Here is a 137,865-nt window from a genome sequence, read left to right as displayed (position 1 = left end):
AAAAGTGGATATATTACGATAATCCCAAGCGAAAAAAATCATGGGTAGACCCCGGCCAACCATCCACATCAACGCCAAAGCGGAATATCCACGAGCAAAAGGTAATGTTCTGTATATGGTGGGATAAGCAAGGTGTGCTATATTATGAGCTTCTGCAACCACGTGAAACGGTTGATGGTGATCGCTATAGTCGACAACTATTGAGATTGAACGAAGACATCTATCGAAAACGTCCATATACTGGCAAAGCATTGCGTCCGGTGAAATTGCTTCATGACGACATTAGGCCTCATGTCGCTAAAACGGTCAAAGAAACATTATTGACGCTTGATTGGGATGTTCTATCGCACCCGGCCTATTCGCCAGATATAGCGCCAAGTGATTATCACTTGTTCCGGTTGATGCAAAACACATTGTCTGAGGTACGCTTCCGGAATATTAAAGAAGTGCGAAAATGGGTCGACGACTTTATTAAATCAAAAGACGAAACTTTCTTCACTGCCGAAATTCGTAAGCTGCCCGAAAGATGGCGCAAGGTCATAGATAATAACGGAGAATATTTTGATACTTAAATTTATTATTGAATTTCTGCAAAAAATCTTGAATTTTTAAAAAAAAAGGTTTAAAACTTATTTGTACCCCTAATATATCCATACGATATCTTATGTATATCCATAAATGTACCTATATCAGCGTATATCATATGTATGTACGTTACATGTATTATATACACATGGAATGTACACAAGGTATATTCTATGTATGTACAGGCAGCGATCTCGTTCAAATATACATTCTATGTATATCCATAAATGTACCTATATCAGCGTATATCGTATAAATGTATGTTACATGCAGGGTTGGGAAGTAACGCGTTACTTGTAACACCATTACCATTATAATTACTTTTTTTTGGTAACTGTAACGGTAACGGCGTTACAAATTTTTTTTGTAACGAAAAAAGTAACTTTGTTACATTTTTCGGTAACGAGTAACGAATTTAACAGTTATTTTTATCGTTACATTTTTCAAATTTACTCTATATATCTACGAATTTATAGAAAAACAATAAAAAAACTTTTAAATTTATATTTACAGCATCTAAAATTTTTTAAAAAAGCTGGCTTACAATTTATTAAAAATTTTTCTTATTTAAAATATCTTATTATCAAAATTATTACTTTTATTATATATTATTAAAATTATTACACTTTATATTAATAGCGATATCACATTATATATATTAAAATTATATTATTTTTGTTACTTTAATGAAAAATAATGTTTAAAAATTTTTAATGTTTACTGTAAATTTGTAGTGTTTAATTTAATCTTGTATTAGAAAAATTGTGCATAAAACTTGTATTATATATAAAAAAAGTACCGGAAATTGTAACTATTCGTTACTTTTTGAGTAACGGCAACGGTAACGAGTTTCTTTTTAAAATTGGTAACGAGTAACGATAACGAGTTATTGTTCAGAAAAAAGAACGGTAACGGTAACGAGTTACTTTTATAAAGTAACTTTCCCAACCCTTGGTTACATGTATATACATGGAATGTACACGAGGTATATTCTATGTATATACAGGCAGCGATCTCGTTCGAATATACTGTTGCGCCCGCGAACGGTCTTTCCGTCTCAATCGGCACGCACGAAAGAAAAAACACTTCTTAGAACACAACAGAAACTTTATTTTACTCAACACTGAACAGAATAACACAGAACAATCCCGTTTAAACCGTACACCGCTGAACTAGCAGAAACGCGTCCGCACTTTTCTGCAGCTCCCGAAAATCTGACATCTCCCAAATAACACAAACACATTCTATAAACATTCTATAAATATTTGTTGAAAATATTAGAATATTCTTTTAATGTACTAAAAGATGTTCTTTAAATCTTCATAGAACGTTCAAATGAGACCAATTTTAATATTCCAGATAGGTTGAAAAAATATTCTTTATTATATTCTAGGAATATTCAGAGAAAATGTTTAATACCATGTAAGGAACATTCACTGAATATTCTACTAAATTATTTTTAGTATTCTAAATATTCATGCAAATACATTGATATAAAAAAAAGGTTTAATCAACTTTACCAGTATTAAATGTCAAACAAAAATTTTTATTGTTTTAATTTTTTATTCCAATAATATGTTTTAAAAATAAAAATTGATATTTTTAACAAAATAATTACATCTGTAAAATTGCGCACATTCTTACAATAAAATATATAATTCTAAGCATGCTGTGGTTCCTCTTTTAATGTTTCTATAAAAAGTCGCTTTACTACGTTTCATATTATTTTCGAAAAAATTTTCGAAGATAAACTCGAAAAGCTAGAAATCTTGCTTGGCTTTCTAAAACGAGAAATTATTTGTTATAAGAAAGTACTTTTAAGGTTATGTTAGGGTTAGGTTAAAGAATCTGTTATTTTAAGCAACCATTTTTACTAAAAAAAAACTCTTAAAATCTAAACTTACCTTTGGATTAATTGAATCTTTGTATTAATTATAATTGCGGCCTGAATTGTACAGACTAATCAAGACTAACTGCGTAACTATTAATGCACGTGCTGATCGGAAGCGGAACGGAAATGAAATTGACAGAAGTTGAATCTTGATCTATTTTTTGCTATACATTCTGAACGTCATCTATATGTACATCTTCAGTACATTTGAATATTCAGTAAACATTTATGGAATATGTAAACAATATGTTCTTATTGCTGATTTTAACATATTCTGAACAGGTTTATAGAATATTCTTTATGAACAAGGATATTCTACAGACATATATAAATGATTTCTTCGAGAATATTCTTATAAAAATATATTTGATGCAACATAGAATATTCATACAATATTGTGTGTTATCTGGGCTGTCTCCTTGTTTACATTCTTTTAGCAACAACTTATTTATTTACAATATTCTAGTAACTGTTAAACATTTACTATTTCTTAGCAACTATCCTCTTTTATTAACTCCGCAAATCAATATATCGATCGCGGTTCTATCAGCTGTCAAACGCGATATCGGGCGACAAAAATCAAAACGGCGAGGACGCAACAATATATTGTATGTATATCCATATGATATCCTATGTATATTCATAAATGTATCTACCTCAACGTATATCGTATGTATGTACGTTACATGTATATACATGGAATGTACATGAGGTATATTATATGTATATACAGGCAGTGATCTCGTTCGAATATACATTGTATGTATATCCATATGATATCCTATGTATATCCATAAATGTATCTACCTCAGCGTATATCGTATGTATATACGTTTGATATATATACATGAAATGTACACGAGGTATATTCTATGTATTGTAAGATTCTAATTGCACTTAACCGCAGTGTGTCAGGATAGGAAGCGGTAAGGTACCGGATAATAAACCGTTGAAAAGTTTCTAAGTCCACTCAGCCTTTTATTCAAGATCACGATTATAATTTAAATGTTACTTGTTCGAGATTTCGCGGAGATCTCTTTTGGAGCAATTCTTTACGTACGAGCTCAGCTCGTATTACAGTGTTGTCACATCTCGGATGTGATCTTATATTAAGTGTCTATCCAATAGGTGGCAGGAGCAGGTCTTATATTTTAACGAAATTTCTTACAGTTCGACCATCCTGCACAAACGTTCGTCTCGAATGTTTAATATTTTAATACAATTGATTATGTAAATCTGTAGATCTAAGGCCAGTCTTTGGTTTTATTACAATTATGTTTTATAAATGTAGGTTTTAATCTAAACACTTGTATTGGATTAAACTTAATGTTATTCGCCGCAAGAGAATTTTCTTAATACTTTAATATGCAACGCAAGCAATTTTTATAATAATAATAAGTAACTTAAATTAACAGTATTCAGCGCAGTAAATTGAGTTCTTTTATTTAATACAGTAACTTAAATTAATAATCTTTAACGCAGTAAATTGAGTTCTTTTTCTTTTGATCGATTCTATGAAGCATCGTTTAGTGGTTTGACCCATGGTTTCATTTTATCAGGCGAGAGAATTGAATTGTATGGCCGTTGTGTGATGTTGAAGCCCGGTATGTCCGTGACAACGTACCGGTTTTTGTTTAATATTTTCTTGACCACATACGGGCCTTTGTAATTTGACTTTAGTTTATTATTTATTCCGACTTTCTGGTGAAGGTCTCTAATCAAAACATATTGGCCTTCTGTGTAAACCGTTGGCTTTTTATGTTGACGATCGTAATAAAGTTTATTATATTCTTTGAGTCGTTCGTTCATCCTGACCGCTACTTCACGAGTATTGTCTCGCTGTTGATCAAAAGAAAGAGAATCGTTAGCTTGTTTTTCCAACTCGTTCCTGAGCTGTTTGTCTATGTGACCTCGCTGGTCGAATCCAAAAAGGATCTTCGAGGGCGAGCACCTGAGAGCCGTATGAAACGTGTTATTTATCACGTACTGCAGCGTTTGCAGTTTTTCCTTCCACTCATCTGGCGATTTTACTAATTTTGCAAGAGAGCTTTTAATGAATCTGTTTACGCGTTCGACTTTTCCGTTTGCCCAGGGAGAGGCGACAGCAACTTTGCGTAACTTTATTCTTCTTTCCGCGAGGAAATTAGAAAATTCGGCCGAAGTAAATGCCGATCCACGGTCAGTTACCACCTCTTCCGGTATTCCGAAAAAGTTAAATAACGTTGATAGATGTATGCAAACTTCTTTTGAACTGGTAGATTTTACCGGGAAAAGAGACGTAAATCGCGTAAACGCGTCGATAGTGATCAGAACATGTTTATAGCCATCGGCCGTCGTTTGTAACGGTCCGAAATGATCTACGTGTATAATTGTAAAAGGCTCGTTAGGTGCTTCCTCGATTTGTAGCTCGCCTTCGAGTCGGTGCGTTGATGCATCCGCACTCAGGCAAACAATACAATTATAAATGTAATCGCGCACGCGTTTTCGCAATGCAGGAAACCAATACGTTTGTTGGATTCCTTGAACGGTTTTTTCATAACCACAGTGCGCTAATTCATCGTGATAAGTTTTAAGAATGGCGTTCACCATAGATTCCGGGACGGCGAAACGGTCGCGATCGTCCTCTTTTCGATAAACTAATCCTTCGATTAATTTGAACTTTTTATTATCTCTATATTCGAGATCTAACGCAATCTGTTTTAGCGTAGGATCTTGCAATTGCTGGAATTCTAATATCCTTTCTAACGGTAGCGTCGAGACGTACATCGTCTGTCTGCTTAATGCATCGACGTGTGCCATACGGCTGCCCGGGCGATGAGTTATTTTGAACGAGTAATTTTGCAAAGCGAGCGTCCAGCGAGCGATTCGCGGATTCAAATTTGCCTTGCTAACTGCATATACGAGCGCGTTACAGTCAGTAACTATGGTGAACGTTATTCCATAAAGATATATGTGGAAGCGCTCCACCGCTCGAACTATTGCTAACATCTCGAGTTCGAAACTATGATAGCGTGATTCGGCCTGATTTGTCGTTTGGCTATAATACGCTATCGGTGACCATTGGCCCTCCTCTTGTTTTTGCAAGAGGATTGCTCCTAAGCCGTGTGCACTTGCGTCTGTGTGCAACTGCGTTTCCTTTGCTGGATTGTAAATTGCGAGGATCGGATAAGAAGTTAAAAATCGTTTAAGCGCGTCGTACGCTTGCCGGCATTCCGGACTGAAAACGTATTTTGAATCCTTTTTTAGTAGATTATAGAGAGGCTTGGCAATTATTGAATAACTTTTTATAAACCGCCGGAAATAATTCGTTAATCCGAGAAATCGTTGCAATTGCAGAACGGTTTTCGGTTGCGGAAATTTGGAGATTGATTCGGTGTGTCTATCCGAAATAGTTATCGAATTGCGAGCAATTATGTATCCGAGATATTCAATTTTCCGTTTGAGGAACTGACATTTTTTGATATTTAATTCAAAACCGTACTTTTTATATTCAACCAGTGTTTGTTTAAGCACTTGTAAATTCGAGTCTACTGTATCGGTAGCGATGAGTATATCATCGATATAAACGATCAATTTGTCCGTTCTGATCAACGGTTGTAAAATTTGAACTATTCTTTTTTGGAATTCTGCCGGTGAGTCCGCGAAGCCAAAAGGTAGCTTCGTGTATTCGAATTGCCCGTCGGGCGTGGCAAACGAAAAATACTTTGTGTCCGACGGATGCACCGATATTTGATGAAAGCCGTCTTTCATGTCTAATAACGTGAAAATTGATTTATCACCGAGTCGCGAGATGCAGTCTTCGATGATCGGAAAAGGGTATTTCTGTTTCGTGATCCGTGCATTCAGTGGACGCAAGTCTACACACAGACGCAGTTCACCGTTTTTCTTTTTAACCGGGACTATACGCGCGCAATATGGCGAAACGCTTGTCTTTATTATACCGCGCGCAATCAAGTCGTCCGTAATATTTCTTAATTGTATGCGTTCAGAATACGCGAACTTTCGTGGCGCATATGCGTAAGTTGACGTGTCTTTTATATTCACTCGCACGCAGTAGTCGTCTTCGACGCGGCTGACCTTTAACTCGGCAATTTCTTTGAACAGACTTATCAATTTTATTCCCTCCACGGAATCCATTTCTTTCGCTAATTCTTTGAGATATTCGTCCCCGCGCTGCGGCTCATAACACGCGTGCACTTTTAAGAGCTCTTCCGGAAACGTGCTTGAAATGTCCGCGTCGCTGCTCTGAGCTTTGCTCCGCGACGGGCGATAAATCGCAAAAAGTGAGTGATTATTGAGAAAATCTCTGCCGATTATTATCTGCGTCGCCAGACTGCGCGTATCGAGTACAAAAAGACTAATAATAAAAGTTCTTTCTGGGTGTTGCGCGAACACTATTTCAGTATTAATCGCGCCGGTGATTTTGATAAGAGAATTATTAATTGCGGTCAAAGCCGGAGCTTGATTGACCTCCTGAATTCTTAATCCGTAACCGCCGCTTAATAGGTCAGCGCGCGCGAAGGAGACCGGACTCCCTGTATCGATTAACGCGGTTACATCGGACTTTACATTGTTAATTCTACTAATAATAATAGGGTCATGCCCAAAAGTTATTCGCTTACAGTGGTGTTGCACCAAGGCCACGGTGTTCTCCGTGTCCTGTTGTACGGCTGCGACGGCTGAAGTCGGCGTTGCTGGTGGCTGCGTTTCCCGCTTCCTTATTTTGAGGCAGTCCTTGCGGAGATGTCCGGGTGTCTTGCAGTACACGCAGAAGAGTTTCTGCTTCGCTGAACTTGCCGCTTTCTCGCCACCGCTCGACGTCTCTGTCTTGAAGTTCTTTGTCGGAGCGCTTTTACGTTCTTGATCCGGGTTGGCGTTGACCACTCACTCCATCCGGTCAAGGAACTCGTCCATTGAGTGGATGTCCATAGCTGCTGCCGCTGCTCGAACAGCCGGACTGTTAATTCCGGACAGGAGTAATTGTATTTTCTCTTGCATCGGCAGTTGCATGCCGTGCATCAATGCGATGCGATCCATCGCGTATTCTTGGAAAGCTTCTTTAGCTGAGTTCCATTTCCGCGCTTCTATGCGCTGTAGTGTCACGTGGTACGGAGCCGTTCTTTTAAATCGGCTTGTAAGAGCTTGACTGAAGGCAGTCCAGGACTCTATTATTGAGCCTGTGCTCAAATCGTACCATTTTCGTGCTACTTTTATTAATTTACTAGACGCGGCCAGCAATTTGACATCGTCAGGGACGTTGTGCACCCTTGCCACTTGATCGACCCTTGTGAGCCACACCTGTGGATTTTCCGTGACGGCGCCTCCAAATTCTGGAATCTGAGTGGCGAGTATGCTCACCGCGTGTCCCAAATTTGCTGTGCCGACGGAGGAAGGTCGTGGTGAGAGCGCGCCCGATCCTGAGCTCGGCGGTGCCGTGCTTGATTCCAAATTAGCCGGTCCTGCCGGAGAGTGGTTCAGCTGACGAACCACCCTCTCGAGCAACGACTCCTGTCGTTGCATCTGTGAGGTTAATGAGGTGAGGCACCTGGCGAGAGCGTCCCAGGGCGGCTGGGTGCTCCCTTGTGCCTCTGAGGCTGACGCCGATGTCGATCCTATGCGAGCCGGTCGGAGAGTTGCCGACGGCAGCATTTCAATCGGCTGTGCGCCCGGATCTGTCGCGGGCCCTCCCTCGAGAGCCGCGCGAAACCGCTCAAAATGCTGAACGAGAGCCTCGGTGTAGGCTTCTCGTGTTTCAGCGTTCGGAGAGAGCCGGTATTTAGTTACTTGTTGTCGGAGCTCCTCCGGAGACAAGTTTTCCAAGGATGCCCGATCCATCTCGATGAGGGCGAAAACTAATGTCTAATACGGGGTAGCGACAATGATGTACACTATACACTGATTTGACTCACGCTCCGAAATCGGTTTCGTGTCTCGAACGATTTAATAACACTTGAGAAATTGACCGAACGCTCGCGTGCTTTCTTAAAAATGTCCGGCACGCGACCACGTTGCGTTTTAATCGCGTAGCGCCCGAAGGAAATGAGTGTATCCCACTTCTGAAATTCTGAAGCTGTAAGATTCTAATTGCACTTAACCGCAGTGTGTCAGGATAGGAAGCGGTAAGGTACCGGATAATAAACCGTTGAAAAGTTTCTAAGTCCACTCAGCCTTTTATTCAAGATCACGATTATAATTTAAATGTTACTTGTTCGAGATTTCGCGGAGATCTCTTTTGGAGCAATTCTTTACGTACGAGCTCAGCTCGTATTACAGTGTTGTCACATCTCGGACACTTATATTAAGTTTCTATCCAATAGGTGGCAGGAGCAGGTCTTATATTTTAACGAAATTTCTTACAGTATATACAGGCAACGATCTCGTTCGAATATACATTCTATGTATATCTATAAGATATCTTATGCATATCCACAAATGTATCTACATCAGCGTATATCATATGTATGTACATAGTATATACAGTACATTTTTTTCACATTATGGATATTTCATGTATATACATAGGATATCGAATGTTTACTGGGAAGTGTAATAGTAATTATGTATTTGTTAAATATATTATTAAGCACAACATAAAAATTATGTATTTGTTAAGTATAAAATAATATTAAGTATAGAATAGTAATTACATATTTGTATAGTATTAAGTATAATATAATAAATTAGTCAAGTATAATAATTAAAGAGTGCAGGTATACACATAAATAAAAATACAAAATAATTAAAAATAAAAATAAAATTTATTAAAATTATATATAAATATATTTTTATTTTTAATAATATATATATATATATATATATATCTTAATTTTTTCAACAAACGTAATGTAAACATAATCTTATATTTATCTATCTCATATTTCTATATTTGTACTTTGGTTTCATAAAGGAACTATATAGAGAAATGTCTAATATGGAGATATATCTTTGAAAATAAATAATAAAAAAGCTCGTTTAATAAAACAAAGATACATAAATTTTTACAAGCTAAATATATGATACAAAATGGAAAAAAAATATTTCTCCATCTATTTCTTATTAAAAGTTGTCTCCATTTTAAGAACCTTTCTTATAATATTAGACATTTTTTCCTCTACTTTATTTTCAGGTTTTTTTATATTTTTAAATCTTTTTAAAAATTTAATTTTTTATACTTTATTTTTTTTACTTTAACTTTATATCTTTAAATCTTACTTTCTAACTTCTATCTTTAAATCTTTTCTTTGTCTTATTCTTAGATTTTATTTTTAGATTTTATTTTAACTCTTCTATGTAATCTTCTAGAAGTTTGTTCCTCTTTTCTAGAATTTCATTATTTTTTTCAAATTCTTTAATTTCTTTCAAACGCTCCATCTCTGTATTCTCATTTTTACGTCGACGATTGTAGAAAGCTCTACTTTTAACAGCACCATCTTTCATGGAATATGGTTTGCGCTTTGATAGCGTACATTTGCTATTTTTGTCTTCTTCAGATAGATTTTCTATACTCTGTAATGACTGTGAGTCTTCTGGATTCAAATAATCTTCTTCTGTTAAAACTATAGACTCATAACAATCATACGAAGACTTTGAATCTATCGAAGAAATTCTCGAATCTGTTGAGGGTGATGTGAGACATCTTGAGAGTGGTTTTTGATCTCTTGAAGGCAGTCTGGTATTTTGTGACAGTGTAATATTTTTTTCAAAGGAAGAAATCGAATCTTTTGACAAGGAACTAGAGTGCGGCGTTCTTAAATTTCTTGATGATACACTAACTAAATCATAATCAGATAATGCTGAATCTTGTTGTACAGCCTTTTGTTCTAAACCCTAAAACAAAATTGTTAATTATTTTTTTTATAATTTCTATATAAATATACAAATTTTAGATATTGTTTATAGAAATTTCAGACTAATTCTCAGAAGAAAAATTATCTAAATAGACAAAAATTTAGCAAGTTTTTACATATATAAATTTTAAAATATCTTCAGATTTCTCACTCTCTCTCTTTATAAAAAGATTTCTGCAATCTGTATAAACTTTAATTTTGCCTTACAACTTTTTTTAAATTCAAAATATAAAAAACTGTTATATAAATTTCTAAGAAAATTCTGAGAATTCCAACTCGCACAAAAAATTTCAAAATGTTTTGCATCAAAATAGTAAATTTTTTTAAAATATTTATATTATTACTTACTGACTGAGATGTACATTGCATAGATGATAATGTTGGTCCAACATTCATTGTTTTATCATCAAAAAATATATTTTTGAACGTTTCAAAATACTCCCAGATTATCCTTCCTCGGCCACTTAATTTTTAGTTGTCTTTGATTGTTCGATATGTTTTTTTCATATTTCTCATTTTTCGATCCAAAATATCTTCTGTCACACATGTATAGTTATGTTTTTTAAATTTATTTGCTATTTCAGTCCACAACGATTTCTTTTTTACTTTGGGATCTCTAAACCTTTCTTTACGTTCTTGAAATAAATGTAACAAAAGTTTTGTATTTTGTTTATTCCAATAAAAATTTTCTTTGTCAACATCTGCAAGAAGAGAAAAATAAGCATTTTAGTTTTAATTATAATTAAACATATATTGTAAAAAGTTCAAATTTTTAGCATTAATCTGACAAAAATAAAGTGACTGAAAAAGAATAGAAAAATTAAAAATATTCAATATATATATATATATTATATATATTATATATATTATATATATTATATATATATATATTTGAAAATGTTTTCTTTAGGATAACAGCAAATGGTATATTACCTATTTCATTGTGTACAGCAGTCAGACTCGCAGATTCTTCATTGCTTTCACAATCATTGAAATAAATCCCCATTAAATTTGGATCTGCAATAAAAAGCACATTTTAAGATAAAATATAATTTATACAATATATTATTTGCATTATGTTTCGTTATTATTCTAGTAGTATTGAAAATCTTCACGTTATGTATAATATAGATTTGTAAGTATTGCTAGCAACAACAAAATAAAAAGGATTAATATATTAATATATTTTTTTGTTAATTCTAATATTTTATTCTACAAAATATACTACAAAGGAGAGGTTAAGTAAAATTATAAATTAAGTTCAATTTTATTAGTCCTGACTTACCTGATTGAAGACGAGTATGAAAATCTGCATTTTCTACTACTGTATATAATTTTTCACGAAATTCGTATATTTTCTCTACAGTTTTTTCCATGATTGCACCTTTGTCACTAGCAGTGGCCATATTGAAGTAACACTTTATGCTCTGGTAGCATAAATAAAAATCGCTACAAAATATGGCGTCCGCTCCTTCAACTTGTTGATATGTTGAGACTGAGCGGAGTGTCATTCAGCGGAAAATCTAGTAACGTTGCTCAACTGATGAGTCCGCTGAATGCAGCCAATGACTTTGCGCACAGCTGAACTACATGCTAATGCATCCTGGAAATGAATTTTTTTAAACCTTAGATCAAGTATAGTTGCAATTGCTAAAAGGTTTTGTTTTTCAATCGATTGGAACCTGTTTTCAATTTCGCATAAAAAATAATTTTTAAGTTTTTTACCAGCATCGGATTCTGGTTTTAATTCTGTTAACTGATTCCGTAAGCAATGAATCATCGGAATTATTTTGCTGCATGTGACAAATTTCTGACCGAAAATTTCTTTTGTTATAATCTCAAATGATTTTAACAATTTCAAAATTTCTTGAAGAGTAGCAAGTTCAAAACCGGATAGCATCGGCGGGGAATTTTTTAATTTTAAAATTACTGAACTTACAGGATTACTTAACAGAACAACCCTTTCGAGCATGTAAAATAGTGACGACCATCGCGTAGGCACTTCTTGGATTAATTTTAGTGGAGAATTAGATGCGTTTAAATTTTGCGCGTTACGAAATTCATCGACTGCTACTACACTATGTTTAAAAAATGTAACTATAGCCTTAACCTTATCAATTATTTCTTTTAAATCAGGTACTTTTTCACATAATTTTGCAGGAACAAGATTCACGGTGTGAGCAAAGCAAGGTAATTGTTTATTTTTTCCAAATAAATCTCTAACAGCTCCAATTATATTAACAGCATTATCTGTAACGACAGCGTGAATTTTGAAGAACTTTTGAACTTTTGAACAGAACTTTTGAAAGATCTATAAGCCAATCATCACATATCATTTTTATTTTTGCTGATAAATATTCTGAAGTGTGACGTTTATTTAATTTAAAAACCCCGATCGTAACAGAATCAAGTTCCTCATTATAAAGAAAATGTACGGATAAATCTAAAAAACTGACTGTATTCATTGTTTCTGTCCAAACGTCCGCAGTAATTGTTATATTAACAGCAACAGAAATTCTTTGTTTAATTATTGTGGATAAAATCTCATATTTAGATTCAATTACATTTGTAATTTGTTTACGGCCAGGCAACTTAAAAAGGGGACACGCAATCTTACAAAAATATGTAAAACCTTCCTTATCAACGATACTTAACGGCAAATTATCCTTTGTGATCATAAAAGCAATTGCATCGATAAGCTGCGCTTCCTTTTTTCCTCCGATCTCAAAAGACTTTATTTTATCGATGGATTTATCAATTTGTGGTTGCACCAAGTAATTATCGCAAGACTTTAATCGCGCCAGTTGTACCGATGCAGTCAATTGATTAAGTGTTGTTGTAGATGATGCTGCTTCAACCTGTGTTTGAATTCTTGACTGTCTTGTTTCGCTGCTGGTACTTTGTACAGTCGAAGGGTCATCGATATCAGAATTGTTCATATGATTCGTAGAATCCACAGCAACAACTGACACTTGTGTTTCTTTATCGTACTGAATATTTTTATGGTGACGTAGCAAATGATTTTTTAAATTGGTAGTTCCACCTGACGCTACATTTTTGTGGCATATTTTGCAAACTCCTCCGTCTGCAGTTTTGATAAAGAAAGTCCAAACTTTGCTTTTTAATGGCACTGAAATATATAAAACGCGTAAAAATTAATAAATATTAAAAATGGATAATATCGTATTTAAAATTTTAAAAATAGAAAACGGTTTGAAAGTTAAAGTATATCAATATATTAATATGAGATCAATGGAAATATGCCTACTTGTGTCAGGGAAGTGGAAAGGATTAGAACTTCAGCACGATGAAATTAGAGGTTAGAGGTTAAAGGATTTGATTTCAAATTTGAGTAGGATTGGTCACTGAAAAATTGTTACATATAAATTAAAATTATTTCAATTATAACATCAAAATAAACTTAGAAAGAAAAAAAGAAACAAACCTGGTATTTTGGCATTTGGCAGTAGCTGGCTATAATTTTCGATTCTCGCAATCATAGGCCGGTATTCATAGTCCGTTCTTATATTTAAGATTGTCTTAAGTTTTGTCTTAAAATGCTACGAACCAATCAAAAAACCATATTAGTATCTTAAGACGACGATGACGACGACTTAAGACGATCTTAAATATAAGAAATGACTATGAATACCGGCCATAAACGTCCATTCGTCATCCATTGGCAAGGTTGGCAAGGATGAACGGTAGGATTGGATTAATATTTCTGGCCCGGAGCGTCGCGCTAACCTTACGACCATATAATTCGGAAAGGGAATATAAGTTTTAATAAAAACCGTTGGCTACAAACAATGACAACAATATTACTTGCAACGTGGTCCAAAACCGACTTGGATGAACGGTAAATTGAACAGTGTTCATTGAGCACAGAACACATAAAGTGTGAGACGACGCGCGGTGAGCAGCGGCGCGGACAATTGGTCATAAATTATACAAATGGTTGCGCGTTATCAATTTGATTTTTCCGTGAAAGAATCGATCTGTAAATTTAATCGAGACAAAAAGATCGATTCAAAAAGTCGATCTTTGAGGTCAAAAAAACCGATTCTTTAAAAGATCAATCCGAATCGCACATCCCTAGTTTGAATCGCAATGGAGCGGGTCTCCGGCGAGCTTGGTGCTGCGACCGTCTCGGCTCTCGATGATGCAGAGTGTTCTGCTTATCGAGGAGAGAGAGATCTCCGTGTTCGAATGTCCCCAGGTACAAAGAGTGTCCCGTGGAAGCCAGGTCAACCGCACACAGAATTCTAGTAAAATTAATTTCCACGGTAGAGTCTGTGGTGGCGACGGCGATGCTGGAGTGACAGCGGGCCGCTTAGATGAAATGCGCGGCCGAAACTGAGACTCTGTTTTTCGTTTCCGTGTCTTTCTAGGCATTGTGAAAAAACGAAGAGGAAACTAGCCTCTGGTTACGCTCTTTTGTAAAAGAGCTATTACTCTGTTCAAGGGCCCTAGTGGAGAGCTCGCCTTGAAGCGAGTGAGTGAGAAGAGATCGAGTTGACGCTCTTTTATAGCGCGTCGATCGATTCTCGATCGCGAAAAAGCCTTATACCGCCTGCGCTACCTGGCGGTGTAGCTGTAGGTTTAGCGCTTGGCTGAGGGCCTGCGGCACGTAGCGGCGCCGCGGTGTATTATACCCACGGACTAAGGAATAGAGGGACGGTGCACAAGCTGTACCGGGGGAGCACGTTTGCGGCGGGGGGGGGCCGCCATATTCGTTTAGTAATCACCACACATAGGTCGGTATTCATAGTCCGTTCTTATATTTAAGATTGTCTTAAGCACGGACTTATATTCGCTCTCTTCGTCACACATAGATTGTGTCTGACGAAGAGAGCGAATATAAGTTCGTGCTTAAGACGATCTTGAATATAAGAACGGACTATGAATACCGCCCATAGAACTCACTATTTGCGTATATGTGAGAAATGAAAGTCAGATCCTGCGCACAATAAACAAAATAGGAAATAGAAATAGAAATAATTATTAGGACCTTGAATAAGTTCTCGCTGTTTTTTTTGTTAAAAAAAACATTAATTTAAAATATAAGGCTTACAATAACTTTACTCAAAGTATTGTCCATCATTAGAGACCACTTTCTCCCATCTTTCTGGCAGTAATTGAATCCCCCGTCGAAAAAACGATTCATCTTTTGACGCAATCCATGAATCGACCCATTTTTCGGTTTCTTCGAAAGAATGGAAGCGCTGCTCGCTCAAACCATGCGCCATCGACCGAAACAAGTGGTAATCCGAGGGGGCTATGTCCGGTGAATACAGCGGGTGAGGTAGAACTTCCCATTGAAGCGTTTCCAGGTAAGTTTTGACTGGTTTTGCCACATGTGGCCGAGCATTGTCATGTAACAAAATGACTTTGTCGTGTCTCTGCCCGTATAGTGGCCGCTTTTCTTTTAGAGCTCGACTCAAACGCATCATCTGAAGTCGATAGCGAGCTCCCGTGATAGTTTCATTAGGTTTAAGCAGCTCATAATAAATTACGCCCTGCTGATCCCACCAAATGCAGAGCAGAAGTTTCGAACCATGGATATTCGGCTTTGCCGACGATGTTGATGCATGGCCGAACTTACCCCACGATTTTCTACGCTTAGGATTATCGTAGTGTATCCACTTTTCATCTCCAGTGATGATACGGTGCAGAAAACCTTTTCTTTTATGCCGTTGAAGCAGCAATTCACACATGAGAAAACGTCGTTCAACGTCTCTCGGCTTCAACTCATACGGCACCCAATGTCCTTGCTTTTGGATCATTCCTAACGCTTTTAAACGTTTTGAAACTGTTGACGCATCTACTTGCAATGTTTTCCCGAGCTCTACTAGCGTCTGACATGGATCTAGATCAAGCAATGCCTCCAATTCTTCGTCTTCAAACTTTGTCGGTGCTCCAGAACGTTCTTTATCTTCAAGGTCAAAGTCATTATTTTTAAAGCGCCTAAACCAGTCTCTGCATGTCGTATTCGACAGAGCATTGTCACCATATGTTTCAACAAGAATTCTGTGTGCTTCAGCTGCAGATTTCTTTTGAATAAAGCAGTGCAATAAAATTCCCCGCAAAAACACTTTATTTGGCACAAAAGTAGACATTTTCGCAATAGGTAATTAAACACGTGGTTGACACTGTGGTAAACTGTATCTACTAGAATTTGAGGTTACATATAGTACTACTTAGCTGATGCGTTTCCGTACGAAATTCCATGCACAGAGTGCCGCTACGCCATCTTTTAAGAAACAGCGAGAACTTATTCAAGGACCTAATTATTAAATATTAGAAATAAGAAATTGGAATTATTTATTTTAAAAATAAAAAGAATAGAAAAAATTAATGCATGAATTAAGAATTGGAACTAATTAATATATTTTATTCTCTTGTTAGATGTAAAATAATTTCTCTTTTTAATATTAAATGTTTATTGCTATTTCTAATATTTTGTCTACTGTATGCAGAGCCTCAGAGTAATAAAAGTTAAAGTATTTTATAAAATTTATAATACAACAATAATAAAATCGCCTAATCTCTTTATGCTTGTCACTCATTATGTCTAGTGGCACCACTACACGAGTGTAACCATGTCACAGACACAGAATCTCTGTGTGAGAATCGCTACATCAATATGGCGGAAAGCAGTCCCCCCTGCACGCTTGAGTTACCATCCCCTCTCGCCTAAACTAGGACTTTAGACTCAGTCCCTCTATTCCTTGGTCCGTGATTATACCGCTTTGGTGCAGCGGCGTGGCAGTATGCCGCCACCACGGTGTAAGAATATAAGGTGATTTCACGGCAACAAATTTTTGTGATTTTCCCGTCATTGTTCCACATTGAATCGCTAGGTGGCTACGTGTTGAGGGACTTTAAATATATATATATATATATACATATATAGAAATTTTATTAAAATTTTATTGTCCTGCGGAACTTAATTATAAATATTCATTTTTTTAAAGAAACTTAATTTTCTATAAAGACTGGAATACATTATTAATTATATTTTCTGCAAATTTAACTAAGAATAATTTGTTATAAAAAAATTAAAAAATATTTTGTCAGTAATATATATTTTTATACACAATGTTTAAAGTTTTATTTTAAAAAATTTGTATTATTTAGGATTATAATTATATATAGATGTGCTTTAGAGATTCATCATCTATCCTTTTCTATCCACATCTTCTATTCTTTTTTACTTGGGATCTTGCACCAACGTGACATCTTGTGTGACATGCCTTAACTATGACATCTTGATCACAGATTTTTTGATAGAATACAATGATCGTGAAATCACCTTATATTCTTACACTGTGGCCGCCACACATACTAAACAATATCGATTTCCTCCAATACGTAAAACTGAAATCGATACTTAAGTACATAATTTATTACTCGATAGATTAATCGAAGGTTCCACATCGCCATACAATTCCCCTGTATGGATAGTGCCAAAGAAACCTGATTCATCTGGAAATAAACAATGGAGAATGATTATTGATTATCGAAATCTGAACGAAAAAACTATCGGAGATGCTTATCCGCTCCCAAATATATCTGATATTCTCGATCAATTTGGATGTGCAAAATATTTTTTATACTAGATTTAGCTTCTGGATTTCATCAAATTTCTATGGCTCAGAAAGATGCACATAAAACTGCTTTTTCCACACCATACGGACACTATCAATTCAAAAGAATGCCATTCGGATTAAAGAATGCCCCCTCTACTTTTCAAAGACTTATGGATAACGTACTCTCTGGATTACAAGGAAATGAATTATTCGTGTATATGGACGACATAGTCATTTACGCCAGATCTTTACAAGAACACAAAGCAAAATTTAATACTCATGCAACGATTACGAGAAGCGAACTTTTAAAAGTTCAGCCGGATAAATGTGAATGTTTGAGTCGTGAAGTAAGCTATTTAGGTCACATTATTTGCTCTGACGGCGTCAGACCAGACCCTGAAAAAATTAAAGCTATAACAGAATTTCCTAGACCAAAAAATGTAAAAAATATAAAACAATTCTTAGGCTTGGCAGGATATTACAAAAGATTTATAGCAAATTTTTCAAAAATTGCTAAGCCATTGAGATTGACCGATCTTTTAAAAAAGAACGCAAATGTTATATGGCAGCCAAAACATACAGAAGCATTTGACACATTAAGACAATCATTATGTTCAAAACCTATACTTCAATATCCTAATTTTAATATACCATTTAACTTAACGACTGACGCATCTGGATACGCAGTCGGTGGAGTTCTTACAAGAAGAACCCACGGTTGACTAATCACCGATTTTGATCCCCTTTAACATGGTTAATCTACGTCGAAAAATAGTTGATCCGTGTCCGAGCGTTTCGTCCAATGCGCCTTTTAAATTATATTTTTTTACATTTGAAATTTGGAACAATCGGCAATGTTGGATATAAGATATAAAGAAAGATGCATTGTCGACATGCCGTGTAGCACTGTAAGTGAGCGTGAGACTAGTAGTAGTGAGGACCCATGATCAAAACCTGCGCTCCGCATTTTTTTTAAATTTTATTATTGTTTTTAACTATTTTATATGTACACGTAATATGCATTTAATATGTAAAAATAAATATTTGGGCATATATTTAGGTATATATTTTTTAGTATATTTATCTGTACAAAATAATAATTAAATAATTGAAATATTTGTTAGAAAAATATTTTTAATTTTATTTTTAAAGCTTTCTACATTTCCTGCAACTATCTTATGTTGAAATATATACTACAAATTATTATATGTTACTACATGCTATGTAATAAAAAAATAAAATAAAATAAAATTAAAAATATTTCCCTAACAAATATTTCAATTATTTAATTATTATTTTGTACAGATAAATATACTAAAAAATATATACCTAAATATATGCCCAAATATTTATTTTTACATATTAAATGCATATTACGTGTACATATAAAATAGTTAAAAACAATAATAAAATTTAAAAAAAATGCGGAGCGCAGGTTTCGATTATGGGTCCTCACTACTACTAGTCTTACGCTCACTTACAGCACTACACGGCATATCGACAATGCGTCTTTCTTTATATCTTATACCCAACATTGCCGATTGTTCCAAATTTCAAATGTAAAAAAATATAATTTAAAAGGCGCATTGGACGAAACGTTCAGACACGGATCAACTATTTTTCGACGTAGATTAATCATGTTAAAGGGGATCAAAATTAGTGATTAGTCAACCGTGGGTTCTCCTTGTTAGTCAAGAAAAAATCGGATTTTTTCTTGAGATTTACCGATAGCTTATACCTCTCGAGTACTAAATAAAGTAGAACAGAATTATTCTACTATCGAAAAGGAATGCTTAGCTATTCTTTATTGTGTAAATCAAGAGACACGGTCGTGTCTCGCGCCAAGTTCACACGGAACGCGCAAGAGATTGACCGTGTATATTAACGCGAGCACATAAGCTGACAGGAGCCAAGATTTTTATATCTCGATAACGCGTAGACTGATCAAATTTATAATAGGTTCAATCGATAGAGCACATGCGATTTACATAATAAAAGTATTTTTATTTTTTTTGTACACGCCTTCTAAAAAATATATTAATTGCTAAAGTTCAAATGTATTGAAATATGTCGAAATCTATGATAAAAAAGATTCAATCTTGGTCGTCTGGTCGTCATCCTTTTTTAATGTATAAGTTTGTCCTTTGTCAATTAGAAGCGACATGGTCAAAATGCGACATGGTTGTCCTTTTTTACATCCCGTGAAATGTCGATTCCCGCATAAGAGCGTCTTTTTTCTTTCCTTTCTTTTTCTAAAAGACGTCTGTCCTTTTCCAACATGGCGGCGCTCAGACCTGTCAGCTCGCAGCTTTGATGATATTAATCACATTGATATAATTAATATCAGTCGTAAAATGTATATGTAACGTGTTGTGGAGACGAATAGAGTTAGCAAATAGAGATAGTGTATATCAAAATAATAGTATTCTTTATAAAAAGAATTTTTCTCGATCTTGAAATGCAGAAGTGTACCAAGACAACACTCTTAGTATTCTGTGGTTAGTGGACAGAAGGTGTACTTTGTGCACATTAGTGGAATTTGCAGGTATGTAATGTTAATTATAGTATTCTATATAATATGAGCCGATATTTTATATAATAAAAGCAATTTCTAAAATTTAAAACAGTATTACTAATGTATTTATTTAATACATGTAAACTTTACAAAAGTTCAAAATTAATTAAGACTGATACTTTATATTATACTTTTTTATATATACAAATAGTTCATGAAATAACATTTTAAAAAATTAACATGAAATTTTCTATTCTAGTTGAGCAAAGTATATGAATATTGCATACAAAATATTCGATAATAAGTGTACTTATTTATATTATTAATACATATGTAATGTTTCTTGCTAAAAACAATTTATTCTTAACAAAATTAATTGAACTTGAATAAATCAAGAGTGAAAAGAAGGATATTCTATTGTCGCTAGAAACTGCATTTCAAGAATGCAACAAAATCTTGTGCTTTAATTAATTCCAACAATTTCTTTATTAATCTACCGTGAATCTAGCTATGATATAATTAGCAAAATGTGTTAAAAGTTAAAATTATTTAAACTAATGTAAACAAAGTTTACTAGTGTAAATAAAGTGTCGAGTATTGGAAAAATATTTTTATTGTTGTTTATCATATTAGGTGGTTTAAGCATTTTTTGTAAAAACTTGTCGGGTTACATTAATCAAAGTATTTTTCTTCAGATGTTACTACTTTCTCCCACCTCTCTGGCAATAGCTGAATACCACGTCGGAAGAATGCCCTGTCTTTTGACGCTATCCACTCATCCATCCATTTTTGGACTTCCTCGTAATAACGGAAGTGTATCTTCTAAGACGTGTTGCATCGACCGAAACAAGTGATAATCACTTAATGCAAGGTCCGGATAATACGCTGGGTGAGGAAGGACCTCCCATTCCAGCTCTAAGAGTTTTTTTTTTCACTGCCAATGCAACGTGGGGCCGAGCGTTGTCGTACAGCAGAATCACCTTTCGACGATTTGATGCTATTGACGGCCTTTTTTCCATTAATTTATCGTTCAAACGCTCTAGTTGCTGTTGGAAATGTTCGACAGTGATCGTTTCGTTGGGTTTCAAGAGCTCATAAAGCACTACCCTCCATATCCTACCAGATACACAGCAAGGCTTTGTGACCATGGATATTCCGTTTTGGCGTCGATGTTGATGGTTGGCCAAGATCAACCCATGATTTTCTGCGTTTAGGGTAGTCAAAATAAACCCATTTTTCATCCCCAGTTACAATACGCCACAAGAAACTTTTTTTTCTGTCAAATAAGATCAATAAGAAGCATAAAGAGCCAAAATGCTTGGTCTACGTGCGAAGGTTATAATATATTCTTTAAAAGTATTTACAGACATTTCGGCCTGCCATCAGGCCTTCTTCAATGTAACAATAAGTAACAATAAAATAAAGATATATTCGCAACGATTACAATAAAAAACGAAGTAAAAGACATAATAGCAATCCTTTCTCGACCATATTGTGGTTCGTTAATAATATAGAGTTTGAAATTGAAACTCAACATGGAAAGTCTTCTGCTTTTATCTTTCCCACCTCGTCCCGTTTACTCGAGCGAGCGCTTCACCATCTTGTTTTAACACAATCCTATATTATTAACGAACTACAATATGGTCGAGAAAGGATTGCTATTATGTCTTCTACTTCGTTTTTTTTTTGTAATCTTTGCGAATATATCTTTATTTTATTGTTACTTATTGTTACATTGAAGAAGGCCTGATGGCAGGCCGAAACATCTGTAAATACTTTTAAAGAATATATTATAACCTTCGCACGTAGACCTAGCATTTTGGCTTTTTATGCTTCTTATTGATCTTATTTGACAGAAAAAAAAGTTTCTTGTGGCGTATTGTAACTGAAGGTGAAAAATGGGTTTATTTTGACTACCCTAAACGCAGAAAATCATGGGTTGATCCTGGCCAACTATCAACATCGACGGACTAAATACCATGTAGTATTATCCTGAAATAGATAGAGTCGTGTAAAGACGTTTGATTTTTAATATAAAATATTTACATATATTTATTATAAATATCACAAATTAAAGAGTTAAGATAAACGTCTCTTAAATTGAATATATTTATAATAAATATATGTTAATATTTTATATTAAAAATCAAACGTCTTTACACGACTTTATCTATTTCAGGATAATACTACATGGTATTTGTAGTAAATATATTAACATTTTAAAGTATTCAATATTTCAATTCAATATTTACGTGTTAAATACAATATATGTTTATTTTATTAATTTTTATTACAAATACTGATATCATTATTGGAGAGAGAAACAAAGAAAAACAGTGAGACAGAGAGAGAGAGAGAGAGAGAGAGAAAGAGAGTCAATCAGAGGAACCGAAAAAAAAAGGACAAGGATAAAAAGAATTTCTAAGTATTGTAAAGGTATAAAAATTTAAAAAATAGTTTAATTTATTAATTTTTTTTCAGGTAAGTGGTATTTTAAAATTAGGAAAAAAATTTCAAATTTTAATAATTTATTAAGTAGGTAATACAAATTGTATAATTACTGTGACATTAAAAATTGAAATAAAAGATTGTATAGCCATCATTACTGTATTAAATGTTTATTTTGTTTCTTGGATTTCCAGAGGAGTTTAGGTGTAAGTATTTTTATATAAGAGCTGCTGTGCGCTTACAAAAAAGAAGGGTTGCTGTGCACCTTCAAGAGTGACTGCTGTGCGTCTTTAAACATTTGATATAAAAAGAAGAGTTGCTGTGCACCTGTAAAAAGCAATTGCTGTGCTCTTGCAAATAATAATCTAAAATATTTTTTTGGAATATATTTAATTAAAAGACAAAAATATCTATAAAAATGGAAAAACAAATAACGCTGTTGTCTGATCAAAAACGTATTATTGCTCAAGGCGAATGCTTAAATGATATACATATGGAACATTTTGCATATCTTTTAAAAACTTGTTCAGATTATAGATCTTTGCAAACACAAAAATTGTATTCTTTTGATACAATACAATGAGCATCAGAATTAGGGATGGGCAATATTTCTCGATTAATCGAAATAACCGATAGTTTTTTTTTCAATTAATCGAGATTTTCAACCGATTAATTTTTCTTTCAGGTAATCAATATTTGATTCCTTTCACTTAACATCGCCGAATTGATTCTGTATTATGCAATGTAGTGAAAATGATAAAAGTGAGCAAATTTAATAAGTGTTGACCAATAAGATCATAGATAGTAAATTTGCTCACTTTTGTCATTTTCACTATACTGCATGATACAGAGTCGATCCCCAGAAACCATAAAAGGATAAGATTAAGTTATGAATATTGACTTTATGCTGTATTTTGCGCGAGCTATCAGTTAGGTTGTGACCGGACACGTACAGTATCAACCGAACCCGTAAGGTGGAAGAGAACCATGCGTCACTTACCGGCCCACAGACGTCAGTGGTTTCGCCAGGCGTCACGGTCGCCAGCTGTTTTGACCCGTCCAAACAGCAAGGATTCCTCGTCGCTGCGGTTCTCCAGTTTCCTGCTGGATCTCGCCACTGGAACAGTTGGTTGGTACCACTGCAATTCATTTGCGACGAATACTTTTAATTTTACCAATCGCGCCACTCTCGCGTAGGACTTTATTAATTTCTCCTTTTATTTTTCAGGTTTCCAGGATGCCTCCAGGATCTCCATCGTAGCTGGTACGTCACAATGTCCGTCACGGAGAGGATAGCCCAACAAAAGGTAAGTTTATATCGAACGCACGTGAAAGGTAAGTATTTAGGAATGACTCTTGACACTTTTATATGATAATAAAATCACAGTTTATTGTTTGTCATATGAGTACATTGGAAAGATATTATTAAGGCGCACGCACTTGCACGATTGTGCGATCTCTTCGCGTCGCCGGATCAAACATAAATCGATTATCACAATTTGTTGATCGTTTTTACATTGTAGTAAAAATAACACTTCACGTACATCCTCCTTTGCGGTAGGAGTAGCGAGAATCTATCACCGAACTACTGATTATCGGTTAAAATGGTATAAGGTGGCCATGGTGCCCCTTCGAAGCGTGACTCGCGGAGAGACACGCTAGGAACCCGTCTTTGCACAGCAACTCCCCGAGATGATGAAATCCGTTCTTTATATACCCCGACAGCGATTGCCTCCCTTCCTTCTTGGGTTGAGCCAATCCGGATTCTCACAGGTGGTAGCTGTCGTCCGCCAATCATGTTGCCGACGCTGTTGATGAAAGGCGCCGGTTGTTTACAGCATCGGAAAGCGTTTGCGATTGTTTGCCTTCTATGGAATTTCTCGCGGCGAATGTTTTGCCGCGCTAGGTTAAGTATTGACCGAGTTTACTTTTCGGTCGCCTTTGATTATTTTGCCGACATAGGTGTTTAACCAAATGCCGACGCTCGGTTATTATGGCATCGCTTTTCGTATGCGACTTGGCTTTCTAATAATAATAATAATAAAAATATCACTGCTATCAATTCGTAATTCGTTTCGTCACGGCGGTGATTCGCGTTTTAAAGAATTTATTCTTGGTACGTAATTTAAAATTGCACGTTTTGTCTTTAACACGAAATAATATTTCTCGGATTTGTCCGATTTCTTAATAATTTGTTTAACGCGGTTTACCTTATTGAACTACTTATTGTTATGTATTCTACGGGTAATCTTAATACTAAAATGCCGTTTCGCGTGTCTTACCCATACGCGGAACGGTCGTTACGCTAAACTATCGGTTTTTAAGTGAAAGTTGAAACAGCGAGTAATTGTTGCTCAAATAGCAAATGAAAAGTTTATCTTTATGTATTTATAAAATAAAAAATGAAAATAACTTAAAACATTATGACCTTAGGAGTCTTCCTTTCGCCGAAGGTCCGCTGCTTCTCTGGTTCCTGGGGCGTTCGCCGCATGGCTTAGCTCCTTCATTTTGCTGGGGTTTCCGCCTGCTGACACACTTTTATCGGTCGCAAGGTTAGAGGCAAAAAATTAGGTAACAATTTGTATGTACTCGTATTACATGCAAGAACTAAGTGTTATCTGTTCCAGCAGAGTGCATAATAAGAAATTCATATAAAAACTTTTATTTTAATTAATAAAATTAATAAGACTTTTTTTCAGCTATATTTAGCAATGGATATTTTTCTACGGATTTATTAAGAAACTATATGTAAATTTGAAATTAAAATAAAATTAATATATAAATTGCAGAATAAATATTGTTTAAGATTTAAAAAAAAAAAATTAAAAGGAATTAAAAGGAAAATAAAACGATTAATCGATTTTTCGATTTCTGTTTAGTAATATAATCGACACTTTTATGATTTTTTTCTTTTACTCGATATTTAAAACATCGAGTTATTTTTGAAAATCGCCCATCCTTAATCAGAATATAAGAAACATATACAGATATTATTTAGTTTGTCAGGTCTAAACGCATTAGATGGACATTGGGTATGTAGCTATTACGACAAAAAAAATTTATTTATTTATGATTCGTTTAATAATAAAAAGTTGTACAGAGATTATGAACAATTTTTAAGACGATTGTTTGCGCTTCGCGCCTGCATTGCGCGTCACCGGGCTTCCGGAATTTTCCGTGGGTCTTCCAGTGCTTTTGCAGGATCTGCGTGAGGCGCTTGAGAGGCTTCTTCTTCCGGCCCGATACTCGCGCTCCGGCAGATTGAGGAACTGGGCGACGAGGGTCGGGGCCGGGGGGGAAACCTCCTGTTCGCGAGAGGCGAGAAGAGCGCACTCTTATTCGCGAGCGTTTTGCGTAGTACACGCGCTGTACGGTCTTTACACGGAAACTATCCCGCGTTTATTTAGTTTCCTTAACTAACAAATTATTGTGGTCTAACGGGTAAGAATTGCACAGCGTCCGTTGTCGGAGAAGTGAAGAAAATAAAAGAAAAACTATGTTTACGACCATCAACGAGAGTTATCTTTATTCACTTTCCGTACGGCCAAGAGACAGTAACGGCATATTGTTCTGTGGCGGCTAAATAGCCAACCACAAATAGAAACAGAGATACCGTCACTAGACGGAGAGAAAAGCATAAGTTCCAATATTCACCGCTAGAGGGCTACGACCGGCTAAAACTAACTCGTAAGTAAAAAGCCACGAGCTGCCTATATATGAGCATCGAAAAACGATAATCAGTACGTCCTCGGATCTGAGTGAGCTTACATATAGTGGGCCTCAGATCACAGACAAGGTAACCCGGCATTTTACGAGGTGTGCCAACTCACCTTGGCCCTCGAAAATTGCCTTTGAGGCGCGCCAATTAATTTTTGGCCCTCAAAAGATATAAACGGCACTACGGTGCCAAGACCACGGAAGAGGAGACGTCACGACGAACCTCCTCAGCGGCTGCAACCAACTCCGAGGGAACCCCCTCTGCAGCCACCTTCCAAGGGAATAGCCGAGGTACCGACAGGACCGCAGTCACGAGACCAGGGAGTCGCACCAGGACAGACATTATTACCGTGGACTCTGATACCCATAGAGTTCACGATAAAACGTTCCGATCCACGGACAAGGAAACAACGGCCACCAGCTACTCAGTCCGTAGCCACTCAGACCGGAGAACACACTGCCGACGCCACCACGCAGACGGAACAGGCAGCCCAGTTAAGGTGTCGCTCGCCGAGTCCCGGCAGTACGCCTTCACCACTTCCGCCAACACCAGGGAAAAGCTTAGAGCGGCTGCTAGCCTTCCACAGACTAGAACGTCTTCTTGCACGTCGCAAGAAATTCAAGACGTTATTTTAAAGAGACTCTCGCTAACCATAACACCGGTTGCGAATAGTCTGCGCCTTAGGGCGCCATAAACTTTGTAAAAACAAAATACGATATTAAATAGAATAAACTAGATTATTACTAGCTCTGACTCCTTTGTGCAAACCTACCCAAAAATATCTGGCAACCGCCACATAAATTGGTGACCCCGAGTAGGCAAAAGCACAAAGTACAATGAGTCAAGACAACGACGGCGCACAAATAAGCCGAGTGGCCGTCAGAGTACCGCCATTCTGGCCAGAAGAACCGGAATTATGGTTCGCCCAACTAGAAGGTCAATTTCTCCTTGGCGGAATCACGCAGGATGCCACAAAATACGCATACGCAATATCCCAGATCGACACAAAACACGCTAGAGAAATAAAGGATGTAATCACATCACCACCAGCAAATGGGAAATATGAAACAGTGAAGAACGCACTTATTCAAAGATTAAGTATTTCACAAGAACAACGCATCCGCCAGCTTCTAGAGCGAGAAGAGATGGGAGACCGGAAACCTGCACAATTCTTACGGCATCTAAAAACACTGGCAGGAGCAACTATACCTGACCAATTATTAAAAACATTATGGATGGGCAGACTGCCCGCACAATTACAAGCCATCCTCGCAGCACGCATAGACGACCAATTAGAGGACATTGCAGAGCAAGCAGACCGAATACATGAGGTCACTTGCCGAGCAGTAGTAGCCGTAACTACCCCCACCAGCAACAAGGAAGACGAACAAGAGACTCTAGGAAAACAAGTGCAAAAGCTAACAAAACAATTAGCAGCATTAAATACCCGTTTGAGTCGGCAGGAGCAGCAAACAAGACATACACGAAAACAATCGCGAAGTCGCACACGAAAAAGAGATGAGGACGAAGATAAATCCATGTGCTATTATCATCGACGTTTCGGAGATCAAGCAAAGAAATGCACAACTCCATGTACATACAAGGCAAAGAAAAGCATAGAGGAAAACTAAAAGTACGGGCATCAACGGCGGCTGATGACCCGGAACCCAAGCCATGCCGCCTATTAATAACTGACCGAAACACAAAAAAGCGTTACCTGATAGACACCGGCTCAGATGTGAGCATCTATCCACGCTCTTTAATTCAGGGTAGAACAAAAGGACCAATACATACCTTATACGCCGCTAACGGGTCTCTAATACATACATACGGATTAGTAACACTACAACCTGACCTAGGTTTACGACGAGAATTCACATGGCGTTTTATAGTGGCTGACGTAACACAACCAATCCTGGGGTCCGATTTTCTAGGATATTTCCACTTGCTACCAGACGTAAAGAAAAGGAAATTACTAGACGCCACAACAGGACTGACCACGGATGGCGTAACAAGTCAGATCGAGCAAATATCAATCAAAACACTCTTGAAAGAAACACCGTATCATGAGATCCTAGCAGAATTCCCCCAGCTCACGAATCCTTCAGGGATAAAAAAAGAAGTACGCCACACTACAGTACATTATATAGAAACCACTCCAGGTCCTCCAGAAGCATGCCGTCCGCGCAGATTGGCACCAGACAAATTGAAAGCTGCAAAAATACAATTTGATTTGTTATTACAAGAAGGAGTTATAGCACCTTCAAAAAGCCCATGGTCTTCACCTTTGCACATGGTACCTAAAAAAGAAAACTCATGGCGTCCTTGCGGAGATTACAGAAAACTAAACAACAGAACATTACCAGATCGTTACCCAATCCCGCACATAGAGGATTTCACACAGACCCTACACCAGAAAACTATATTCTCGACATTAGATCTGGTGAGGGCCTACAACCAAATCCCAGTAAATCCGGACGACATACAAAAGACAGCAATCACAACACCGTTTGGGCTGTTTGAATTTCGCCGAATGCCATACGGATTAAGAAACGCAGCGCAGACATTCCAGCGTTTCATAAACGAAGTAACACACGGGTTAGACTTCTGTTATGTCTATATAGACGACATTCTAGTCGCTTCTACCAACACAGAAGAACACAAAAAGCATTTAAAAATACTCTTTGAAAAATTAAATCAATACGGAGTACAGCTCAACCCAGCTAAAACAATATTCGGAAAAAAGAAGGTAGCATTTCTGGGATACGAGGTCTCCGCAGAAGGCACCAAACCACTCCCCCAAAAAGTGGAAGCCATACAAAATTTCAAGAGACCAGAAACGATAAAACAACTACGCCAATTCCTGGGCACTATAAACTTCTACAGAAGGTTCATTCCTGGCGCAGCAACAGAACAAGCAATATTAAACGACATGCTAAAAGGCCAAAAGAAAGGAAGAACACCCATAGACTGGAATACAGAGCAAAACAACGCTTTCATTAGCTGCAAAGACAGCCTAGCAAAAGCGACGCTCCTAGCACATCCAAACCCAACAGCAGAATTATCACTAACGACAGACGCCTCGGATGTAGCCATAGGAGCGGTGGTGCAACAACATCTAGAGAACGGACAACAACCACTAGCGTTTCTAAGCAAGAAACTATCACAGGCACAGAAGAAGTACAGTCCATATGACAGAGAACTATTAGCTATCTACATAGCAGTCAAACATTTTAGACATTTGCTGGAAGGCCGAGAGTTTAAAATATATACGGACCACAAACCTTTGATATACGCTTTTCGAAAAGACTCGTTACTCAGTTCACCAAGGCAAACACGGCACCTCGAATTCATCGGACAATTCTCAACTGACATACGACACGTTTCTGGTAAAGAAAACATCGTAGCAGACACACTGTCCCGAACAGAGGCCATTCAACAGCAACCGGACTTCTCCGAATTAGCCAAATCACAAAAAGAAGACCCGGAACTTATTGCATTTGTAAAAAAACCAACAGCGTTAAAATTGAAAAAAATAATAGTACCAGGAACAGAAACAAGCCTCATATGTGACACTTCAACGCCAATACCACGTCCATTCGTAACACAGCCTTACCGAAGACAAATCTTTAAGATGTTGCACGGTTTGGCACATCCAGGCGTAAAGGCAACAGTCAAAATGATAACACAGCGTTTCGTGTGGCCAAACATCAAAGCAGACTGTCAAAAATGGACACAGGCATGCATACCATGCCAGAAAGCCAAGATACACAGGCATACAAGTACTCCAATAGGAAATTTCCTCGGGCCAACCAAAAGATTCCAGCATATCCACATGGATATAGTGGGACCGTTACCGATGTCACAAGGAAAAAGATACTGTCTAACTATAATAGATCGATTTACACGCTGGCCAGAAGCCATACCCATAGCAACAATCACAGCAGAAACAGTAGCTAAACAACTTTTCACCCATTGGATTGCACGCTACGGGACACCAGCAAGAATAACAACGGACCAGGGACGCCAATTCGAATCCGATCTATTTAAACAGCTAACAAAACTCACAGGATCCCAGCATATACGCACAACAGCCTATCACCCAGCAGCCAATGGGATGATAGAAAGATTACACAGGCAACTAAAAGCCGCAATCAAAGCACACGAAACCGAAGCTTGGACCGAAGTACTATCTGTAATCCTCTTAGGAATCCGAGCAGCCATAAAAGAAGACTTAGGAGCCACCCCGGCTGAACTAGTCTATGGAGAAACAATAAGACTTCCAGGCCAATTATTAGAGCAACAAAAGAGAGAAGAAGAGCCAACAAACGAATTTGTGAGAAACCTGCAACAAACCATGACCAGGCTCAGGCCTCAGATCCGCCGTCATGGAAATCGAGCAACATTCATACATAAAGATCTGGCAGCAGCAGACAGAGTCTTCATAAGACACGATGCACCAACAAAAGCACTCCAGCCACCATACGACGGTCCATACAAAGTCCTGGAAAGAAGCGATAAAATGTTCAAGGTACAAATTAACGGAAAAACCACAAACATCTCCATAGACCGATTAAAACCAGCATACATAATGGAAGAACCTACAGAAGAGCAAGAAAGCTCAAAAACATCAGAGAAACAAGAACCCCAGAAAACCAGAAGCGGACGCCCAATCAAACCAACCGTGAGGTTTCGGACTTAAAGACAGCCAAGGGGGTCCTGTGGCGGCTAAATAGCCAACCACAAATAGAAACAGAGATACCGTCACTAGACGGAGAGAAAAGCATAAGTTCCAATATTCACCGCTAGAGGGCTACGACCGGCTAAAACTAACTCGTAAGTAAAAAGCCACGAGCTGCCTATATATGAGCATCGAAAAACGATAATCAGTACGTCCTCGGATCTGAGTGAGCTTACATATAGTGGGCCTCAGATCACAGACAAGGTAACCCGGCATTTTACGAGGTGTGCCAACTCACCTTGGCCCTCGAAAATTGCCTTTGAGGCGCGCCAATTAATTTTTGGCCCTCAAAAGATATAAACGGCACTACGGTGCCAAGACCACGGAAGAGGAGACGTCACGACGAACCTCCTCAGCGGCTGCAACCAACTCCGAGGGAACCCCCTCTGCAGCCACCTTCCAAGGGAATAGCCGAGGTACCGACAGGACCGCAGTCACGAGACCAGGGAGTCGCACCAGGACAGACATTATTACCGTGGACTCTGATACCCATAGAGTTCACGATAGAACGTTCCGATCCACGGACAAGGAAACAACGGCCACCAGCTACTCAGTCCGTAGCCACTCAGACCGGAGAACACACTGCCGACGCCACCACGCAGACGGAACAGGCAGCCCAGTTAAGGTGTCGCTCGCCGAGTCCCGGCAGTACGCCTTCACCACTTCCGCCAACACCAGGGAAAAGCTTAGAGCGGCTGCTAGCCTTCCACAGACTAGAACGTCTTCTTGCACGTCGCAAGAAATTCAAGACGTTATTTTAAAGAGACTCTCGCTAACCATAACACCGGTTGCGAATAGTCTGCGCCTTAGGGCGCCATAAACTTTGTAAAAACAAAATACGATATTAAATAGAATAAACTAGATTATTACTAGCTCTGACTCCTTTGTGCAAACCTACCCAAAAATATCTGGCAACCGCCACAGTTCTATCTTCGCGAAGGCACTTCAAGTCCCGGAAATTTCGGAATCGAGTCGAATAGCGAACAATGATTATTTCCAAATTATCCTTTTGAAAAACGACCTATCAAATTTCTAACTGTGCAATGTCAACCGAATAGTAATGATTGCGGTGTTTTCGCAATAGCTTGTAACACGTACAAAGTACGCACTTCGTGCTTGTTACTAGGCACATTGCGCACCGGGCCGCGTACCGTACCGCACCCGAGCCGCCGCACCGCACACCGCAGATCGAGCCGCCGATCCGGCTACCGAGTGGGGCACGGTGGTATAAAAGGCCGTCACTCCGGGCAATCGACACCATTCCCGGTCTGCTGTGAGTACGCAGCAGACGTTCCTCGCTGGACTCAGGGCGCACTCTGACCCGGCATTTCCTCGCTTGCTGTGAGCTCGCAGCAAGCACTCCGAATTGGAATCAGGGCGCACTCTGATTCAGCACTTCCGAACACCGTCTGCTGTGTGCATGCAGTGGACACTCCGAGCCGGACTCAGGGCGCTCTCTGACCCGGCCCTACCACCTGGTCCCGATCTTCGCCCCGCACCGTTCCGACCCTCCCTTTACGCGTTGTCCGCGACAGCAAACTTTGAGTATCGGGCATCCGCGCCCAAATCATTATTCTTTTTATCAGCGCCGCTCATTCTTGCTATTCGTTCTTTAGTTATTACCAACGCTGCTCATTTGTTAGCTCGTAGCGACACCGCTTCTCTTTTCTTTTGTAACTACTAGCGCCGCTTAACTCGTTTCTGTTGTAATCACCAGCACCGCTTATTCTTTAATTATTACTAGCGCTGTTCATTTGTTAGCTCATAGCGACACCGCTTCTCTTTTCTTTTGTAACTACTAGCGCCGCTTAACTCGTTTCTGTTGTAATCACCAGCGCCGCTTATTCTTTAATTATTACCAGCACCGCTGCTCTTTTTGCTGCAACCACCAGCGCCGCTTATTCCACGCTCTTGCGTTGCGCCGCTATGGCTTACTTCCTTCTTGTAAATATGTAAATAATTGAGAACAGAATATATTTAGTCACTTTGATAATTACTGACTGGTTATTTGGAGTCTCACCCAACCGTACCTCCAAATCCTGGCACCGGCGAGCTTATCCGCGCTAGTCACTTGAGTCAGATAAACTCGCACCGTTACATGGCGCCCGAACAGGGACCGTAGGGAAAGAGACTCCAGGTAACGATCAGGTAGCTTAATGTCCACGTGGGTCTACTTGTTAACAAAGGCCCAGTTGCAACAGTATCTAGACCGACTTAATCTCGATAGTACCGGGAAAATAGACGATCTTCGAAAACGACTATCGACCTTCGTTAAGGCAAATCCTGGCATAAAGATGCCACCGATTCATCCTAAAGAGGCTGAGGCAGGCCCCCGAGAAGAAGAAGAGGCACCACCCACGCTCAGACTGTTAGAGAGGACAAAGATTCTGAACCAGATTCGAAAGTGGGGACAGCATTTCGAGGGGAAGGACCCCCTGGATTTCATAGAGCGAGTGGAGGAATTGGGACAAGAGTATGGATACGAAAAGGCACACCTACTCCTGGGTCTGCCCGAGATGTTGCGGGGCACCGCCTTATTATGGTATCGCAATAATAAGGCATACTGGACCCATTGGCTGGAGTTCAGACAGGCCTTTATAGCCCATTACCTGCCGCCGGGGTACCACCGGCAACTTAGACGCGAGATCCAGGCCAGACAACAAAAACCAGGGGAATCCTTTGCGGACTTCATTACGGCCGTACAAACGATGATGCGCCGATCCGGCGGATACTCTCGGGAGGATCAGGTGGAGCACATATATGAGGCAATGAACCCGGATTACCAGTTATACATCCCACGAGAGAGCGTGGCCAGTCTGGAGGAACTCAGTGCCAAGGTGGCCTCACTAAACCAGATTCAGGCAAGGAGAGACAAACAGCCGACACCGACCGCCAATAACCGCGTCGCCGCCGCTACCTATGACAGGCGGGAATGCTGCTGGCGGTGTAAACAGAGAGGACACACACGCCGGGATTGCCGACGACCGCAACAGAAGTTCTGCTCCCAATGTGGAAAAGATGGCGTTCTGACCAGAGATTGTCACCCGCCGCCGGGAAACGCCACACGGGCCGGAGCAGTAGCGGCCACCGACCGGCCCGAATCCGAATAGAGTACCGCCCACGACCGTACATTTACCTTTGGATGGGAGGACAAACCATCCCGGCACTGATCGACACCGGCTCCGAAATCTCACTAATTCGAACCGAAACCGCCCGGCAACTAAAGGGCTGCCCTAGCTTTCCCTACCGAGGCGAAATCCGCCTAGCAGAAGGCTCAAGAGTAACCATCGAACAGACCATAGAGGCACGAGTCACCATACCGGGAAGGGCAGTGACACATCGATTTGCCGGACTCCCAGATCTGAGTACTCCAATTCTCATAGGGACAGACCTTTGGGCGAAATTACGGATAGCAATACTGCCCCCACCGCTGCAGACCAGCCAATCGACTCAGGAGGCGACCATCGGCGGCGTCACTCATACCTCGGACCAGCCCGCCGACGATGAGGCAGTCCGCCTCCGGAGATTCCTGGCCCGAGAGCTTCCTAAGTTCGACCAAGTCAAGGGCCCGACCGACCGAACCGCCCACCGCATCCGGCTCCGGAACGATACACCAATTAAACAGAGATATCGACCCAGGAACCCTGCAATGCAATCTATCATTGACCGGGAAGTAGAACGAATGGAGAGAGAGGGTATCATTGAGCCCTCGACTAGCGCATGGAGCTCGCCAGTAGTGGTGGTCCGGAAAAAGGACGGGGGATACCGCTTCTGCATTGATTACCGCAAGCTAAACGCGGTAACCGAAAAGGACGCCTATCCCCTACCTCACATCACAGCCACGCTAGACAAGCTGAGGGGAGCCCGCTACCTAACCACGCTAGACCTAAAGGACGGCTACTGGCAGGTCCCGCTAACAGAAGACAGTCGACCACTCACCGCATTCACCGTCCCTGGCCGAGGACTCCGTCAATTTAAAGTCATGCCATTCGGCTTGCATTCCGCTCCCGCCACCTTTCAACGGCTACTGGATTCCGTATTGGGACCGGAGCTCGAACCTCACGTCCTGGTATACCTCGATGATATCATCATTACCAGCCAAACATTCGATGATCATCTACGACATCTGCATGAAGTGTTTCGCCGATTACGAGAGGCAAAGTTACGACTGAACCCAGAGAAATGCCACTTCTGCCGAGACAGCCTCAAATACCTGGGACATATAGTGGACAGAAGGGGCATCCAAACAGATCCCGACAAAGTCAGCGCCATCGTCAACTGGCCCACGCCAACCACGGTCCGGATGGTCCGGCAGTTTCTAGGCATAGCCTTGTGGTACCGCCGTTTCATCGCCGACTTCCCCGCCATTGCCGCGCCACTTATCCGGCTCACTCGAAAGAACATACGATGGAAATGGGCCGAGGAAGAGGAAGAAGCCTTCCACCGGCTAAAACAGGCTCTCACTACCACACCAGTGCTCGCCTGCCCAGATTTCACTCGACCGTTCATATTACAAACAGACGCCAGCACGATAGGTCTCGGAGCCGTATTGACGCAACAACACACCGAGGGAGAACGAGTAATAGCGTACGCCAGTCGCACGCTAAACCACGCCGAAAAAAATTACAGCGCCACCGAGCTCGAGTGCCTAGCGGTCGTGTGGGGAATACGCCGCATGAGAGACTACTTGGAAGGCTACAAATTCACCGTTCTAACCGACCACCAATGAAATGGCTGAAATCGCTGAAATGGCTGCAGCGGTTAGAGTCCCCGACTGGTCGACTGGGACGCTGGATACTGGAGTTACAGCAATACGATTTCAAGATCAAATACCGCAAGGGCGCGCAAAACCAGCTAGCTGACGCCCTGTCCAGGGGACCCGAGGTAAACGCTGTTGATCAGACTAGGCCATGTCGATGGTACGCCCGCATCAAGAGGGCTGTAGAGGTCGAACCGAATCAGTACCCCGATTATAAGATTCGGGAGGGCACGCTCTACCGCCACCTATTACACAACCTAGATTTCCGCGACACTCCAACCAACGAACAGTGGAAACAATGCGTTCCATCCCATCAACGACTGGCTTTACTGCAGCGTTCGCACAACGATCCCGCGGCCGGACACTTGGGAACCGCCAAAACCATCGCTCGAGTGGCACGGCGATACTATTGGCCAGGAATGTTCCGGGAAATCGCCGCTTACGTACGGAGCTGCGCAACCTGTCTCGCGCATAAAGTAAGCCAACAACGACCCGCAGGGAACCTACACTCCACTCCGGTCACCGCACCGTGGCAACAGGTATCCGTCGACCTAATAGGGCCGTTACCGCGATCGCATCAAGGGCATACATGGCTACTGACCGCACAAGATAGGTTTAGCAAGTGGGTGGAAATGGCGCCCTTACGCCGAGCCACGGCTCCAGCAGTCGTACGCGAAATAACCCAGAAGCTGATTTACCGACATGGGACACCCCAGGAGATTACATCAGACAACGGCACCCAGTTCACATCGCGGGAATTCCGGGACCTATTAGAAGCATTCGGCATTCGACACCGCAAGACACCAGCCTACGCACCCCACTGTAACCCAGTGGAAAGAGCGAACCGAACCATCAAGACAATGATCGCTCAATATGTAGGGCACGATCATCGCGACTGGGACAAGCGTATACACGCCCTACAGTTTGCCTACAACACCGCACGCCACGAAGTCACGGGCTATACCCCGGCATTCCTCAATTATGGTCGAGAATTAGCCGCACCCCACTCCGAGGACCGAGATTCAACCCCAACGGAGGGCAGGAGTCCCGAGGAAAACCACCGTCAGCTACAAGAGGCCTTTGAGGTCGTCCGCATTCAACTAGCCCGAGTGTTCCACCGGCAGGAAAAATATTATAACCTGCGGCGACGAAGTTGGCGTCCGAAAGTCGGAGACCAAGTATGGAAACGCGACCGACCGCTTTCCGATAAAGCCGACGCATTTAACGCAAAAATCGCGCCGAAATTTATCGGCCCTTTGACCGTGCGGAAAATAATATCACCGGTCATTGTAGATTTGCGGGATCCAGCGAATAATAAATGGTATCGGCATGTGCATATACAAGATTTAAAATCGTCAACGGCTGAGAACAATAGCGCGACCGAAATCGCGATAAAAACGCCTCGGAATGCCGAATAGGCGTCGCCCCTACCACCGAACCACCGTAGCGATCGCCGATACGCGGCGCGCCCACGTATATAAAACCGCCCGTGAGCCCAACACACAGTACTGATCGCGATATCTTCCCAAGCGGAAATAGTACGAGATCTCTTCGGAGAGATCTCCAGCTCGGACGACGACGTGCCCGCGTGTGCGACCGTCGCGCTTGTGCCAAGTGTCCCGGCCGTCGGCACCCGGATTCAACGATCGGACACCGAGCAACGACGGAAAATGGCGTGGCTGACATCACCGCCGCCGATCCGACCACGCCGTCGAAGCAATATCGAGCTGCGGGCCTTACAATCAGCCGCAGGCCCTTGATCATCGACGATGGCGACGATGACGATTCTGCGAGAGGCCGCCACAACCCCACCTTTAGCGCGAACCGGCCGATCGACCACCCCGCGAGGAGCCACCCCGGCCCCGACTCGGACACCGCGCCGGCGCTCGACCGCCCGGACGCCCGCAACCAACGCTTCCGATCCTCCGGCAGCGGCAACGGCCGACCAACACCACCCGGGAGAGAATCCGCCACCGATAGATGTCCAACTGCCCGACGGCACGCGGACTCAAGTGCCGTACTGGGCCGCACACCGCAGCCGTAAGTACCATTTAACCACCCCCGCCGGAAGATGGCTGGTGCGATTCAACGGCTGCGGGCAACTACGGTCGGCGCATATAATCACGGCGACCGCCACGACTCCCCCCCCCCCCAAAAATGGAGTAATGTAACACGCACAAAGTACGCACTTCGTGCTTGTTACTAGGCACATTGCGCACCGGGCCGCGTACCGTACCGCACCCGAGCCGCCGCACCGCACACCGCAGATCGAGCCGCCGATTCGGCTACCGAGTGGGGCATGGTGGTATAAAAGGCCGTCACTCCGGGCAATCGACACCATTCCTGGTCTGCTGTGAGCACGCAGCAGACGTTCCTCGCTGGACTCAGGGCGCACTCTGACCCGGCATTTCCTCGCTTGCTGTGAGCTCGCAGCAAGCACTCCGAATTGGAATCAGGGCGCACTCTGATTCAGCACTTCCGAACACCGTCTGCTGTGTGCATGCAGTGGACACTCCGAGCCGGACTCAGGGCGCTCTCTGACCCGGCCCTACCACCTGGTCCCGATCTTCGCCCCGCACCGTTCCGACCCTCCCTTTACGCGTCGTCCGCGACAGCGAACTTTGAGTATCGGGCATCCGCGCCCAAATCATTATTCTTTTTATCAGCGCCGCTCATTCTTGCTATTCGTTCTTTAGTTATTACCAACGCTGCTCATTTGTTGGCTCGTAGCGACACCGTTTCTCTTTTCTTTGGTAACTACTAGCGCCGCTTAACTCGTTTCTGTTGTAATCACCAGCACCGCTTATTCTTTAATTATTACTAGCGCTGTTCATTTGTTAGCTTGTAGCGACACCGCTTCTCTTTTCTTTTGTAACTACTAGCGCCGCTTAACTCGTTTCTGTTGTAATCACCAGCACCGCTTATTCTTTAATTATTACTAGCGCTGTTCATTTGTTAGCTCATAGCGACACCGTTTCTCTTTTCTTTTGTAACTACTAGCGCCGCTTAACTCGTTTCTGTTGTAATCACCAGCGCCGCTTATTCTTTAATTATTACCAGCACCGCTGCTCTTTTCGCTGCAACCACCAGCACCGCTTATTCCACGCTCTTGCGTTGCGCCGCTATGGCTTACTTCCTTCTTGTAAATATGTAAATAATTGAGAACAGAATATATTTAGTCACTTTGATAATTACTGACTGGTTATTTGGAGTCTCACCCAACCGTACCTCCGAATCCTGGCACCGGCGAGCTTATCCGCGCTAGTCACTTGAGTCAGATAAACTCGCACCGTTACAAGCTTTTGCAATTTCGTTACTATTCAGTATTAAACCAGAAAAGGTTAAGTATGACCATAGCTTAATGCGTTCACATTTGATAAAAATTTTTGAATCTAATGTAATCAAACATTTTCCTTAAAATCCAAAATATGATGTTCAGAAAGTACTTTCATTGGCATTAATAAAAGGAAAAGAAGTTGAAACAACTCGTAAGCGTATGATACATCAAAATAAGATAAATGAAAATAAATTAAATCAATTGAAAGAGAATAATCGTCCTTGTAAATTAAAAAAATTAAATAATGGCCTGTTAAAAATGCAAAAAAACATAGCAGATCCCAGGTAGAAATCTGGTCTAGGAGAAAGCCTGGCCCTGGATATTTTTCCCCGAGTATACCTTGGATCTGTCCGGGAAATCTAGCTTGGACCCATATGTAATGGAGGACGGCGGGCATGGACGGATCCGTTATCTAAAATGTACCCAAGCCCAGACTTGTTTCCACGGTTTTTCCTAGAAATTATACTGGAATCCCACATAGGGCCCTTATTTTATTCGGGTTTTTTCTTGGATTGTTCGATATTGTATTTTGCGGATGACGTTTCCTATAAACGTTTTTGTAGATTTGGGTAAAAGTGGCATTAATCTAGATCAGTGCTCGGAATTAGTCTGAACATTTCAGCCGATTTCCGTGGTATACGCCTCCTTTCCTCTTCTTACCGCGCGCGCCGCAGCCGCTAGGGCCAGCGCCGCCGAGCGTTAGGAGCGACACTATCTGATTATGAGTGGGTTCTTCTCCCTATTTATTAAAATTTAAAAAAATGTATTAAAATTTATTAAAAATAAATTTTTTATTTTTAAATTTATTAAGTGGAAATATTTCAATAGATTTCTATGTCACCCATGAGGTACTAATACTGACACGTTTTTCAAAAAGTGGTTTTTATCTACATTATTGCATCAATTGTTCATTCTCATAAAAGGCCAAGAAAATCTAATTAAGAAAATCTCTTTTATATATATTTTTTTTTAAATTAAGAATTTATTTTTATCTTTAGTGGAATAGGTCTACGGGGGAAACCACTTAAAAAAAAACGCGTCAGCATTAGTATCTCATGGGTGACGTCAAAATCTATTGAAATATTTCCACTTAATAAATTTAAAAATAAAAAATTTATTTTTAATAAATTTTAATACATTTTTTTTAATTTTAATAAATAGGGAGAAGAACCCACTCACAATCAGATAGTGTCGCTCCTAACGCTCGGCGGCGCTGGCCCTAGCGGCTGCGGCGCGCGCGGTAAGGAGAGGAAAAGAGGCGTATACCACGGAAATCGGCTGAAATGTTCAGACTAATTCCGAGCACTGATCTAGATCATAAAATATCCAGCAACTCATCTGCTTGATTATGTGAAATTTGGTTGGTTACAATCCACTGACGTAATTTTTCCATTTCATCAGCCATTTTGTCCTCATTATTGTGACCTTCATTGTATTCATCAATTTCTCTTTCTGATTCTAATATATAATATATCATCTTCGAGCTCTGAATTCTCGATTTCTCTTTCTGGATCTGACATATCATCTTCGAGCTCTGAATTGTTATTTTCCATAAATATTCCCAGGCCATCAGTTTCCTCTTCGTTGCGTACATAATAAACATTCTCATTTACAGCACTATCAGTAGCTTCATTACTTAGATCGCGAATACTTGTTTTTTATCAAGTCACTTTCGTCACACGTGTCACTTTCAGTTTCGATGTTCGCTATTTTTGTTTCTAATTTTGTCCTCGCCCGATATTTTTGTTTCCTCAACAGTAGACAAGAAGCCGCGAATATCCGATCACACATTTTGTACGTTTCAAACCGTTTTTTTTTTTATTTTGAACCGTAACTCTTTAATATGCTCTAAGGTGTTATTGTTTTGAGCCGTAAATATTTAACAAACGTTAACATAACCTGAAAGTTCAGAATAAAAATACTGGTTTTTCCCTGAACGGAGGCGGCCAGATCCAGGAAAAAATACAGATAGATATTTTTTAACCAAAACCTAAGAAAAATCGTGGAAAATTTATAGCGAAAAGCCAGGACCCGTCCGGATTTTCCAAGTTAATATTTCCCATGCGGGGCCCGTATATATTCAGGAAGGATTGAAGGAAATTTCCAGCTGGGCTTTTATTATACAGCGTGTGTCAAAAGTTCCGGGACGGCTGGGTAATTTGAAAAATACGCATCACAGAGGAAAATGACTTTGACAAAAGTTGTAGGATTTTTCTCGGGCAATCCGATGGTGACCTTAGATTTGGCCTTGCCCGTGACCTTCAAGGTCATTTCAAGGTCAAATCAAATTTTTTAAATAGAAACCCCTATTTTTGATTCCAAATCTAATAGCTGGTGTCAAGAGCTTTTCAAAACACTATAATGAAGTTATTTTTTATTAAGTACTTTTCGAGTTATGAGGCTTGAAAGTTACAGCATTTTGACATAAAATACAAAATATCTTGTAAAACATTCATTTTTGGAAATCTTACCTTAATACTTTTATGCACAAAATAATGAGACGAATCAATTGGTATAAAGAAAACATAGTTGCTTTCAAGAAAAAATACGTAATTTGCAACATGCAACTGCATACTTTTTTTTTAAACCAATGTGTTTTCTTTATACCAATTGATTCGTCTCATTATTTTGTGCATAATAGTATTAAGGTAAGATTCCCGAAAATTGAATGTTTTACAAGATATTTTGTATTTTATGTCAAAATGCTGTAACTTTCAAGCCTCATAACTCGAAAAGTACTTAATGAAAAATAACTTCATTATATAGTGTTTTGAAAAGCTCTTGACACCAGCTATTAGATTTGGAATCAAAAATAGGGGTTTCTATTTAAAAAATTCGATTTGACCTTGAAATGACCTTGAAGGTCACGGGCAAGGCCAAATCTAAGGTCACCATCGGATTGCCCGAGAAAAATCCTACAACTTTTGTCGAGGTCATTTTCCTCTGTGATGCGTATTTTTCAAATTATCCAGCCGTCCCGGAACTTTTGACACACGCTGTATATTTTACCCGTGCATTAATTTATCATGCACTTGAATCAAACACAACGCAATAATCGACTTCAACAATTCACTACTATACTGCTTTCGACAATTCAGTTATTCTCTTGCTTTGCTGTCCACGCGCGTTGTCCACCATGTTACTATAAAAAATGAATGTCGTAGGCCGCGACTCGCAGCCTCACCGAAAAGAAGATCGAGCTAGGACTGTGATCAGCGCCACACTGAGTGATTCCTCTTCCTAGACAGCACAACATATCCAAAAGACGTCCAGAGAATCTTTTTGGGATTACAAAACGCTCTCTGGATATCCTTTGGATGTATTTTGGACATGTGTACTGTCTGGGTTAGGACTTATCCAGACAATTTTGTCTGAAGGTCTAAAGCAAGGATGCGCAACTAAATTTTAGAGCGAGCCAAATTTGAAATTTGAGAATAACTCGCGGGCCACAGCTTTATAAAATTAAAGTTTATTTTTTTGCCTTCTTTGCTTTACCCAGGGATCACCGCGTGAAGGTGTGGCAGAATCAAACCCCTTTTTTGCTTTTTTTAAATTTTTTATTTTTTTATTTATTTATTTTTTATTTTTTTTTTTTTTTTATTTTTATTTGCTTTTTTAATTTTTTGTTATCGTTGTTTATTATTTTTTGTTATTTTTAATAACAAGATCGAAAAGTTGAGGCCAGTTGTTTTAGTTATCAAATGTATTTTTAATGTGAAAATTGCGCTTTTCCAACTTTAGCAAGTTTTTTGAAATCAGGTTGGTAACTCGTATTAGCTGCTAGCATACAATCTTGGAGATGATCATCACTCAATCGACTTCGAAATTTGTTTTTTATTATATTCATTTTAGTAAATGCTGTTTCACAAACATATGTCGATCCAAACAATGTGCATAGTGAAGTACCCATTCTTTTGAGAATTGGATAAGATTGTTCAGGTAGTATTTCTGTCCAAAATTTTGCAATATTGGTTTCAGCGAATTTTTCTCGCAGAAAATTATTTTCTTGAAATTCAATAATTTCCAATTAAAATTTTGCTTTTTCAACATGTTGAGCTGCCACATTAATCCAATTACCATTTGTTCCAAGACTGAATGGACTCTGCATTGCTCTTAATAAGTCGTCAATTTGATGAAAGTCAATAAACCTGGAAGTAAATTCGATCACAAAAAAACCTTTTTTTTTAAAAAAAGGTAAAAAAAGGGCGCCAAGTACACGCCTTGTTATATTAAAAAAAAGTTTTCCTCATAAAAAAACCTTTCCAAAAAATTGTTTTTTTAAAAAAAGTTTTTCTCATAAAAAACCTTTTCAAAGAACTGTACTTTTAAAAATATATTATATTAAAAAAAAGTTTCTTTTACAAAAAACCTTTCCAAAAAAAATTGTATATATTATAAAAAACTTTCCAAAAAGATTGTATTTCCAAAAATATATTATAAAAAAATATTTTTAAAAAAATTATATATATTTATTACAAAAAACCTTTCCAAAAAAATTGTACTTTTAAAAAAAGTTGTATATACCAAATAAAAATTCACTACATATTCTGCCTATAAAAGAGGTGATATCAGAAAATGACGCCAAGTTTAAATAAAGAACCTTTCAAAAAAAGTTGCATGTATATCTAGTTATTTATTTAAAAATGATATTTATGTTTATATCTAGTTAATTCTTCTTAAGTATACTTTTTAAAATAATTGCATCTGTATCTAGTTATTTTTTTTATATCTGTATCTAGTTAAATAAAAAAATTTTTCAAATTTAATCAAAATAAAAAAATATAAAATTTCGCAAAAAACTTGGCGCTGCTATAAAATAGCCTTAAAATAAAATATTATTATACATCTTAAAATATTATAGAGCAATGAAGGTTATTTTATAGCAGCGCCAAGTTTTTTGCGAAATTTTGTAATATTTTTTTATTTTGATTAAATTTGAAAAATTTTTTTATTTAACTAGATACAGATATAAAAAAAATAACTAGATACAGATGCAATTATTTTAAAAAGTATACTTAAGAAGAATTAACTAGATATAAACATAAATATCATTTTTAAATAAATAACTAGATATACATGCAACTTTTTTTGAAAGGTTCTTTATTTAAACTTGGCGTCATTTTCTGATATCACCTCTTTTATAGGCAGAATATGTAGTAAATTTTTATTTGGTATATACAACTTTTTTTAAAAGTGCAATTTTTTTGGAAAGGTTTTTTATAATAAATATATATAATTAAAAAAAAAATTTTTTTATAATATATTTTTGGAAATATAATCTTTTTGGAAAGTTTTTTATAATATATACAACTTTTTTGGAAAGGTTTTTTGTAAGAAAAACTTTTTTTTAATATAATATATTTTTGAAAGTACAGTTCTTTGAAAAGGTTTTTTATGAGGAAAACTTTTTTTAAAAAAACAATTTTTTGGAAAGATTTTTTTATGAGGAAAATTTTTTTGTAATATAACAAGACGTGTACTTGGCGCCCTTTTTTACCTTTTTTTAAAAAAAAGGTTTTTTTGTGAGTTATTTCTTTTTTTTAGTAAAAATAATTTTAATAAATATGATTCTTTTTTTTTTGTAAAAATAATGGTAATAATATCCCACCATCACTCCCGTCATATTTTCAATACGACGATCCTCTTTTTGATTATAGAAATCTTAATTTATACAAACCTAATAATTTTTTTTTATATTTCACAACATGTTTTATAAGAAAATTATTAGTGATCATAAAAAGAGTATAAAAAACCATCTGTATTTCTAAGTTATTGCGTTTTTTCATATATAAAAACAGATTACTTTTGATCAAATTTCTGTAAAAATGACAAAAACATCTTTAGCACCTCTAGGCCATTGTCTTTTTTTAATTAGCGTATCGTCAGCTTCAATCCAAGTGTTAGACATTTCTTCTCTATAAACATTACATACCTGCCGATTTCACCAATGTGCACAAAGTACACTTTCTGTCCACTAACTACAGAATACTAACAAAGGAACGTTCACAAGTGTTTCCTTCCCCGATTTGATTCTCCTTGAAATATGTTGTAAAACATACAATTTGAGGAGACACGTATTTTTTTATAGCGGCCCTAACTCAAATTTAAAGGATCAAACACTCCTTTGAAAAAAAACGGTTTTTTTCTTTGTGTGTAACTATCGCCAAAACCGTAGGAGATAAAAAAATATTTCAAATAGAAGTTGTATGGCTTGTAATGGGCTTTATAACTGTGCAGTTAAATTTTCAAAAAATGAAATTTTTATAATTAACCCCCATCCCTTGTTATTATTTTTTCGAATTTCAAAATTTTTGTAATGACAAAAGTTGTAGCATTTTTTACGCTGAATTCAACCATATATGATTTTATTATGTTTTGAAATCACATCTTTCAAAAATAAGTCATCAATATCACATTATATGCGTCATGACCGTTTATACCGCACTTGTGTTGTGCATAGTCGCAAAATAAATATAAAAATGACATGTTATTATATATTTGAGAAAGAAAAGTTAACTAAAATTGTTGCTAAAGCATCCCTTCCACATTACACTCTTATAGATAATCGCTGCATTTCGTGCGCAGCGCGTTGTTATATGCAAGTTAGCTATCAGCGCATATTACACTTTGAAGTTTTGCTTGCAGTGACCACGGGAAAATAATTTATGAAACGAAAACAGTGAATGAATCAATCTATTCAACATATATCTACCTTGACTCTACCTTCTTGGCCCGACTTGAATGAAATACGACTGAGAATGAAATAAAATATAAAATTCTGTACAGTTTACTCTTTTTCAATAATTTTAATATACTGCGATTCTACATGCTATTACATTCCACAAAATTACTACGATTTTTATAAACTATGGTATATAAAATGTATATTATAAGTATTGTGGCGGTTGCCAGATATTTTTGGGTAGGTTGCACAAAGGAGTCAGAGCTAGTAACAATCTAGTTTATTCTATGTAATATAGTGTTTGTTTTTACAAAGTTTTATGGCGCCCTAAGGCGCAGACTATTCGCAACCGGTGTTGTGACTGGCGAGAGTCTCTTTAAAATAACGTCTTGAATTTCTTGCGACGTGCAAGAAGACGTTCTAGTCTGTGGAAGGCTAGCAGCCGTTCTAAGCTTTTCCCCGATGTTGGTGGAATTTGAGAAGGCGTGCTGCCGGGACTCGGTGAGCGGCACCGTTGGACTTCTTGTTCCGTCTGCGTGGTGGCGTCGGCAGTGTGTTCGCCGGTCTGGGTGGCGACGGTCTGTGAAGCTGGTGGCCGCCTTCTGTTTGTCCGTGGATCGGGATTTTTATTCGTGAACTCTATAGGTATCAGAGTCCACGGTAAAAATGTTTGCTCTGGTGTGACGCCCTGATCTAGTGACTGTGGTCCTGTCGGTACCCCGGTTATTCCCTTGGAAGGTGGCTGCAGAGGGGGTTCCCTCGGTGTAAGTTGCAGCCGCTGAGGAGGTTCGTCGGGACGTCTCCTCTTCCGTGGTCTTGGCACGGCAGTGCCGTTGATATCTCTTGAGGGCCAAAAATTAATTGGCGCGCCTCAAAGGCAATTCTCGAGGGCCAAGGTGAGTTGGCACACCTCGTGAAATGTCGGGTTACTTTGTCTGTGATCTGAGGCCCACTATGTGTAAGCTCACTCAGATCCGAGGACGTGTCGATTATCGTTTTTCGATGTTCATATATAGGCAGCTCGTGGCTTTTTACTTACGAGTTAGTTTTAGCCAGCCGTAGCCCTCTAGCGGTGAATATTGTAACCTATGCTTTCTCTCCGTCTAGCGACGGTATCTCTATTTCTGTTTGTGGTTGGCTATTTAGCCGCCACAAGACCCCCTTGGCTGTTTTTAAGTCCGAAACCTCACGGTTGGTTTGATTGGGCGTCCGCTTCTGGTTTTCTAGGGTTCTTGTTTCTCTGATGTTTTTGAGCTCTCTTGCTCTTCTGTAGGCTCTTCCATTATGTACGCTGGTTTTAATCGGTCTATGGAGATGTTTGTGGGTTTTCCGTTAATTTGTACCTTGAACATTTTATCGCTTCTTTCTAGGACTTTGTATGGACCGTCGTATGGTGGCTGGAGTGCTTTTGTTGGTGCATCGTGTCTTATGAAGACTTTTTCTGCTGCTGTCAGATCTTTGTGTATGAATGTTGCTCGATTTCCATGACGGCGGATCTGAGGCCTGAGCCTGGTCATGGTTTGTTGCAGATTTCTCACAAATTCGTTTGTTGGCTCTTCTTCTTTCTTTTGTTGCTCTAATAATTGGCCTGGAAGTCTTATTGTTTCTCCATAGACTAGTTCAGCCGGGGTGGCTCCTAAGTCTTCTTTTATGGCTGCTCGAATTCCTAAGAGGATTACAGATAGCACTTCGGTCCAAGCTTCGGTTTCGTGTGCTTTGATTGCGGCTTTCAGTTGCCTGTGTAGTCTTTCTATCATCCCATTGGCTGCTGGGTGATAGGCTGTTGTGCGTATATGCTGGGATCCTGTGAGTTTTGTTAACTGTTTGAATAGATCGGATTCGAATTGGCGTCCCTGGTCCGTTGTTATTCTTGCTGGTGTTCCGTAGCGTGCAATCCAATGGGTGAAAAGTTGTTTAGCTACTGTTTCTGCTGTGATTGTTGCTATGGGTATGGTTTCTGGCCAGCGTGTAAATCGATCTATTATAGTTAGACAGTATCTTTTTCCTTGTGACATCGGTAACGGTCCCACTATATCTATGTGGATATGCTGGAATCTTTTGGTTGGCCCGAGGAAACTTCCTATTGGAGTACTTGTATGCCTGTGTATTTTGGCTTTCTGGCATGGTATGCATGCTTGTGTCCATTTTTGACAGTCTGCTTTGATGTTTGGCCACACGAAACGCTGTGTTATCATTTTGACTGTTGCCTTTACGCCTGGATGTGCCAAACCGTGCAACATCTTAAAGATCTGTCTTCGGTAAGGCTGTGTTATAAATGGGCGTGGTATTGGCGTTGAAGTGTCACATATGAGGCTCGTTTCCGTTCCTGGTACTATTATTTTTTTTAATTTCAACGCTGTTGGTTTTTTTAAGAATGCGATAAGTTCCGGGTCTTCTTTTTGTGATTTGGCTAATTCGGAGAAGTCCGGTTGCTGTTGAATGGCCTCTGTTCGAGACAGTGTGTCTGCTACGATGTTTTCTTTACCAGAAACGTGTCGTATGTCAGTTGAGAATTGTCCGATGAACTCGAGGTGCCGTGTTTGCCTTGGTGAACTGAGTAACGAGTCTTTTCGAAAAGCGTATATCAATGGTTTGTGGTCCGTATATATTTTAAACTCTCGGCCTTCCAGCAAATGTCTAAAATGTTTGACTGCTATGTAGATGAGGTGGCTAACAGTTCTCTGTCATATGGACTGTACTTCTTCTGTGCCTGTGATAGTTTCTTGCTTAGAAACGCTAGTGGTTGTTGTCCGCTCTCTAGATGTTGTTGCACCACCGCTCCTATGGCTACATCCGAGGCGTCTGTCGTTAGCGATAATTCTGCTGTTGGGTTTGGATGTGCTAGGAGCGTCGCTTTTGCTAGGCTGTCTTTGCAGCTAATGAAAGCGTTGTTTTGCTCTGTAGTCCAGTCTATGGGTGTTCTTCCTTTCTTTTGGCCTTTTAGCATGTCGTTTAATATTGCTTGTTCTGTTGCTGCGCCAGGAATGAACCTTCTGTAGAAGTTTATAGTGCCCAGGAATTGGCGTAGTTGTTTTATCGTTTCTGGTCTCTTGAAATTTTGTATGGCTTCCACTTTTTGGGGGAGTGGTTTGGTGCCTTCTGCGGAGACCTCGTATCCCAGAAATGCTACCTTCTTTTTTCCGAATATGGTTTTAGCTGGGTTGAGCTGTACTCCGTATTGATTTAATTTTTCAGAGTATTTTTAAATGTTTTTTGTGTTCTTCTGTGTTGGTAGAAGCGACTAGAATGTCGTCTATATAGGCATAACAGAAGTCTAACCCTTGTGTCACTTCGTTTATAAAACGCTGGAATGTCTGCGCTGCGTTTCTTAATCCGTATGGCATCCGGTGAAATTCAAACAGCCCAAACGGTGTTGTGATTGCTGTTTTTTGTATGTCGTCCGGATTTACTGGGATTTGGTTGTAGGCCCTCACCAGGTCTAATGTTGAGAATATAGTTTTCTGGTGTAGGGTCTGTGTGAAATCCTCTATGTGCAGGATTGGGTAACGATCTGGTAATGTTCTGTTGTTTAGTTTCCTGTAATCTCCGCAAGGACGCCATGAGTTTTCTTTTTTAGGTACCATGTGCAAAGGTGAAGACCACGGACTCTTTGAAGGTGCTATAACTCCTTCTTGTAATAACAAATCAAATTGTATTTTTGCAGCTTTCAATTTGTCTGGTGCCAATCTGCGCGGACGGCATGCTTCTGGAGGACCCGGAGTGGTTTCTATATAATGTACTGTAGTGTGGCGTACTTCTTTCTTTATCCCTGAAGGATTCGTGAGCTGGGAAATTCTGCTAGGATCTCATGATACGGTGTTTCTTTCAAGAGTGTTTTGATTAATATTTGCTCAATCTGACTTGTTACACCGTCCGTGGCCAGTCCTGTTGTGGCATCTAGTAATTTCCTTTTCTTTACGTCTGGTAGCAGGTGGAAATATCCTAGGAAATCGGACCCCAGGATTGGTTGTGTTACGTCAGCCACTATAAAACGCCATGTGAATTCTCTGCGTAAACCTAGGTCAGGTTGTAGTGTTACTGTGGCGGCTCACCGCCACACCGCTGCACTGACGCGGTATAATACACCGCGGCGCCGCTACGCGCCGCAGGCCTTCTACCAGTTACAAGCTTGCGGACCCACCGCCAGGTTGCGCAGGCGGTGAAGAGCCTTCTCGCGATCAAGCTTCGATCGACGAGATATAAAAGAGCTGCTCCGCAGATCTTTCCTCACTCACTCGCTTCAAGGCGAGCTCTCTCAAGGGCCCTTGAACTGAGTCGTACTCTGCCTCGGCAGAAGCTAACCAGAGACACATAGTCTCGCAGTTTTTCTCACGCTGCCTCGCAAGGCGCGTAAAAAGAAAACAGAGTCCCAGCATCGGCCGCACATTTCAACCAAGCGGCCCGCGGATACTCCACTTTCGCCGTCGCCTCCTCAGTCTCTAGTGTGGAAATTAATTCCACTAGAGTTCTGCGTCCGGTTGACTCGAAGGGACACGCTCACTCAAGGCGACATCCGAATTCGGAGACCTCTCTCTCCTCGGTACACGGAGCAATCCGCAATTCCGAGAGCCGAGACGGTTGCCACCACCAGCACACCAGAGACTCGATCCATCGCAGTACAGACTTCACCGCTCAGAGCTTGCTCAGAGAGCAGTTGCCAGACGGAAGACCACTTCCCGAACGGAGTTCCACCGACGCCGGGAAAGGGGCTGCAACGAGCTAACTCAATTGAACCGTCCTTTTTAGGACCCGTTCAACACACTAAGACGCGGCCGGTAATTTCTTACCGCGCCCGTCAATTTTTGTTCTAACTTCTCGGCCTTACACATTTGCCGAGAAAGCGCCTCTGGCGCACTTAATCAAATCAAGCAAAACTTGTACTTTACTCTACTTCTCTGACGAGGAAAAATAAATTATATTTTTCTAAGAAATTGGTCTCAATATTTCAACCAAGTCGAACACGATCCTTAGGCAATACGCCTATAAACTGGTGACCCCGACGACTGGTTAAAGCAAATGAGCCAATCAGAGAAGGCCGGCGATATGCCAGGCGCCGACGCAGCACAAATCGGCAGAGTATCGGTGCGAGTACCACCTTTTTGGCCGGAGGAACCAGAATTATGGTTCGCCCAATTAGAGAGCCAGTTCCTGCTGAGCGCCGTCACGTCGGATTCAACCAAATACGCATACGCAATCTCGCAAATCGAGACAAAATACATTAAGGAAATCAAAGACGTGATAACGAATCCTCCGCCATGCGGGAAATACAAAGCCGTAAAAAGGGCACTCATCCAAAGGCTGAGCGACTCACAGGAACACCGCATCCGCCAATTATTAGAGCGAGAGGAACTAGGCGACCGAAAGCCATCGCAGTTCCTGCGCCATCTAAGGACGCTCGCGGGCAATGCCGTGCCTGATCAACTCCTGCGCACGCTATGGCTGGGGCGTTTACCGGCCCAAATGCAGATTATACTAGCGACGCGAGCTGACGATCCTCTCGAGGACGTGGCGGAACAGGCCGACCGCGTCTACGAAGTCACATGCCGAACAGTCGCAGTATTGGACAAGCCTAAGGAGACGAAATCAAAACCTACCGGCTCGCTCGAGGACCAGATACAGGCATTGGTCAAGCAAGTCGCCGCACTCGACACGCGATTGGGCCGGCAGGAGCACCGCCACAAACAGCAGCGCCACAGATCGCGCAGCCGCAGTCGGACTAAATCAAATTCGGAAGAAGACAGCGAATTTTGTTTCTTCCATCGGCGATTCGGCAGCAAGGCCAGAAAGTGTACAGAGCCATGTACATACAAGGAGAAGAAGAAGGACAAAACGGAAAACTAGACGGTCCGGAATCAATGGCGGCAGACGGCCCGGACCCGAAACCTTGCCGCCTTGTAATAACCGAGCGACAAACAAAAGTTCGGTACCTCATCGACACGGGATCAGACATAAGTGTCTACCCGCGCTCGATGGTACGCGGACGAATGTCCGGAGCAACGCAAGCCCTGTTTGCAGCCAATGGAACTGTCATTCACACGTACGGGTGGATCGCGCTTCAGCTCAACATCGGATTGAGGCGCGCCTTCCAATGGAAATTCATCGTAGCTGACGTCACACAGCCAATCATCGGCTCCGATTTCCTCGGGCATTTCCATCTCCTGCCGGATGTAAGGAGAGGCAAACTTTTGGACGCTACGACGGGATTGGCCACAAACAGCCTGCAGAGCAGAACCGGACAAACATCAATTAAGACATTACTGCAGGAAACAGCTTTTCACGCCTTATTGGCCGAATTTCCACAGCTCACTAGACCAACCGGAAAGACGGAATCCGCGCCGCACTCAACAATGCATTACATCGAAACAACACCGGGACCACAGGAAGCATGCAGGCCGAGGAGACTGGCGCCGGAGAAACTAAAAGAAGCGAAGCAGCAATTCGATCTGTTACTGCAAGAAGGAGTAATCGCGCCGTCCAAGAGCGCATGGGCCTCACCATTGCATATGGCACCGAAGAAAGGTGGCACGTGGCGACCATGCGGCGACTACAGGAAGCTCAACAACCGAACGGTGCCGGACAGATACCCGATTCCGCATATCGAGGATTTTACACAGGCTCTTCACGGGAAAACAATTTTCTCTACACTGGATCTGGTTAGAGCTTACAACCAGATTCCAGTAAACGCTGAAGACGTGCCAAAAACGGCAATCACCACACCGTTCGGTCTGTTCGAATTTCTCAAAATGCCTTTCGGTTTGAGAAACGCAGCGCAAACGTTCCAGAGATTCATAAATGAGGTGATACGCGGACTCGATTTCTGCTACGCCTACATTGACGACATCCTGGTAGCATCTCACAACGTAGACGAACATAAAGCACATTTAACAGCTTTGTTCCAGAGACTCAGCAAGTACGGAATTCAACTAAACCCAGCAAAATGCGTGTTCGGAAAAGAAACCGTAGCATTTTTGGGCTACCAAGTCTCAGCAGAAGGGACGCAACCACTACCGGAAAAAGTCGAGGCCATTCGGAAATTTCCAAAACCGATCACCGTCAAGCAGCTGCGGCAGTTTCTCGGAACCTTAAATTTTTACAGGAGATTCATTCCAGGGGCGGCCATAGACCAAGCAATTTTGAATGACGCGCTAAAAGGGAACAGACCCGGGAAAACACCAATCGAATGGAGCGCAGAACGAGAGGCAGCGTTTGAAACGTGCAGAGAAAGCCTTGCACGGGCAACGCTCTTGGCACATCCGGACCCGAAAGCAGAACTCTCCTTAACAACCGACGCCTCAGATTTCGCAATCGGAGCAGTAATCCACCAACATGGAAAACTCGGACAGCAACCGGTGGCGTTCCTCAGCAAAAAGCTGACCACCGCACAGCAAAAGTACAGTCCGTACGACCGAGAGCTCTTGGCGATATACGCAGCAATTAAACATTTCCGGCACTGGTTAGAAGGAAGGGAGTTCATCATTTACACGGATCACAAACCGCTCGTGTATGCATTTCGAAAAGATCCTTTGCAGAGCTCACCGCGGCAGACACGGCACTTGGAGCTGATCGGGCAGTATTCAACCGACATCAGACACGTGGCGGGAAAGGATAACATCGTAGCAGACACACTATCGAGGACGCAGGCTGTCCAGCAAGCAGTAAACTTTGCAGAGCTCGCAAAATCTCAAAAAGATGACGCCGAAATACAGGCATTACTCCATGGGAATACGAAGTTGCAGCTTAAAGAAACCGTAATTCCCGGCACGGATATCAAACTGATGTGTGATACATCGACGGGCATCCCACGACCATACGTCACGCAACAATTCCGAAAGCAAATCTTTAAGCATTTGCACGGACTCGCGCACACCGGGATAAAAACCACCGTCAAACTAATCACGCAGCGCTTCGTGTGGACCGGAATAAAGAAGGATTGCCGCAGATGGGCGCAGGCTTGCATTCCCTGCCAGAAATCAAAGGTCCACCGACACACCGTTTCACCAACAGGAAATTACTTGGGGCCTACCAGCAGGTTCCAGCATATACATATGGACATCGTCGGACCTTTACCTCCATCTCGAGGGAAGAAATACTGCCTCACAATCATTGACAGGTTCACACGATGGCCAGAGGCATACCCGATGTCCGACATCACCGCAGAAACGATGGCTCGCCTCTTATTCGAAAACTGGATTGCGCGTTTCGGAGCGCCGGCACGAATCACCACGGACCAGGGACGGCAGTTTGAGTCGGAACTATTTAAGGGGATCCTACAGTTCTTCTTTACCGACATTATTTTTACAAACACTAATCTTTTTTTTAGCTATACAGATTGAAAAATCCTTCTCCACAATTCAAGTACTTATAATAACGAAGAACGGATGCTATAATATTTAGTAAAAAACAGAAAAAAATTTTAAATTACAGTTTTGTTATCTGCACGTGGCGTCAATATTTGTTTAACTTTAAAATTCTGCAGTTTTTCTGTGCGAAAGACATAGCGTCCGTTTTCGGTCTAATATGAAAGAATATCTGTGAATTTTTAAAAGTAAGTTTGGAAGCCTAATAAAAAAGATTAGTGTCTGTAAAAATTTATGCATATGTGTGTGTGCGAGATTGAGGTACGAGAGTAAAACAGAGCAATAAATTAGTTGGCTAATATTAGAACAGATGGAGCTAAAACTTGCCTGTTTACTCGATAAGAACAGACAATACTATCCTTGTTATTTCATCCTTGCGTGAGAGAGTAATATATATGTGTACGCACTAATACTATTAAACTCGTTCTTTTCTCTTTCTATCGTACATTTATTCTGTCTCTTTCTAAGTGCTCGCTTACAACATATCGCTAATTGCATCGACTTCATGCTTTTCTCACATATCTGCTTACATTTTTACTTACGGTTCTCTCTCTCTCTCTCTCTCTCTCTCTCTCTCTCTCTCTCTCTCTCTCTCTCTCTCCCCTCTCCCTCTGCAAGTTGATTATTATATTCTTTCATTTGTATCATTATTTTTTTATCATTTATATGGTTTTTATTTTTATAGTTCTCATCTGCCTAAATAACAATAATTTATGCATTTTTAATTTTATAGCATATTTTATTGCATTTTATTTTGTAGTATATTTCATGTATACTGCAAAATAAAATGCATAAATAAATTTATTATATAGAAAGATGAGAACCATAAAAATAAAAGAATATAAAAATTAAAATAAAAGTCACACGAATGAAAAAAGATAATGATACAAATGAAAGATTATAATTATAAATTAGCAGGGAGAAGGGGGGAAGGAGAAAGAGAGAAGGAGAGAGAGAGAGAGAGAAGCGCGAGTAAACATGTGGCAGATATATGAGTGGAACATGAAGCACTGATGTACAGAGCGATATGCAATAAACAAGCGATTAGAAAAACACAGATATAAGTATATTATAAAAAAAATAAAAAAAAATAAAATTAATTTAAAAAAATAAAATTAATTAATAATAAGAGGAATGGGAAGGAAAGAAATTTAACATAAATATATAAAATTATTTTATTTTTTATTTTTTTATAAAATTTTATGAAATACATAAAATTATATAATACGAAATGACAAGTTTGAGACAGTTTTTAATAATAATATCCCCCGGACGGCGCGGGTACAAATCCAAATGATGCCGGCGGCGCAGGCATATAACCGGATAGTGTCGGTGGCGCGGGCATGTATCCGGATGGTGCCGATGGCACAGACGCATATCCAGAAGCTGCAGGCGGCGCGGGCATATATCCAGGAGGTGCCGATGGCACAGACGCATATCCAGAAGCTGCAGGCGGCGCGGGCATATATCCAGGAGGTGCCGATGGCACAGACGCATATCCAGAAGCTGCAGGCGGCGCGGGCATATATCCAGGAGGTGCCGATGGCACAGACGCATATCCAGAAGCTGCAGGCGGCGCGGGCATATATCCAGGAGGTGCCGATGGCACAGACGCATATCCAGAAGCTGCAGGCGGCGCGGGCATATATCCAGGAGGTGCCGATGGCACAGACGCATATCCAGAAGGTGCAGGCGGCGCGGGCATATATCCAGGAGGTGCCGATGGCACGGACGCATATCCAGAAGGTGCAGGCGGCGCGGGCATATAACCAGGAGGTGCCGATGGCACGGACACATATCCAGAAGGTGCAGGCGGCGCGGGCATATATCCAGGAGGTGCCGATAGCACGGACACATATCCAGAAGATGCAGGCGCGGGCATGTATCCGGATGGTGCCAGTTGGAGCCCGTACCCTGGTGCGGTGTGCCGTTTAAAATTGGCATACTTCCTCTGCTTTTTTCTTTGTTGATTGATTGCTTGACGCACCGCATCATTAATATTCTGAAAAATAATATAAATATTAGTACTTTTACACAGATACACATACACACATGTATGTAACTATTCAAAAACAGAAGACAGAAGAGATTTGGATAAAAAAAGAAAAATATATAAAACAAAACTTCTGTATAAAGCTCTGATACAAATCACATAAAGAAAATAAAAAGCAAACGAGTCGAATTGGTTATTATTACATATATTACAGATTTTTTTTTATAAAATGATAAATAGAAACGTTTCTGCCTATATTTTCCTCTGTATAAATAGTAAAATAAATTAAACTTACATTATTATAAAAAATAAAATTATGTCGTTTGCATCCTCTATCTGCAATGGAAAATAATTTGACAAGCTTGATAAAAAGTTATGTCCAAGTTATTGTATTTCTTATTGATGATAATCATTGGAAAAATTAGATCGTCGATACTATAGAATAATAAAATAAAATATAGAAATACCAAAATTATAATATATAAAAAGCAATTATTATATTATAATTGTAATTACAATAAAAAATTACAATTATAATATAATAATTTCTTTTTATATATTATAATTTTGGTATTTCTATATTTTATTTTATTATTCTATAGTATCGACGATCTAATTTTTCCAATGATTATCATCAATAAGAAATACAATAACTTGGACATAACTTTTTATCAAGCTTGTCAAATTATTTTCCATTGCAGATAGAGGATGCAAACGACATAATTTTATTTTTTATAATAATGTAAGTTTAATTTATTTTACTATTTATACAGAGGAAAATATAGGCAGAAACGTTTCTGTTTATCATTTTATCAAAAAAAGCTCTAATATATGTAATAATAACTTGGCTCATTTGTCTTTAATTTTTTCTTTATGAGAAAAATATATAATACTATAAATACCATAAAGAACTAACCTTTCTTACATCTTGGCCTATTCTTCCTGTCTGGATATTCGCCCTGTCTGCTAACGGCGACGTCGCCGCAGTCCTCGTGTTCGATGTTGACGGTACCACCGGTATCGTCGTCGGGGTCCACGTGTCCGATGTTGACGGTGCCGCCGGCACTGTCGCCGGGGTCCTCGTGTCCGATGTTGACGGTACCACCGGTATCGTCGTCGGGGTCCTCGTGTCCGATGTTGACGGTGCCGCCGGCACTGTCGCCGGGGTCCTCGTGTCCGATGTTGATGGTACCACCGGTACCGTCGCCGGGGTCCTCGTGTCCGATGTTGATGGTACCGCCGGCACTGTCGCCGGGGTCCTCGTGTCCGATGTTGATGGTACCACCGGTACCGTCGCCGGGGTCCTCGTGTCCGATGTTGACGGTGCCGTCGGCACCGTCCCCCTTCGTCCTGACGGCAAGTTGCCTTCGCTTCGTGCTGCAATAAAAAAAAATATTTTAATTTTTACATGACAGACAGAACGAGAGAAATAACGAGAGAGAGAGAGAGAAATTATGCTTTTTATAAAATTTATAAAGTTGATATATATATATATATAAATACTTACATCGTTTACTCATCGCGTCTCTCGGCTTCACTATTTCTGGACACCAGTGATGCAAGATTCAGCATTCTGCATCATGCGCGACATGAGGGGAAGAGCCTCCACCATGGCGGCACCACACAAGCGAGCATCGCGTCCATGTGCACTCGCCGTTCCAACAACGTACGACTCACACGGCGAGCGCACACGGACGCGATGCTCGCTTGTTTGGTGGGGGCTCTTCCCCTCATGTCGCGCATGATGCAGGATGCTCAATCTTGCATCACTGCTGGACACTAAGAACACACACACATACACATACACACACACACATACACACACACACACACACACATATTTATTTTACGCGCGCGCGCGTGCGACTGCGCTACATACGCGTTGCATTTGTTGCATTACCGAAGTTTTTCTTGTAAGGCAGCCGGGCTGGGCTGCCCCTCACGCGCCGTAGCAAATGCAGTTTCATAAATCAAAAACTAAATATACATAAATAATATTTTTATAACATATTTAATTAAAAATTATCCGATTGATATTGTGTTTGGTATCAGTTTAATCATAAAAATCTTATTAATTCATAACAATAATTTTTTAATTGATGAAATACAAAGTAAAGATTTGTTTTATAATTAAAATTTTATAATAATTACAGATATAAATATATAGATGAAGAAATCCTCGCGACATATCTTCCGGTCGGGCCGACCCATTACGCGCCGTAGCAAATGCAATAATACATTACGAGCGCGCGGACCTCAATGGACATGTATCTTTGTAAATTTGTATATATTTGAGAATAAATTGAAAGAGAATGAGATTTCTATTCTTTTTTAATTTCTTAAATATTTTTTTCTCAAATATATATAAATTCACAAAAATATATATCCACTGGAATTCGCGCACTCGTAATGTATTACTGCATTTGTTACGGCGCGTAATGCCCTATCTACACCGAAGGATGATCCTGCTTGTGGCTCATCCGAGCGAGTAATGTAGACGCATTGAAACACATTGAAAATCACACTGAAGGCAAAAGTGATCGGATGAGCCACAAGCAGGATCATCCTTCGGTGTAGATAGGGCATAAAGGGCCGGCCCGACCGGCAGATATGTCGCGAGGATTTCTTTATCTATATATTTATATCTGTAATTATTATAAAATTTTAATTATAACACAAACCTTTACTTTGTATATTATCAATTAAAAAATTATTGTTATGAATTAAATAAGATTTTTATGATTAAACTGATACCAAACACGATATCAATCAGATAATAATTAATTAAGTATGTTATGAAAATATTATTTATGTATATTTAGTTTTTGATTTATGAAATGACACCAAATACGACACAAATAAGATAATTTTTAGCATTTGTTATTATATAAGGCCGCGGATCAAAGAACTTGCTCTGCGCTCGAAATCGTGTAAAAGTATTGTCCAAACGTCTCAGAGCATGAAAATTTTGAAAGTTGCAAAATTAATTTTTTTAAATATAGACTGTAGAGAATGACGAGACGGAACTTTTTTCTATTTGCAGTTTTTTTGTTCGATGCTTATTTTTAATAATAAAAATAAAAAAGTGAAAAATTTTTATCCCCAAATTCAATAAAATTTTAAGATATAAATCGTCGTAATTTGGCCAAATTTTGTTGAAATTGTTTGAAATTTGGTATACGCATGCAGTATAGTCTAGCGATGCCTACAAAACAATAAAAAGCTGAAAATCGCCTATTGTTTAATAATAATTAATTGCAAATTGAGGCCAATGGGTAACTACGTTTTTTTAGTTTTACTGACAAAAAGTATCGAGGGAACTTAAAATTTGAAACAACTTCCAGTGAGACATTTGTTCCTCTCTATTGAAGGAAGATTTCTGGAAACTTTCAGATCGATTCATTGAAAATTTGCGGAAATATGTATTTTATAAGAAAACATGCAACGCCGCTAATGATAACTCTGTGAGCGCTGAACACCATCAAGCAGCATACTCGCCGTTCAACTTTCCAGGATTCGATTTTATAATGATTTCTTACAACTCTATTGTTATTTGTTAAATTATTACCGTCCTAGAGACCGCGTCTCTGGAGTGTATGTGAAATATTTCAAAATAATAATAATAAAAGTATTTAATTAAGAAACCGTATAAATAATAGTTCATCATTTCGATATTTCGTGGAGAGTGAGCGATTGTTCAAATGTATAACTATTAAAAAATCATTATAAAATCGAGTCCTTGAAAACCGAACGGCGAGTACGCTGCCTGATGGTGCTCAGCGCTCACGGAGCTATCATTGGCGGCGTCGCATGTTTTTTTATAAAATGCATATTTCCGCAAATTTTCAATGAATCGATCTGAAAATTTCTAGAAATCTTCCTTCAATAGAGAGGAACAAATGTCTCACTGGAAGTTGTTTCAAATTTCAAGTTCCCTCGATACTTTTTGTCAGCAAAACTAAAAAAACGTAGTTACCCATTGGCCTCAATTTGCAATTAATTATTATTAAACAATAGGCGATTTTTAGCATTTTTATTGTTTTGTAGGCATCGCTAGACTATACTGCATGCATATACCAAATTTCAAACAATTTCAACAAAATTTGGCCAAATTACGACGATTTATATCTTAAAATTTTATTGAATTTGGGGATAAAAATTTTTCACTTTTTTATTTTTATTATTAAAAATAAGCATCGAACAAAAAAACTGCAAATAGAAAAAAGTTCCGTCTCGTCATTCTCTACAAGTCTATATTTAAAAAAACTAATTGCAACTTTCAAAATTTTCATGCTCTGAGACGTTTGGACAATATTTTTACACGATTTCGAGCGCAAAGCGAGTTCTTAGATCCGTGCCCTCATATGTTTGCAACAAAAATACCGTTATAGTATCATATACTGACACAGTACGATCCATAGCGACATTGGTAAATGCGAGCTTGTCACCGTGACGAACTCGGTTCAAATCCGAGTAGGACGCACGGTCTTTTCTCGCAAAAGGCGGGTCGGCCCCGTCAACATTGGACATGAGGAGACACATACCTGCACCATTCCCCCCCCCCCCCCCAAGCAGACAACGTAATTCGTATCGTCTGATCTCACAATCAGGATATGTGTCCGCGCCATCTGCACCTTCTGGATATATGCCCGCACCAAATAACTTCTGGATCGTTTATTTTTGCAAATTTTAAAGAAAATAAAATAAATTAGTTAATAAATTCACAAGTTGAATATTAATTTTATCAAACTAGTAACTATATTTTATTAATGTACATATATGTAACTTTTATCTTTATTTTATCAGTCTTTATATCATAATATTTACAACTTTTTAATTACGCCAATGTTCAGAATGTTATATTGCACATGTAGAAAATGTCTGATTTTCTTTTATATATATCTGGAAATAGGGTTTTAAAAACAAATATTTCAGACAAAAGTTGTATGGTTTCAAGGGGGACATAAAATGGAAACGAAATTCTCTTACATAAAGACATTTTGCGAATTTGGACGCAAACTAAATTTTTTAAATTGGAATTACCCTAATTTTTTTATGTCAATAGATTCTATGTAACATTTTATGTAACGTAAAAAGTTAGAAAAGTAGTATGATCAAATATTGAATGGTTTACGCGATATTTTATCTTTTACATACTTTGACATAAAATACAAAATATTTTGTAAAACATTCTGTGTTTCAGTAATTTTATAATACTTTTATACACAGAATAATAAGACGAATCAACTGATGTAAAAAAATATATATAGTTGTTTTTAGGAAAAAGTATGCAGCTGCATGTTGCAAATTACACATTTCTTCTTGGAAACAACTGTTTTTTTTTTTCGTCTATTGATTCGTGTCACTATTCTGTGCATAAAAGTATTAAGGTAAGATTACCGAAAACTGAATGTTTTTAGATATTTTGTATTTTATGTTAAAATATTAATTTTTTTTTGTATAAAAAGATATAAAATATCTCGTAAACCATTAAATTTTTGATTATACTACTCTTATAACTTTTTACGTTACAGAATGTTATATAGAATCTATAGACATAAAAAGATTAGGATAATTGCAATTTAAAAAACGTAATGAATTGAAATAAATTTATGAATTTACTCCAAATTTGCAAAATGTCTTTATGTAGGAGAAGTTCGTTCAATTCATTTTATGTCCCCCTCGAAATCATACAACTTTCGTCTGAAATATTTGTTTTTAAAACCTCATGGTTTCCAGATACGTATAAAAAAATTAGATACTTTGTATATGCAATATAACATTGAATATTCTGAATATTGGCATAATTAAAAAGTTGTAAATATGATATAAAGAATGATATGATAAAATAAAGATAGAAATTACATACATGTACATTATAATATAGTTATTAGTTTGATTCAATCAATATTCAACATGTGAATTTATTAACTTTTTTTTTTTAAAGAAAAGTAATAAAAAATTTTAAATGCCTTTCACAAATCATCAAAATAATTTAATCAAAATAATTATTTTGTTTCGAGAATTCTATGTATAATTTAAAGACGCGCATTTTATATACATAATAACAGCAACCGCGCGATTCCTATATATGCAGTAATATATAGGTATTTACTGCGCGGACAGAAAAATCTCGCTGCCGCGCATTGACATGCATTATGTTATAGGAGAATAGCGCGCGAAAACTAGTCAACCGTTACACCGTGTTATAACGTGTTGACCGAAAATTGTGTAGTGTTTTTACAGTATTTACTGAATTACTGTTTTGTTTAGTGGAAAGTACATTTCGTTAGAGTACATAATGGGACGCAAGTACAATGAAAAATGCTTGCCTCTCGGTGCTCGCAGACTTTCCACGAAGAGAGGATGGTATCAAAGGTTAGTACGTCTAGTTATAAAAAACATACACACATATAAAAACATACACACAGATTATATATTTATTGCGAACATACGTGTACATAATGAATAGATATAAATATACAGAGAAAGATGAGAAAGAGAGATATAAAAAGAAAGATAAAATTATAATCCATCGCCTTTCTCATTGCCAGTGTTGTTGTTTTGTTGCATAATGTAAAGGAGAAGATATACAGATCCCCGCTCACTTCTTTTTCTCTCTCACTGTCTTTCTTTCTCTTTATCTTTCTTTCTTATCTTTCTCTGTATATTTAGTTATATCTATTCATTACGTGCACGTATGTTCGTAATAAATGTGTAATCCGCGTGTGTTTCTTTTTATTTAATCATCTCTCTTTTTAATCACTTATTTTATTACGTACAAACATAATCGTCAAATAATTACTATCTCTGAAAAGTAAGAATACAGTCCTTTGTTTATTGATTTAAAAAAATTGATTATATATACACTACCGCTCAAAAGTATTTGTCTCTTACATTTTCACGAAAAATTATTTATTTTTACTTATTATTTTGGAGCTAAATAATTTTTTCACTTTTATTTCTTTAAGAAAAGAACTCATAAGAGAAACTCTGTTCAGAGAAACTTTAAAAAAAGTTTCGCAAAAAAATAAAGAATAATAACTTCTATAAAAAAGCAAAAAAATTGGATGGACAAAACTTTTTAACGGTAGTGTATATATTATGTACGGTAGTTAGTGCCAGAGACGATCAATTCGTGTGCTGGTTGCATATTTTGCACCAAATGCGGTTTGCATGAGCGCTTTGGTTATATAAAAATTATGCCAGAAACGATCAATTCGTGTGCTGGTTGCATATTTTGCACCAAATGCGGTTTGCATGAGCGCTTTGGTTATATAAAAATTATGCCAGAGACGATCAATTCGTGTGCTGGTTGCATATTTTGCACCAAATGCGGTTTGCATGAGCGCTTTGGTTATACAAAAATTATGCCAGAGACGATCAATTCGTGTGCTGGTTGCTTTAAATATTTTGCACCAAATGCGGTTTGCATGAGCGCTTTGGTTTATTAATTATAGCTATGTCAAAACATGATGTATTGTGCTAGTATATTGTATTATATAAAATAATTTTTAGTTATAGCTATGTAAGATATTATGTAAGGCTGTAAACAAAGGACTGCACTTATTTTTCAGAGCGGGTTTTACTTTTCAAAAAAATTATTAAAAAAGATTTACTAAATGTATTCAACGTATAATTATTTTAAAAAATATAATAAATGTGGCATATATTATTTTTGTGTAAGATTTTGCGAAATAATCTATTTATTTCTCTTTGTAGAAGACAGTTGTGGAAGGAGATAGGGGCCCAAAAGATAAGTGGCTCCATGAACACAAAGCTTACAAAGGATACTAGCACCGAATCCATTGATTTTCATAAATCAGTGGGATTATTACCCAATATGATGGATTCGGAAAGTAGTACCCAAGTAATGCTGTGCATGGAGCCAACATCAAATAAAGGTACGTATATTGACAATTGCGACGATAACGATACTCTTGTTATTGATAATAAAGCCCTTCTAGACCCTTATGGTGTGCAAGAAAACTTGCCTGAAGGCCGTCGCATTGTCGATATTGCTTTTATGTGGAGTGAAATCCACAGAACATTTAATAATCATGCGCGAGGAATAGAGTGCCAATTTAAAGATTGGAAACTCATAAATTCTCGTCGCCGTGGGTTAATGACGCAGTTGTTTTTCCAATGCCAAATGTGTCATTATAAAGACAGCATCTGGTCAGAACCCACAAAACCGAAAATATTGGACATTAACACAGCTGTTGCAGCAGCAACTATTACAACAGGAATTGGTTATGCCCAGCTGAATGAGCTGTGTGCAGCCATAAATGTTCCTTGCATGTCCGAATCAACGTACATCACATTCAGAGACAATATAGTCGATGATTTTCAAAAAACAGCCATGGAAAATATGAAAATGGCTGGTGAAATTGAAAAACAACTCGCTCTCGAGAGAAATGATATTATAAACGGTATTCCGTACATAACTGTAGTAGCAGATGGTAGTTGGATGAAGAGAACATACGGCAATGCTTATAACTCTCTTTCCGGTATTGGAGCCATAATTGGTTACTATACCAAAAAAGTTCTCTTTGTTGGTGTTCGCAATAAATTTTGCGCAATATGTGATATGGCAGAGCGAAAAGGTGTCAAACCAAGAATTCACAAATGCTATAAAAATTTTGATCGCAATGCAAGTTCCACAAGAATGGAGAGCGATGCCATCGCAGAAGGTTTTAAATGTAGCCTCGAAATGCATGGTTTGATTTACAAAACGGTTATCGCCGATGGTGATAGTAGTGTATATCAGACCATTCATGATAATAAACCATATTGTGAACAAATGGTAACTGTAAAAAAAATAGAATGCAGCAATCATTTGCTTCGCAATTTGTGTAAAAAGCTAAAAGCTGTGGCAGAAACGACTCAGCCAAAAGCGCAAAAACAACGTGGCTTTGTAGCGTTGCGAAATGTTATAAAAAATAACATTTTGAATATTCGAAAAGAAGTAGAAGAAGCAGCGAAGCTACGAAGAAAAGAGCAACAAACACCTCAACATCATAAGGCTATAGAATTACAACAAGATATATTGAACATTCCTAGCCATATTTTTGGCGAACATAAGCGATGTGAATCACGCGGTCGTATATGCACAGAAAATGGTAAAACGACAACAAATTATGTACCACATCTGAAATCATACGGCCTGTATGAAAGAATAGAAAAAGCAATCTCATATTTAAGCTGTTATTCTGACAGCTTGTTGCTGAATTTTAACAATAATCCTGCAGAATCGTTCAACTCGATAATCTGCAAAGAAATTGGTGGAAAACGCATTAATTTTGGAAAACGAGGCTCTTATAATGCTAGAATTGCGGGAGCAATTGTGCAATACAATACGCAACAAGTTCTTACGCAATTGTATAAAAGCATGGATAAGATTGTTCCGCCTATTGTCGAGAATCTTGAAAAACAACGACAAATAAAAGTTGCGAAAACTAGAGAATCTCGAGAAGCACAGGGAATGCCAAAAAAATTCAAAGGAGAGTCAGGAACAGATCGATATTACGGTCCGCAATCGCAAAAACCGGATCTTTCATCCCATGTATTCGAACAACTTCGACAAAATCATTTAGAAAAGTTGTTAGAAAATGCGAAAAACTGGCAAAAAATCGAACTCGATACAAGAAATCAAAGTAAATCAGAATTGTGGTTATCATTGAGACGGGAAATGTTGACGGCATCCAATTTTGGAACCGTATGTCGCATGAGATCGACAACGTCTTGTGCAGCAACGGTAAAAGCCATTTTATATCCTCCATACATTGATAACGCAGCCATAAAATATGGTCGTGATAATGAAGAAGTAGCAAAGAAAGAACTGGCTTTACAATTAAATAAAGAAGTGATTCCTTGCGGATTATTCATCGATACTGAAAATCCATGCTTGGGTGCTTCCCCAGACGGGCTTATTGATGGAAATGGTCTAGTGGAAATCAAATGTCCTCTGTCGGCTGAAAATTTAACAGTTGAAAAAGCCATTGAGACATTGCCTTCTTTAAAAGCTATTTTTGATAAAAAAAATCCGCAAAAAATGAATCAGAATCATCGATATTATTATCAAATTCAAGGTCAGTTAAATATAACACAGCGAGAATATTGTATTTTTGCTGTCTGGACTCCAAAAAGTATGAAAATATTGCGCATTGATGTAGACAATATTTTTTGGAAAAATCAAATGCTACCTTTCTTGACACGCTTCTATAACGAATGCATGCTTCCAGAAATCTTGGATAGTCGTCATAATAGACATATGCCTATCAGAAATCCAAGATATATTATAGAAGCTAAAGAAGAAGCAGCCAAAAAAATACTTAGTCGAACAAGTAGACGAAAAGTAGCAGAAAACGAAAATGGCATGGAAGAGAGAAAACGATTGAAACCTAACATTTCGCCAATGGAGGCAGCAATAATTGATCCTGCTGTTCTTGCTCTGCATGAAGAGCAAGATGATGACTGCATAATCGTAAGTTATTCAAGTAACAAACGAGATATAACTGAAGATGATATGGTAAGACATAAAAAACTTTTAGATGATACGTTTATTTCTTTCTCTTCGATAAAAAAGAATGTCTTACCTATAACAAGTCAATTGAATGACGAATCGTTGGATCAATTTTTGCGCATTATAAGAGAAACTTCTTGTTTCGAAACACAAAGTGTACTATATTTACAATACCCCCATATAATTGAAGCTAGTCATAGTGACAAAAGCTTACAAATAATTGGAGGAAATTGTAGTAATCACTGGAGATGTATTTTCTTTGACGGCACCAAACTTCGCGTGTACGATAGTCTACCTGGCTGTACATACGATAAATTGGTAGCTGAAGAGAAAAATTATATACATCTTCGTTATCCGAAAGTGAACTCAAGTTTTGACATAACTTTTGAAAAGGTTCAAACACAACCTGATGGAATCAGTTGTGGAATTTATGCTGCAGCTTTCGCTACGACTATAGTCTTAGGAGGCAATCCTTGCGAGAAAAAATACTCCAAAGATGTAAAATGCATGAGAGAGCATTTTTGTAAAATTATAGAAAGCAATAAACTGCTGCCTTTTCCAAAATAATTCATATATTATTCGATAATCTATTCTAATACAAGATTATCGATTACAAAAAAAATGCCTCAATATCACTAAATTATAATCGGAGAGACGAAAGAAATATATGGTTGCGTTCTCACGAGAATGGGCGATGGAGGGGCCCATTCTATATTTTTATTATTCAGTATATTTAAAAAAATTCATTATATTCTGTCGCTGTTTTTCACATATAATGATTATGTATATATTATTATTATTATATTATTATATATATATTATTTCAACATTGCTTACATTGACATGTATCTTTTCATATGTCTGTCAAGAGGAATAATTTCTTTTTTAGCCACACACACACAAAACACATTTGTATTGTGTATTGTTTTGTGTGTGTGTGTGTGTGTGGCTAAAAAAGAAATTATTCCTCTTGACAGATATATGAAAAGATACATGTCAATGTAAGCAATGTTGAAATTATTTAAACTATGCAATAAAGACAGACATATATTTATGTTTTTGAGGTTATTATCAGCAATACGGTAGATAAGCTTCAATAAGCTACGCGTACGAGAGCTGTAATAGAGCTGTAAAAATATGTGATCTGCCTTCACGTATTGAACACAATTTTGAAACTGTTCTGACATGCATGAATCATATATTACTGTCGGTAATAACTGTCGATAATTACTGTCGGTAATATATTATAATAGTATCGGAATTAAAAATGTCGGTATTATCGGCAATTTTAGTTACACTTAGATGAGGGCGCTAATCTATCGAAGTTCGACCGTCGCCGTAGGATCCCCTTAAGCAGTTGGCCAGACTGACCGGATCGCAACACATCCGAACTACCGCGTATCACCCGGCAGCCAATGGCATGGTAGAGAGACTACACCGGCAACTCAAAGCGGCTATCAAAAGCCACGAAACAGAAGCATGGACGCAAATTCTTCCAGTCATTTTATTAGGCATTCGCGCCGCAGTAAAAGAGGACATCGGAGCCACACCAGCAGAATTAGTTTTCGGAGAGACCATTCGGATTCCCGGACAATTCTTGGACCAAACCAGTAACGAGCAGCCAACGGACGAGTTTGTCCGTCATTTACAGGAAAAAATGAACAAACTCCGTCCACACTTACGACGCCATGGCCACCGCAGCACCTTCGTACACAAGGACCTGGCCACATCGGAGAAAGTTTTCGTCAGACACGATTGCCCGACCAGAGCGTTACAGCAACCATACGACGGACCATTTAACGTTTTAAGCAGAAACGACAAAGTCTACAGACTATTGGTCAACGGCAAGCCAATCAACGTCTCGATCGACCGATTGAAATCGGCTTACACATTGGACAACGATGAGCAGCCGATCGAACCAACACCTGCCGACCAACCAAAGCCCTCCGCAACCAACAAGACGAGGAGCGGCAGAACTTCTAAACCAACCGTGCGTTTCCAGGCTTAAAAACTGCCAAGGGGGTCCTGTGGCGGCTCACCGCCACACCGCTGCACTGACGCGGTATAATACACCGCGGCGCCGCTACGCGCCGCAGGCCTTCTACCAGTTACAAGCTTGCGGACCCACCGCCAGGTTGCGCAGGCGGTGAAGAGCCTTCTCGCGATCAAGCTTCGATCGACGAGATATAAAAGAGCTGCTCCGCAGATCTTTCCTCACTCACTCGCTTCAAGGCGAGCTCTCTCAAGGGCCCTTGAACTGAGTCGTACTCTGCCTCGGCAGAAGCTAACCAGAGACACATAGTCTCGCAGTTTTTCTCACGCTGCCTCGCAAGGCGCGTAAAAAGAAAACAGAGTCCCAGCATCGGCCGCACATTTCAACCAAGCGGCCCGCGGATACTCCACTTTCGCCGTCGCCTCCTCAGTCTCTAGTGTGGAAATTAATTCCACTAGAGTTCTGCGTCCGGTTGACTCGAAGGGACACGCTCACTCAAGGCGACATCCGAATTCGGAGACCTCTCTCTCCTCGGTACACGGAGCAATCCGCAATTCCGAGAGCCGAGACGGTTGCCACCACCAGCACACCAGAGACTCGATCCATCGCAGTACAGACTTCACCGCTCAGAGCTTGCTCAGAGAGCAGTTGCCAGACGGAAGACCACTTCCCGAACGGAGTTCCACCGACGCCGGGAAAGGGGCTGCAACGAGCTAACTCAATTGAACCGTCCTTTTTAGGACCCGTTCAACACACTAAGACGCGGCCGGTAATTTCTTACCGCGCCCGTCAATTTTTGTTCTAACTTCTCGGCCTTACACATTTGCCGAGAAAGCGCCTCTGGCGCACTTAATCAAATCAAGCAAAACTTGTACTTTACTCTACTTCTCTGACGAGGAAAAATAAATTATATTTTTCTAAGAAATTGGTCTCAATATTTCAACCAAGTCGAACACGATCCTTAGGCAATACGCCTATAGTTACTAATCCGTATGTATGTATCAGAGACCCGTTAGCGGCGTATAAGGTATGTATTGGTCCTTTTGTTCTACCCTGAATTAGAGAGCGTGGATAGATGCTCACATCTGAGCCGGTGTCTATCAGGTAACGCTTTTTTGTGTTTCGGTCAGTTATTAACAGGCGGCATGGCTTGGGTTCCGGGTCATCAACCGCCGTTGATGCCCGTACTTTTAGTTTTCCTCTATGCTTTTCTTTGCCTTGTATGTACATGGAGTTGTGCATTTCTTTGCTTGATCTCCAAAACGTCGATGATAATAGCACATGGATTTATCTTCGTCCTCATCTCTTTTTCGAGTGCGACTTCGTGATTGTTTTCGTGCATGTCTTGTTTGCTGCTCCTGCCGACTCAAACGAGTATTTAATGCTGCTAATTGTTTTGTTAGCTTTTGCACTTGTTTTCCTAGAGTCTCTTGTTCGTCTTCCTTGTTGCTTGTGGGGGTAGTTACGGCTACTATTGCTCGGCAAGTGACCTCATGTATTCGGTCTGCTTGCTCTGCAATGTCCTCTAATTGGTCGTCTATGCGTGCTGCGAGGATGGCTTGTAATTGTGCGGGCAGTCTGCCCATCCATAATGTTTTTAATAATTGGTCAGGTACGGTTGCTCCTGCCAATGTTTTTAGATGCCGTAGGAATTGTGCAGGTTTCCGGTCTCCCATCTCTTCTCGCTCTAGAAGCTGGCGGATGCGTTGTTCTTGTGAAATGCTTAATCTTTGAATAAGTGCGTTTTTCACTGTTTCATATTTCCCATTTGCTGGTGGTGATGTGATTACATCCTTGATTTCTCTAGCGTGTTTTGTGTCGATTTGGGATATTGCGTATGCGTATTTTGTGGCATCTTGCATGATTCCGCCAAGGAGAAATTGACCTTCTAGTTGGGCGAACCATAATTCCGGTTCTTCCGGCCAGAATGGCGGTACTCTGACGGCCACTTGACTTATTTGTGCGCCGTCGTTGTCTTGACTCATTGTACTCTGTGTTTTTGCCTACTCGGGGTCACCAATTTATGTGGCGGTTGCCAGATATTTTTGGGTAGGTTGCACAAAGGAGTCAGAGCTAGTAACAATCTAGTTTATTCTATGTAATATAGTGTTTGTTTTTACAAAGTTTTATGGCGCCCTAAGGCGCAGACTATTCGCAACCGGTGTTGTGACTGGCGAGAGTCTCTTTAAAATAACGTCTTGAATTTCTTGCGACGTGCAAGAAGACGTTCTAGTCTGTGGAAGGCTAGCAGCCGTTCTAAGCTTTTCCCCGGTGTTGGTGGAATTTGAGAAGGCGTGCTGCCGGGACTCGGTGAGCGGCACCGTTGGACTTCTTGTTCCGTCTGCGTGGTGGCGTCGGCAGTGTGTTCGCCGGTCTGGGTGGCGACGGTCTGTGAAGCTGGTGGCCGCCTTCTGTTTGTCCGTGGATCGGGATTTTTATTCGTGAACTCTATAGGTATCAGAGTCCACGGTAAAAATGTTTGCTCTGGTGTGACGCCCTGATCTAGTGACTGTGGTCCTGTCGGTACCCCGGTTATTCCCTTGGAAGGTGGCTGCAGAGGGGGTTCCCTCGGTGTAAGTTGCAGCCGCTGAGGAGGTTCGTCGGGACGTCTCCTCTTCCGTGGTCTTGGCACGGCAGTGCCGTTGATATCTCTTGAGGGCCAAAAATTAATTGGCGCGCCTCAAAGGCAATTCTCGAGGGCCAAGGTGAGTTGGCACACCTCGTGAAATGTCGGGTTACTTTGTCTGTGATCTGAGGCCCACTATGTGTAAGCTCACTCAGATCCGAGGACGTGTCGATTATCGTTTTTCGATGTTCATATATAGGCAGCTCGTGGCTTTTTACTTACGAGTTAGTTTTAGCCAGCCGTAGCCCTCTAGCGGTGAATATTGTAACCTATACTTTCTCTCCGTCTAGCGACGGTATCTCTATTTCTGTTTGTGGTTGGCTATTTAGCCACCACAAGTATAATTAAAACATATATAAATAAGCTTATATATATATATAAATATATATAAACTATGGTATACTTATAATATACATTTTATATTTCAAGATTTTATATACCATAGTTTAAAAAAATCGTAGTAATTTAATAGAATGTAATAGTATGTAGAATATATCGCAGTATATTAAAATTATTGAAAAAGAGTAAACAGTACAGAATTTTATATTTCAATTCATTGTCAGTCAAGTCGGGCCAAGAGGGTAGAGTCAGGGTGGATATATGTTGAATAGATTGATTCATTCACTGTTTTTGTTTCATAAATTATTTTCCCGTGGTCACTGCAAGCAAAACTTCAAAGTGTAATATGCGCTAACTTGTATATGACAACGCGCTGCACACGAAATGCAGCGATTATCTATAAGGGTGTAATGTGGAAGGGATGCTTTAGCAACAATTTTAGTTAACTTTTCTTCCTTAAATATGTGATAACATGTCATTTTTATATTTATTTAACGACTATTGCGCAACACAAGTGCGGTATAAACAATGCGTCATGCAGCGCGACGCATATAATGTGATACTGATGACTCATTTTTGAAAGATGCGATTTTGGAACATAATAAAATCATATATGATTGAATTCAGCGTAAAAAATGCTACAACTTTTGTCATTACAAAAATTTTGAAATTCAAAAAAATAATACCAAGGGGTGGGGGTAAACTAAAAAAAATTACATTTTTTGAAAATCCAACTACACAGTTATAAAGCCCATTACAAGCCATACAACTTCTACTTGAAACATTTTTTTATATCTCTTACGGTTTTGGCGATAGTTACTCACAAAAAAAAAACTCGTTTTTTTCAAAAGGGTGTTTCACCCCTTAAATTTGAGTTAGGGCCGCTATAAAAAAATACGTGTCTTCTCAAATTGTATGTTTTACAACATATTTCAAGGAGAATCAAATCGGGAGGGGACACTTGTGAACGTTCCCTTTAAGAGTGTTGTCAGCATGTGTGTTGCTACACTTCTGCACTTCAAGACGGGAAAACTTTTTTTTATAAAGAATACTATTATTTTGATATACACTATCTCTATTCGTCTCCACACAACACGTTACATATACATTTTACGACCGATATTAATTATATCAATGTGATTAGTATCATCAAAGCTGCGAGCTGACAGGTCTGAGCGCCGCCATGTTGGAAAAGGACAGACATCTTTTAGAAAAAGAAAGGAAAAAAAAAAGACGCTCTTATGCGGGAATCGACATTTCACGGGATGTAGAAAAGGACAACCATGTCGCATTTTGATGCTTCTAGTTGACAAAGGACAAACTTATATATTAGAGAAGGATGACGAACAAACGACGACGACGACGATGATCAAGACTTACATAGATTTCGGCATATTTCGACTTTGGTAAACTTTGGCAATTAATATATTTTTTTAGGAAGCATGTACAAAAAAAGTAAAGATACTTTTATTATGTAAATCGCATGTGCTCTATCGATTGAGCCTATTATAAATTCGATCGGTCCACGCATTATTGAGATATGAAAATCTCGACTCCTATCAGCTCATGTGCTCGCGTAAAGATACACGGTCGGTCTTGCGCTGCGCGTGAACTTGGCGCGAGACACTACCGTGTCTCTTGATTTGTAAATCTTTTATAAAGCGCTGATATATCTCCAACTGTTGACTTTCTTTAGAACTGTTATTAAAATGTGCTTTTAATAAGGGAAAATGAATCAGCTCACTAGAATTTATGTCATCCTCAAACAATTTCAATTTTCTTTGAAATGCTTTGATTTTTTCCCACGTATCAGAAATTAGTTTTTCTTTTCCTTGTAAGGCTAGATTCAGATCATTGATGTGTGAGAATATATCGCCCAAAAAGCATAACGTAGCAATATTATTCGTATTGCGAAGAAACTCAAAATGTTCGATAGCAGTTTTTGAATTTCTACTTTCAAGGAAATCTGTAACTTTACTTAGCAGAGTTAATAATCTTTTAATTACATTTCCTTTGCTTAACCAGCGAACATTGTTATGCAAAAGAAGGTCTGTATATTCTGAATTGCATTCTTCGAGAAAAGTTTGGAGTAAACGATGTTGTAATGTTGAGTGAGATCTCAAATAATTGACAATTTTCATAACTGTATTCATGATATCTTTAAAGTCACCCGAAAGTTTTGCGCAAAGAACGCTTTGGTGAATTATGCAGTGCAATGTTATTATTTTAGAATTAATTTTCTTTAAAAGTGTTACAAAACTGTTTATTTTTCCAATCATTGATGGTGCACCATCGGTAGCTACAGAACGAATTTTTTGATATGAGAGATTCTTATTCACAAATTCTTGAAAACGTTCAAACAGTATTTGACCAGTTGTGCGATCATGCAATGGCAACAATGTCAAGAGTTCCTCTATATAACTGTTATTCACAACATAACGAACAAAAATAGACATTTGCGCTACATCAGATATATCTGTAGATTCGTCCATGGCGAGCGAGAAAAATTCGGCTTCAGCCAAATCGGCCAATATATTCTCACGAACTGATTTTGCGCAAATTTTGGTCTTACGAGTCGTAGTGTCACGAGACAAAGGAACTTTACGAAACTTCTCCGCAACTTCTTTTTTACATTCAAAAAGAGTATCTGCAACTTCTATTAAGCATTCTTTGACTATCTCAGAATGTAAAAAGGGTACCATACCCATACAGCACAGAAAGTTGAAATAACGTTGCTGAGACGTTGCAATGTTGAATGTTGAAGTGTAAAGGTTTTTTCAACATTGAATCTATGTTGAGTTTTCTATTAGGACCTTGAATAAGTTCTCGCTGTTTTTTTTGTTAAAAAAAAACATTAATTTAAAATATAAGGCTTACAATAACTTTACTCAAAGTATTGTCCATCATTAGAGACCACTTTCTCCCATCTTTCTGGCAGTAATTGAATCCCCCGTCGAAAAAACGATTCATCTTTTGACGCAATCCATGAATCGACCCATTTTTCGGTTTCTTCGAAAGAATGGAAGCGCTGCTCGCTCAAACCATGCGCCATCGACCGAAACAAGTGGTAATCCGAGGGGGCTATGTCCGGTGAATACGGCGGGTGAGGTAGAACTTCCCATTGAAGCGTTTCCAGGTAAGTTTTGACTGGTTTTGCCACATGTGGCCGAGCATTGTCATGTAACAAAATGACTTTGTCGTGTCTCTGCCCGTATAGTGGCCGCTTTTCTTTTAGAGCTCGACTCAAACGCATCATCTGAAGTCGATAGCGAGCTCCCGTGATAGTTTCATTAGGTTTCTTCGTCTTCAAACTTTGTCGGTGCTCCAGAACGTTCTTTATCTTCAAGGTCAAAGTCATTATTTTTAAAGCGCCTAAACCAGTCTCTGCATGTCGTATTCGACAGAGCATTGTCACCATATGTTTCAACAAGAATTCTGTGTGCTTCAGCTGCAGATTTCTTTTGAATAAAGCAGTGCAATAAAATTCCCCGCAAAAACACTTTATTTGGCACAAAAGTAGACATTTTCGCAATAGGTAATTAAACACGTGGTTGACACTGTGGTAAACTGTATCTACTAGAATTTGAGGTTACATATAGTACTACTTAGCTGATGCGTTTCCGTACGAAATTCCATGCACAGAGTGCCGCTACGCCATCTTTTAAGAAACAGCGAGAACTTATTCAAGGACCTAATATATTGATTATTAAATGTTGCTATAACGTAGAAACAACATTTAACAATTATTATCTTTTGAAATAATATAATAATTATTACAATAATTATTAATAAGAAATAATAATATATATAATTATATATATATATAATTTATTATATCATATAAAATTCTAAAAAATATATTAATTTAAATATGTATATTAATTTGTTGGTTTTTTTTAAAGGAGCAATATATAATAATAATTTTGTCATGTGTATACATATATATATACACACACACACACACACACACACATGATCCTTCTTTTAAATAATGAGGCACGTCGTCGGTCTAATCTAACCGTTTGATCGGATCGACTCAACTCGTTGTTCTGCTCCGAACCAGATGGCCGTAAGAGGGCAGACCTCTCAGAGTCACACCGTATCTAATCTAACTAACTCGAGTTCTGTGATTCGTTTCGAAGTTCGCTTCTTGTGTGCACGTGGTGTGTTATAGTGCGATATAATTATCTGCTGCGTTGTTCAAAGTATTTCTATATCGGAAAAGAGTTAAAAGCAGGTATTTATATTTTATATCAAATATATACATGATTTGTCTTTCTGTGAAATGAAATAATAACAGTGTGGTTAATTTTTTTTTAGAGTGCTTCGAACCCAAAGAGTTATCTCACACATAATTACATCTAGACTTGTAAGTTTCTCGTTTTTTCTTTTTTGTTATGTTATTCTTCCTGTTTTTTCAATAAATCTATGTATAACTTTCAAAGTACAGTAGTGTAATTAACCGGTTTTAGAGGTTATGTATATTATGCATGAATATTACAAAAAGCTGTATTTTGTATTTTTGTACTGGAAAAAAGGATGCTAATGAGAATGATAAAGAGGTTATGTGCATGCTCATTACATATTATTTATAATATGAAACTTTTATTTGTAATCTTAATTAAAAGATTAGAGAAGTTTATATAAACTTTTACATGTAACTTTTGGTTCCTATCTATATATTTATATATGGTTTTTGTCAACCAAGATAAGAAAGAATGTAGATAGATTGAAATGGTCCAATCTGTATATATAAAATCACTTCTAAGATCTAAAATGTTCTATACACATTATTTAATTAATTTTTTAATAGAAAATAAATATAATGACTACTCAACCGAATAAAAAGGTAAAAAAATATTCAGAACGGCACTTAAGACGTATAATCGATCAGGAAACCCAGTTTGATTACGATATGTTATTAAATATGCCAGGATGCTCACATTGGTCTGATGTACAGAATAATATTTACACCAAAAATGAAGTAATACAGTATGTGTTATATTTGTTATGATTTAATGATGAATTGTTAGATGAATTATTTTTTAGTTCTTTCGATCCAGTATACATTAATGTTGTAATTTTCTACTCAAAAATATAACTGTTATATACAATATATTTTATATTACACTTACATTGTTGAGTGGAAAATATAACAATGCAATGTCACTGTTAATAATATTTACTGAAAAATATACCATTAGATTATGTGTATATTTGGAGTAAATAAAAGTGTAATTTTTAAAATTAAAAAAATATATCAATCGGCTCTTTAGTTTTATCCTAAAAGATAAGAAGAGTATAAAGCTGTTAAGAACCTAAGCTAGATGTTCGCGTTTATTTATTTATTTACATTAATATGATATCACAGATGTTTCGGCCTTGGCTTAGGCCTTTCTCAATGTGATTAAAACGGTTTTGTTACATTAAAATATGGAGCGTGAAATTAACATATCTTATTAATACAGTTTTTTACTATAATCTAAAAAGTAATGTTCGCACTATTCTCATTCGCAATTTCTCTCCGACGCATGTTGAAACGGTGATATATAAACGCAATCCGGCGATCGATGCAGTATTGATGAATTATATGTTACTTGTTCAAAAAAACCATCAGTGAATGTAAAAGGAGTCCCAATAAGAATAAGAGTTTATTAAGAAAAATTGGATGGTCATTTTTTAGCCATGTGTCAATTCTCAATTTCTTAGTTGAGACTTTGTAAAAGAGTGTTAAAAACCTTAGTCAAGATATAAACCAACTATGGTCAGAAACTATTACTTTTTAGATTATAGTAAAAAACTGTATTAATAAGATATTATGTTAATTTCACGCTCCATATTTTAATGTAACAAAACCGTTTTAATCACATTGAGAAAGGCCTAAGCCAAGGCCGAAACGTCTGTGATATCATATTGATGTAAATAAATGTAATTTTTAAGTATAATTAAAAAAAAATTGTTTTTGTCATGAACAATTATTATAGATTATGTTAATATGATATCTGTTCGTGTCACTGATTCGCGCGTATGCAAGCGGCGATGCAGACACAGATTACCGGAACCGTTTTTCACGAAAAAACGCGCAGCGAACGGAGTCGCGAACAGAGTCTTTTTTCTTGAATTAGAGCTGAAGATCTTCATGCGAATATCATCTTGACAAACCGTTTGAATCGTGCTACCGTTGCTCGAAAGTAGTAGCAAGGCCAGAAAATATTATTTAGCTGATCAAGGCACAGCCGAGAAACAAGTTTATCAACACGAGCGGTCAAGCACGATCGATTAGAAAAGGTCTGTTTTGCCCGCAATTATTGATAAATGCAACGTTGTCGGAACTTTATTCCTCGGAGTTGAAGACAGAAATTCTGGTATTCAAATTAAAGAGAAATAAAGCAAATGTCTATTTTTTTTTGTAAATCAGACAATCATATTTAATCAACACAAATTTTAACAAATTCAATGAACAAAATGACCAAAGTTGTTCGCACTCGGATTCGTGAAATCGCGGAGAGCGGTTCGACAATCTAGTCTCACGAGATTTTCAGATACGTTTAAAGTAGTTAATAATCTGAACGATTCGACTGTTTAAGAACAAGTGAGTTTTCAAAACGATCTCCTCGCGTTCGACGGCGATCGATCTCATCGAGCGACGAAATTCGGCGTCGCGACTTGCGCATTAGAGTTTGCGGCGGTCGTCGAGACGCCGAATTTCGAGTGATCGCTTAGCTTTTGTAGCGGAGCTTTATGTCGTAGCGTTTTTATTCATTTAAAACTATTAGCGTTTATTTACGAAGATCTTGTAGTTATATTGATCTTAAACAATATCGTTAATAGTCAGATTACTTTTATAAAATGTTAATTTAAAGTTCTTTTAGTTTAATTGAAGATATTTACATTCATTACTTAATTATCTTTATTTACTTATATTTAGAGAGAGAAATGCTATTCAGTTGGAGGAAAAAACGTTTAATGAATCGGTTCAATGTGATGGCAATCATAAAGTAGTACTTAACATTAGTGACGATAATAACAATGATATGACAATGAGCAGTAACAATGATAAAAGTTATAGCGAAGGCAATTCAAATAGCTTGAATAATTCTTTGTCTACAAACTTCGATAGAATTCTTTTAGATAATGAAATCGAATTCAAACGCGAAATTCAAGAATGGGCCATTAAATTTAGAATTCCTCATAATGCCATTAATGCACTATTACCTATCTTAAATAAGCATACAAGTTGTAACTTTCCAAAAGATAGCAGAAGTTTATTACAAACGCCTAGAACGACAAATATTGTGCCTATAAGTGGAGGCAATTATTATCATTTTGGTTTAAAAAGAGCTCTTAAAGCATTATTGAAACATCGTAAAAACATTAGAAACGATGAAACTGTTTGTCTTTTAATTAATATTGATGGATTGCCATTGTCAAAAAATATTGAGGGCTCAGTCTTTTGGCCAATTTTATGCTCGGATAATGTTTCTAAACAAGTTTATATTGTCGGATGTTTTTGTGGAAAAAATAAGCCAACACATGCTGAAGAATTTTTGCGACCATTTGTTGATGAAGCTGTCGAATTAAATCGAAATGGATTTTTATATAATAACATACAAATTACAATTAATATCTCCGCTTTAATTTGTGACGCTCCTGCTGCAGCTTATGTTTTATCAATTAAACAGCATACTGGTTATAATTGTTGTCGGAAATGCACTATTCGAGGGGAGTGGATTGAGTCAAAAGTTTGCTTTCCGGGAGGAACATTACAGAATGCTCTAAGAACTGACAACAAGTTTAAGAATGGAGAATACAAAGATTTTCAAAGTGGTATATCTATTTTAAATAAAATTCCCAATTTTGGATTGGTAACAAATGTACCATTAGATTATATGCATTTAATTTGCTTGGGGGTGATGAAAAAATTATTGTGGCTTTGGTTAAAAGGACCCAATAATGTGCGATTAGGCTCACGTACAATTGCGAAAATATCGGAAATACTAGAATTGTTTAAAAAAAGATGTCCAAATGATTTTGTTCGAAAACCACGAGGTCTCAAACATGCTCTGCAATGGAAAGCAACTGAATACAGACAATTTTTGCTGTATACCGGGCCAATCGTATTAAAAAATCATTTATCACAAAATATGTACGTTCATTTTCTTACACTACATGTAGCTATTACGATTCTTGTCAATCCTACTCTGATTACACAATATACAGATTATGCACAGAGCTTATTAGAGCATTTTGTCACAACGTTTTCTATTATCTACGGCAAAGAATATGTCACTTATAACATACATAATATGTTACATATATGTGCCGATGTTAAGAAGTTCGGTCCGTTAGATATGTTTAGTGCATTTCGCTTCGAAAATTATATGTCAACTATAAAGAGACATTTAAGAAAAAATGAAAAACCCCTTCAACAGTTAGTACGAAGATATGAAGAAAATCTAATAGTAGGTTATGAGTCAAGAACAAGTAAACGATTTTTGCAAGGAAATAAATTTTTATTTAAGAATGTGCATTTTAATGAACCACTCTCTGATGAAATTAGAGTAAAAGTTCAATATAAATGTTTTAACGATCTATATGCAATACATTGTAAAGATAAAAGAAATAATACTTGTATTTTAAATGATGGTACAGCTATAGTAATTTCTAAAATTATCGAAAGCTATGATGATAATAGAATTTACGTAATTGGAGCAAAATTAATACCGATAGGAAACGTATATTCGTCTCCAATAGCATCACGTATGCTTAATATCGCAATTGTTACAAAAGATGTAAACTTACATGTATATCCTATATCAAAAATAGCAGGGAAATTATGGCTGATGCGGTACGATAAAAAATTATTTATGTTTCCGCTATTACATACTACATAATGTAAAAATAATAATAATCTTGACGCGCATTTGCTTGCTTGTATGCGAGACTTTTGCAATATAAATATACAGGGTGATTCAAAACAATGTACTGTCCTTGCAATGCCATATTCTTGAACAAATTTTAAGACAATTTTTCCTTTTGTAAAATGTTGAAAAACAAAAAATTTTTTTATATTTTAAAAAGTAAGTCTACAAAATGTACATTATTAATTTGCTACATACTTTTATTATAATTTTAAATTCAGTATACATATATGCTATCTCTTATATTAATTTTGCATGTAATTTTATGATCTAGCATGTATATATGCTATCTCTTATATTAATTTTTCATGTAATTTTATGATCTAGCATCAATTCTATATCTATCCAAATTACACACACACACATATATATATGTACAGATTATTGATATTAAAAGTAATAATTTTTTTGCGCAGAATTCATGGTCATTAAATATGGAAAAATACATAAAAATGTATTTGGAAAATAAACCTCGACATATTTCTAAATTACGCCAATTGCAGAATAACTATCAACCAAACCAAACATATCAACAGATTCAAAATAAAAAACGTACTCGAATCCATACATCCAATTTTCATAAAATCCTCACTAGTTGAAATAAATAATTTAATGATTTATACGCGAATAAATTTATTGTATATATACATTTTTTCTTATCTACATACTTTATTGATTATTTCTTCTAACATCCATATACTATGTAATATACTATAAATATACTATTATAAATATAATATCTGTTTCTCGATTTTCATCATATTTTATTACTTATAATAATGAAGTTTATTTTGGTCTAACAATAGTATTTTTTATCTTTGTTACATAGTGTTTCAATTCATAAATAAAATGGGAATATTTTCGATTGTGGAGTTCGAGGATGGGATCCAACTTGCCCCCACGTCATGGATTTATTGTGATAATAAAAAATGTTATTGGCCAAGTTATACAAAACAAGCAAAGATTAATCAGGCTATTTTTAATCAAGAAGATCCGAATCCATTAATATGGCCGTCATATAATATATTACGAATTTTTGGTACAACAGGTACTGTATTTAACATTATTAAGTTCACATTTTAACTTATTAATTAATGTCCTTTTTTTTTTTAATGTGTTTATATATATATGATGTGTATATTGACATTTACATTTATGTGTACTTTTCCCCCACTAGTAGAAAATTTTCGCTAAAATTGATGTTATAAAGAGAGAGAAAAATTTGTTGTATCTTTTTAACTTTATATCAGCTGTCAATTTCTTTCTGTATGGTAAGCAATAGGCAAGTACTTCATTAATTACTATATTATTTTAGATACACATGCAAATGGCATAAAAAAATTGAAAATCGCTGAACAATTTTCCGATATTGATTCTGGGAAAAATGACATTGAAAAAAAAATATCTAGACGTGAGCGAGCAAAGAAAAGAAATTACTATACTTCTGATTCCGAAAATGAATCATGTCACAAGCAAAAAAAAACCTGTAAAGAAATACCGCCTTTGCCCATATTGCAAATAGCAAAGGAACAGTCAAACACTATTTCGAGCGTACCGGAAAACATATTGAAACAGAAGTGTAACAATGAACTTCAAGAAAACAGTACTTTTATGGCAAGTTCATCACTTTATGATTTTAAAAAACATGGTTCAAAGATATCTTCTGATAACATTGAATCTGACATCTTATGCTCGAAACAACAATCTCTATCATATAATACAGGTAAATATTTTGTCAGTTGAGAATAATAAAAACAAATAATTTTTTACAACTTTTCTTTTTTAAATGGAGAAATTGTTAAGCAGAAATAAATCTGCAAAAAAATCATTTTTTAATATTTATTACAACTAAGTTATCTTTATGATTTGAGTTTTTATTTGTTTGTTTTCTCTTTGGACACCGAGACTAAGACTAAATATTTATAATATATGTTTTTATCATATAAAAAAAAATACCATTTTAAGATAATAAAATATCCCTTTTTTAGAAATTATTAATAATATATGAAATATGCAAAATGTTTTAAACCGATAACTGTTTCTTACACGAAATCATTATTTATTATTGCTGATATTGATTAGCCTATTTATTTTTTTATTATTGTTGCATATAAAAGACTTAAAATTCATTTTTTTGTACAGATTTTCAAAAAGAAATTTTGCGCAAACTAAATATTATTCTATATAAAATAAATACGATAGATAAAAGGATGGAGATTCTTGAAGAACGTCGTTTAATTTCTTATTACAAACGTGAGGGGGATATTAACACTTTAAATACAAAAGAATTGGGATTGCCTTTGTGCGATGAATTAGCACTTAATACTCTAGAAAATAAATTGGAAGACAATGAGTTTTTTGAAAGTATAGTATGTTATTTTCTAACTCAATTTAATTTAAAAATAATAATGTTAATCGATGTCAAGAACACTTCGAACATTTCTGAAATTATTTATCTTTATAATCATAGGTACATACATTAAAAGGCCTAGGAGGTGTTGATGTGCATTCTTGCACTATTAATATACTTAAAAAATTGATGTCTAACTCTTTGGCCGAAATGTACAGTTTTGCCGGAATGAAAAAGAAAAAGGCTTTCCAGGAATTGACTTTGTACAAAATTATACTTAGTAAATTTTTTATTATTACTATAAATTTTTTTTAGTATTTGTCAGCTTATCGAAAACTGGTATTAATTTGATTAAATTTATAATAGAAACTGTCCGCATTCATTACAAGGACGTGACTGAGGAGGAAGTTGCCAAATTTATAGCGAAATGGCTAGTACAGGCTAGAGATCCTCAAGGTAGAGATCAGACAATAGAATAGGCTCCGCCATGATGTTGTGAAACCGGAAATGACGTGGAATTTTGAAAGTACGCGCCAATATTATAATGTCAATATATCACGTAACACTACTTGTTCATTACAATAAAATACAATTGGTAGAAAAAAATAATTTGTCGTCAATAAAATTGTGAGTCTAAAGTGTGTAAAAATAGACAAAATTGACAAAAGCCGTGCAAAACGTATTAAATTCGAATACAAATTATATTCACCCGAGAATTTTAAGCAGTAGTTCTTTATGTTGACGCAATAAATTCTTTATTATCAAATTTTACAATTCTTCTTACAATTTTTATATTTAATTACAATTTCATAAATAAGTATACAAATACAGTATATACAAATGAGAATAACTGCGATTATTCACCAAGACATAATCTTGCAGTCGATTATTACAGCACCTGAAATTAATAAAATTTAGTTCATAGTGATTAACTATAATTATAATAAGGAAAAAATAAGAAGCATATTTAATAAATTACTTTTATTACATAAGTAAATACTGAATATTTATCACAGAAATTAAGAACTACTTTAATCACAGCATATAATGATGCATCGCCATGCTCTTACTAGAATATGTTACAGTCTTTGGTACAGGCATTTTTCGAGATAATACTTTCATGCGTAACGTGTAATACCGCGAAATAATTTTAGTTTTTAAGTTGTGACATAGTGGAAGAGTAAATGGTATTTTTTGGCAGCTTTCCATAAAGAATTTCTTTAAATTGCCGCTTTCTTTGTGGTTATTCATATATTCACGAAATATTCTAAACTTTGTCTCGATTTGAATAAAAAAACGTAATGTTGCTGCATTAATAAAAAATAAAGTGTTACTTTGACGAGCTCTAATGCGCGTTAATGTACTGTAGTGATAAAAATTTGCATTTTTTGTTCCTGTTGCAAATATACATGCTTTGCAAGCATTTTCGTTTTTAAAAATATTCATTATTAAATAACCAGCTACATGATGCAATTTGTTTATGTCCGTATTATTTAAAGTAATAGTGCGTGTTTTGAGGTACTTGCAAATCTCTGTGTAAATTGCTGATTGATTTGTGTCGTGTGTATCTGAAGTACGGTTTTCTAGTATGACATTTAAAAATTCTGAAAGATACTCTCGGTCATCTTCTTGATAACTACTGTTGCTAACATTTTTCATAAATTGGGAAATACTAATTAGTTTTAAGTTATTCTTAAATTGAACAGCATTTGGAACAACATTTTTTCTCCTAACAGCAGAAAACAGATTTTCTAGACAGTCTTGAGTAAGACGCGATGTTAAAAGAAATTGAAAGTCACAATCATTTATAAGATATTGCGATAAATCAATTACAGTCAGAGTTGATAAAATTACAGCAGCTTGGAACGGTTTCCAATGACCTTTATCTCCCACAGTTAAGTCTCTAAACAGCACTATTACTTCATTAAGAAAATCTATAGCTTCTTTAAATTTTTCATCTTTTAACTTATATATATATATATACTTAAAGCCAATGATAATTTTCGATTTGTCATTAAATCAAACCATTGCCGTACAACTGAAATAAACCATGCAGTACTCTGACGTTCATCTTTTAGATTTTCATGACATAAAAATCGCAATGCAGAACTAATTTCATGGCTCATAATGCTCATAGCATTAGATACTTTCATTTTTTGAAAATGATGCTTATTTCCTTCTACAGAATCTTTCTTCATTTTTGGCGCTAATTTTAAATCACAATTTTCATCTTCTTTTATTACATCAGACAAATAGGAAGCTTTAACTTTACAAGTTGGCAAGTTATATTTGTCAACAAAGTATTGCGGTATTTTGAATACTTTGTTAAGTAGAAGTCCGCGAACAATATTTTTTAATGCATGCGGAACATCTGAGCAAAAGTACAATTTACGATTTGCATCGCAAACATGTTTGCAATAATAATTAATCTGCATTGTTCGCGATATTTTTATACCGAATTCCTTCCACATTGACTGATTGTTAGTACCCATATCTGAAATAACAGCTTGGACTGATAAGCCTATATTTTCCGCCTTCGAAATAATTTCGGTTACTATTGATTTTAAAATACCTCCTGGGGTCGTTGTTTCTGTAAAATAATATGCCACGATCTGCTTCCATCTACCAGCTAACCCAGCTAACATGAAACACAATGCATGAGTTGCAATATTTTCTTGTTTCTTCCCCGATATAGTGACATGTCCATACAAAGTACCAGAACTATGGTCGTAAAATTTTCCCGGAGTAATGGACATTTCATCCAGCACTAACACACAGTTTTTATCAGTTTGTTTTTCAAATTGAGAAACTTTAATCTTTAAAAATTGAAAAATTTCCTCACTTATCCCACTATTAAATTTTAAATTTTCTAATTTCCTGCTTAGAGTTCTAATACTTGGTAAAGGAAAATTTTGGCGTATCAATTCGTTATATCCCATCGTACCGCATGCAAACTTTAGCGAATAAGCCTTAACTAGAGTTTTCTCACACCAACGCGGCATTCTTTTATATTCATTGCAAAGCAATTTTATTTGATTTTTATCAAAAATCTTAGATGCATGCTTATCAAAACGCACTTCTCTTTTTAAACGCTTCAAGTCCTTCTTCATACTTGCAAGTTTTCTTTTCATGTTAGCCCTCAACTGTTCACTTCTTCTTAGTAGCTTCCCCAAATTCTGCGATGTAGTGCAGTTGCAACGTTCAAGCGTTGAATATGTCATAGGCTTACTTAACGTATTTTTGTTGCCAGAATTTAATACAGATCCTTGGGAGTTATCAGTTGTATCTATCAACAATAAATGTGATAATTAATTACAATGTATCTATTTTATCAATCTAATGTACATTTTGTACACATAATAACAAATTTTAAGAGCCGCTTTGTAAAATCTTTCATATCCCTCATTCGCAATTAAAAAAAATCTGATTTAATATTGCTAAATATAATGATTAGTATATCTGATTTTGATATTGATAAAAAATATTGATATTGATTAAAAGCATAAGTAACAAACAAGATCTTCCTGAAAAGTTTGACATGCGGGATGAAATAGTATACTTAATAACAATCACAACAATTAAGAATAATTTCCCATTACAATTCACTTAATATAATATTTGTGATATTTTAACACACATATATACATATATGTAATAATCATTATTACACCGCATTTTATTATTTTAACATTTATAACTTTTATAGTCATCGTGATTAATTTCATTACACATACCTGTTGCATCGTTGACTTCATTCATCTTAGAATCCATTTCGCAACCCAAATGCGATGTTCCTTCAGCTTCCAGGAAAGTTTCAGATACATCTATTTATTACGAACTTATACTATTTATTGAAACTTTTATAAAAAATTTATGATTATATTAATATAGTCATTAATGCATCTGCTTATATCACTTTAATATTCATAATTTTTTGAAACATCAAAATATATTTTATTATACATACCTGTTGCAGTCATAGCACTCAGATTTCTAAAAATTGTGGGCACGGCATTTGATTTTAGACATCTGAATTCGCCATTTGGATATTTTTCCCACATATCGGGAGAAAAATGTGCCTGTAAAATCAAATGAGTTAATGTCTTCAACATTATACCTAATATAATTCTTGAATAGTTTTGTAGAAGACAACGACAATCCAATTGCTGCAATTGAAAAATTCTTAATTTTCTTGAATAAATCTGAATACCCATTGACACATTTCCAATCGATTAAAATGTATCAGATTTTAATCGATATCAATCATATTCAATAGTTTTCATCTGTATTGAAATGCATTTTAAAACAGTATCAATCAACATGTATTTTAAATATTTATGAGTTATTGAATATTATTGGTTTTTATTTAATCATAATGGATTTAAATCGATTGGAAATGTGTCGATAGATATTAAAACTTACTTTATCAATTTGTATGTTAATTAATCGAAATCGTTCTTTTTTTACCGAGGTATATCTAATACAGTTACATATACATAATATACATTACTATTATTTACATGACATAAACGCATGTTGTCACAATTTTCCAACCCCAAATCATCACGGTTTATGCGTTCCAACCAAAGTTTCCTCCGTTCTCCTCTTGGAATTCGACACATACGAAATCCCTTTTTTGCAGAATTCGTACAATAATCCGCACAGCAACTCGTCATTTCAAAACATTCTAGACACATAACACATGTTCAAATATGTTTTCATATTAGTACTTTTAGGTTAGATTGCGTATAAAATTATGTTCTTATATATGTATATATTTTTAAATGCATTTTATTCTATTTTAATAAAAATTCTGACATAACAATTTCACTGCACTTCTTACGTAAAAATGTCATAAATAAATAAATTACTTACATCTCTCAGCAAACAACTTTCAATTGCGTTATAATAAAAACGAACGATATACATGTGTTACTATATTCACCATACAATATTTCCGCTTTCACAACAACATGGCGGAGCCAATCACATTTTGATCGGCGGTGTCTGATCTCTACCTTGAGGATCTCTAGTACAGGCCAAAGCTCGTCGAGAAAGAAAGTATGTATATAACTTTATATACATATATAAACAATAAATATGTATAAATATGCAAATATATATTTATTTAGTAGCTATAAAAAAGTGTGTTGCTATAATGTATGTAATTATTATTTATTTATAGAAAATCTTCTATTTCACTTGATGAAAACAAAAATATGCAGATATGCAGCAATCACGATGATGCCGAAGATGATTTATGACGATTTAAGATGACTTATGACGATTTAAGATAATATTTATGACGATTTAAGATGATTTGTGTGTTCAATAAAAAACAAGTGATATAATATATAATTATCAAAATATAATATAAAATAATATAAAATATATTATGCTGCAATGTAATATATATATTTAAATAAAAATTAATTTTAAACATTTATTTTGTTCAATTTTTCAAAACATTATTATAATGTATAATATATATAAATTCTGCATTGATTAAATGTTGAATCAATATTGAATCAATGTTTCTTGTCTTGCAGACATTGCAATTCAGCGGACATTAGACATTTCTTCAATATTTTTTCAACATTGAATCTATATTTCGCAACGTTGCTGAAACATTCATAATGTTGCAATTCTACGTTTTTTAGATATTGATTCAACGTTTGTGTGCTGTATGGGATATGTTTAGCCAATTTCCATGCTACTCGCAGAGATGCTTCAGCACATTTTTCCTGTTCAGATATTAAGCTTTTCATTACATTTTGAGAGTCTTCAAATGATTTACGAAGGACATTAATTTTTTCATTTCTAAGAGAAGAACCTTTTGGAAAATCTTTTTCATATTTTTTTAAATGCTTTGTTTCATAATGGCGACTTATATTTGCTGCCTTGCACACAGCAACTGTCTCGTTGCAAATCAAACATGTTGGTTTTGCATTACTATGAGAAGGAAAAAAAAGAAAAATTCTTCTGTCCATTTAGTTTGAAACACCCTGTTTTCGGAATCGACTTTCCGGCGCTTTGGTTCAGACATCGTAAAAAAAGACAAAGTCAGTTGTTTTTTATTGAAGACCAAATTAAAATCCAAAATTATTTTTACAAATGAGAAATCTATTTCGCTCGATGCACTAATAATTCAGTTTATTCCGATCAGTAAATTTTAAATGCAGCCCATCACCTATATTGGGAATTTCAAACTGCTTAAGTTACCATTTCAAAGAGTCACACATTTCAGGCCAATTCCTGAGATAATACCTCGTGTTCTCCCACTACCGCCCGGTCGCTGGCGATCGAGCTGCCGATGCTCTCTCCTTGCCCTCCACTACCGCCCAGCCGCTGGCGAGGAGGAGGCTATCGGCAGCTCGATCGCTAGCGACCGGGCGGTAGTGGAGGAACACGAGGTGTTGTCTCGGGAATCGGTCCGAAATGTACAACTAAATCCAAGCACTGTTTTAATTGAATCAAGGAAACAATAAAAAGCCTAAATTTGTGTAGATCAAATTATCATCGATTTCTGAAGATTTAAAAACATTTTCAGTTATTTAATTTTTATTTACAGTTACATTTCATAGTTAAAAAAAAGTATTTATTTTGAATAAGATTAATATTTTGGTAAAAAAATTCGTTTGTCCTTAATGCAATTGTTGATCAACCTGGAACGTCGCGAGCCGGAATCGAAAACTGGCGGGCCGGATCCGGCCCGCGGGCCGCTAGTTGCGCACCTTTGGTCTAAAGGATCACATTTTACATACGTATTTATAAAATAAATGCGATTAGATCATTTTCTTTATGCATATGATTATACGGCTATGGAAGTTTGTGTGGATATAGGCTTTTACGTGAATTTTCCTAGCGAATCTTTCAGACAAAATTAGTACATTAAAATCGACATTTATTTACCTAAACTTTACAATAAATTTATTTTACTTTATGCGGCATAAAATAAAGAAACAATTCATAAAATTCACATTTGCTGACATCACATAATGTTGCTAAAATGCATTATTACATAATATATTGCATTTAATTACATATGATGTAAATGCTTTGCATAGTAATGTCGTAAATATAATATAATAATCTAAAAATAACTTTATATCATATGTTGTTACAGCATTATGACATAAAATTAAATAATTGCATGACATAAATTTTATAATTAGTTTAATGTAAAAGTTGCTATTTTTTAAATAATAATAACTAATAATACAATAATAATTCTAAATTTTCAATAAATTAATGTTGCATATCGTGATGATCATACAAGTCTATCTGGGAGTGTACAACAGCATACACGCAGATAGACAAATGTACATAAAGTTTGCAGCAACTTTATGTTATATTAAATCATATAATGCATAAAGGTCGTGTCCCCCCCTTATGAGTGCTCAGGTTGCAGTTATAATTATAAAATCAAATGCGAAATAGAAATATAAAATATATTAGCAAAATTTAATCAAAAAGATGTATAAATTTACTTATTGAAAAATTAGAACATATTTAGAACATCTCTTTTTTAAAATGTTTAGAATAAATTTATATAAAATTTGCATCATATCGTGTGACAAAGGTTTGTCTATCATATTTACATCATATGTTTATTACATTATGACAAATTTTTATCTCTTATATTTACATCATGTGTTTATCATACAATGACAAATTTTGATCTCTCATATTGACATCATATATATATCATATCATGACAAATTTTTGTATGTCATATTTACATCATATATTCATCATGCTTTAAATATATTTATAAATATATTGACTGATTACAAATTCTCAAAAATTATATAAAATTAATATTATTATTATTATATATACAGTAATACATATAATAATTAATATTTATTTTACATAATTTATTTATTTCTTTGTAATCAGTCAGGATATATTTATAAATGTATTTAAAACAAAATAAATATATGACATATATATGAATTTTATAAAAGAGACGGATAAAAATTCATACAATTTATGTATTATTAACTGTGAAACAATATTTATTAAACGATTATAAAAATTGATAATAAACAGAAACTAAAGAACCAACTATCAATTAAGTATTATCAATTCAATTATATATATCAAGTAGATTAAGTATAATACTACATTTGTAATATATTTATAATATTTATATGTATTACGAACAAAAACAAGGTGAATTATTTTTAGCGTTTTTATAATTTTGCTTAATCATTATCCGGGAAATTTATTCTCTCTTCTTCCTCAATTCTTCGACGAATTCCTCGATTTGTTCCCAGACGAGCATTTCTAGAAGTTTGTTTATAAGATCGTAGAACCTCAGTTATATCTCTGACAAATTCTTGTCTTGTAAATTTCTTTACATAAGGAATATTCTTGGCAGCATCTACAATTTTAACAAATATATAAATAAAAAACATTAAGATTACACACACATAAGGCTTGTTCGCGTCGCATGTTCCAACTCGCTCCAATACGCTCCAAATTATAGTATTCGTAACGTAATACTAATAGATTGGAGCATATTAGAGTGAGTAGGAACATGCTGGGACATGCGACACAAATAAACCCATACTGTAATATTACACATATTTTAATATATATAATTACATAATATTAAAATACTATACACAAAATATTATCCATAATGATAAAATAAAAATAATTTTTATAAAAATTTTTACTGTAGAAAATAGTCATTAATTTAGTTTTGTATAGAGCTGATTTTGCAATGCCATTTGCACTTTTTTTTCCAGTCCATGAAAAATTTTCAGCTAAAATATTTGTCATTGCTGCTCGGATAGTTATTCAACGCCTCTCTTAAATTCTGTCTTCCGATAAATTCCAAATGTTGTTGCTGTTATGTTAAAGAAATTAAGTATTACATTTCTACATGTTAAATTTTATTTATTTACTTTGCGACGACTTTTCCGTCGGGCAGAAGTAGACCCGCCGGTAAGCGTATCAAACCTCGTTGCTCTATGCAATGGATGTTAGTGATTACTTCAATATTTAAAGTTGGGCACCAGGCGCGGATTAACGCGCCGCACGAACAAATTACGTTAAAAACAATGATTTTCTTTAACGAGCAACGGCGATAAGCGCGACTAGCCCACTCTACAAACGGCAGAGGGGCAAGGTTCTTTCGAGACGCGAAATACTGATTTGGAGAGAGGAGTCTGAAATAAGGGGGATTATTAACAACACATTAATTTAGTAACAAATAACATGTAATTAGAAATTAGATTAAGTGAGATTGACGCCGGGTGATAGGCGCCTTAACAATCCCGCGAAGTGGAGACATATTTTATCTCAGTGAGAGGCATTATGATTTCACTGTTCAACTCGCGGAAATCCGCGTACTTCCGTCTCACGCGGTATAATATTCGGCGTACAAATTCTGTAACTTTCATTCGGTACGGTTGTTACAATTAACTCTACTTTAATCTTTCTCCAGAACGGTTAGCCTACAATACAAATTCTATCTCAGTATTATTCTTACGGTTCTGAATGTAAACGCTCGACAGAAGGCCGAGGTGAGAAATACGCGATAGGCTAACTCCAAAAATTCTAACACTCGGTACAGCAATACACAAATAGACGCGAAATTATCATTTATGAACGAGAGACATTATTTAACGCAAAACGACTGTCGGCTCGGCAGCCCCAAGGGGGATAGCATGGTGAAATCTTAATTTACAGAAACGGTAGTCAGCGGGGCCCGGCCAAAATCTAACCTCACATGATAGCGCGAGGCATCTCGAGATAAGCTATATTCGTTACGCAAAATATGCGGGTTCTTAATTCCGCGAGGCTCGGGCCGCCTGCTGATACCGCTCTTACCGCGAAGTCGAAGTGGTGGCCTTACAAATCGCTGGTACGCCCGTAGTGGTCCTCGAGGTTCCGCCTAGGTTGCCGACTCGCCGAACAGTGACGACAGCGAGGCTCGCCGGACAGCGGTGACATTCCGCGCACTGTCCTGCGCATGTAGATCCGCGCTATCGATTAGCGCTACTTGATCCTTCGATATATCTAGCGATCTCGATCCTCGCGTCGCTCCTCGATATTTCGGCCCTCGGTGACGCTTTTCCGAGGTGATCCCGGTCTCTCTCTTTTGGCAGCTGCCGTTAACGCTCTTCGTGGCCTTCTTCGTTTCCGGATCCGAACCTTCTTTGAATCGGTCGAGAACTGGCCAGGTTCCGACCGGATTCTTCTTTCCTGGCTTGTTACAACAGCTCCTTGTTCGGGTACTCCACCCCGGGTCTTCGGCGTGTGAGAGCGCGCTTCCCTCTCGGGCGTCATCTCTCTCGGTGCGTCCACCGGCCTCGATATGCTCCGTATCTGAAATCGTAACTGCGGTAGCGACTGTGTCTGGAATCGAATGATATTTGCAAGGGTGTTTTTACTTGCCCTTTTCCTGGATCCGTCTGCACGCCGTCCGGGCCTCCGTCGTCCTGCCTGCTGAGTCCCTCGCAGATCCCACGAAGGCTGCTCCACGGTAATTCACAATATGGAAGTTTGGCCACTCACCACGACTCGCTTAATTTGCTACAACGCAAAATCTAAAATCTCCAAAAGAGAATTAAGAGGGAAAGGTCGTCGCCCCCCGCGGTGGGGTCTCCGACCTCAAATTTCCCTCCTCAATCGGGCTTTCTCGCCCTTGTGACGGACGTCAAAAATGTCACGTCACAACTTATTATATAATACATTTGTATATATATATATATATATATATATATATATGTCAATCGGCTACTCTGACGACAATTTTACATAAGAATTGGCTACTTTGACGACTTCTGGCTACTGTGACGACCGTCGTCGAAATTTTATCGATCAATCGTATACCTTGACGACTGTCGTCATAATAACTATATCAATTAATCGATCATTTTGGCGACACTGTATAGATTGACGACATTAAATCAGCGATTTCGATGACAGTAAACGAAAATTGTATAAATATATATATATAGCTTGGAATTTATTATTTTTAGTTTTATTGTAAATATAAACTGATTATGTAAAAATTTCAATTCGATACAGGGCAATAAAAGAATATATAATTATGATTATAATGATAATATAATCGAATAATTTTATGAACAAGAAATTGAAATTGAAAGCAAGAAAACAGCTATATAATGTATAAATATAAAATATGTATAAAACACAATTTCGAAATATAACTACAAAATTTCTAACTTATTTTGACTAACTTACAAAAACATTCATGCTTACATGGAAATGTTTTCTCCAATAAATAATACTTAACGAGAAATACCTCATACTGCACAACAAGATTGCAGAAACATTGTGACAACGTTTCATTGCAATATTGCAACATTGCATAAATGTGAAATATTGTTACAAGATTGCTGCAAGGTTGCAGCAACGGTAAAATGTCCGCTTTCAGAAATATTACTAAATAACAATGTATCAATATTGCAATAAAATATGTATGCAACATTATTTCGGAAATGTACGGTCAGACTGGATCTTTTATGCTTAACATTTTTCATGTGAACTTATGTACATTTTTCACTTAGCAAGCTATGCGCCGGTATTTTTGATTTTGAAACTTAGTCTCAAGATCAACAAAGTAAAGCCTATCTCAGATATTAAAGCCTATTATTGAGATTGAAGATTAAAGATTGAAATTTCATTAATCAGAACAAAAAAAATTTAGCTCCTTTCATTCCGATCAAATTTCAATCTTTAATCTTCAATTTTCAAAGCGTAGTTTGATACAGACATAGTGGCACGTAAATTGCTAAGTGAAAAATGTACACAAATTAACATGAAAAATATTATTAGACATAAAAGATCCAATGTGACCGTATAGTGATAAATTTTCTATTTATTTGATTATTATCATTTAGTTTAAAGGTAATAAAAATATAGATATACAGGGTGAGTCATTTTAAGTGACGCACTGAAATTTCTCAAAAATTATAGGAGATACAGAAAAATGGTTCAGACAAAAGTTGTTCAGGACAATGGAGGTCACCTATTTGTGCTAGTGACTTTGACCTTGAAGTCAATTTTCAAGGTCATTTGAAGGTCAGAGTTATTTTTTAAAATGAAAACCCCTATTTTTGATTCCAAAATCTAATAGCTGGTGTCAAGAGCTTTTCAAAACACTATAATGAAGTTATTTTTCATTAAGTACTTTTCGAGTTATGAGGCTTGTAAATTACAGTATTTTGACATAAAATACAAAATATCTTGTAAAACATTCAATTTTTGGGAATCTTACCTTAATACTTTTATGCATAAAATAATGAGACGAATCAATTGATATAAAGAAAACACATTGGTTTTAAAAAAAGTATGCAGTTGCATGTTGCAAATTACATATTTTTTCTTGAAAGCAACTATGTGTTTTCTTTATACCAATTGATTCGTCTCATTATTTTATGCATAAAAGTATTAAGGTAACATTCTCAAAAACTTGTTTTACAAGATATTTTATATTTTATGTCAAAATACTGTAATTTACAAGCCTCATAACTCGAAAAGTACTTAATGAAAAATAACTTCATTATAGTGTTTTGAAAAGCTCTTGGCACCAGCTATTAGATTTTGGAATCAAAAATAGGGGTTTCCATTTAAAAAAATAACTGACCTTCAAATGACCTTGAAAATTGACTTCAAGGTCAAAGTCACTAGCACAAATAGGTGACCCCCATTGTCCTGAACAACTTTTGTCTGAACCATTTTTCTGTATCTCCTATAATTTTTGAGAAATTTCAGTGCGTCACTTAAAATGACTCACCCTGTATATTATATAATATAAATAAATATTTATTTTATTAATAATATTGCATTATATTAAAAATAATATTAAATAATGTTAAATAATATTTGATTAAAAATAATGCATTATTAACATTTTTTTGTATACTACTTATTATATTTCAAGCAATAAAAGAACATAATAGGGCATTGTTTTTACAATATTTTTAAAATGTTGCTGTAATATTGTTTGAATGATATTGCAAATTCATATCCGTATAATATATCTGCAACGTTGCACTGCAATGTACAATATTATAACATTGCTGCAATGTTGCTGCAAGCTTGTATGCTGTATGGGACATGTCACTATATATCAAAGCAGAATATGTGAGAAATGTGTGATTTAACATATGACGTTATTTTAACGACAAAATGATATATCGCTTGATTAACAAAAACTATTTTATATAAATCAATTAGTAAATATACGCATATAAAATTAACTTATACTTAAATACGCAATTCTCGATAAGAATATTAATTGTTAAAAAAATCATCAAAATTAGAAATTTTTTAAACTTCAAAATTCTCGTTACTTTATTATTATATCTAACTTTCTGTCGAAATTACAGTAGCCTACAATAGCGTTCGTTTAGTACAGCGACACTTTATATGGAACGACTATTTTATAACGACACTTCTAGTTTCAGTGAAAGTATTATTTTATATGAATCAATTATTATTAAAAACATGTATGTGATATTTACTTGCGCTCAAATACATATTAATATTAATGAATAATATAAGAATATTAATTCTTAAAAAATCATCAAAATCGAAGCACTTAAAGTTTCAAGATTCTCATAAGTTACGAGAAACCATGAAGCATAATATAAACAGTTAATTACAACTTAGTACTTATTATTTTACTTAGCAATAAACAAGGTTAAACTACAAGTAAGGCGATCCTGGAGCCGTCTGTTTTACCGATTTCTTTAAATGCAATTTTATTTCTTTTTAGCTGTTTAGAATAAAAAATTCTTTTCTGTAATTAAAATACATATGCTAATGCATCGATGACGACTCAATTTGATCGGATTTTTTATTCCATTTAGCCAAAAAATAGAATAACTTTTGTCTGAACCATTTTTCTGTATCTCCTATAATTATTAAAAATAGAAGGTAAAACACATCGGATTTATTTTCAGCCACTGTAAAGCGTATCTACAAAAATGTTGTTAAAAAAAGTTGTTTTATATAAAGTGTCGTCATACTATCCAAACGCTCTGAATTCTCAGTAACGTATTTATCTGAAATATCCGACATTATTTAACATTCATAAATATAAAATAGAAATTATTAGAAAAAATATAGAAATTTTCTATGTAATATAACAAGTGATTTCATAAAAAAGTATAAGATTCATATTATATGCTGAATGTGTAACATTAAAAATTTATATAACTATCATGCAAGCGCCCTGTATTGCTATAGAGGTTGATTACGTCAGACTGTGATGTCACAAAATTTCCTATCGTCTACTTTCATACATATATATGAAGATTCAACAGCAAGAAATTCTACAAATACCATTTTTGTAATAGAGAAAAAATTTGTTGATTAAAAAAGCAATCATTTAAAATACAGTCATTTATTTCAAAAGTATGCTCAATTTCTACTTCGCATTGCAAAAGAATTGCGAATTAAAGATTACAATTTAATTAATCAGAACGAAAATAATCATTAAAATTATATGATTATTGAATTTTAATCTCAGTTCGCAATTCCATAATTTGACACGAGTTTTAGTTCGTATTTGATTTTAATTGGTTTATTTGGTCTATTGGTCTATCATTATTATTTATGAAATATAGTTGTTTATTTGGAAAGTGATGTAAATTCAATTCTGAAAGAAATAGCAAATTTGGTTTCTTTCAACAAAATTTGAACTTGTCCTTAAAAAGAATTAATATAGATAATTAATTACTACAGCAAAAAAGAATTAAAAATTAAAAATTCTTTAAATGATTATAATTGTAAGCATACAAGCGTCATAATTATATTTACATTTATTACAGAAAAGAATATCTCAACATTTACAACAAGATGTATTGTATATATTCATTCAAATATAAAATTCTCTTTTCTGTCTCGGCACTCACCATTAGGGCTATTCTACAATAAGCCGTAAATCGTATAGTCATAAGAAATTGACCAATTACAGACAAATCACATAAGAATTCATCGACTGTGATTGCTCAATTTCTTATGACTTTACGACTCACGGCTTATTGTAGAAAGCCTATTAGTCTTAAGAAATGATAATCACAGTCGATTATTCTTCTGTGATTTGTCTGTGATTGATCAATTTTTTAAGATTAAGACTAAGATTAAGATTAATACCGAAGCATAAATTAGTCATCAAACTGTGTGATAATGTATAAAGATATGTTTGTTTTTAGCTAAGATAGTACACTGCCCGTCAATGATTCGCTGGGTAGTGCAGTAGCCCTAACTTATTAGTCTAAGCCTAGATCTACAATAAGTATAGCCGTAAGAAATTGATCACTCACAAAACATAAAAGAATAATCGACTATGATTGGTCAATTTCTTACGCCTTAAAGCTTATTACATCTATTGTAAATTTAGGCCTATGGCGAATTCCCACTGAGCGCGTCACGCATCTTGTTCTATTTTATTCCATTCCATTACCATGCAATAAAATGAGATGCTTTAATTGGTTAATTTGTGACGCTGACGGATGACGCGACGCGTGACATATACGCTCAGAACATATTTGTCAGTAGGAATTCGCCATTAGGTCGATAAGTTAGAGGTTAGAGCTACTGTACGACCCAGCGAATCATAGACGGGCATTATACGTGAAAAACAGAGACGATGATACCTTATAGATACTATCTCTCTCGACATCAAGATTATCAGGCAGAAACAAAGGCAACGTTCGTATTAAACAGTAACCTAGCAATAAACAAACTAACTTAGCAACGATTATTTTTTGTATAATCGGCTATGAAACATGTAGAAACGTGTACGTTCGCGCTTTAACCACATTCAACCATGCTATAAATATTATCCAAAGAGTTGTATTGAAAATAGAAATTCTAATATGTACGCCTTAGTAAAATTTCATGATGGTATTTATCACGTGTGCAAATCAAATCTTATTACTTGTAAAGGCGTTACAAAAGCTACATACAGTGATAGACGTAAGTACCCAGCAAATATTATAGCGAAAAATGGTAAGTTGGAATTTTTTTATATTTTATAATGTATATTTTATATACGTTTTCAATGTTATTATTATATGTAAGTAATATCAATCACCATTATACGGTGGATATCAATGTTTTCTAAACTGAAATTGCACGCATATCAAAATATATTAGCACATGCATGAAAATGATATAGAGAAATGATGTAGCGAAAAAGCAAGAGCTGAGTATGCTCTGATATGTGCGTACAATTTTAGATAAAAAGGCATTAGTCTCATTGTGTTACTTGGTAATTATATTATTTATAAAGAAAATACAGAATTTTACAATGTATATAATAGCAAATTTCTCTAAATCCAATATTCATATTTTTTCATTATTGTACGAATAATCATAATTTTAATGTCTAATTATTTTTCTATTTGTTTTCATTCCAAAAAGTATAAATATCAATTCAATTCTTTAACGATGGTTTAAGAATGACTAATTAATTGCAATTGATTAATTAAAAGATTTTTACTTATAGTAGAGAGAGAGAGAGCTTCATCAAAGCTTTATTTGTTTTAATATAAAAGTCACATGTAATATTATTTTAGTTTGAAGAAAAAACTTTATAAATATGACATATTGAATTAAAAAACTGAATTATTATTATTAAATAGATTACTATTGAATATCTTTTTTATCATTACAGATAACAAAGCTATATTACACGAAATAAAACAGAATATATTTGCAAATAAACCACGTGTGTTTTGTAAAAAAATTTATTTCCAAAGTAGAAAGAGAAATACAAAATACAAAAATTATGATTATGAAAGGACTACGAATACCTGCGTATTCAAAGGTAAGTACAATATTATTAATTATTGCATTAATTATTTGACTTTTTTTCATAAGCATTAATGTAATGTAATATTTATTTACTTTAAAAATCATTACTTCTGATACATTTAATTAATATCATCAATTATTTAATATGTCAATAGTAATATACTTTTTTTCTTATGTTAGATATTAACACAACGACTTTTATGAATACATGAATACAATGAATACAAAAACGTTTCTACTGTACATGCTAAAATGTAATGCATATTTCTTTTTTATTTTTGTATTAGATATTAACATTTTCTAAATTCAGAGAAATTTTAGCAATTATACACTTTTTAACAATATATTCATGTTTGAGTATTCATAAAAAACTGAGAATAATGTTTCGCAATGTTCTTTTTTTAAATATATGTTTGTTTTGTATTATAAAGATTACTTAATAATGCTAACTTTCAAATTATTTTTTAATAATAATCTGTAAATTATTATCATTTTCTCAAATAAAGAAAACGACAAATCGGAAACAGAAATTAAGACCTACAATTATAAAGACACTAATGTCTTAATATCTTTTGGTACGATTAATTAATATTATTATCTATATTATCAGTATATTATCAATATATTATTATCCATTATAACTTTATTCAATATTTCATGATATGGATGAGATGCATATAGGCCGGTATTCATAGTCGATTCTAATATTTAAGACCGTTTTAAGTACAGTCTTAAAATGTGACAGAGCCCTATTAGCGTCTTAAAACATTACTTAAGACGATCTTAAAATAAGAACGGACTATGAATACCGATCATAATATACTTTTTTTTCAAATACAGTCATTATGAATGCATAACCAAATAAAACGCATGATTGAAAGTTTTTTTTATCACAAATTTTGTAGGTGTATCAAAAAGTTTATATCAATCTCTTTAAGTATGTTTCTATAAATGCTAGAATGTATATTTTTCTTTTTTCCAATTAATAAATCAATCATCGACGAAAATAAAGGAAACGACGAACTGGAAACATCAGATATCCCAGTGATCATTGAAAAAAATAGAAACAATTGTTCAACTGAAACTGAAAGCAAGGAGAGTGGTATTGAAATGTTTGATGTTCCAATGCATAACAGTGAGTGTTCAAAATATTTTCATCTATTCCATGTATTAAAGATTGGCATAAATGCATTAACATTTAGCAAATTTAGAGTAGTTAGAAATTTTGGCAATAATCCACTTCCTAATTACACATATATATGTTTGACTTAATAATTTGTAAGAATAAAAATAATATTCTATAAAAGTTTTGTAAAATATTCTGTAAATATTTTGTAAAACTTTTTTTCTAATATAATTTCTTTCATACTAGTTTCTATACTAGTTTTTCATGATAAATGTTACTTTTCAAGGCTAAATTTTAAAATTATTTTTTAAAGTAATATTGTAATTATTGAATAAAGTAATATTTTAAAGTAAAATTATTTTTTAAAGTAATATCATGTTAAAGAGTTTATTCATTGTTTCATGACATATACGAGATAATATAATATAACAAATTTCGACAGTCACTTTCTAAAGACATATTCACATGTTTCATTATTTATAATTTGTAAAAATAAGACTAATATTCCGTAAAAGTTTTTTCTTTTTAATATACATATATATGTGTTTCGCATGAATGTTCACTAATACTAAATTTAATTTTTTTTTAAATAATATTTAAGTTATTATTGTTTTCTCCAATAAATAACAGTAATTAATACATATTAAAACAAAACGCATATAACTGAAACTTAATCATAAATAATTTTGTAAGAGCGTATTAAAAAATTTATGCCAGTCTCTCTAAGTACATTTCTATTACGAAAGCTAGAATATAATGCACATTTTCTTTTTTGCTATTACATTAAGATATAGATAAACCAACTATAACAGTCACTGATGAAAGTAGAAGGTATGACAGACCAGAAACAGCAGAAATAGAAATTAAGGATTGTGATTATCTAGACACCAGTAATGTTCCAACATCTTCTAGTACGATTAATTAATATATTTTATCCATTACAATTTTATTCAATATTTCATGATATGAATGAAATACATAATATACTTTTTTTCTACATCAGATATCAACGCAGTAATCATCGAAAATGGAAATAGTTGTCCAACTGAGATTCAAAGCAAAGATAGTAATATAGAAACGTTTGATGTTCCAATACATAACAGTGAGTATTCAAAATATATATTTCCATGTTTTCTATATATTAGGCTGCATTAACATTTACTAAATTTAGAATTATTAAAAACTTGGCAATCATAAACCAGTAGTCATATATATAGTCGGTTCTTATATATAAGATTTTCTTAAGTATAATCTTAAAACATAAATCAATCATATACAATTTTTATAATTTTATTAAAATTATAATAATACTAATCTTTCAAACAACACTGAGCCAGTGCTGGTAGCTCTGGCAACCAGTATTGGACCGTTCGTAAGATCAACACTGGATCAGTGCAGGCTAACTACACTGAACCAGTATCGTTTATCAGTATTGGGACAAACTTATCATCCGACGCTGCGCCAAAACTGAGCCAGTAGTGTTGCCAGTACTGCAATTCAGGCAATCATTACTGGTCCAGTATTGGGCCGATTGCAAAATCCTATATGGGTAAGGACGGAGCGGCAACAGAAAAGAAAGATTGCTATTATCAGGAGAGCACTGATCTTCGAGCATCTTCTAGTATAATTAACGAAAATAAGAGTAACGATAGACTAGAAACAGAAAAAAACTGTTCTTATAAAAAAACCATTGATCTTCCTACATCTGGTATATTTAACTAATTATAGATTATATCTGCAATTACTATTTGATTATATGAACAAAGTACTAATATATCTTTTTTCTTATATCAGATATTAATACAATTTTGAATAAAAATGAGAACGTATGTCACAGTGAAATACAAAATATAGACTGTAATATTAATGGAATTTCAGATGTGCTTTTACCTTGTGGTTAGTATTTTTAATATTATGAATTATCTATAATCTATTTTATAAGTTTTAAAGAAAGATAATATATTTTTCAATTTTAATATTAGATTTGGTTAGTAAATCAATTAGTAAATCAGTAAGCATCGATAAAGACATAAGCAATGAAAGAACTGATAAATTCAATGAAGTCTGGCAAGATGTTGAAATTTTATTATCTTGTGGTAAATTTATTTTCATATTTTTCATAATACTAGTTACTTCTGAAAATTATTTTGATGATAACTACTGATTACATCATTATAATTGTTTTTGTTAGAACCTTTGTCAGAACCTGCAAGTATACAGACATGTAATGCAGTTGAAAATAATCTGGAAATTGACAATATTAACATGGACGTCTCATTAACAGGTATGTTTCTTATTTTCTAGTTTGGGAAGTAACATGTTATTGTAACGTGTTATTGTTACTTTATTCTTTCTGAAACAGTAACATACTTATATTTTTTTTAGTAACAACGAATTTAACATTTTCTTTTATTGTTACTTTTTACATTTTGAACCTATTTCTGATGTATTGTTTATGTATTTAATCTTTAATTAGTATATTATTTTTTATATTTAAAATATCTTAAGTATAAAGATAATCATAAATCAATCATATATTAGTGTAGTTCTATGATACATTAGCTGCATATTTTAAAAACAAACTGTCTTTACTTTAAATTAAAAATTCACATTAAAATTTTTGAACATAAGATCAACAGTGCAAAAACGTATAAATTTTGCTATATTTATAAGTTTAATGAATCAACAATTTTTATTTGCATTTTAAGCATTTTAAAATATTTCTCTTTAAATTTGTGTGGTATTTTGAAATTAAGATTATATTGCTTTTAATAATATTTGAACAAAAACATTTAAAAAATAAATTTTTAAATTTGATATTGGTTTAACATTTAAAAAATAACGATGACAAATTAAAAGTAACTTTTAAAAAGTAACTTTCCCAATTTTGATTGTATTATAATTGAATATGTTGAATATTACAAAAAAAAATTAATGAAGCTTAATATTTCTTATGCAGTAAGTAATACCTGAATTCATTATCACTTGCTGTTATGCATTATTAAATAAGCTTATTTGTTTTCATTCTATTTTTTTGTTTACAGATTTACTTAACATATCTCCATCTACATTTATTTTAGATGATTGTGTTAGAAGAATATCTTTTAATACTACTGGTATGTAAAAGTTAATTATATTTAATATTTTTGAGGAATTTGTAAAATAGTAGAATCAGTCTCATTTATAGGATTTAAAACTAAATATTTCAAAAACTATATTAATATCAAAATAAAACAGAATGGAAGTTATTTTTTAATATAGTTCAAATTGAGATTTTACATTACTCTTACAATATATCTTTCGCGTATTTTCTTGTAAATGTAAAATTAAAATTAACAATGTGACCACCTAGTTATTAATCACTATTTTCATGTAGTTATAATTTTGATTGCTAAGATTAGGAATGTTTAGATGTAAAAACACATGAATATTATTATAGGAGCTAGATACAAAATATAGTAAATGATCCTGACATCCTTTTTGAAGTATTAAATTTGTTACAATGGACATCATAAACAATATATATTTTTTGCAATAATATATGAAAATTTATGTTATAACAATTGTCTTTATTATCTATATTGAAAAGTAAAAACCTGAGTATGATATTTCGATAATAATAAAATGTTTTCCTAACTTTAAATTGCTAATATTATATATGAGATATCACAGATTGTTTGCAAGTTTCTAAGCAGTTTTTATTATTAAAATATATCATATTTTATAATTAACTTTTTAATTTTAAGTATTTAATTTTGATTTTAATTTTATAACAAATTATACGTATATTTTTAAAAATTTATATTTGTAGATGATACGTGTAATTCTATTACATGTCAAAATGTGAGTCAAATAGGAAATGAAGCAAATGTCCAAATATCATCAACACTTGGTATGTAAATTGTAAAAGCTCTTTTTGATTATTTTTGTAAATTTATTAAGATTCTTGGTCCTTTATTATAGATTTTAGCTTTATGATAAAAAAAGAGAAAATTTTATGAAGAATTCTTATAAGATAGTTCAAATAAAAAGATATATTTATAAGATAAGATTAATTTAGACTTTATAAAATACTCAGAAAACTTTTTTCTTCTGTTTTGATAAATATCAATAAAATTAATGTGATATATCTAATTAAAAACCAAATAACACACAACTTTATATCTGTTTGTTATATTTAGTACAGTTCAAAAAAGTTATTAAGCAAAAGAAAAATTTTCGGAAATATAAATTATTTTTCAATTATGTGATTTTTTAATGTGATTTTTAATTTTATAGCTTATTATCGATTTATTATTACAGTTATTGATTACTAAAGCAAAAAGAAAGTTTTTTTTCTATACTTTATTAAGTTATTTAATTAATTACAAATATCATTGTATATATATTTTTATTTCAAGATATATTTTGCAAGAATTTTGAACATGAATTTTTTCGCTTTTGATGTCATGAGTTGAGATAACTAAGGTAATGAACGAAATGAATTAAACCCAATACTTACCTAATCTACATCTTTTTTTTACAGACGTTGAAAATGGTAAAGAAAGTAGTGAATCAGAATATGTACCATCAGAAGATGAACATTTATCGGATAATGAACTGCCACAAAAACGCAAATCAAGCTTAAACACAACTGTAACTTCAATGTCAAGTTTAGATGCCTCGCAAATTAATGGTAATGGATGCAACGATGAAAATATGTATGTAGAGACTTCTAATGCAAGATCTCCTAAAAAAAACTATTGTATATTTTGTTCAAAATTGCAAACACAACTTGCACGACATCTAGAAAAAGTACATCGTAATGAATTGGATGTAAAAAGGTTTACGGCTTTACCCAAAAATAACACAGAAAGGAAAAAAATTATAGAAATTTTACGAAAAAATGGCAATTTTAAATTTAATACAAATTCGACATTGAATAATGGACAACTTATAGTATCTAGACGTCCCAATGAAAAATATAACAAGCTCGCCAGAGATTTTATTGCTTGCTCAAAATGTAAAGGTTTCTTTGCAAAAAGTACAATACGTCATCATTCTCGAACCTGCTTTGGAAAAGATTTTCGGAAGAATAAATGTATTATGATAATGGGTAGAAAAATTATGTGCAGGTTACATTCTTCGGCAAATGAAACTTTGAAGAAAATGGTATTTCCAGTCATGCGTGAAGACGAGATTACACGCATTATAAGATATGATGAATTATTGATTTTATTTGGAAATAAACTCTGCATTAAATACAAATCTCAACATCATCATGACATGATACGTGCAAGATTGCGTCTTCTTGGCCGCTTCCTTTTGGCATTAAAAAGTATAAATAAAAATATAAAAAACTTTGAATCGCTATATCGTCCAGCAGTATATGATGACTGTATCCATGCGATAAATATAGTTGCAAGATATAATGATGAAGAAAAAATATATGAAGCTCCTGCAGTGGCGGCAAACTTATCCACTTTAATTAAACACATTGGAAATCTTCTTATCGCAGAATGTATAAAGAGGGAAGATTCAGAAAAAAAGAAACTAGTTAAAGACTTCTTAAAGTTATTAGTTGTTGATATTGGGACAAGTGTAAATAAGACTGTTATGGAAACACAATCAGCTCAGAAAAGACGTAAAAAAGTTATTCTACCATCATTGGAAGATATCAAAATATTATATAAATATTTGGAAAAAAAGCGAATTGAAGCTTTTACAACACTACAACAATCCTTTTCTTATCATAGTTGGCTTTCTTTAGCAGAAGCTACACTAATATCTGTACTTGTATTTAATAGACGACGGTCGGGAGAAATGGAGCGAATTCTTATTGAAGATTTCCAAAGTTACGAAAAACTACATGAAAACGTAAATACCGACATTTATACATTATTATCAAAAAAAAATAAAAAAATTGCGGAAAAATATATTCGATTCTGTATTAGGGGCAAATTGGGCCGTGGAGTGCCCGTTTTATTAACAAAGCAGTTATTTGAAAGTATTAATTTAATTTTAAAATTTCGCAAAGAAGCTGAAATACCTAAAACAAATCCTTACGTATTTGCATTACCTGGCTATAATAAAAAAAGATTTAGACATCTTAAAGCCTGCATTTTATTACGAAAATTTGCAGAAGAATGTAATGCAAGTCAGTCTACTACTTTGCGTGCTACAGAATTGCGGAAGCATGTGGCAACATACTGTATTCAATTAAATCTTGATGAGATTGATGTATCTGATCTTGCTACATTTATGGGTCATTCTGAGAAAATACATAAGGATCATTATAGACAACCATTGGCAAGCAGAGATATATTAAAAGTTTCACAATATTTGGAAGCAGTTCAAGGAAATAAAAATATTTCAGATGACGAAACTTCAACAAATAACAGTTCCGAAAGTGATGAAGAAGCAAAACAGAACAACTTTAATAGCTCAAATAAAGAAAATATACATTCAGGTAATAACATTTTACATTTGTATTTCTTATGCATAATATTCTATTTCTATACAATATATATACATATATATATATAATTCCTTTCAAATATTCACAAACATTTATTTCAGACACAAATTTATATGACTTACCTGATGATATAATACATAATCAACAAAGGAATAGCGATGGAAAAAAAAACAAAAACGTTCAAGTGAGTATTTTACATTAAATATGTGAAATTTTAATGTTGTATGTTTTATTTTTCTAAGAATTGTTTAAAAATGTTTGCAGAGTCTTGTATCTTATATATACAGGGTGATTCAAAATAACCTGATGTCCTTGCAATGCCATATTCTTGAGCGAATTCTGAGACAATTTTTCCTTTTACAAAATTTTGTCCGAAGCTTAGTTTTCGAGTTATAATTGAAAATAGTTTGCTACTTACGAGTCCGATAGTTATAATTGAAAATAGATAGCAACTTACGAGTTCGGTACAACGGACAGACAGAGACGGTGTAATGCGTCATGAGACGATAGTAAACACTTGACAGTCTCATTATACGTTGCGCGTCCCTGCCTGCCTGTTGTACCGAACTCGTAAGTTGCTATCTATTTTCAATTATAACTCGAAAACTAAGCTTCGGACAAAATTTTGTAAAAGGAAAAATCGTCTCAGAATTCGCTTAAGAATATGGCATTGCAAGGACATCAGGTTATTTTGAATCACCCTGTGTATATATATATATATATATATATATCATAGAGATTATATAAAAGTTATGAGTTATAAGAGTTACAAGTTATAAGAAATTATGGCACAAAAGTGTTTGTAAATCTCATGTACCTATTTTAGTATAATGTTTAACAACATTTCTTTTTAAATTTAATTTTCAGTATACTTTTTATTTTATTTTTAGTATAATTTTTTCTTTTAACATTTCATTTTTTTCTCAAATTTATATATCATGATTATTATTATATATTATTTATACGTATATAAGTATCACTTTAACAATACTGGTTTTTTTTACTAGCATCGCCATATGGAAAAACTAAAAGAATTCGTTGGTCTCAGAAAGAACAAGAAACAGCACTTCATGCATTTGCTAAACATATGGAAAATTTAACATTACCCTCTTTGAGAGAAATACAAGAAGTAAAGAAACAGTACACTTCTCTTGCACAACGTACATCCCCACAAATAAAAACGTGGATACATAATAAACAAAAAGCTTTTCGTAAACAATGTGAGTATGTATTATGTTAATACTTAAAAACATTTTTAAAATAGAAAATTAATTATTGTTACACTATTAATGTGACAAAAGTAAATGCAATTAGTAAATTATATGCAGTTTTACTAATATATAATTAACTAATTTATGCAATTAGTAAATTATATATTATGTTATTTTCATAGTTATTTGCTAATTATTAGAGCAAGGAAAAGTATATCGGTATATTTTACAAACATACTCAATTGATTGTAAGTATTATTTTATGAATATATCTTTTTGTTTCAGGAATTTTAATATCTTTCTCAAACTTTTGATGTTCTTCTGATGTCACAGACCTTCTTGCTTTTGATGTCTGTCATATACTTATTCGCTTTTCTTAAGTTAAGACTGCATCAGTGAACAAAAGTATACCTATCAATAATAAGTTTATTTGACTTCAAGTTGGAGTTTTGAAATTTCATGAATATTTCTAGCGATATTAAAAAGATACGTATATTTTAAGTTTTATTCTATTAAGTATCTTTCAACTAAAGAAACTTTAAGATATATATGGATGTGCAATGACAAATGCAATATCTGTAATGTTATTTAATTTTGATTATAATTATGTAATTTTAAGTTTATGTCTGTCTATAAGTATATCTATATATTGCTGCTATACGTTAAAAAGGATGAAGATACTTAAATGATAATTGCTAGAGAGTGTAAACATTTTATAGTATTTTTACATACTTTTTAAGTCATTACTTTAAAGAAGTGCCTTTATTTAAAAACTAAAATAAGAGTGATAAAAAGCAATACTGTCTTATACTTTATATAATCAGCTATTTTAAAGCATAAAAGTTGTTTAATTTTGATTTTAGTTTATTATTCAAAACTATAGAATTATTCAAATTTACTATAGAATAACAAATAAATGCAAAGTTTCTTTACTAGCATTTGATAAAAAGTACAAATATCTAAGAGATTATATCTTTAATTTAAAGAAAACATGGTAACTATAGTACATTATTCTTGTGATATACTAAGTAAAATATGTCAAGTATAAATTTATACTGATAGAATGTGATATTTCATGTATTACAATAATTTTCACTCATATGTAGGAATATAATAATTTAAGTTCAATTTGTGATTAGATTTATTTGCATACGAGGATATTGTATCTATCTATGTATGAATGTAATCTTTTGAACTTATGAATGTAATCTTTTGTAACTTTGATGTTTATGTATTACTTTTATATTATAAGCAGTTATTCTACATTATAAGCAGTTATGTTCTATGTCTATTTAAGTCTTGTGTCTAAACAATGCTATTAATCGTTCAGATAAGGAAAGAATTGACAAATCGCATTTTAACTATTCAGACTAATGTGATTGAACAATTGTTTTCCATTCAAAATCTTGGAGCGATTTCTAATATTGCAGATACAAGGTTTTAGATATAATACTTGCCTGATAGAAAATGATTTTATATTGCATAATTTATGAAATTTCTTATGTAATTGATGTTCTTTATTTTTCTTATATATATATTTTACACTTTGTAAACATTACACTTATTTTTCTTTATTTCTTTATTAATTTGTTTTCTATCTAAACATATAAAACAGAAAAAAAGATTACATTCAAAATGTTATAAAAGAAAATAAATATTCTAAAATTATACTTATCTGAATAAAGAAATTAAGATTTAAAAAATCAAACAGATTTGGTTTGTGCTTATAACTTTATGAGTAACATTGAGGAAATCAAATAGATTCGTTCCATAAGATAAAACCTTAGGATAAGTAATATTCCAATTAGTAAATTCTTTAAATTTGAAGACCGGTATTCATAGTCCATGTCTTATTCCTAGTGAAAATATTTTCACATAATATTTTTCAAGAAATGTTTTTAATTTATAAAGAACTTCAAAAAATTCTGTAAACTTTTTCAAATTTTGTAAGTTTTCTTCAGAAATTATAAAATAAAAAATCGTAGAAATTTTAAACTATTTCAGAATTTTACATAAAAAACTTATATATAGAAAGTATTCCAAGAAAAATTTCAGTTTAAGGCGTTCATTTTAATTGCACTAATGTTGCATTGAAATTTCATTCCTCATTCCTTTAATGCTTCAATGATACATTCTATTAATTCAAAAGATAAGAAAAGAGCATTTTTTTCTATTTAAAAATTTTTCTTTCTTCATTATTTATTAAAGTTTATATACAGTCATATGCAGTCTAAAATAATGACAATACTGCAAATCTATATTTATATATAAATAACACGCGAAATATGGATTTTCACTACTATCAGAGTATATTTCGAAATACATTTATATTATTAATTTTAGTTACCTAAAATGCATCTTAATACAGCGTCCAATAATAAAATAGAAGTAATATTTAAATAAAATAAAAATAATATTTAATTATATCAATAGGTTCCTTTTTTATAGCTAAACTATTATACTCTCTTTGTATTTAAAGAAATATGTATATATTTAATATTTGACAAAAGCAAGAAGGAAAATTTCAGTGCAACAATAGAAAGCAAGTTTATTAATAAAATCATCAACATTATTTCGAAATCATCAAAAGAAGAGAGAAAGCAATGCGGATCCGCATTTTACGCAAGTTACGCCTCATGTACACAGATGCACTGACACGTATCAACATGTCCGTTAAACTGCGCAAAACTATATGATTAAATTCATAATTCATTATTATGATAACTATTCAGTTCTAATTAAGATTTTTGTTTATTTTTGTGTAGTAACAACAGTTAGGGCCTATCTAGATAAACTTGCATAGTCGCATAAACATATGCATAAGGAAACTGATTGGTCCATTTCTTTATGCATTTGCTTATAAACCAATTAATTTCCTTGTATATGTTTATGCGACTATGCAAGTTTGTCTGGATAGGCCCTCACTAGATTATGAAACATAAAAGTATATAGAAACTGATAGAGAGGCAAAGAGAGCACGTCTTGTTATAAAAGATAACATATTTTTCTCATTTAGATAAATGTGTGAGACAGAATCAACAGTACCTATCAGACTCTAAGGTCGGTATTCATAGTCCGTTCTTATTTTAAGATCGTCTTAAGTAAAGCCTTAAGACGCTAATACGGCTCTGTGATTGGCTTATGACATCTTAAGACTATACTTAAAACGGTCTTAATTATAAGAATCGACTATGAATACCGGCCTTAACTCTCTCGGCTCGGCATTATTTGCTTATTTCCTATTCGGTACTAACTCCAATATGTTATACAGTTTGCTTTATTTATCAAAAATGGTTTGTTGCATAAATATAAATAATACAATTTAAAAATTAAGCATTCTTTCTTAAAATTTTTAAAAACTGTATTTTGAGATCAACAAAAAGGAAAAAAGATATAACGGTACATAGTGTGCCTAAAAAACAAACAGACTTGAAGTATATGTGAATAAGGCTGCGTTCGTTATGTTCACTTACGCGCTGAAAGCATCAGTCTGTCTTTCTTGTTCATTATGCGTCGAAGAAAGATAGAATGATGCTTTCAGCATGTAAGCGAGCATAACGAACACAGTCTAAAACTAAGGGTTGGTTTATAATAAAGCCGTAAGCTGTAAGCCGTAAGAAATTGACCAATCACAGATAAATTATGGAAGAATAATCGACTGTGATTAGTCAATGGTGTCAAATGATGATGCACCGTAATGTGATGAAATATTTTATTTGAGAGCAAGTAAAAATATTCAAAGTATATATTAAAACATGATTGATATCTCTGTTTGTGACGTGTGGTGTGATCTGTAAATAATGAGTGTAATTGTGTATTTAATCATGTCATAGGACTATAATAATTAATGAAAGCTAATTAAAACTTTGAGTGAAGTAATAAAACACTATATTATTGCGATTAAAATTACTGTGCCATGCAATACATAACAGTGCTGCAAATAAAATACATTAGTGCTACAAGATTCTGATTTTGATTTTAAGGTTATCTGCTTACTGTTTTTATAAATATTTAACAAGACATACATGCATGTTGTGTAGTATTAATAATAATTCACATGTGGAATTGTCACTGCTGCCAAGAAGCTATTAGAAGAGAATCCATTTTCAAAACACAAGATTCTTTCCAGAGAGAATTTATTATTATTAATTTCTTCGCTACTAGAATTCTGTGTAATGTTGTGGAAATATCAACATCTATTTATTCATCAAGATAAATTCTAATTGGACATTTGCTGTTACGTGTTGTGCCATATTAGTGAACAATAACAGAAAATATAATTGTGAATTTAGCTGTATAACAATACTTCTCAATAATTAGTTTCTTTCATATTCTTTTAAATTTGAATGGAGCATTAGAATTCTGTATTGTGTGATAAATGACACATTACGATATTTATGCAATATATAACAGTGCATATAATCTCTCTATATAATTTGTCAGCGTATATACATATATGTCTTATTAAATATTATTAAAAATAGTAAACAAATAACCTTAAAATTATAAAAATCTTATGCCACAAATGAATTTCATTCATGCATTGCACTGTTATATATTACATAAATACCGTAATAACTATCATTTATCACAACAATATAGAATTCTAATGCTCTACTTAAATTCAAAACATTATAAAAGAAACTAATTAGTTATTGTGATATTGTTACACAGCTAAGTTCACAATTATATTTTCTGTTCACTGATTTTTATTGTTATTTTTATTTTTATTGTTCACTGATATGGCACAACACGTAACAGCAAATGTCCAACTATAGAATTTAACTTGATGAATAAATAGATATTGATATTTCCACAACATTATACAGAATTCTAGTAGCAAGGAAATTAATAATAATAAACTCTCGCTGGAAAGAATCTCGTGCTTTGAAAATGGATTCTCTTCTAACAGCTTCTTTGACAGCAGTGACAATTCAATATGTAGAATATTACACATCGCACACATATACATATATGTTTAAAATATTAATAGAAACAGTAAGCTGTTCATTTTATTGTGTTAATATTAATTATAAAAATCCGTTTATGTTAATTATAAAAATCAGAATCTTAGCATAAATGTATTTTATTTGCAACACTTATTTATTACATGAACACAGTAATATCTTTTAATTGCAAAAGTGTAGTGTTGTGTGTATTACTTTACTTAACACTTGAAGTAAGAAGCTTTAATTAATTATTGTAGTCCTATGAGAGACATGATTATATACACAGTTACACTCACTATTCACACCACATCAAAAACAGAAATATCAATCATGTTTTAATATGTACTTTAAATACTTTTACTTGCTCCCAAATAACATAACATATTTTATCACATTACAGTGCATCCACATTGCCTTACAATGAGTCTTATTCACATGTACTTACTTAAGTCCGTTTATTTTTGCAAGGCATGCTATTTTATTGTTATATCTTTCTTTCTCTTTCTAGAAGTTCGCTTTTTTTTAAATTTTGATAGAGAATATTAAATTTTTAAATATGTTATATTATTCGTGTTAAATAAATTATTTTTGATAAATAAAGTCAGTTATATATAACATAGTTAGCACAATAGAAGAGGGAGCTAAATAATACCGAGAGAGATAGAATATAATATTGCTGATTTTGTCTCACACACTTTTACTTAAATAAAAGAAATAGAAGTTACACTGCAATTATTTTATTGCATACATCGAAGCATATCACTTTCTGACATATGCATTATAAAATTTTTTATAGTATGGAACATCAGTAAATTTGTATAAACAATTAACTATAGATTGCTATTTCTGCGAGTATAAAATTACAATATTACATTGTTTGGTTTAATACGGCGATTTGACCATATTATGTGAAAGGATATATATTATTTATGTATATAAATTTCTGTATATACAGGGTGGGCCATTTTAATCCATCCACGCAAATAACTCCGAAGGTATAGGTGATAGCGAAAAATAACTCGTACAAAAATTGTAGGGTTCAAAGGGAGCCAACCGTTGATAACCTTGAACTTGACCTCGAAGTCGATTTTCAAAGTTATTTTAAGATTAACAAGTGTTTTTTAAATAGAAACCCCTATTTTTGATTCCAAAATCTAATAGCTGGTGTCAAGAGCTTTTCAAAACACTATAATGAAGTTATTTTTCATTAAGTACTTTTCGAGTTATGAGGCTTGTAAATTACAGTATTTTGACATAAAATACAAAATATCTTGTAAAACATTCAATTTTTGGGAATCTTACCTTAATACTTTTATGCATAAAATAATGAGACGAATCAATTGGTATAAAGAAAACACATAGTTGCTTTCAAGAAAAAGTATGCAGTTGCATGTTGCAAATTACATATTTTTTCTTGAAAGCAACTATGTGTTTTCTTTATACCAATTGATTCGTCTCATTATTTTATGCATAAAAGTATTAAGGTAAAATTCCCAAAAATTGAATGTTTTACAAGATATTTTGTATTTTATGTCAAAATACTGTAATTCTATGCTTCCTCTCTCTCTCTCTCTCTCTCTCTCTCTCTCTCTCTCTCTCTCTCTCTCGGGGGGGGGGGGGGGGGGGGGGGGGGGGGGGGGGTATAACTCGAAAAGTACTTAATGAAAAATAACTTCATTATAGTGTTTTGAAAAGCTCTTGACACCAGCTATTAGATTTTGGAATCAAAAATAGGGGTTTCCATTTAAAAAACACTTGTTAATCTTAAAATGACTTTGAAAATCGACTTCGAGGTCAAGTTCAAGGTCATCAACGGTTGGCTCCCTTTGAACCCTACAACTTTTGTACGAGTTATTTTTCGCTATCACCTATACCTTCGGAGTTATTTGCGTGGATGGATTAAAATGGCCCACCCTGTATAGATTTTTTATATTAATTTTTGCACAAGCATTTTTTTTTTTTTTTTCTAATTAATTCTTATAATAAGTATTGCATAATTGATGGAATATTCGCATTTAAATTTTTTATCAAAAAATGTGTTTTAATTGTTTCATTTAATACACAAATAAGCACATTTAATTATTTCATATAATATGATAGGGTCGCCAAACTAATCAAACAATATATCATTGTACATAATTTTGGACTGTCGTCGAAATAGCCAATCCATAGTTAATTGCTTATACATTAACTTTCTGACGTATACATTGCAAAAATTTTTGTGATGTATACGTCGGGAAGTCAATGTACTCTAATGTATACAATAATATAGCGTATTTGTCACTGTCGTCAAAATAGCCAATTGACATATATATATATATATATATATATATATATACAAATGCTACAATACCAAATTTATCCACAAATTTATCTGCAAGTCCTGCATTTTCTGTTTCCCCGTCAACAGAACAATCAACATCTAATTTATTTAATTACTCAAATATTTCTCAACAAAATAATCAAAATATAACATCTTACACTGAACTTCAGAATATTAATAATACAACTTCTGCTACATGTTTAAACTTTGAAACAAAAGTACTTGAAGAATTAAAATTGTTACGGTGAGTTTAATTATATTTTTTGCATTACATAAATAAAATATAATAATTTGTTAATATTAATTTTTTTAGAGATTTAAATGCAGATATTTTAAAACGACTCGATAGTCTTGAAAACAAAATGGATGCAAACAATTTCAGACAAGAAAGCATTTTTGAATCTCCAATAGGTTTTCCATGTTATCAAGAAGAAAACCTATTTTATTATAGAAATCAGTAACAGTTAAAAATTTGTTTACAATAAGTAAAAAATTATTAGTTGAAATGTTAATGATGTTCAATACTTCACAAATTTCTCCTGTCTTCAATAATAAGCAATTGTCTCGATTTTTACTTATTAATCGAAAATGTTCAAATTGCAATCCTTTATATTGTATCACTAATTTACAATTAAATATTTCCATTAATGGTCCATCAGTATGTCTGTACAGTGGTTTAATTTGTGATTCGTTAAATTCTTTTGTTGAACAATTATGTTGTTTTGATAACCGACGATGTAATTGTTGGAGGAGAAGATGCGGTTTCCGTAAATATTTTCGAAAAAATCTCATGTTATCTTCAAAAGGAAATGCTGAATATGAATGTAAATTGTTGAAAATTTTGACGTCTTGAGTAACATGCAGCAAACCGTGTACATTGTATGTTACAAAAGCTTCTCCATAGATTTCAGCGCTAATTTCTATATATGTTTTTAAAGCAATTTCCGCATAATCGATATTCGTTTGGCTAGGACATGATACTGAAAGAGCTCGACATGCTGAATGAATCAGTAAAAAATGTAAATAAGTATCTTCTTCTAAAATCTCATAAAAAACAATTGGTCCAGTATACAAAAGTAATTGTCGAAATTCAGTCGCTTTAAAATGTACATAATCTTTAAGACACCGTGGACGACGAGCGAATTCAGTTGGACAATATGATTGCATTAATAATAATCTAGTAGATATTGTTCTCAGAATCGTCATTTGCAAAACCTGTTTGTTCACAGTTTGTATTAATTTTGATTAAACTTAATTTGTTGTTTATATTGTTTTCTGTAATTGGTAAAGAGACAAATGATGTAGTTTCCAAATTCGTTGCGGGAGACACAAGCTTTTTCATCAAACTTTTTTTCGTCTTTTGATTTCTTAAATATTCACGACGTTTTACTATCGGAGATTGTCTACATTGTTTTTTCCCATGGTATCTTATCATGGATATAAATGTAATTATTAAAATTATAATTAATGTAGCAATGAAGAACATTTTGGCTAAAATATACAAATGTTAAGCTTTATATCTATATATGTACACATATTATATTAGAGATAAAATGCTAAATACTTTAACTTTATATATTCAACATACCTTTTATTATATATTTCACCCGTGCATTAATTTATCATGCACTTGAATCAAACACAACGCAATAATCGACTTCAACAATTCACTGCTATACTGCTTTCGACAATTCAGTTATTCTCTTGCTTTGCTGTCCACGCGCGTTGTCCACCATGTTACTATAAAAAATGAATGTCGTAGGCCGCGACTCGCAGCCTCACCGAAAAGAAGATCGAGCTAGGACTGTGTGATCAGCGCTACACTGACAATGAGTGATTCCTCTTCCAAGACAGCACAACATATCCAAAAGACGTCCAGAGAATCTTTTTGGGATTACAAGAGATCCTCTAAATATCCTTTGAATGTATTTTGGACATGTGTGCTGTCTGGGTTAGGGCTTATCCAGACAATTTTGTCTGAAGGTCTAAAGGAGCACATTTTACATACGTATTTATAAAATAAATGCGATTAAATAATTTTCTTTATGCATATGATTATGCGGCTATGGAAGTTTGTGTAGGCTCTTACGTGAATTTTCCGAGCAAAATTTTCAGACAAAATTAGTATATTGAAATCAACATTTATTTACCTAAACTTTACAATAAATTTATTCTATTTATTTACCTAAACTTTACAATAAATTTATATTACTTTATGCGGCATAAAATAAAGAAACAATTCATAAATTTATTCACATTTGCTGACATCACATAATGTTGCTAAAATGCATCATTACATAATATATTGAATTTAATTACATATGATGTAAATGCTTTGCATAGTGATGTCGTAAATGTAATATAATAATCTGAAAATAACTTTATATCATATGGTGTTACAGCAGTATGACATAAAATTAAATAATTGCATGACATAAATTTTATAATTAGTTTAATGTAAAAATTGCTATTTTTTAAATAATAATAAGTAATAATACAATAATTCTAAATTTTCAATAAATTAATGTTGCATATCGTGATAATCATACAAGTCTATCTGGGCATCTATAGCGTAATTAAATGAAAAAAAGTTGTCTTATTTCTTCCGTGTGTATATACAGGGTGATTCAGAACAACCCAGGTGTCCTTGCACAGACGTATTCCTGAGTTAATTCTGAGACGATTTTTCCTTTACAAAAATTTTGTCCGCCGCTTATTTTTCAAGTTATAAAAGAAAAAAGTTATCAAATCACGGGACGAATACAGAAGATAGGCAGGAGCGGCGCAACTGGGCGCAACTCCATTCGACACGGGTGATTACGGGACGCACGTTGCGATCAAACACACGTGATGAAACACGCGCCACACACACACACACACGCGCGCGCACGCACGCACGCACAACTTTCTCTCTCTCTCTCTCTCTTTCTTCCTCCCTCTCGCTCGCTCACTTACTTTTACAAATTCGACGTCTTCATTCTGTTTGACGGATAAATAATTTTACTGGAGATAAGCAATAAAAATTTACACAGCACTTGACATGCAACAAATCCATACCGAGATTTATAAGACATACATTTTTTTGTATTACGTATCAAATTTACTCACGTAAATGAATGATTTATAAATCGATTTATTACTATTAATCACTGCCGAATAATCATATTCCGCTTACTTTTATTAAGAAAAAAGTACACACTACATGCAATTACAGTAATCAATACTTTCACAGATTTACACACACTCACACACGAATCTATCGGTTTGTTATTACTACCGATTAATTATTCGGTGACTAAAAATTATTTGAAGGATACGCCTAACGTTTACACAACGCACGTAGCTCGATGCGGAGACAGTACTCGATGTAAACAATGAACCAGATTATGTTTTTATTGAAAAGTATTGTTACGCCTGTGCTTTTTGCCGCTGATGCTGTGTGTTACAGCTGACGGACCGAGAGCAACACCAGGACTTTTTGCTCCCTCGGCCGGGCTATCGCCCTTGTGACGGCGCTCGAAAAGCGTCACGTCACACAACTAAAGCTGCTATTGGAGTGGTGAAAAGAGTTAACAGTACACGGAGAAAATTTTATATCCAAAATTACTATAATGCGGCAGTATTATGCGAACCATCAAGTAATTATAAGTTTAAATGCTATAGCTATTTTTTTAAAAACAATAATGCAACGTAATTTTTACACTTTTTCATAGTAAAATTTTTAACGCTACGAAGGCAAAACTTGTTGGATGAAAGTTAGCATTGTAAATAAAAGTAAAAGATATATACCGAGTAAATTTTTACTGCACACCATGATAAAAATAAGTTTTTCTTACTTCAGAATAAGGCATGAGCGCCGATTCCACAAAAATTACTCTATCTATGTCATAAAAAGAAGTGTTGCCATAGTAAAAGTTACGTCAAAACCATGTAAACATTTCAAATTCGGTAACTAATTGTTAAAGACCATCACACGTAAAAAACTTTTAGTGGTAGGATTGGTGGGAAAAGCGATAGACGTTGCCTGCAAGAACCGGTCGAAAGGCGCAGAAACAATTGAACGCTGCAGCCAGACGCGTCCCCACGAGCTTAGTCATAAAGCCTTATATTATAGTTTCGTTAGTGCTGTGTCGTTTCAAGTGCTGTGAAGAAAGAACACCTAAGTGCGGTAAGTAAACCTAAGTTTGGTTTACAATCTTTATGAATCTTAGAATTCTTTCAATCTTTGCTATCTCATAATCAGTGTTATTCTCAGGCAGCACGTGCTTGTTTCATATACATTTACTAAACATATACATATAACAACATTGGATACGTTTAGGGTTACGTCCCAAGACGTCCTCCCCGAGGAAAATTTTAATCGATATAATATAGTATACGTTATGTGTACTATATGTTCGAGTAAAATTTTTCTTAGAAAGGACATTTTTGAACCTTGCGACCGACAGAAGTGGGTCTGCAGGCGGAAACCCCAGCGAAATGAAGGAGCTGAGCCATGCGGCGAACGCCCATGGAACAAGAGAAGCAGCGGATCTTCGGCGAGAGGAAGACTCCCAAGGTCATAATAAATTTTAAGTTATTTTCATTTTTATTTTATAAATACATAAAGATAAACGTTTCATTTGCTATTTGAGCAACAATTACTCGCTGTTTCAACTTTCACTTAAAAACCGATAGTTTAGCGTAACGACCGTTCCGTGTATGCATAAGACACGCGAAACGGCATTTTAGTATTAAGATTACCTGTAGAATACATAACGATAAGTAGTTCAATAAGGTAAACCGCGTAAAACAAATTATTAAGAAATCGGACAAATTCGAGAAATATTATTTTGTGTTAAAGACAAAACGTGCAATTTTAAATTACGTACCGAGAATAGATTCTTTTAAATTCGAATCACAATCATTTTTATTATTATTATTATTAAAACGCCAAGTCGTATACAAAAAGCGATGCCGTAATAACCTAGCGTCGGCATTTGGTCAAACACCTATGTCGGCAAAATAATCAAAGGCGACCGAAAAGTAAACTCGGTCAATACTTAACCGAGCGCGGCAAAACATTCGCCGCGAGAAATTCCATAGAAGGCAAACAATCGCAAACGCTTTCCGATGATGTAAACAACCGGCGCCTTTTCGTCAACAGCGTCGGCAACATGATTGGCGGACGACAGCTACCACCTGTGAGAATCCGGATTGGCTCAACCCAAGAAGGAAGGGAGGCAATTGCTGTCAGGGTATATAAAGAACGGATTTCATCATCTCGGGGAGTTAGTGTGCAAAGACGGGTTCCTAGCGTGTCTCTCCGCGAGTCACGCTTCGAAGGGGCACCATGGCCACCTTATACCATTTTAACCAATAATCAGTAGTTTGGTGATAGATTCTCGCGACTCTTACCGCAAAGGAGGATGTACGTGAAGTACTATTTTTACTACAATGTATAAACGATCAATAAATTGTGATAACCGATTTATGTTTGATCCGGCGACGCGAAAAGATCGCACAATCGTGCAAGTGCGTGCGCCTTAATAATATCTTTCCAATGTACTCATATGACAAACAATAAACTGTGATTTTATTATCATATAAAGGTGTCAAGAGTCATTCCTAAATACTTACCTCTCACGTGCGTTCGATATAAACTTACCTCTCGTTGGGCTATCCTCTCCGAGGCGGACATCCTGGTGTACCAGCTACAATGGAGATCCTGGAAACCTGAAAATAAAAGGAGAAATTAATAAAGTCCTACGCGAGAGTGGCGCGATTAGTGAAGTTCAAAGTTTCGTCGCAAACGGATTGCAGTGGTACCAGCCAACTGTTCCAGTGGCGAGATCCAGCAAGAAACTGGAGAACCGCAGCGACGAGGAATCCTTGCTGTTTGGACGGGTCAAAACAGCTGGCGACCGTGACGCCTGGCGAAACCACTGACGTCTGCGGTCCGGTAAGTCACGCATGGTTCCCTTTCACCTTACGGGTTTGGTTGATACTGTACGTGTCCGGTCACAGTGAAAAGTCGGTGTTAGTATGCTTAGTCTCCCCCTACGCGAGATGCGTGGATGAGTTTCCCACAAGTCCGAGGGTAGGCGAGTGGACGACCTTGGCGACCATGACAGGACCGTTTGTCGCGGTAAATAAAATAAAACCCAGTGCGCGGCGTGGCGGAGAAAAACCTGTAAACGGAAATAAATAATTTATCAAGCGATAAACAATTCGATCACGAACAACCAGCAAAAACCTGGCTAGCGTGATAAAATAGTTCATCGCGTAATTAAAACAAAAATTAGCGGCGTAATAACAACCAAAATAGAAATTTCGCTCGTCACGGAATACAAAAAAAAAGCAAAATGTGGCGTTAAAAATTTCACAAAACTTTAAAGTGCGAAGAAGGTTTGAACCAAAAAATCGGTAGCGTTACAATAAAGTTAGGATTAAAAGAGACAAAAATTACGAAATTTTTTTTTCTAACAATATCGCGATTTTAAAGCGAATTAAAGGAATTTATTAGCGTAATTACGAGGACGAAAAATTGAAGTAATCCTTCGCAGATTTCAAAGTACCGGGTTAAGTAATTCAAAACAAAAACGTGCATCACCACGTTTGAACGAAACAACGTCTCGCGAAAACAAGTCACAAAACGCGAAACACGGGTGAAAAACAAAAAGTAATCCAAATCGTAGATTCCAGTAACGGATCAAGTAGCTCAATTACCGAAACGTGCATCTCCACGTTCGAGCAAAACAACGTCTCGCGAAAAAATTACAGAAGCGCGAAAATAGTATTTTCCGAAAATAAAAGCCTAATCCAAGGAAGCTCGTATCGCGAATGCAATAAAATTGATCGTATCTGTTCACGTAAACCGAATCTCGAAAAAATCCTGCAAAAATGGACGGAGATAACAAAGGAAGTGACAGAAGGTCGAAAATAGTCCACACACCCGTAAGAGTGTTACGTTCAGGAAAAGAAATTAACAAACCCACGTTAGATACGGACGAAGGTAACGACAATCAGCAGCCGATATCAACCGAAATGAACACGCACGAAGAAAGATTCCTGAAGCTAAAGGATTCGATGAAAACAATTTTGGGCGCATTAAAAACTTTGACGGATTCGCATAAAAGCAAAGTCGCGAATGACGAATTAAATTCGAGTAGTGACGGGGAACAATACAGAGCGGATCATGTCATCGCGCGTCCCATCAAAAGGATTCGACTTCTTCGCGGCGAATCGTTGAAAAGTCCGTTCGAAGATCTCAAATTCAGCGGCAAACACGATTCGATAAATCCAATGCGTTTTCTGAAGAAATTCGAAGGGATAGCGAGGTACGAACGTATAGATGAGTCCGATCAAATTTATTTTTTTGACAAATGTCTCAAAGAGCAAGCATTAACGTGGTGGGAATTGAACGATTTCCTAACGATCCACGAAGCTAAAACCGAATTCGCAGCTTTTTACTGGAGCCAAGCTAAACAGGCCAAATTGCGCGAAAATATTTACATGGGTAAATACAAACCGGCGAAAAATACTCGAATGTCGGATTACGCGTTAGACTTAATCAAGCAAGCGCGGGTTCTAGAACCACCGATGTCTGACAGAGAGTTGATACAATGCATAAAGCGACATTTCGATAAAGAAATAGCGCGCGAGATAAGAGCAACGACTGCTAAAACGGTTTCGGATTTGCTGGAAATCTTGGAAGAGATCCAGGATGAGAAGAAATTCTCGAACAAAGCACGTACGGAAAGGGAAAAACCAGCTCTTAAAACCAATTCTTCCGAGAAGAAGAAGAGTCTGCCGAAGTACGATAAACCGCGCGAATATCCAAAGAAGCCGGGTCAAACGCTCAAAGTCCTACCATGGCACACAAATCTGAGCAAAAGTCGACGTGAAGGGAGTAATTCCAAACCCGTGGTGAAAATGCCGTCGAGCGATAGCGAGGATGACTGACAAAAAAGCCGTCAAAAATCGAGAGTGTGACGTGACATTTTTGAGGTCCGTCACAAGGGCGAGAAAGCTCGATCGAGGAGGGAAATTTGAGGTCGGAAACCCCACTGCGGGAGGCGACGACCTCTCCCTCTTAATATTCTTTTTGAGCGTTGTAGCAAATTGCGCGAGTCGTGGTGAGTGGCCAAACTCCCATATTGTGATTGAAGTGGAGCAGCCTTCGTGGGACCTGCGAGGGACTCAGCAGGCAGGACGACGGAGGCCCGGACGGCGTGCAGACAGATCCAGAATAAGGGCAAGTAAAAACACCCCTGCTTGTACAATTCGATTCCAGACACAGTCGCTACCGCAGATACAATTTCAGATTAGGAGCATATCGAGGCCGGTGGACGCACCGAGAGAAATGACGCCCGAGAGGGAAGCGCGCTCTCACACGCCGGAGAACCGGGGTGGAGAACCCGAACAAGGAGCTGTCGTAACGAGCCAGGAAAGCAGAATCAGGTCGGAACCTGGCCAGTTCCCGGCCGATTCAAAGAAGGTTCGGATCCAGAAACGGAAAAGGCCACGAAGGGCGTTAACGGCAGCTGCCAGAAGAGAGAAACCGGGGTCACCTCGGAAAAGCGTCACCAAGGGCCAATATATCGAGGAGCGACGCGAACATCGAGAGATCTAGGAAACATCGAAGGATCAAGAATCGCTAATTGAAAGCGAGGATCTACATGCGCAGAACGATGCGCGGAATATCACCGCTGTCCGGCGAGCCTCGCTGTCGTCACTGTTCGGCGAGTCGGCAACCTGAGAGGAGCCTCGAGGACCACAACGGGCGTACCGACGATTTGTAAGGCCACCACTTCGACTTCGCGGTAAGACCGGTATCAGTAGGCGGCCCGAGCCTCGCGGAAATAAGAACCCGCATATTGTGCGTAAAGGGTATAGCATATACCGAGATGTCTTGCGGTATCGTGCGAGGTTAGATTTAGGCCGGGCCCCGCTGACTACCGCTTCTGTATAGTAAGATTTCACCATGCTTTTTCCCTTCGGAAATGCCGAGCCGACAGTCGTTTTGCGTTAAGTAATGCCTTTCGTGCGTAATAATTTCGCGTCGATTCATGTAATGGTGTACCGAGCGTAAGAGCTCCTTGAAGTTAGCCTGCCGCGTACCTTCTGTCGAGCGTTAATATTAAGAACAGTTAAGAATCGTGTAAGGGAAGAATTGCGTTATATGCTAACTATTGTAAAGAAAGATTAAAGTAGAGTGAATCGTAACGACCGTACTTCATGAGAAGTATAGAACTTGTACGTCGAATATATTATACCGCGTGAGACGGAAGTACGCGGATTTCCGCGAGTCGCATATCCAAATCATAGCGCCTCTCACCGAGGTAATTTATGTCTCCGCTCCGCGGGATTATTAAGACGCCTATCACCCGGCGTCAAACTCACTGGATTATTCAATTACCAACATCACCTAATTACACTAATTAAATGTTATTTGTTACCAATTAATGTGTTTTTAATAACCATCTATTTCAGACTCCTCTCTCCAAATCGGTATTTAGCATCTCTAAAGAACCTCGCCCCTCTGCCATTTGTAGAGTGGGCTAGTCGCGCTTATCGCCGTTGCTCCTTAAGTAAAATATTGTCTCTAACGTAATTCGTTCGTGCGGCGCGTCAATCCGCGCCTGGCGCCCAACTATAAGTATTACCGTAATGAATAAATCAATTACATAGAGCAACGAGGTTTGACACGCTTACCGGCGGGTGTACTTCTGCCCGACGGAAAAGTCGTCGCAAGTGGAACCGAAACGCGAAAGCGTAAGCGGTAAGACAAGCGCGAACGAGAAAAAGGCTGGTCAGAAGAACAAGACGGTGACATCGATATCGAAAGGAGAGGAGAAAATTTCTGTCGATACTCCAGACGAGAAGGGGGAGAGCGAAATCGAATCCAAGACTGAAAATGCGAAGAAATTGGTGATAATACGCTAACGCGAGATTCTCGATGATCTCGAAGACGAGATGAAAAATTGCGAGAAAACTACGGTTAACGAGCCTTTGGTAAACGCAAAAATAGGCAAGACTAACATTGTCGCGTTAATAGACACCGGAGCTCAAATATCGGCAATATCCAAGGAAACGTTCGACAAACTTGCCAAAGCGAAGGAAGTTTTCGATAGAATCCCGATTAAAAGGTGCAACTTGAGAGGCGCTTTCGGCGAAAAAGGACAAGCCATTGCGTGCAAAAGTATGTAGATATAAATCTCAACGAACAAATTTTGACTCAAGAGTTCTACGTAGTCGAAAAACTATCGTATCCAATGATTTTGGGCAGCGACATGCTGATGCGATACAAAGCGCGAATATCTTTCTCACCAAGGGAGTTCAACGTAAAATTCGAAAGAAAAATCGACGACAAGCCTCATCCAACGATCAGCGCAATCAAAACGGAATTAGAAGGGGGTAAACTGCTCGATCGAATTTTGAACAAACACACAAGCGTTTTCAAAGAAGAAATTGGCCGTGCGAACCATTACAAGCATAAGATCGAAATGCTTAACAAAAGTAGTTTCAAAAAGAAAACCTATCCGATTCCCGATAAATACAAGAAAACAGTCCAGAAAAATATCGAAGAATGGGAAGCGAAAGGAAAAATCGCGAAATCATGTACACAGTACATCAGTCCACTCGTGACAGTGGTGAAAAAAATCAGGAGAATTACGTGTATGTCTCGATGCGCGAGAACTGAACAAACGCATGCGAAATGACTATGCGCAACCGCCTACGATAGACGAGGTATTCTCCAAGATGGGAAATCGCAAGTACTTTTCAACGCTCGACATAACCAAAGCATTTTGACAGATTCTGTTGGAAAAGGAAAGCAGAAAATACACGGGATTCATGTTCAACAACAAGACCTACGTCTTCAAAAGACTACCGTTCGGTATCAAGACAGCAGGCGCATCATTCACAAGAACGATGAACCAAGCCCTCCGTGACGAGGCGATGGATTTTGTAATCGTTTATTTAGACGATATACTAATTGCATCAAATTCCCTCAGCGAACATTTGCAGCACATAGATCTTATGTTGGAAAAGCTGCAACAGGTCGGTTTCAGGCTGAACAAGGACAAATACCAGTTCATAAAATCCACAATAACATTCCTAGGCCACACGTTCGACAAAATCACAGCGGACATTAATCAGGAAACGAAAAACGCAATAAAGAATTTTCCAAGACCTCTCAATAAGAAGGGGGTACAATCGTTTCTCGAACTGGTAAATTGGGATCGCAGATTCATAAAAAACCTTGCAAGACTCACAAAAGCTCTCGAACGATTGCTCAGGAAAGATGTAAAATTCTTGTGGGCGGAAAACGAGCAGAAGGCTTTTAACGATATTGAAACAGCGTTCGAAGAAGCCCCAACGTTATATCTTATTCGACCAGAGATGAATTTCGGTTTGTTTATAGATGCGTCGAAAACAGGGTTAGGCGCGCGTTTGTATCAGTACTCTGACAACGTTGACAGAAAGTACACTGTAGGCTACGCTAGTCGCAGTCTCAAAAATGCCGAAGCCAACTATACGATCACGGAACTCGAGTGTCTAGCGATGATATTCGCACTAAAAAAATGGCACGTGATTTTACTCGGTAGAAGAATAAGGGTTCACACCGATCACAGGGCACTGCAATTCGTTAGTTCGTGCGTAAATTCAAGCGAAAGAATCGCGAGATGGTTGTCTTTTATCCAGGAATTCGACTTACAAATCGAGCATATTCCGGGCAAGGAAAACAATCGCGGACACGCCAATGCGAAGTGACGCGAAGCGACGAAGATCCGAAGATTTGTCGCATAATAAACCATGAGGATGGAATCGACACCACGAGCTGGGTCGAATTTCTAAGAAAATCGCAGATAGAAGATCCGGAAGTACAAAATCATTTGCAAAATGATGATCAAAACTATCGCGAAAGACAAGGCCTGATACGCATAGGTAGAAACCAGGAGGAACGCATCGCAGTTCCGAGAAAAGCATCCTGGGAACTAGTGGACAAACTCCACAGATATCTCGTCCATTTCGGTACGGATAAGGTGAAAGATTTCGCATCGCGTTTCTTCAAAATACACAACCTAGACAGAATCATAAGAGATGTCGTCGCATCGTGCGAGGTGTGTATAGCCACTAAATATTACATTCGTCCAACCAGAGGCGAGGAGTATTACGAGCTTCCCACGGACAAAAATAAAACGGTATCTTTAGATATTTTCGGTCCTCTACCAGCAACAAGATTGGGTTACAAATATATCCTTGTGCTGATGAGTCAATTTTTGAAACTCGTTAAATTGTATCCGCTAAAAAATCAATTGTTAGACGCGATCACAGAAGCGCTGCTAGAAAAATATTTCGTAGAGATAGGCTTACCCGAAACTATACTCACCGACAATGGCGGACAATTTATCACCGACAGGTGGAGGGAATTCGCGGGGCAAACCGGTTTCGCGATAAGGCGTACGTCGCCGTACAATCCTCAGTCCAATCCGGTCGAGAGAGTAATGCGAGAAATAGGAATAGGAGGGTAGTACGGGCTTACTTTCACAACAGGCAGACGCAATGGAACAAAATTCTCGCAAGATTCGAAACTGTAGCCAACAACACGGAACACTGCAGTACGGGATGTCGAGCAGCGGATTTCTATCCTGAAATCCAGCAAAACCTAAATATCGACCCCAGAATTTTTCCAGAGAACACCGAAGACACGAATCTGGAGGACAAAAAGTTGCAGGTAGCGGAATACCTTAAAAAAAAAGCAGCCTGTAGAAAGAAACAAACGGACAAACACGGCGCTGCTAAGGATTTTGAGCCTGGCGATAATGTTTGGTGCAGACTTCACAGAAAATCTGACGCGAGTAGACGATTGACGAGGAAGATCCTGGTTTACGACGGACCATATGTAATCCGCGAGGTTATACGCAGAAACGCGTATCTCATCGGAACCACGGACGGAGAGACAATCGGCGTTTACAGCTCGAGGCAACTGAGACCACATCGCGAACCAGTCTTAAAAAACATTGAGAAAGAACCTGAGATCGACGCGATAAAAATTGCAATGATCCAGATAATTCCCGAGTGGAAACTCAAACCTTTCGTGGAAATACCTAGAGAAACGATTCTCATGGAAAACAGGTATCACACAGGAAGCGTGTTCGGAAACGCACATTGCGCACCATTGGACGGACATCGAGGCACGAAGATACACGAAAGCCGAGGTGTTAAAGAGATCCATGGCAAGAGCGAGAACCGAGGAAGAAAGAGAAACACGTAGACCAACGTCAACTCCGAAGAATCCAAGCATGGCAACTGAAACAAACAAAAAGAATGAGATTAAATCAGAAGGGGAAACGACGCTAAGCAAAGTGTCAAAATCTAAAAGATTCCTGAAAGAAGCATCTCAAAATACAATCGACTTTAGAAGTAAGGAAGAATCAAAAGGGGGGAACGAGACCCAAAAGGCATCGACAACTCCGAGATCCCTGAGTACGGCACCTGAAAAGAAAGAAGAAAAATTAGTCGTGTGTAATTTCATTAAATCTAACAAGTTACACAAAAAGACGGCGAGCGCAAGCGAAACCGTCAAAGAGACAAACGACTATAGCGAGCCAAGCTTTGTCGGCAATCCTCAACTCTTACGACGAATCGAAGAGCAGTTGTGCATGATAGACGGCGCCTCGGCGATAGTACACCCAATCAAAAACAAGATACAGTGGTGGGGAGCGACCTATATCACCGACGCAGCGACAAGCGCGCTCAGTAAAGACTGCGACACCGCGAACGATAAAATGGACGCGAGTGAAACGATCGGCGAACAGCTACGGCTGCTAGAGCGTGAAGAGGCTGAGCTGAAAAGCAAAATCCAAAACCTGTTGAAAACGCGAACACGAACGATACACGCGCTTCAGAGAAGGCAACGGCGTGTCAACAAACTCCGACGTGTCGCGAAAGAATTGGAAGAGACACCGATCATCGAAGACATCAGTAATGGAGATTGTCGCGACACCTTCGATATTATCAAAACATTTCTTATTTTTTGTTTTGCCGGAGCGGGTTTCTGGGGATGGTGTTAAGAAAATAGAGATTCCACTAGACTGACTTAGCTGTTTTATTCGCGCACACACTTTACACGCAAAACCGACGAAATAGACAAGATTTGAACAATATGAATCTCGGAGTATTCAAATGGGAACCTTCGCTAATTCGGCCCGAGTTCCGAAAACGACTTGACTAGAAGCTTCTTAAATGAATAGTAGTCAGGCGGGACTCGAAATCGTGGCCTTCCTCTGCTAAAGCCACGTAACGACCGCGCACTTGATCACATGGCTGCGAAATGTGTAACGGTGCGTATTTTTACGCCTCACGGGCGGTGCGTAACGATGCGGAATTTCGACGGTGCGTAGGTAGCAAAGCAGATTCTTACGACGCGGAATAACTCGCCGGTTCGCCAAAATTCGTTCGTGTGGTTTTTCGGGAGACTCCAAATTAATCAAAACAAATTAAAAGCAAAATAAATATTTATTCAAGAGAGCGTTTTGGATTAACGATATAATTATAAAAGAAAACATTTAACAATGAGTACATAAGTATTTCCCTATCGGTTAAACTATTAATATTTCGTCGGTATAAACGGGTACAAATATCGGAAATAAACGGATAATGAGTAAACTGCGTAATTTCTTAAACGTGTCGCGCCTTTGGCCGCAATTAAACAACTATGAATATGATTAATCCTAAGTCGGTCGGTTCGTACGGTACGGAGTCAAAGTATTAATATAAAGCCAACAGAGCAAGAGCTGGATCGATTTGCTCAAAAATTCTTTTTTTATTATAAATTTATACAGACGTTTCGGCCAAGGTACGTGGCCATCTTCAGTGTAATACAATTATAAAGCTTAGTACATAATTAGAAAAGCGTTGGTAATATTTTGACTAAGGAAACGCATCCTGTTAAAGTGAAAAAACAACAATCCAATTAGGGGTATTCTCACGGCTCAAACAAATTATTGAAAAATTCTGTGTATAAATACCTCTGATAAAACATGTAGTACAATAGTAAAATGATATACGTGTGAAGCCACAGACCGTCTAATTTGCAAAATTAGAAAAACAAAACAAATTGAAAGAAATTATAAAAATAAGTTAAAACAAATAAAAGACATGAAAAATTAATTTTGAATATCTATACCTTGAACGGTTCGCCAACGATTATGTAAAAGAAATGTGAGATGTGTCCACGGCTGTGAGTGGGACTTGACTGGTAAGGATGTAGGATGGAAAGGAAAGAGGGGATAGGTTATAGACAAAAAATTACAAGGTGGGGAATTTTTTGAGTATTGGAAGATATGTATCCGGTAATGATTCTGTGTCCTCCTGTTTGTTCAGTCCTGTATTCTGTCTTTTTATATGTAGCATTTTGGAAGTTAATCTTTTGCTGTAACAAGGTTCTCTGTCTAATATGTCAATTTCGTCCCATTTAAAGTCATGATTAAAATCCATTCTGTGGCACAAAATTACTGAGGGGGAGTCTGTTTTTTTATTGATATCCGTTCTGTGTTCTTTTATTCTAGTCCGTAATTGTCTTTTTGTCTGTCCTACGTACGTAGCGTCACAGTCTCGACAAGAAATCTTATAGACAATTTCACACTGGTTCATCCTATCTAGAGAATCTTTTCCGGTTTTTATAAATTTGTTCAATTTATTGTCGCACGAAAAGGCCAACATACAATCGTTACTTTTTGAGATTTGAACAAATTGTTCCGATAAATTTTTTACATATGGAACCGTAAAAATCTTTCTTTTGTTATTATTATTCGTATTTGCGTTATTATTGTCATTTTTGTTAAAAATCTTGTGTGTATGAAATTTTATTCTATTTTTAATGATTAAGAAAATAAAATCTAAAGGATAACTATTGTTTAATAAAATAGTTATTAGTAGTAGTAGTGTCTTTATTTTCCCCTTGGGGTTAATCCTCAATACACATTTACTTAAACCTAACTTATAACTATCCTTACAATTATTCTTAACTCTAACCTTATTACTAAACCTACTTAATACTATCCTTAAAATTATCTTATACTACTCCTGCCCTTATCCTCCCGACTGCGAGATCCGGGTCTAGACGCCCTGCCGTCCAACATGCTTTCATCCGGCTGCGCCCTTTCCCTTTTCCCTTCTACCTATACACACACACACACGCTCGCAAAGGTGACTTCCGTTTCCTCTCGCCTTTCTTATCTCCATCTTTTATTCCCTTTCCTTCCCCGACTCTCTCTCTCTCTCTCTCTCTCTCTCTCTCTCTCTCTCTCTCTCTCTCTCTCTCTCTCTCTCTCTCTCTCTCTCTCTCTCTCTCTCTCTCTCTCTCTCTCTCTCTCTCTCTCTCTCTCTCTCTCTCTCTCTCTCTCTCTCTCTCTCTCTCTCTCTCTCTCTCTCTCTCTCTCTCTCTCTCTCTCTCTCTCTCTCTCTCTCTCTCTCTCTCTCTCTCTCTCTCTCTCTCTCTCTCTCTCTCTCTCTCTCTCTCTCTCTCTCTCTCTCTCTCTCTCTCTCTCTCTCTCTCTCTCTCTCTCTCTCTCTCTCTCTCTCTCTCTCTCTCTCTCTCTCTCTCTCTCTCTCTCTCTCTCTCTCTCTCTCTCTCTCTCTCTCTCTCTCTCTCTCTCTCTCTCTCTCTCTCTCTCTCTCTCTCTCTCTCTCTCTCTCTCTCTCTCTCTCTCTCTCTCTCTCTCTCTCTCTCTCTCTCTCTCTCTCTCTCTCTCTCTCTCTCTCTCTCTCTCTCTCTCTCTCTCTCTCTCTCTCTCTCTCTCTCTCTCTCTCTCTCTCTCTCTCTCTCTCTCTCTCTCACTCTCTCTCCCTCCCCCCTTCCCCTCTTCCTCTCCCCCTCTCTCCCTCCCACTCTCCTCCCTTTTCCTCTCCTCCTCTATCTCTCTCATCCACCATTCTCCCTCCCCCTCTTCTCCCAAAATCTTTCCCACTTGTTCCTGCCAACTTCCTCCTCCCTCCTTCCATTCCCTGCAACTCTCCTACGTATGCTCCCATGTCTCCTCCTCCGTTCCACATAACCTGCATTTCCTCTTCTCCTCCGTCTCCCAGTACCTTCCCTCCCTCATTTCACTTCCCAACCTAAACCTCGCCACTCTCCTCCATCTACTCTCTCCCCACCCCTTTTTAAGATAACCCGGTACCCCCTCTCCTATCACCTTTCCATACCATCTATTGTATCTTGATCCTCCTATCTTTTCCTCTCTTTCTCTCTCCTGTATCTCCCTGTCCTTTTTTCTAATCTCCCCGTATTCTAAATCCTCTTTTTCCCTCCTTCCCTCCTCCTCCTCCGTCTCTATTCCCCTTTCCTCGAAGAACTTTCTCCTCTCTCCCTCCCATTCTGAGTTTGCCCTTCCCTTTCCTACTCTTTCCCTCATCTCCCCCCAGCACCTTCTCGCCAGCTCACTCCCCTTCCCCCCTTCCAGTCTTCTCTCAAAATCCCACGCCCTTTTCCCTGCTCTTCCTCTCAATTTTTCCCTCTTCAACTCCTCCCTTATCATATATCCCGGCGTTCTTCCGTCTACCCCCAACACCCACTTCATGTATCTCTCCTCCAATTTCTCCATCTTCTCTCTTTCTTTCCACCCCCATATTTCCGCTCCGTATCCCATCACCGTCCATACCAATCTGTCGAAAAGCCACATTCTCCTCCCCCAATCCTTCCCAAACCTTCTCTTACCTATCCCCCACACCTGCCCCATTATAGCCGCTGCCCTCTTTACTCTTTCTCTTACATGCTCTTCCTGTTTTCCGTTCCTCTTCAGCGTGTATCCTAGATATCTGAATTCCTTTACCTCTTCTATCACCTTCCCTTTCCACCTCCATACTTTCTTCCCCATCCTTCCTCCCCCCCTTCTAAACCTCAGAATCTTAGTCTTACCTAAATTAAGCTCCAGCCTCTTCCTTTCCAAATACCCCTCCAGCCTCTCTATCATACTCCCCATCTCCTCCTCATTCTCCGCCATCATGACTATGTCGTCCGCGTAAGCTAAGGTGTGTACTCTCCCTTCCCCCAACCTCACCCCTCCCCATCTGATCTTTCCCATCTCCTCCTCCAAATCCGCCGTTACCACATTAAAAAGTAGCGGGCTAAGTGGGCACCCCTGTCTCACCCCTCTTGCCGTCCAGAATGCCTCCCCCATTTCCCCTCCTACCCTTACCCTACTCCTCGTTTCCCTCATAATCTCCTCCACTCTCACTACCAATCCCTCTCTTATCCCACGCTCCCTCATCGCCTCCACCAAAACTCCCCTCTCCACTGAGTCAAACGCCGCCTTCAGATCGACAAACATTGCCACCATCCTTCCCTTCTTCTTTCCCAATTGCTTATTTACCAGATAATTTAACACATATATATTGTCGATCGTCCCCATTCCTCTCCTGAAGCCCGTCTGATTGTGCGGCATTATTCCCCTACTCTCTATCTCCTCTCTCACTCTCTCCGCCAACACCATCACATACACCTTATACAAGGTCGGCATCATCGTCACCCCCCTATATTCCTCCACCTTCTCTCCCTCCCCCTTTTTCATTATCGGCACTATTACCCCCTCTTTCCAATTTTCCGGCCATCCCTCCCCTTTCCAAACCCTATTGCAAAATCCCCATACCCACTCCTCCAGTTCTTCCCCTCCATACTTCCATACCTCCGCTGGTATCTCATTAATCCCCGCCGCCTTTCCGTCTCTTATCGTTCTCAATGCTCTCCTTATCTCCTCCCTATCTATCTCCTCCTCCTCCTTTCCCTCCCTCTGTCCACTCCTCTCCCCCCCTCTAACCACCCTCCCTTCCACTCCCCCTAATATCCTCATAAAATGCTCCTTCCAATCTAGCATCCCTATTCCCTCATTTACTCTCTTCCTCCTCCTCCTCTCCCTATTTACAATCTCCCACACCTCACTCTCTCTTCTCGCCTCTTCCGCTCGTCTTTCCCATCTTCTGTTCTCCTCCTCTTTCTTCCTTTCACACAGTTTCCCATATTCCCGTTTCTCCCTTTTATACCTCTCTCCCTCCCCCCCTTTCCTCCTCCAATCTCTTAATTCCTTCCTTACCCGCTTCTTTTCTCTTACACATTCCTCATCCCACCATCCTTTTCTTCTCTCTTCCCCCTTTCCCAATTCCTCTTCCGTCTCCTTCAACGCCTGCTTTATCCTACTCTCCAAACTATCCCACTCCTCTCCCATCCCCTTCCCTTCTATCCGTATCCTTCCCATTTTTTCCGCAAATTTCTCTCTCCCTTCACGATCCCATATCCCCCTTCTGCCCCTACCCCCTTCCTCCCTCCCTTTCTTCCTCTTCACCTCCCCCCTTACCCATAACTCTACCGGGTGGTGATCCGAGTCCACCCTGTCTCCTACCCTCATCTCCTCTAACCTGTCCCTAATCTCCCCTTCCCCTATTATATAATCGATTACTGTGTTTCCCCTCCCTCCTGTGAATGTATACTCCCCCTCCCAGTCCCCTCTTATACTCCCATTAAAGATCTCCCACCCTCTTTCCTCTATATATTCCAGCAGCTTCCTCCCCTCTCCATTTATCTTCTTGTCTTTCGATCGCCTTTTTCCCGTCTCCCCCTCCTCTTTCTCTTCTTCCCCTCTCACCCCTCCCCCCTCTCTTCCCGTTCTTGCATTAAAATCCCCCCCTATTATCTCCCTCACTCCCCCCTCTTTCTCCTCTACCCATTCTTCCATCCCCTGCAACGTCCTTTCTATACCATCCCCCGCGTATACCCCTATTATCCTCCACCTCTCCCTACCTACTTTCACTCTCCCTACTACCATCCCATCCTTTTCTACCTCTATTTTTGACCCCTTCTCCCACAATTCCTTTCTGATTCCCATCACCATTCCCCCTATCCCCCTCCCTTTTTTGCATCTCTTCTTCGCTAACTGTACCCCCCACTTAAATCCTTTTGGCAGCTTTTCTTTTATTCTGCTCCATCCCTTCTCATCCAACCACGTCTCTGAGAGAATCATCACGTCCCACTCCTCTATGCTCCTCCAAAATTCCATGTCCTTCCTTCCCATCCCCGCAACATTCCAGAACGCCACCTTCCACCCTTTCCACCCTTTTTTTACTTCCTTCTGCCCTTCTCTTTCTTTTTTCCCTCCCCCCTCTCCTACCTCCTCTCCTCCTTTTCCCTCCTCCTCCGTCTTCCCCCTGTCCCCCCTGTCTTATGTTTCCCTTCCCATCTCTCAGCACTTCCTCCTCCTCGTCCCACCTCCACCATTGTTCATCAATCCTAACCTTGCCGTATCCTATCCACACCTTTCTCCCTTCCCTTTCCTCCTTCCGTGCTACTTCCTCCAGCCTCCATCTCATCCTTCTTTCCCCCCATGTCCAGTCTTCCAATATCCTTTCTCTCCTGCCCTTCAACATTCCTTTCTTCGCCCACACTTCCCTTCTCTGCTCCTCGTTCCCCAACTTAACCAAAAGCATTTCCCTTCCTTTTCCGCCCTCTCCTCCTAATCCCTTAATTTCTTTTATCTCTACCTTTGCCCCCACGGCTCTAAATATCTCCTCCACCGCCTCTTTCTTCTTCCCCTCCTTCACCTCTACCCCTTTAATCAATATATTTTTCCTCCTCTCCTCTCTCTCCTTCATCTCTATCCTTCTTTCTACTTTCTTTAGTCTGTCCTTTGTTTCCCCCTCGCTCTCTCTCCCCTCTCTCCTTCCCTCTTCTCCCTTTTCCGCCTTCCTCCCCTCTATTCTTTCCACCTTTTCCTCCAGTCCTTCTATACTTTTTTTCATGACCTCCCTTTCCTCCTTCCACCTCCTCTCTCTCTCTCTAAATTCTCTTCTCATTTCCTCCATTTCCTCCCTTACCATCCTTCCATTGTCTTTAATCCCTTCTTTCACCTCCTCCTTCATCGCCCTTAATTCTTCCCTCCATCCCTTTACCCCTCTCATTTCCTCCATTACCTCCTCCATTTCCTTTCTCCACTTCCTGATCAACTCCTCTAGACCCTCTGCCCCTCCTTCCCTCTGTCCCTCTGTCTCTCCCCCTCCTTCCCCCTCCATTTTCCCTGGCGATCTCTGCGTTTTCCTACTCTTCCTAAATCCCTCCTCCTCCTCCTCCTTCCTTCTCTCCCCTGATTTTTCCCTCTTCCTCTTAAACATTTCCTCAACATTCCCCAGGCTCATGCATCTTTCCCTTGCCTTCCTCTTTTCTATCCCGCCAGATCGCGCCTTACCATCCATCCCTGCCCACTCGCACCACCTCTTCCTCTCTTTACACGCCGTAGTCTATGCCAGCCCACCTGCCCACCTGTCACTCTATACTCTGGGCCCTTTTTCCCTTCTATCCTGCCCTTCCCTATGCCCACCACACTCACACGCTCTCACTCACACCTCCACTCTCTCCTCCACACACTCCTACCTTTCCTCTCCTTCCACACACTCTCTCCTTTCCGTCACTCACTCACGCTCAATCACCACGTGCCTCTCGCTACTGCGCCGGAAACGGAAGTCCAATAAAATAGTTATTATGTCTTCTAAATTTTTTTGTTGAAATTGTGAATGGGATAACATTAGTACTCTATCAACCTTAATTTAATTAAGAAAGAGCAATAACTTAATATTATTTGTATTTTCAAAGTATTAAAAAATAAGTGATACCGCGTGTATCCGAGCCTTGCTAAGTTGTCGACGGTTGCCGGTGCGCTGTGTCCGAAGACAGAGAGAATCTTTTCTTGTGCGAGGGATATAGAAAGTCGAACGCCGGGAACACCCGACCGAAGCAGG

At 36.6% G+C, this 137,865-nt stretch overlaps 10 protein-coding genes across 15 annotated transcripts; 6 read left to right on the top strand and 4 right to left on the bottom strand.

Annotated features, from left to right (window-relative positions):
- Positions 1-11,456: 11,456 nt before the first annotated feature.
- LOC136997857 (E3 SUMO-protein ligase ZBED1-like) lies at positions 11,457-13,548 on the bottom strand. The gene is made up of 2 exons (XM_067349253.1): positions 12,645-13,548; positions 11,457-12,601 (listed from the first exon to the last, which is right to left on the bottom strand). Exons 1-2 carry the CDS (start codon positions 13,260-13,262, stop codon positions 11,831-11,833), a joined length of 1,389 nt encoding a protein of 462 aa, XP_067205354.1. The 5' UTR covers positions 13,263-13,548; the 3' UTR covers positions 11,457-11,830.
- Positions 13,549-51,131: 37,583 nt separating this feature from the next.
- On the top strand, positions 51,132-51,956 carry LOC136997856 (uncharacterized). Its single transcript, XM_067349252.1, has one exon. The coding sequence runs from the start codon at positions 51,132-51,134 to the stop codon at positions 51,954-51,956; it is 825 nt and encodes a 274-aa protein (XP_067205353.1).
- A 2,986-nt stretch (positions 51,957-54,942) lies between these two features.
- LOC136997855 (nascent polypeptide-associated complex subunit alpha, muscle-specific form-like) lies at positions 54,943-58,208 on the bottom strand. Its single transcript, XM_067349251.1, has 3 exons — positions 58,075-58,208; positions 57,382-57,967; positions 54,943-56,474 (listed from the first exon to the last, which is right to left on the bottom strand). The coding sequence occupies exons 1-3, from the start codon at positions 58,206-58,208 to the stop codon at positions 55,725-55,727; spliced, it is 1,470 nt and encodes a 489-aa protein (XP_067205352.1). The 3' UTR covers positions 54,943-55,724.
- Positions 58,209-62,577: 4,369 nt separating this feature from the next.
- On the top strand, positions 62,578-67,645 carry LOC136998035 (uncharacterized). Its single transcript, XM_067349886.1, has one exon. It carries the CDS (start codon positions 64,126-64,128, stop codon positions 67,555-67,557), a length of 3,432 nt encoding a protein of 1,143 aa, XP_067205987.1. The 5' UTR covers positions 62,578-64,125; the 3' UTR covers positions 67,558-67,645.
- A 765-nt stretch (positions 67,646-68,410) lies between these two features.
- Positions 68,411-68,998, top strand: LOC136997854 (uncharacterized). The gene has a single exon (XM_067349250.1). The coding sequence runs from the start codon at positions 68,411-68,413 to the stop codon at positions 68,996-68,998; it is 588 nt and encodes a 195-aa protein (XP_067205351.1).
- A 1,175-nt stretch (positions 68,999-70,173) lies between these two features.
- On the bottom strand, positions 70,174-70,968 carry LOC136997853 (uncharacterized). Its single transcript, XM_067349249.1, has one exon. The coding sequence runs from the start codon at positions 70,966-70,968 to the stop codon at positions 70,174-70,176; it is 795 nt and encodes a 264-aa protein (XP_067205350.1).
- Positions 70,969-75,776: 4,808 nt separating this feature from the next.
- Positions 75,777-83,956, top strand: LOC136998222 (uncharacterized). The gene is made up of 7 exons (XM_067350672.1): positions 75,777-76,185; positions 76,269-76,317; positions 81,699-81,917; positions 82,185-82,592; positions 83,012-83,238; positions 83,340-83,499; positions 83,586-83,956. The coding sequence occupies exons 3-7, from the start codon at positions 81,719-81,721 to the stop codon at positions 83,696-83,698; spliced, it is 1,107 nt and encodes a 368-aa protein (XP_067206773.1). The 5' UTR covers positions 75,777-76,185; positions 76,269-76,317; positions 81,699-81,718; the 3' UTR covers positions 83,699-83,956.
- Positions 78,374-81,397, top strand: LOC136998221 (uncharacterized). The gene has a single exon (XM_067350671.1). It carries the CDS (start codon positions 78,983-78,985, stop codon positions 80,840-80,842), a length of 1,860 nt encoding a protein of 619 aa, XP_067206772.1. The 5' UTR covers positions 78,374-78,982; the 3' UTR covers positions 80,843-81,397.
- A 12,223-nt stretch (positions 83,957-96,179) lies between the features above and the next one.
- LOC136998220 (uncharacterized) lies at positions 96,180-110,533 on the top strand. Of its 6 annotated transcripts, none has more exons than XR_010888844.1 (14): positions 96,192-99,191; positions 99,892-100,044; positions 101,044-101,166; positions 101,946-102,068; positions 102,161-102,259; positions 102,952-103,053; positions 103,140-103,253; positions 103,349-103,441; positions 104,202-104,273; positions 104,969-105,049; positions 105,683-107,605; positions 107,716-107,798; positions 108,622-108,834; positions 109,111-110,533. XR_010888844.1 is itself a non-coding variant. In XM_067350670.1 (10 exons), the coding sequence occupies exons 1-10, from the start codon at positions 99,092-99,094 to the stop codon at positions 105,055-105,057; spliced, it is 1,101 nt and encodes a 366-aa protein (XP_067206771.1). In that variant the 5' UTR covers positions 96,180-99,091; the 3' UTR covers positions 105,058-105,313. The 6 variants fall into 6 exon arrangements, 1 of the variants encoding a protein (XP_067206771.1); XR_010888843.1 differs by having other exon boundaries at positions 96,192-99,224; XR_010888845.1 differs by lacking the exon at positions 103,140-103,253 and having other exon boundaries at positions 96,192-99,224.
- A 25,535-nt stretch (positions 110,534-136,068) lies between these two features.
- LOC136997852 (golgin subfamily A member 6-like protein 2) lies at positions 136,069-137,322 on the bottom strand. The gene has a single exon (XM_067349248.1). The coding sequence runs from the start codon at positions 137,320-137,322 to the stop codon at positions 136,069-136,071; it is 1,254 nt and encodes a 417-aa protein (XP_067205349.1).
- Between the last annotated feature and the right edge of the window lie 543 nt (positions 137,323-137,865).

Source organism: Linepithema humile, chromosome 2 (genome assembly GCF_040581485.1).
Source record: "Linepithema humile isolate Giens D197 chromosome 2, Lhum_UNIL_v1.0, whole genome shotgun sequence".
Lineage (NCBI taxonomy): Eukaryota > Metazoa > Arthropoda > Insecta > Hymenoptera > Formicidae > Linepithema > Linepithema humile.
This window is presented reverse-complemented; position numbering and strand designations above follow the sequence as displayed.

What these genes read in the sequence shown, in the direction of transcription:
- LOC136997857 (XM_067349253.1), bottom strand. Translation starts at nt 13,262, where the DNA reads ATGAACAATTCTGATATCGATGACCCTTCGACTGTACAAAGTACCAGC. An exon ending in TAAAAATGATATGTGATGAT is followed by an intron (nt 12,602 to 12,644) that starts TGGCTTATAGAT and finishes AAAGTTCAAAAG; the next exon opens with TTCTTCAAAATTCACGCTGT.
- LOC136997856 (XM_067349252.1), top strand. Translation starts at nt 51,132, where the DNA reads ATGAGCCAATCAGAGAAGGCCGGCGATATGCCAGGCGCCGACGCAGCA.
- LOC136997855 (XM_067349251.1), bottom strand. Translation starts at nt 58,208, where the DNA reads ATGCGCGACATGAGGGGAAGAGCCCCCACCAAACAAGCGAGCATCGCG. An exon ending in GCTTGTGTGGTGCCGCCATG is followed by an intron (nt 57,968 to 58,074) that starts GTGGAGGCTCTT and finishes AAACGATGTAAG; the next exon opens with TATTTATATATATATATATA. An exon ending in TAGGCCAAGATGTAAGAAAG is followed by an intron (nt 56,475 to 57,381) that starts GTTAGTTCTTTA and finishes ATTATTTTTCAG; the next exon opens with AATATTAATGATGCGGTGCG.
- LOC136998035 (XM_067349886.1), top strand. Translation starts at nt 64,126, where the DNA reads ATGTGGCATATATTATTTTTGTGTAAGATTTTGCGAAATAATCTATTT.
- LOC136997854 (XM_067349250.1), top strand. Translation starts at nt 68,411, where the DNA reads ATGGTAGAGAGACTACACCGGCAACTCAAAGCGGCTATCAAAAGCCAC.
- LOC136997853 (XM_067349249.1), bottom strand. Translation starts at nt 70,968, where the DNA reads ATGAGTCAAGACAACGACGGCGCACAAATAAGTCAAGTGGCCGTCAGA.
- LOC136998221 (XM_067350671.1), top strand. Translation starts at nt 78,983, where the DNA reads ATGACAATGAGCAGTAACAATGATAAAAGTTATAGCGAAGGCAATTCA.
- LOC136998222 (XM_067350672.1), top strand. Translation starts at nt 81,719, where the DNA reads ATGGGAATATTTTCGATTGTGGAGTTCGAGGATGGGATCCAACTTGCC. An exon ending in ATGAGTTTTTTGAAAGTATA is followed by an intron (nt 83,239 to 83,339) that starts GTATGTTATTTT and finishes TTATAATCATAG; the next exon opens with GTACATACATTAAAAGGCCT. An exon ending in TTTGTACAAAATTATACTTA is followed by an intron (nt 83,500 to 83,585) that starts GTAAATTTTTTA and finishes AATTTATAATAG; the next exon opens with AAACTGTCCGCATTCATTAC.
- LOC136998220 (XM_067350670.1), top strand. Translation starts at nt 99,092, where the DNA reads ATGTACGCCTTAGTAAAATTTCATGATGGTATTTATCACGTGTGCAAA. An exon ending in AGATGTGCTTTTACCTTGTG is followed by an intron (nt 103,054 to 103,139) that starts GTTAGTATTTTT and finishes TTTTAATATTAG; the next exon opens with ATTTGGTTAGTAAATCAATT. An exon ending in CATGGACGTCTCATTAACAG is followed by an intron (nt 103,442 to 104,201) that starts GTATGTTTCTTA and finishes TTTTGTTTACAG; the next exon opens with ATTTACTTAACATATCTCCA.
- LOC136997852 (XM_067349248.1), bottom strand. Translation starts at nt 137,322, where the DNA reads ATGGATGGTAAGGCGCGATCTGGCGGGATAGAAAAGAGGAAGGCAAGG.